This window comes from Chlamydotis macqueenii, chromosome 1 (genome assembly GCF_036417535.1).
Source record: "Chlamydotis macqueenii isolate bChlMac1 chromosome 1, bChlMac1.mat, whole genome shotgun sequence".
Classification (NCBI taxonomy): domain Eukaryota; kingdom Metazoa; phylum Chordata; class Aves; order Otidiformes; family Otididae; genus Chlamydotis; species Chlamydotis macqueenii.
In genome coordinates, this window is record NC_141556.1 from 119,126,655 (window position 1) to 119,261,619 (window position 134,965).

At 42.8% G+C, this 134,965-nt stretch overlaps 3 protein-coding genes across 11 annotated transcripts; all 3 read left to right on the forward strand.

Moving 5' to 3' along the window:
• Positions 1-6,495: 6,495 nt before the first annotated feature.
• Positions 6,496-35,749, forward strand: SH3BGR (SH3 domain binding glutamate rich protein). Its single transcript, XM_086765546.1, has 7 exons — positions 6,496-6,628; positions 12,350-12,535; positions 19,574-19,654; positions 26,905-27,018; positions 31,630-31,659; positions 33,848-33,991; positions 35,248-35,749. The coding sequence occupies exons 1-6, from the start codon at positions 6,584-6,586 to the stop codon at positions 33,947-33,949; spliced, it is 558 nt and encodes a 185-aa protein (XP_086621672.1). The 5' UTR covers positions 6,496-6,583; the 3' UTR covers positions 33,950-33,991; positions 35,248-35,749.
• Positions 35,750-40,802: 5,053 nt separating this feature from the next.
• B3GALT5 (beta-1,3-galactosyltransferase 5) lies at positions 40,803-72,865 on the forward strand. Of its 9 annotated transcripts, none has more exons than XM_086765583.1 (5): positions 40,818-40,909; positions 43,765-43,909; positions 64,459-64,608; positions 69,332-69,521; positions 69,963-72,865. In XM_086765583.1, exons 4-5 carry the CDS (start codon positions 69,429-69,431, stop codon positions 70,917-70,919), a joined length of 1,050 nt encoding a protein of 349 aa, XP_086621709.1. In that variant the 5' UTR covers positions 40,818-40,909; positions 43,765-43,909; positions 64,459-64,608; positions 69,332-69,428; the 3' UTR covers positions 70,920-72,865. The 9 variants fall into 9 exon arrangements, with proteins under 9 accessions (XP_086621683.1, XP_086621693.1, XP_086621731.1 ...); XM_086765576.1 differs by having other exon boundaries at positions 40,860-40,894; positions 43,382-43,909; XM_086765557.1 differs by lacking the exon at positions 43,765-43,909 and having other exon boundaries at positions 40,803-40,909.
• A 12,808-nt stretch (positions 72,866-85,673) lies between these two features.
• On the forward strand, positions 85,674-120,145 carry IGSF5 (immunoglobulin superfamily member 5). The gene is made up of 9 exons (XM_086739892.1): positions 85,674-85,917; positions 88,642-88,844; positions 97,009-97,329; positions 98,396-98,704; positions 103,132-103,263; positions 103,779-103,803; positions 106,912-107,024; positions 108,956-109,032; positions 119,066-120,145. Exons 2-9 carry the CDS (start codon positions 88,787-88,789, stop codon positions 119,132-119,134), a joined length of 1,104 nt encoding a protein of 367 aa, XP_086596018.1. The 5' UTR covers positions 85,674-85,917; positions 88,642-88,786; the 3' UTR covers positions 119,135-120,145.
• The last annotated feature ends 14,820 nt before the right edge of the window (positions 120,146-134,965 follow it).

Consider the following 134,965-nt stretch of genomic DNA (forward strand, 5'->3'; position numbering starts at 1 on the left):
GCACGTTCTCTGTAATATGACTGCACTGCAGGAAGAGTACAATATGACCAACAAATGTTGTCACACAAATGTTTGCAAAATGAGAAGACCCATTAGATTACTCTCTTATTTTGCCAGAGTGGAATGAGAGGATGTAAAAGAAATGGGAAAACACCTTCCTGCAAAAAGCTGGAAAATATTGTAAAACCTATACACCTCTGTACAGGGTGAAAATGTAGGTTATAATTGTGTTCCTGGGAAACTGGTCATTTCAAGTAGCCATGAACAAGCAAAACCAACCACTTAAAATATCCGAAACAGTTAGTACCCAATGACGATTCTTCTGCTAAACAGATTTGTTAATTTTTTTCTGGTCTGCTAGTTTCATGCCAGTATGACTTCTTGACAGCAGCATATAACTTAAATAACAGAAGAGCTAACCATTGGTTCCTGTCTCTTTTTTTGGTTGATTTGCATCTTGTAGATTTGGTAGATCTAGATGAAATTTTGAAGCTCAGTAAGAAAAGAGTCATTGGTTTTACACTCATGTTTTTGACGTGGCATGGTGGGATTTAGGGAAGTTTGGGTCTAGATATGAAAACATGCAGACATTAAAAGATTCTTCACTTAACATTTACGTAAAGGGAATCTATTTGTACTATATGGTCATTCCATTGAAGCAAAAACTTAATTTTGTATGATACACCATGAATAAGCTGGCCAAAACATGACTTTTTTTTTTGTCAAAACTGACACTTCTGTGCAGACATATAATTTTTTAGTAACTTTCCTCAGGAAAGGCTTTTTCAGACTCATCATGTGATGCATGGTCAAAACCAGAAACTGCAGTGTATACAGGGGAGCCATTTTTGAATCCTCACATTAAAACTGAGGAATAAGGATTGCAAAGGTGCTCCCACATCTCAGATTATTATCCTGCCTCTTGGATCACCAAGTATTGTGGGATAACACAGTAAGGAATCTCTATCTCTCTTCTTCCCCTTTCCTAGTGTTTGAAACATGATTTATTACTTTTCTTCACTTCCTAATTACTGATAAAATACTAAAGAAAGGGAAGAGCTCTCCTTCTCAAGAGTCTCATTTTACTACTACCAGGAAACAAAGTACCTTCTTTTTGATCTTGGGGGAAGATACGCTGTCCTTTTTTCTTTTTTTTCTTTTTCTTCTTTTCCTTTTCCAGCATTTTCTTCTCTTCAGTTCCTAGTATTTCTAAACGTTTGCTGCTTCTAGCTCTTTCAGAGCAAGTCACTGACAAAGCCTCCAGAAGAGTTAGTGTGAGGATTTTCACTTCTGTAGCCTTTACTGCATTGCCTGCAATCATTACCTCTGCCACAGCTGCTGCTTTTGATACTTCTGTGCTTCAGGGAATCTTTATGTCGCTGCTTTTTGTGCCACGTTCTGACTTATTATCTTCTTTCACTAAAATAAGGAGGAAACAATCATCTGAGTTCGCCAGTGTGTCATGGTAGAAGACTTAAAACTTGACCTCCATAACCTATCAGGAATTAGAATGTTATTAAGTTGTTTACAGTTAACATAAACAATACTAAACAGTGTTCAACTATATTAAACAATTCTGAAAAATACTGTTACCTTTAAAAAAACCCAGTCATTACTCTTTAACCCATTAAAGTAATTGTGTGATCTGTAAGTGGGTAAGTTTGTTTCCAGAATGAACTGCAATATGAAATATACCAGTTTTTATCTCAGAATTTACCGTGATAATAGCAAGTATTTTCTAAAGATTTACAAGGTACTACCATTTAAATGCAAATAGATACCATAGTTTGTTTCCTGTAATGTGTACATTTTCTCCATGATCAATGTAATTTAAAAGAAGTGTAATTTTATTTATGCTCAATAAAGTGCTTTAAAAAATAATTGTTCAAGTGTCTAGAAACTGGATATTTCTAACTGTGTTTTCATAGTATTTTTAGCTTTCCCTTCATCTCATAAAAATATAATTTAGTCATATATCTCAATAATTAGATCACAAATCAGATCACAAAAGTAACTTACACATTAAAATTGAAAAAAAAAACCTTAGCTGCCACATTAACATTATAGGTAGAGGATACAGCCGCACCTAAAGCTGTACAACAGAGTATCTGGCTTAGAGAACTAAATAAAGCTTTTCTTAAACTTTTGGGATGCTGTTTATTTTATTTATTTCCAAATCAGAATTGCTAGTAAAACCAACAAAGCTTGCTAAATAAAACCTCACAATGTAATAAAAGTGTCTCTGCACCATTTCAGAAGAAACATTAGGGAAAATTTCAGTGTTTTTTTAATGAAAACAACCTTTTCACAGCCGAACTGTACTTAACACGTTTGCTTTTGAAAATGCTGCAAGACACTTATCTCCATGTCTGCACATCCATACAGCCTGAAAAATACCACCTGTAATGCACTATTGTTGTCAGAGATGTGGTTCTAATGAGATGATGATCTTATTTTGTTTGATCAGGTTCTAAGTAATATTGCTCCTTCCTCTGGAATTGTGTTTTCTCAATAGTCCAATTTTAAAACAAAATGAGTTCTCCTAATTGTTTGGCTTTTAAAAAAACCCATATATTTAGCATAAGATATAGAATGCTGACTGATTTTCTGTGTTTCTGAATATCTGTTACACCTCAATTTTTTCCCCTACTGGGGCTACTGGAGAGAGAAGAACAGATTACTTCATACTCCTGGCAGCACTATTTAAACACTGGTTCTGGTAAAAATTATTTCTTGCGATATGGTTCAATCCGTTTCATTTTCTTAATATCACATGAAGACTACTCAGACTATAGTTTTAGAGATGCAGAATTCTACCCAGTAGTAGAATAAATTGTATATTTGGGGGGGTCTAAAAGGGGCAGAGCAATTATGTAAAAGAAATTTGACGGGAGTTAAAATAATATTTTAGTTCAGATGGATTTTAATAAGTAGCCTTCACTAAAAAAAAAAAAAAGACAATATTTTTAGAACATTCTAACTCCTTTGTTGACATTTTTGCTTTGTGGTGGCATTTTATTTTAAATTAAATTAGATTTATTAAAGGGGAGAGGAGAATCACATAACCCCCAAAGGAAATTAAAAATTGTAATTTAGGATTACACAAAATGTTCTAGATTGAATCAAAACAGTTTCATTACTCTTCATTCCCTCTTCCTTGTGGAAGACTGAGGAATGCTCAAGGTCCTACTAAATTTAAGCCAGTTCAATAACCCCTAAGAGATGAGAACTCACATTTTAAGATGACGATTAGGCAAAGGCCAGCTTGGTACACAGATTTGTATTCTGTTTAAATATTACTTGGCACTGTCAGCGCTTTCTGTCCAAATTGTCTTTAAATCAAATTAGCTTAAATTAAACTTAAAACTACTGCTTTAATTTGTTTTGACAAGAAGTGAACCTCACCATCCAGCTTCAAGAGCAGATATTGAGAAGTAAATAAAATGGAAAAAGAGAAGAAAAGACAGAAAAACAAAAGGTGAAGGACAAGAAACAGAGAAACTAAATGAAAGATATTACTATAGAAATGATGGGGGGGGGGAGCAGTAGCTGAAGGGGGACTGAAATGGATAAACAGTAGGAGAATGTAAGTGGAAGGAAGAGTTGCAGGAACAAAAATAATTAGGGCCAAATCTATCTGTCAAAGACGAAAACGCCTTTTCAAGCACCCAGAAACTGCAAAACTGTCATGGTCCAGAATTAATTGTAGTCTGTGTGCAAAAACAGAGTAAGTAGATGAAGGGGGAGTCCTGGTGGGAGAACACTGTCTGACTTCCCACACCAGCATGGTGCAGCAGCCCCTCGGCCTCACAGCCGAGCCTCAGGGGAACCAAGCTGGGTGCCAGGGCCCACCTGCTCATGCAGGAAGGGCGAGGGTGTACCTCTGCCTCCAGGCTCCTCCAGGAGCCCCAAACAGCTCCCTGATGTGGTTCACACAACCCAGAGCTCTCTCACCACCCTTAAGAGTGCAGGGTTCCCCAGGGTGCTGGTGGGCTGCAACCCCCACACCACTCTCCCCAACTGCCTCAGAGGCCTCGAAGCCCTGCAGCCCCCGTGACGCCCTGACAGCCCTCCTGACGCCCAGATAGTCAGCACCCTACCCCAACAGCCAACTGAGCACCTCAGCACCCAGCCCCAGGCCCAGCCCCAGCCCCAGGCCCAAGCCCTGACAGCCACCTCCAGGCCCTGCCACCAAGCCCAACACTGCTTTGCTCTGCTTTCCCTGTCCAGAGTGGGAGAACAGCACCTCACCACTGGGCACCCCTGGGCAGGGGATCTCACCTTCTTCTCTACCCTCGCAAGAAACGTCCCCCATCCCTCCCCACCTGCGCCCTGCCTCGGCTCCTCCCGGCCCCCCTCACCGCCCCCGCCGCCATTACCGGCCTCCTCGGCCGACAGGCGCGACGCCGTTGCCATGGGGACAGGCGGCGGCCGCGGGGCATCCTGGGAGCTGTAGTCGCAATCGGCGCGAAGGCCTCGCAGTTGCCAAACCCGGCAGGCTCCAAAGTCACGTTTCGGGTTTGCACAAAAGGTTTTTGTGCCGAAAAAGGGGGGCCGGGGGGGAACCTGTTAGGAATGAAAGCAGACGGAGCAGTATTTTTCTGTACTTTTCTTCAAGACTAGACACAATGGGAATCGTGTCCCAAAGTCCCCACCTGCCAAGTCCGAGGTGGGCAGAGGTTTTGGGCCCCATCCTGCTTGTTCCCTGTGTAGTTTACTGGGCATTTAGGGTGTCAGGTAGAACAGGAGAGAGCGTTAATCAGGAATTTTGTCCCAGTTCAGACTGCGGACATTTGATGGTGCAAATATTTACCGCTTTGAGTATTAATTATAAATATCATTGTACTTGCCAGGCTTGTCAGTATGCTCTGAGGCCAATGACCACTGCATCCTTTACTTGTACTTCTGAGTAGTGACCAAATAAATTTGGAAGTGCTATGTTCCAAATGGCCAGGCATTTACATTGAGTTTGCTAGGCTCTACTTACATACCAAATCTCCTGAGAAACAAGCATGTGTTACAACTTCTGGCAGTAACTTCAGGTTTTGCACTAAGGTGATATTTTGTACTAAGGTGATATTTTTGTTTGTTTTACAGGAAAATACTCTGAAAATGCGTGATTCTAAGAGGCTTTTCTTTTTGCTGGATCTCCTATTGCCTCTCAAAAGAAGAAAAGATTGATGGTGAGACACAGTAAACAGTGCAAACTATCCATATTGTTATTTTTAGTTTTCAGGTTTTTCAGGATCCCTGTTCCATACACAGAATACCACATTTCCAGCTTCACATAATAGTTTGCACAGACAAAAATCTTACTTTCAAGAGCATCTTTACTGATGTGCATTCAGTCTTAACTAATCAATCCTGGAAAGAAAGTATTATATTCCATTTTAAGTATTATCAGGATTGGACATGACTGTATTCAATCTTAACATCTGAAATGTGTGTAAGCACTTTCTAAAAGCTAGGCCAGTTTCACCTCTGACATAGGCTCAGCTTTACTGAGCTCAATGGCATGTTGCTCACTTAGACCAGAAACAAACTTGGCCCTTAAAATATGAAAGTAGTCTGTTACCATTTAACATTCTTAAAATACCTCTCATGCTCAGACACCTCCTAAGCAAATACGTGCAGGCAGCCACAGAATTGCGACCACCTCTAGGGTCGAAGGCGACAACCGGATGGAAAAAGAGCATCCTGGATAGCACAGTAGAATGGGATATTTTTTATCAAGTATTCAGGACCTCCTCTTACACCTTGTGCCCTGACAATTTTCCCTGGTGATGCAAAAAGGGGGAGAAAATACAATAATAGTTTCTGGATACATAAAATCAGCCAAAGAACCCTCTTCAGTATCAGGAAGTGTACTGACACATTTATTTCAGAGAAGTCCCTGAGCCCTGCAGTGTGGATGGTGATCTGAATTCTTTAAAGCTGAGGGCGTTTGTAACCGAGACTTATTTCAATATTATCTCTTCTATAGTTACTTCTTCATCTGTGCTCCCCTTGCCCTTCTGCCTTTCCCTTTTATCATGTGAAATTTGCAGCTACAACTCCAAGGTTCCTTATTGTGGTCAGAGAGAGGGCGCAAGCTCTTTCATGCAGGGAGTAGCTGTGACAGCGTCCATGCAACATTAAACTACTGGGCAGCTTTGCGATCGTGCCCAGCACTAAGTTGCCTGCTCCCTGTCCCTTCTCCCTTCTCACTTGTCCCTTCCCCCTCTCCAAAATATTTCTCCAGCCCCGTCTCATTGGTGCACTACTGTCCTTTGCCTTTTTTAGACTGCCACCCTGTCAATCTAATGCAATAAGGCTGGGGGCAGGTGCAAACTCCCTGCTATGGCTCCTCTTACTAACCAATCCTCTACTGGCTCCTCATCCCAAAATACCGGAGAGCCAATGGAGTGGGAAAACCCGGGACCTTGGGGAGAGAGAGAGAGGAGAAAGCTGCTGGATTGCTGGGGGGTAGGGGGGCATGCATTTAGGACTAGGGTTAGCTGCCGAATGCTCCGATTCCTCTTGGGACTGTGGTGACTCGTGGGTAGCAGGCGTGCTCTGCTGATTCATTTTTATCACTGTCAACATGGTGATCAAAGTCTTTGTAGCCACATCTTCGGGGTCTACAGCGGTAGGTGTCTCATTTAACATACTCCTCTTTCTGCTGGGATCGGGTTAGTAAATTAGATTAGAGGATCCCAGGACAGCCTGAGTTTGCATGTGAGAAAAAAACACTGGATTTATTCTAGCCTGCATTGACCATCTTATTCTTGAAAGCTACTCAAGATGTAGAGAATGCCTGTTAATGCAGACTTGCTTGCATGTGAGTTTTTACTACAGTTATAACATCTACATATAAATTATCTGCCATCTGATAGATTTACTTCTGTTTGAAAAAGTATATGCAATATATATTCACTGAAGAAGAAAAAAGCGGATACTGTATTTGCACAAAAGCTAAGGTAGATTGTTTACAGTAGAAATTAATGTATTTGTTTTTAAAAGAGACTTTAGGACACTGCTCCTGCTGAAGGGGACCTGTGTCTAAGAAAGAGCCTGGAGCCAAAGTAAGCTGAATAAAGTTATGCAGAAAAAAATTCTTCCCCATCCCCCTTGCTTTCCCTAGGTTTTTGGTTTGGTTTTTTTTTGTTTTCCTTGGGACTTTTTTGTGTGTATGTGTCTCCTGAAATGCCATACTGATGGTTTTTAGTATTGAGATCTACTGCTGTAGCTGTCAGCATAGTCTATCAGCTGAAGGGAAGGGCATGTGAATAGTAGGGAGGTTGGAAGTCTGTGGGAGGTGGGAATTGGGAAAGGACTGTTTCCTTTTATATCCAATTCCCAGATGAGCTCAGATTGCAGCTTTCCTTTGGCAGTCACTCACTACCAGTGACACGGCTAAACAAACTGGCTGGTGCTTGCACATAGTTGTAACTACATCTCTGTCTCTCCCACACCAGCTCTGTGTCTTTAACAAGCTTCCAGAGTTGAAAAGCTCCAAAAAACACCCGCAGTTTATGGGACCATCATCTCTAGAAAATTAATTGGGGGTCATTCACTAAAATTCAAATTTAAATACAACTGAGGAAGTTTGCAGTTCTCTCATCAGCTTGTGTTGCCAGCCTATCACCAAGCGTGACACTCTAAATTTACTATTGACATTTTAGCATTCTCTTTTTTTTTTTTTTCTAAGAAACCTCAGATACAAGGGGAGAAAAAGAAGAGGGCGTTGGAAACTGCAGGTTTGGTAATTTGTAATCTAGCAGTTACTGCTCAAGCGGCTTTATAAATTGCTATGCGCTGTGCATTGGCAGTCCTTTCACTTCTGTTTGGTCTCCTGTTTTGGTCTCCTTTTGTTGACCAAAGAAGAGTCCTCTCTCCCTCCTTTGCCACTCATCCATTTTCTGGGGAAAGTTGTAACGATGACCGAAATCCCAGCGCAGGCATTCCAAATGTGTGCGCTGCGGCCATCCTCATTTTGTGTGCCTCTGGCACGAACTGCCACCACTCCAGCTATAGGATTGGGGCTGTAGTTCAGCGAGGCAGTTGTGTGAGTGCTTTGATTAAACGCTGACATTCAGAGATCACTTACGCAATTAAAATCAAGCGTATCATATATTTAGCACTAGTTGAACCAAGATCTGTCCTCTGCTGTAGGCATTCCTAGCAGCTATAACCCACTCCTTTCCTCTTGGACGGCAGTGGAGGGATGTGTGCGCCACACTGAGCAATGTGCAAGCTTTATCCAGCCATTTTGAGCTGTTAAGCATTGCTACTGTGGTTTATTACTGCTAAGAAAGACAGCTAATGTCCGTGAACTGTAATATGTTTTAAACTTGTTAACGCCCATCTCCACTTTATGTTAGCAGCCCACAAAAGCTGCTAGTGAGATCCCAGACATATATTGGAAGGAAGGGTATGGCATCTTTACGGGGCAATATGCCTCTGTATTTCCTCCTTTCCTCAGCACTGGATGTACATATAGCTGTAGCAACCTCAGAAGGCAGCATGTGTTCAGATTACTGATATATAATTGCCATGCCAAGTAAACACAACATTCGGCTGGAGTAGTTTTCCATATTTACTGATAAAAATGTATGGAAAGTAACCTTTCAATGAACCTTTAATGAGTTTTGCTATATATAAAATAAAGCTCACTCATACAAGAAGCCAGCACAAACCACAGTATATCTCTGAAATCCTGTTAAAACCAAATTTTGTATCAGCCTTGTACAGCTTTTCCTGAGAAGAATGAATTTAATCCCTAAACACCTTAAATTGGAAGTCTAAATTGTCCTAGTAGCACTGGTGCTCTCTGCAATGTGACTGATCTCCACCAATGGCGTGTAATTAATTTTGAATTTAAAAATATAATGGGCTCAGCCTCCTCTGGTGTAAATCAGCAGAGGAGCATTGCTAAAGAATGAAAAACGTTTCTCTTCTATGTACTGCACAGTCACACTACTAATTGCAACTGGTTATGTTAAAAAATACTTTTAAAAAAGTGAACCATGTAACATTCTGGTGCTCTGGGTCAGATGCTTGAATTATATAATTCATTGTGGCTCTAGAGCAAATCTGCAGCCTGTATTTTTCCCCTCTATAATTCAGAAATTTATTTTAAATAACTTCGGCTTTATTATCTTTCTGCTCCAAACTTAGCTGATAGTCAGCTATTCATTAACACAAGCAGAAGGGGAGACACTTATTCATAACACTAAAAAGTACTAAATACTTGGCTTGAAGCAAGCAGTAAAAAAATAAAATAATTTTGTTACTAGCCACAGACGTGTTCAGAAATGGGTAATATCCTGCAAGGTTTTAAGGTACCGTGAATCACAGGAGAAAGGAGGTTCATGTCTTACACAGGAAATCTTCTACAGTCTTGCTTACTGCTGCTCATTGTTACAGCACTTCTAGAATTCTTTTACTCTCAGCATTTTTGGTGACATTTTATAAACTTCTTCACCTTCAAAATCTCAGAAAGACTGAAGAAAATGTAGTCTATTTGAATTATGTCCTCTAAAATACAAGGTAGGTGTTCATCATCCATGACTGTGAATGTAGTCATCTACAAACTTGAGGTCCAATTTCAAATAAATTTCAAGTCAAATCAGAAGTTAGAGTGTGATAAATAGGAATAATTATCAGGAATAGGTTGTCCATGCAGTGTTAGAAGTAGAAGCTGCAGCAGGTCTACCTGCCAACATTTATGTTCCTCTTGCTGTAAATTGTTGACTGTGTACCGTTTGCTTCTGCCATAGGCATCAGGTCAACACGAATGCTCTGGATTGCGAAGATATAGATGATAATATTTAATTATGCATCAGGTGAATCTAATATTACCTGTAGCTCTTACACTCTATCTAGAAAATATTTATTTTAAACAGTTTTTTCTTATGTTAAGGGACTAACAGCTAGAGATGGTGGAACTTCAGCTTCGTTGAAAGGGAAAATGACACTGATGAAATAATATCCACCACCACTTTCCAGGGAATCTATGCCCAAGTAATCTGAATTCTTCCCATGCCATCAGGCACAAGTGAGGGCACAAACAAGCTCCTGCAATCTCATCCATTCTGGGAAAACCTTTGCATGTCCTCTGCATGTCCTGGAAGATTTCCCTCTCTGAGTGCTGTTTGGTGGCTGCCCAGCTACCTAGCACCAGCCACAGCAGAGGCTTGTTTTATGGTTTCATACTTAGTGTACATTCCAAGTCTTGCTCTGCCTAAACCCTGGTAATTGGAAGCCTTAAGACATAGTACCTCTTCTGCATAGTTTATTGTTGTTATCATAATGAGAAACACCTTGCTTTTTCCTTACCCAAGCATAATTGCATGTAACTTTTTATTTTTCCTCAGCATTCATTTTTCTCGCAACCCTCCCCTCGTTTTTGCTTTCAGTCCTGGTGCTATCTGAGCCTCCTGTGTATTATGAACCTCAAGCTGAAGAAAAAATGTTTATCCAGGTTGTTTAGTTCTGAAAGTTATAGCTGCAGCCACAAGCAAGGGAGGACAGAATCTGCAGCTCAGTTTCCATTATCTCCTCAGAGGCACTGTCCGTCTGGGGCATTTGCTATTCCAGGAGCCATATCTACTTCAGTGCCTGTGTCCAAAGAGACAAGCTGACGCTGAAGTTGCAGCTGACAGCACTTGAGTAAGCTGGCTTTCACAGCATGTGGTGAAACTCTTAGTACTGTCTCATGCAGATTTTATTAACCATTTACACAAACATTATCTTACCACTTCCTCTAGTGAAGTACCCCTCAAGCAAGCAGTCCATTCTGCCACCTGAATGTGTTCTGCAAATAACTGGACTGCTAAATGGCCATTAAGAAAATTACTTCTGTTTAAAAAGTGAAAATAAGAACATAAATAAGCACCTTTGAGATCTGTCAGCTGCATGGCTTTTGAACACTTTGGACTAATTTTTCCATTCAAAGTGATGTGCATTTTTTAGCTCACCATAAACCTCTGTTGCTCTCATAAAAATGTACAGCATTTTATCTTTGTTATTTTTTATAAGAAAGCATAGCTTATAGACACAGCATATAGACAGACTCTTCCTTATTTAAATGAGAAAAATAAATTTTATCCTTAATCATGAAATTTCTTTCTTCCAATATAATAGGCTATCACTCCATTTCAGCTTCTCAGCTTTTCAGGTTTATTAGATTACAGAAACACGTAATCCATGAAATATTTTTGGTCTTATTGCCTGTCTCAGACCGATTTACACTAGCTTAGCATCACTGCAAATTCAGTTGTTCAGATGTCTGATTTGTGGAAGACATGGTTTCAAATTGTATGATGGCTTGTATGTAAAAATTACCTTGATACATCATTCTAGCTACTGCCTATATAGGACACTAATTTGCTGCATCGAGTAGCATAACTGGGAGGAGAAGAGAGTCCCATCTGGAACGTGATTGTGCTAGATGATAGTAGTTTAGTTGTCCGTGACCAAAGAGCAGCTTGGGAGAATTTGTACAGCAAACAGTGCTTGCTTCCAATGCTCTAACACTTGTAGGGCTAAAGTTCAGCCTTGCAGCTCTTACACAAGTGAGACATATACAAAATGGGGAAGTTCCTTAAATGTTCCTTTACTAGAGAAATATAATGAGTATCACATCTTCAAAGTAAAGTGGTTATAAGCTTGATGCCTGCATCCTAGGCCTGTACAGAACTAACATAAAAATGAATAAGGGCCATGATTGAATTTTAGGTGTCACAGGAGGTATGTATAACACGCTTGCTTTGTATGCAATATGTTCCTCATGGTCCAACAGGAACATCATTCTGTAATGTGGGAAATATTCAAGCACAGGAGTTAAGCTGTACTGGATTTTCATTGAGCTGTACTGATTTTTCATTTCTCTCATATTTAATTATGCCTAGCATTAAAGAACAGGGACACAGAGAAACATGTGGCTCACAGAAAGCTAAATGTCATATGTAATGAGTAGGAAAAAGGAGACTGTTTCCTGTTGAGGAGAATATGTACATTCTCAGATCTGTGCTAACTTTAGGCAGGATTAGCTTTAGATATCTGTACACCACACTCACAAATGTGGGAACAAAGTAGGAGGCTTCCTGCTGAGCCTCGGTTCTTAGATGGAGGTATCACTGCTTCCAGGGAGGAAAGAAAGAAGCTGTTGCGGAGAGGGGAAGTAATGGCAGTGCTCTGGGTGCTGAGAAGCAGTGTTGAATCTCAGCTTCAGAAAGTTTGGAGGCTGCTACAATAGAGGATCCAACCTAACATACTTGCATTAGTTCTGCTTGTAATAGCAATTGCTTTAGAAAACTATTTTCTTTTTAAATAAGGAATTTTGGTTTTCCTCTTTCCTAACCAGATCAAAAAGAAACAGCAAGAAGTAGTGGGCTTTTTAGAGGCCAACAAGATTGACTTTCAGCAAATGGACATAGCAGGTGATGAAGACAACAGGAAATGGATGAGAGAGAATGTCCCAGGTGAAAAAAAGCCTCAAAATGGAATTCCCCTCCCTCCGCAGATCTTCAACGAGGAGCGGTACTGTGGGGTAAGAAACTGTTTGGAAATTGGAATACCTTCAGAGAGCCTTCTTTCACAGAGAGTTTTTTTTCCATTAGTAGGAAGTGTGAAACAAACTCCTTAAGACAATTTGAGATTCACTTTGAAAGAATAATTCTTAGAAAGCATTTTTTAGGCACAGAAAAGCAACTAAACAAATATATATATATTTTTTTTTAAGAGCAAAATAAACACTCAGAAGGAAAACTGGCTAGAGAAACTTTGCTTAACAGACTGTATAGATTATCCCCTGCAGACGCGGAGCCTATGCAGAACCCAGAGCTCACTGGAAGGCGTGGAGTTGGCCGCCTGTGAGGAGCTCTGTGTTTTCCTCTCACAGTCTCCTTCCTCCTGCTGTGTAGCTCACTCATAAGTTGTCCTGCTGTTGGCTCTCTGCCTGCACTCGCAGTTCAGCTCCTGAAGACCAAGGGCAGAACTGTTCAGGTGATACTATGGCTTCTTCACACAGTGTCTCAGGATAACCAAATGTAGGCTATGAAGATAGCTCAGTTGTACTTGGAGAGGTAGATGCTTAATTATGTGGTTTGACAATACCGAGCTACTCAAGACTAGTGAGATACCTAGCAAGGCTGATCTGCTGTCTCTCGCTGTATAGCACTTTGCTTATTGAACTTCCAGTTAATTTTGCATGGTGAGTCTTGATATTTTTTTTTTGTTTGACACAGACTCATCTGGGCTGCTAGGATGTCAAGTAGGTGTCTGAAGCACCAGGGGCCATCAACAGAAGTCTTTATTTTCCATTATATTATAAAAATAAAAAAGTAAGAATTATAGTTCACTGGAATAGTTCTAGTATGTGTTCTGAATTGTTGAAATTATGTTGCTTATTCAAAAAATATCCAGCGCTTCATAACAGAAATTGTAACACTCATTAGATGCTTTTGTATTTGCATATATGCTTGTAACAGGTTATTTCTCTTGAAAGAGTTTGTTCAAGTCAGTGATAGAGAATACTGTACCAACATGAATATTAGGATAGTTGTACTTGTTTTGGCAGGGATGGAGTTAATTTTCCTTTCAGTAGCCAGTGTGTTTTGGATTTCGTATGTGAAGAATGCTGATAAACACACTGATGATACGAGTTGTTATTAATGAGACCAAGGTCACTGTCCAGCTTTCCAAGTCTCGCTCGTGCAGATGCAGAAAGCTGGGAGAAAGACAGACAGAACAATTGATTCAAACTGGCCAAAGAGAGTATTCCATGCCATAAACGTCATGCTCAGTATAGAAGTGGGGGTTGCTGATGGCAGGGGCATCTATTTTTCCAATTTTTCCATCTCATCTCTTTTGCTTGCTTGCTGGCATCATTCCCTTACCTTGCTGGCTCCATCTCCCCCCTTTGCCTGCTGCTCGATTTTGTTTCTGTGATCGCTGCTCAGGATGGGGTGTATCGGTCATTCAGACATTGGGTGGTGAGAAATCGTACATTGTTCATTTTGTACATTTTAGTATCCTTATATTTTTTTTCCTTTGCTATTCTAGTAAACTGTCTTTTTCTCAACCCACAAGTTTTCCTTTCTTCCCAATTTCTCTCTCTGATCCCACTGGGGAGGGTGAGCAAGAAACTGGTGACTCAGGCTAAACCACAACATTGGTGAATCCAGAGATATCTGCGACATTTTTCTGCTCGTAGTCTGGATAGAAATACAAACTGGAAGGTACTCTGATATGATCTCTGAAATGAACTTGCAAAGTACTCTGAAACGTAGATCACATAGTGAGCCCAGTTTTAAGTTACTCCACAAATCCAGTGTGAACTACTGCAAAGGTTGTTTTGGGAGAGAAGGGATTTACATGCCACTAAGTTTTCAGAACTAACTTCAGTGCTCTCACAGCAAAAGTTGCTAGCATGAGTAATGGAGTGCAATTGTTTCCTCATTTTCTCATAGAAATCTTAAAAGAGAACTTGATAGGTTAAAATTCATGTGCATTTCAGCATCCAGTCTGCACCAATAAAAAGTATAATTTGGTATAACTTATTCTGGATTTTGTGGCAGCATATGTTGCAATGAATATTTCTGAGATTCCCTGGAGAGGTTATGCAGTGAATTAACGAGTTACTGCCTTACAGAGCATTGCAGCTGATCCGTCTTGCCAGTATATGATAAATAGACAGTTTTTACTCCATGTCTGAAGCTGTTTCAGGAAGCCAAATAATCTACATCTTGAAATAAATATAAGTTAAGAAAGAGTCTTTTGCAAAGACACCTCCATGTAAAAAGGGGTCCAGAAAGCAGTTCCAGCTACTGGTTTAAAAACTAAATCAAATTTACACTTAGTCTAAAAGTCTTCAGAATTGTAATATACCTGTCTCTCAAAGCTGGCTGCTAATGATCCCAGTGGGTGCGTAACAAAGATACATTTATAGCATCATTATTTCAAAATGAATTAGGTAAGGAAATCCATATCAGTACATGAGCCTTGCTCTCCTCCTCAAGGGAAGGTATCCTAAGGGAGCTGTGCAGTGAGTGTGAAGGGGGATTATGTGAGCCAGTTGAGAACATGGCCAGGGGCTGGCAGGCTGGTGCAAAATTCCTCTGAGGGACATGATGTCTTCTGCAACATGTCTACAATGTAAAGCTGCTAATTTGCATTCTACACCCCTGCATAACCTGTGCAGGTCCAACAGACCCATCATTCTGAAATCTAGAACTGGTTTATGCTGTTAAAGATTTACATGATAAATCTTATCTCTTCCCACATCCTTTTGCCTCAGCCACTTTATGAAAAATAGGGCTGAGAATTGCAAAGGTCTGTCTGAGTCATGGACTCCAGCCCAGTATCCTGAACTGAGGAAAGTCCCTTTAAAATATGTTGCTCTTGTTAGTACAGTCTTCAAGGTCCTCAGTTTAATGGCATCTAGAAACCTTCAGATTTGTAGCCTGGGTATATGCAGCCAGATTTTACCCATTTCCTGGTATGCCAAAATCACTCTTTAGCTTGAACACATCTAGTCAAATGTGTTTGTAAATGGGAATCATATCCTCTATTAATCTTCATTTTTCTATGCTAAACAAGTCAAGTTCTTTACACTTCTTATATTTTGCAAGACATTTTATTTTTCTCTTTCTCCTTCCTACTAGTTTTTTTTCTTTCTTCATTCCCAGGTAGTCCTTTGTTTTGAGGTCGAACTTGTTACATTTCATTTCTGCTCATTCTCCTTTCAGAGATCACTCTTTTCCATCATTTCCCTTCCTATCGATTGTCCTGGATGTTTGGTTCCCATTTGTATGTGCATGTGTGTACACATTAGCAGCATGTTCACCTGGGAACACTGGCCTTGGGAGGTGAATATTGAAGATAATATTTCCTTCCTGACCCTGAGAAAGAGGGGTTTGGGAGATGTGACAACCTTCAAATATTTTAAGGGCTGTATCAAAAAGGAATTGATTATTGGTCTGAATTCAGCATTGACCCTACTTTGAGCAGGAGGTTGGACTAGATGGTCTCCTGAGGTCTCTTTCCACCTGAATTATCTTGTGGTTCTAGGATTTTGTAAAATATGTTCTGCTTCACGCCCACTGGAGGTGGGACAATATGTAATGAGCAAAAAAGGAAGCAAAGAATGTTTAAGTCAGATATCAGGAAAAAAAAAACATGTAGTTTTCAGGAGATTGTCTCATTATCTCATTAAATGTCATTAGGAATAGTGTAGTGGTTCCTGCCTTGGAAAAATGATCCTTTGAGATCTTCTCCAATCCACTCTTCTGCAGTTCAGTGAAATTTTGGGGATGGGGGTAAGGAAAGAGGGAATACTGGGGACAGGTGAGGAGGCTTCCTTTTTGTACTGGAGCAGACTGACATAATGAGCAAGTAAATGCAATCCTGTTGCTAATCTTCTTTTCTACTGATATGTAAAAGTATCTGCATCTTCTGGCTGACCCTGAAGAGCTGCTTCACTTCCTAACTTGTACTGTAAAATGAAGGTTTCTTATGGATGCATTTATGAAAACACACCGTGTGTTTTCTGCAAGGTCAGACAAGCTTATGACTGTCATATAAATAGCTTGAACCTTATTTTTCTTTCAGCTCTTTGGTATCACCACTTGCAAAAACAGATTAGAAATGGATTCATGTTGTATGTCTAGCTATTGCACCAATTTCAAGTATCCATTCTAATCCATCAATGTTGGCAATTATGTTCTTTGATCTTTTTCTTAAGCTACTTCTTGGTTCATGTCTAGACAGACATCTGCATCTGTGTCGCTTTCTAAATATATTGAGCACTCTGTTGCTCTTGTCTTTGCTTTTGCTTAACAAAAAACCCTGGGAAACTAGAAAATAAATGGAATGTAAACTAATGGTTTTCTCTGTGAACTGAAATCTATGCTTTTCTCTGTAAACTGAAATCTATAGAATAAATTACCCATGTATGTGCTTTTTAAAATAATCTCTGAGTTATTAGGTAAGAAAGACTTTTATTTGGTGCTTCATATAACTGCGAAAGTCACACAGAAATCATAGAGACCTCTGGCGATCTGTAGTCCAGCCTGCTGCTGAAAGCAGGGTTAGCCTTAAAGTCAGCTTATGTTGCTTGGGGCTTTGGCCTTCTGAGTTTCAAAAGTCTCTAAGGGTGGTGTTTCCGTGCCCTCTCTGTGCACTCCGACCTAGTGCCGTACCAGTCCTATGGGGAAGAACTTTCTGCTGATGTGCAATTGGAGTTAGCTGTTTTGCTGCCTGGCATTTCCACAGCAGTCGTACAAAGGATGGTAGTGTAGGCTGTATATGTGCATATGCACTCATATCATAAAGAAAAACTCATAAAGTATTTTCTTAAAAATATGTTTCACTGTGTTTTTCAAAGACTAGTTCCAAAGACAAATGATACCACTACCCTCCACCTAGACCATTTATGTCTTCTCATACAGATATAATATTATTACTCACCTGAAATAAATTGTAGCTGCTCGTTTTTCTTACTGCCTGCCTTGGGAACAGCTATTTTTGGTCATTCAGTGAATGGAGAAGTGAACAAGTCATTGTTAGGAAAGTAAGAGTGCAAATATACAATGCAAAAACTATTCCATGATCACTGTAGTCATGCTTTTACCCCATGCTAAATACATAATAGCTTGCTCCTCAGTGTAAGCAAGCTAAGTGACCTTCCATTTACTGCAAGATAACACATTTACTGTTGGATGCCATTGTATGCTACCAGTTGCGAAGGAGTACCCAGTATGATAGCAGGTTGTATCCTCTTCTGATAAGGAGTTCATGTGGTCATTCAGATGCTTGTGCCCTCAGGTCTGGTTATCTACAAGGCTACGTGTCTCTGGAGATTTTTAGTACACTTGCCATCTGCTGCTTTTCCTCTGGGGAGGCACTAAGAAGATGTGTAAAATACCAAGTCCACTTCGTGGCCCTTCCTCGTTACAGTCTTCTCTTTGTTCCCCAGCTATTGACGTGTTGTGCCATAGTTTGCTTAGGCTGTTTTATGGGTATGTGGTATGCAGGAGGACACAAGTTTCCTGTGTTTGTATGACCTATCAAAGGCCCACGTCGAATTCCAACCCTTTGAACTGCAGAAAATCCTTGTGTTCTTGTTTGCTGTATTGCTCCTAAGTTTATGGGTTAGACTTCAGACACTGGCTTTCTTAAATACTTAGGGCAGACCTGGGTTAGATGAGGAGAACCCCACAGCAACGTGAAAACAGCAAAGAGGTGGTTTGAGAAATGAGTGGCCAGGAGCAACAGGACATATTTTGCTGGGTCAGGGCAAAATGTGCTCCAGGGCTTCTCCCAGGCCTGGCAGTTTCCACTGCCTGTAGCTAGGCCTGTGTGAAAGCCAATCTGTCCCTTAGATAAATCAGTGAAGTGGGCTGTCATTTATCCTGTCTGTTGAGCTATGTTACCTCTTCCAAACTGGACTGAAATGGCATTGATTCCAGTCTTGTTGACATTAAGGTGACTTCTCAACCATCCACTCCAGCCCTTCCCTAGGATTACCCTTGGCCAATAATTTATTTTCTGGAAATACTATAACAGCCCAATAAAACAAGTGAGGTCCTAACCCAGCTTTACAAACAAGTGTCAAGGATGAGTCAGCACCTTATTATTTAGAGGCTTCTATTTTGGGAGTTATTTGGGATGAGAGGGAGGATGATAACATGGTCAAGGTAGTAGTCTAGGATTCAGCAGACATGCGTTCAGTCCCCCTGCTGTGTGACTGGGGGCTGGTCACTTATGACCAGACTTTCTGCTGAGATCTCAAATACATGTTGATTTTTACCTGTTTAAGACGTGAGCCATGAACTTCCTAGTAACAAACCAGTGATAGCAGAGCTTCCTTAATTGGTAGGAAAGTTGTACAGGAGAATACACTAAAGACCATGCAAGTTCTAGACGGTAGGATAGGAGCCATCCCTCGCGTCTTTTCAGTTATGTTAGCACTGAAGAGAAAGCTGGCATTTAACTTAATGATTTATAACTTCACTTCACATGTGGACAAGACATTTTGGCTGGTACATGTATGTCAGAGAGAAGAACACAGTTCTTTGCTAAGTTTGTCCGAAAAGTAGCTGCATTTTCTAACCAGAGTGCCTTTCTTTAAAATAAACAGTTTCCTCATTATCATTTCAATGGTGCTATTACATTGGCTGTTGCCTTTTATTTGCCATAAAACTGTCCAGGGTTTTGAGGGCCTATTTTATGTTCTTACTCACAGCAAGTTTTATTTTAACATTTAAATAGGAATGGCTTTACTTTGGTGTGTACAGCTGAGGCACATTAAAATGAGATGCTTAATTTTATCTGATTCTGAGATAGATGCGATATAATTAAAGTGTAAGTCTCTGGAGAAATTTGCTCATTTGTTCATTTTTCCAGCCGCTGTGAAACTCCCTTTATCTGAGTTTTCTTCCTGGGGCTCAGATGATGCAGGCGCTGGTACAAATGCATAGTCATGTTCATCAATGCAAGAAAGATTTGCCTGGGCTAGTCTCTTCCTCCTGTGCTTTTTGTTGATTTTTGTTACCAATTCTCTGTTGTTTGTTTGTTCCTTTTTTAGGATTTTGAATCCTTTTTCTCTGCTAAAGAAGAAAATATTATTTATTCATTCCTGGGTCTTGCTCCTCCTCCAGGCACAAAGGTACGCACTGCTGTCCTTTCATGGGGGACGTTTATTTGATTTTAATAAAAGATGAAGATAGGCAGTGACTCAGCATGTCAAATAAGGGGCAGTGACAAGCATTACATTACATGCTGGTGCAGCAAAGTGTTTTTAAGGGGGAAAAAAAAAGTCTAGTTCAGTAAATACTAGGAAATACTTTTCCCTTCTTTCACTGCAGTCTTGTTAACATGCATCCATCTGATGATTTTTTTGTTGTTGTTGGCACAAAGCAGTATTTTATCATGTTCAGCGTTTAAATGATGCAGAATTTCCTAATGCAATTTATAGGTTGTGTTAATTACAAGGAACCTTCACTTCCTCCATGGCTGGATCAAACCTTGAGCGAGCGGGGTTTGTACTGACCAGCAACAGAGGGGCTGGGGTGTGGACCCGTTCCATCCTCTGTGTGCACACACAGACTGTCGCTATAGGGTTTGCTCCCTCGGCCTTGAGGAGATAACTTAAAGTCTTACCCAGGACTTCATAAAGTACCTTTGGCAAGTCTACCCATCGTTCTACATCCACTGTATTTTGACGATAACGATGTTCTAATATATTTCTGGCAAGACAAAAAGATATTTCTTTCTTTGGTTTTTTTTTTCTCCTTTTACAGAAAGTAATGTGTTTTATCTTTAACAGAGTCTCCTTCTAATTAGAAGTTTTATAACTGAGAGCATTACAGCTCACTTACCCTAAGATCTTGTTAGATGATAATCAAATGTTGCCATCTTTAATGTGGGTGATTCAACAAAAGAAATGAATCAAGAGAGTGATGAGCCAGAGTGACAGCAAACTCTGCTGCACTGTGGTGACCTGGCGGAAGAGCTGCTCTGCAGCATGAGATCTGCTTCCTAGTTCTACCCTGCTGCCAGCTGTGTAACAACTTGGAGTGAAACCGTGTCGTAAATGTCTGTTTTTCCTCCTCTGTAAGAGCAGAGAGAAAAAGGAGCCTTTGCTAAGTGCTTTGAGAGCTACCGATGAAGAGATACCCAGGGAAGAGCCACAGTTGCTATAAATGTCTCTGACACTGAGTCTCTGTGTGATAAGGAGAACGTGATTTAAACTTTCTGCTTTAGCCATGCCATCTCCCACCAAACGAAATAAAAATTACTTGCCCATCTTACGAGGGTCTTGTGAGAATTCATTTAATTAACACCCACAAAACCATGAAAGGCTTAAAAGACTACAGGTCTTACATGTTATAATAATTATAAAAGATACGTGGAGAATCAATGAGATAAGGAAAATTGCATTTTCCCATCTTCCTGCTTCATATATTATCTGCTTCTTCGTGCAAGCCTCTATTAGATTGCGTGTCTGTGAACCGAAGTAGCAATTTTTTAGAATTCATTCATTCCCAGCTGTCAGCAGAGCCTATTGCAGCTTCTACTTCGTGACAACTTTGTAACTGTTGAAAATAATATGTTCAGTACATTCTGCTGGGCAGATAAGTGTTAGTGCTATCAGTAGCAAGCAAGTGTGGTTTATGCTGATTAACTGCTGCATCGGTGGCAGTGGTGATTGTTTCGATCCAGGAAGTGGAAATAAGTGAGAGTGTTTTTAAAAAAAAACATGTAAAGACCGGAATTGTATTTACATCATCTCTCTTTTAGAATCTGTTCCTGAATTTGTGAGAGCCATATCCAAGTGTTTTAGCATTTATTGCAGAGGTGTTTCTCAGCATCTTCACTGCAAAATAACCTGGCTGCGCTTTGTCATACAAATAACCTTGCTGCACTGCTTCAGCTTTCCTTTCATTAGGCTGTCAATTAAACCTTAGCATGAAGTACAATGGATGGCTCGTGACATTGATTTCCAGCAGCATGAATTTGGAATAATATGTCAGGTGTGGAAGAGATGGTGACACATACGACAGGGTTTCATACTAATATCTTCTTAAATAATTGTATTTTTTTTCTGGAATATGATGATAGTGTATACAAGAAGCAAACTATAAAGCATGGAAACACTGCAAAGCAGTCAGTAAGCATTTGCTTTCTAGGGGTTTTTAACTCACTGAGGCATTATCAGGATTAATATGAAGCTGTGAGATGTTTTATACTCTCGCCTCAGAAGATTCTCTTTCCTTTTCTATCCATGTTTTGTCACCAGTAGTAGAGAAGATCTTTAATGACCGTGATGCTGTTTCACAGCACAGCCCACTACGATCTTGACCCAGGACTGTTTTGAGCCTATTTTCTAGAGCAAGCAGAGCAGCTTTTTGCTACTCCCTCAACAAATTGTAAGTTCCCAACAAAGTACTTGTAGTTAAACTCATTGCTACATCAGGCTGCTGAGTGCAAAATACATATTTCAGTTTTGCAAATTAGCATTTTTGTAGCCCTGACTTCTCTCTGGGTTAGGTGGCTACAACTTGTGACCAGACTTAGTTGAGTGGTGTTTACATTGAACTGTTACTGCTATAGGTGTCGGAGCTCTGGCGGTGCCAGAGCCTAATGTGCCAGCCGACCTACACTTAGAGGGTGAGCCTGATGTCTCTAGGACACATTTGGGTGCAGACCGACTGTAAGATGCGTGTAAGGAAGCTCTGAATACACACAGATATGACGGAGATCTCTCTCAGATCTGCAGCACACGTGCAAAGTAGTCTTTAAGCATGTATTTAAGTGTCCTCTTACTTACAAAAAAAAAGCTGCAATTGTTTCAGTAGGAAATAGCAAATTGGCATTAAAGTTAAGCAGGCTGGCTGGAAAAAAAGGCTGGGGGGCAGCTCCCTAAGTAGGCACCTGCTCCTCCCTGCAGCCAGAACCTCTGCTGAGGGTGCTGGTCAGGTACCACTGTACAAATGGCCAGTTGCTGTCTCCATTACACATCTGTGTTCCCAGATCTAGTACAATGAAGTATTTAGATGCCTGGATGGCATATGGCAACTTCTGCAGATTTTGGTGGAAAGGCCAAAGCTCTAAATTTGATCATTTGATCAAATTATTTAAGTCATCTATTTGCTTAGATCACTGTTGGAGTCAGGCAAAGATCTTCACACTTTTTTTTTTCCTGTATATCAAGTACATTTTTATCATTACAGGGTGTTATGTGGCCATAAAACTCAGTGACACTACAGAAAATCAATACTTATTTTTGGTGCTTCAGAAAGGGTCAGTTAGCTCACATCATCCTCTCTCTCCTGTTGCCTCCCAATCGTCCTGTATACCGTATTTTCTAAAGCATCATTTAACAAGGATGAGTTGCACAGTTTTCTACGCCTAAGAGAAGAAGCGGGCATAGTGTTTGTGTTAGTAAGTTCTTTAGTCTATTAATATCAAATACTTTCCCACTTGAAGGAATATCTGGTCTTAAATACTTGTCTTCTAACTTATAAACATGTTCCATGGCACACTGGGATATAAAGGACAGCTATGCTTTATGCCTGACCCAAAGATCACTCAAGGTAGCGATAGATTTCTGAATGATCCTGTTTAATCTTGGATTAGTGGCATGAGCAGTGATGTGCCAGTAACATACATGTGTATATTTGAGCTGCAGTCAATGTAGTTTGCATGTCTAGGGTCAGGTGTGTCAGTCTCAGCTGCCCCCAAACTCAGCTCTGTTTCTTTCTAAAGCCCTCATCCCTTTTGTGCTTAGTCTGAGACTGTTCTCAATATTCTTGAAAATGCTCTGAAATATTGGTAATGTGTGAACAGCCCAGTCAAAGCTCCAGCTGCAGGGCTTGCTTTCTAACATGGCACAAGTCAATTGTTTTGTCAATGAGATGCCTATTACTTAAACTAAGATGACAAACAGTATGCTGTATTAATACACCTTATGAGTATCTCAGCAAGGTTTGAATGCAGGTAGTTAATTATTTTTTATTTTCAGGGACACTAATTTTTTTGAGAACTTTATTAACTGCTGTAGAATACTGCTTCCATTTCCCAGAAATCCAGAGACCCAGCATCTTTTAGCAAGATCATTCAGGTTTGCAATTGCTCTGTGAGCTCAGTGAAACTGATTTACTTGAGCTGAGGGTGTGTTTTCAAATCTTGTATATGCTTAAGTCCTTAATCTTTGTATTCTTGGTCTTAATATCTATAATCTTGATATACCAAAATCCGTAGATACTTGAGCTTTAGTCTTTTAGTTGAAGATGACTTCTACTAAGACTACTTAGAATTACAAATTTATAGTATGTGCATTTTGTTTAAAGAGAAAATTACCTGTCAGCCAATCTTTATAAATGGTACTTAATTTAAAACTAGTTAAAAATTAAATTTTTTGGTTCTATGAAGAGCTAGTATAATGACAACATTCCAAACATCAAAGTTATCCATATAATTGACAAGAACTCTGTGTGTGTGTTGGGGGGTGTGTGTGTGTGTGTGTGTATGTGTGTGCACGTGTGTTCTGGCTGATAACACGCTACTGCTAGACTTTCGTTCTTTCAGCTGCACCTTTTTTTTGCCTTATGCTCTGAGTAAATATATGATTCATCTGAGATAGTCTTACACAATAAGTTCTTTTTAATTAGAATGCCATCTTCAGTCTTTATGTATTTTATGTATCTGCCAAAAAATATTGAGTATGTAGATTTTAAAATGAAATGTTCATGTACATAGTGAAAATAAATATCTAACCAATTTAGTTTTCTATAATGCAATTTTATTTTTTTTTTCATTTTAGGAACTGCTACAAAGAAATATCTGTAGGGAATTTTCCATTTGTTTAAGAGAACAATGTATTAACATAGTGTTGCACGAGAGAATTTCAATATATGTCTGTGTTAGTACATATTTTAATCTTCAGATATTTTGTTAGCTTGTGGGGGAAAAGTAAAAGATAAATGAAACCAAACAAATGTCTCTGTAGATCCATTTTTAATAACAATGCCACCAGCATCAGAGTGCAGTGAACCCACAGTTTTATGTGTACTCGGAATGAGACAATAATGCCAGAAAAAGCAGCGGTCTTTTCTTCTTCCTCCTACCTCTGGCTCTTTCTGCTTACTCCCAGCTGCTTATTCCTCTCCCCGAGCATCCACCACATGCTGGCAAAAACATTCATGCAACTGTGTAATGGAGTGTGCAGATTGTGTGAGTTACATAAATGTTTTTCTTTTTAAGGCTTTAATCTTGATCAGCCTCCTGCTCCAGTTCACCACGCAGCCCAGCAAAGGCTTTTGCTGCCAGGAGAGCAGGGTCAGGGCAGTGCTGGGAAGGACTTGCATGGAGGGGGATGCTTGCCTGCTGATAAGTTTTTTTTTGCTGTTGCTATTTTTCTCTGCGGAGAGGAAGGGGATCTCATGAGCGTATGTGCCTACTCTCTTCTCATTGCAAGCTCCTTACATGTAAAGCATATTTTCCATGGTTTGGGAGAAAATTGCCAAAAGGGCACCAAATCTTACAGTGAAGTTTCAGGAAAAAGATAAAACTGCAGACGTATTTTGTCCATCTTCACTCTGTCATGATACCTGCTTCCAAACATTCCTAACCTCCTTTCTATCATTTTAATCCCCATCCAGCAGAGCATCTCAGCAGGAGGGCATGTCTTACACTGCGCACCACATCTTTGGACAAAGATCCCTAAGTCAGCACTCAGTCAAGTATGCTCTGGGGCTAAAAGCCACGTAGCTATGCTAGTGTCATGCTTCTGTAGGCTAAGTACACTGGCTGAAGAAATCATATAAGATGAGAACACTGGAGGAGGACTTGTGAAGCTTAAAGGATAGGCGATGATGACTGGGGCCTTTTGTTTAACTTTAGAGACAAATTAAACCATGGAAAAGCAGAAGAACCCAAACAGACCAGGTGGATGTGTTGTAAGGGCTTGGTCGCACGGGTAAGAAAGGAGCTCATCTTCTGTCAGGGACATGCTGCTCTGTCCAAAGTGTGTAGGACTTAGGATAACACAGAAGAGGACCTCCTCTGAGCCCAATTCTCTGTTGCTGGAGGCAACCACACCACGTAACATCTCTCAGAAGTGGTCAAATTCCCTTTTAATGAATTACGTCCTTTGCCTCTGCTTCTCTGCTAGAAAGCTCTTCCAAAATTTCACACTGCTAATGATTAGAATTTTTATTTACAGCTGGTTTGGACTCATTTTTCATCCTCCTCAGTGCTCATCCAATCCATCCCTGATGTTTACTCTGATCTATTTTTAGAGAGCCATCATATCCCCTCACAGCATTACTTTCAATAGATTAAAGTAATGAGGCTTTTTTTTGTCACCCTTTCATAAGACAGGCTGTCTGCTCCCTCAGATATTCCTGTAGCCCCTCTCTGCACCTGTTGCAATCTGAATTTTTCTTTCTTGAGCCTGAGTGACTGGAACAGTACAAAAAGGTCCAGAGGAGGTTTTGTCTTGGCCTCATACAACATTAATATTCTCTTTCAGCTCCACGAGCCATACCTCACCTCATACGGCTGAGGATCACATTTATTACCTCTTTCACCATCACATCACATTCATGTCTGAGTTATTCTGTGATTATTTAAATACATCCATCTCTTTCTTCTTTGATGTTCATCAACTAACAAGCTCCCAGAGTGCAGTAGAAACATCTATTTCTAATCTCTGTCCCAGAACTACCCGTCTCAAAGAACGTGACTTTGCACTTCATGCGATTGTATTGCATCCTATTTCTGCTGTTCCACTCGAGGCCGTACAGGTCTCCTTTTATCTGGCACAGTGTGAGAGCCAGTGTGACCTTTCACAGCAACCTAGCTGAAAGTACAACAGGACTTACAATAAAGAGCCTTCTAGGAGGTGCTTGTTCACAGTGCTGGAATAAATACAGTTGAGGGATTGGAGTGTGAATTAAGGAACAGTTTCCTGATAATTTTAAACAAGAATTTTAAGAGTTTATATATTAAATCCTTTATTACTTCTGTTTTTCTGTATCTTCTTGACGAAGTTTAACTGGAATGCATGCTGGTGAAAAAGCCTTTTTTTTCTGAAGCTACAATGTGCCATCAGGGTGAGCATTGGTTTCTATTAAACTTTCCACAGAAAAGTTAGTGACTCTACTACACTGTGAAGAGGAAGAAGTGCTTGAATTTATGTTTTCCCTACACAAACACCACGCCTTTACCAACCGATCAACATGCCAACAAGTATTCCTTTCACAGGAATATTTCCAAAAGGGTATATTTTCATTTGAATGCTAAAACAAAATAAGAAAAACACCTTCCAAAACTGTAATGTCAAGAGTTTTATAGAAATGAATTTTTGGTTATTTGCCCTGAAGCTAACAATGACTTTTTCTTTGCTGACAGGAGACTGAAAAGTCTGATGCCACAGACAAAACTGAGGCACACACAGAAGACAAGACAGACGAAGGGGCTTCTGAAGAAGCTCAGTCTGGTCAGTCACCGTCTGAAGATCAACAGGTGATTTTTCCTTTTTCTCTTTGTGGTATGAGTGTTTTACCTGTGCTAAGCACATGAAACATAATCCTACAGGCCCTCCTAGTGTGCCTCAGGGTGGGAAGACTGGTTGCAGAGTGGTCCTGCTTGTTGTTTGGATGCATTTTCTTTGACATCATGGTGATATGAAACCCAGATAAATGTCCAGGGAACTTTGCTCTGAATCTTGAATAACAGCAGTTACCTATATTTAACAATTTCCTTTTGCCAAAGGTTGTTACCATAACCTTTTTTTTTTTTTTCAATGCTCATTTGGAACCAGACTCTAGTTATGGAGAATAATTTAGAACTAGACATCTGAGTCCTGTTTGTGTGGAAAAATGTGCTGCTATCAATGGCCAGCATCTGCAGCGCTCGTAAATCTAGTTGTTAATGTTTGATGTCATATACCAGCATCAACTGCTGCTGCAGCAAGCCAGATCTGACAGTGTCTTCTCCAAGCCAGGCAGAAACCCCTGGGCCGTGCAGAAATGGAGAGTGTTGTTATCCTTTCTGCCTGCATCATGGTCTGATATGGGCATATCTCAAACCGCAGTGCTAAAGGTTCTTGGAAGAAGCCATCTGAGTTCCTTCAATTCCCTAGTATAATATCCTGCAGTTAGCTAACACCAGTAAAGTACTTATGGTTGAAAGGTAGACGAATCCCACAAAAAGGGACCATTTTATTGTGTGCCGATGTCTTCCTCAGTGGAGTGTTTATGTTACTGGCCAGGTTCTAGACCCAGTAGAGAGTAAGCAGATATGGATCCTGTGTCTGGAGGTAGGGATCCAGCTGCTTTATTTCTCCTGCTGCTCTGACACTTTGGCATTTAAGGATGGGTTTATTTTGATGTTGCAGTGTCAAGTGACTCACTTCCCAAAGAAGCAGGCCTACTGCCGGATCAAGCACTTACACTTGTTGCAGTTTTTTGTGGTTTGGGGATCAGGTGGTCCCAGTGGAATACCTATCACAAATGCATTATCCCTTTCACTAAAGACCAAACCAAATATGTTTTGTTTTTTTTTTTCTATCTGACTGCAATGTTTTTCCAGAGGATGCACTTCTCTGTAAGCCTTTCCCCATTCAGTCACTGATAGGCTGGAAAAGCATCCTTTTACACAGCCTCATGCAAGTCTCAGGCATTGGGAAGTCCCATTTAAAATTTCAAAATGGCAATGAGGAGAGGCTGTTCTCAGTGGGAACTGAAATTTCTCCTTAAATTATATTCAGGCAGTTTTCATGTGTCTATGAATTTCAGCCGGCACACGAGTGCCATCAAATACCTTTTTCCTCAGCTCTTAAGAGAAGCTCCACATAAATCTGCATTGCATCCCCTGATTGGATTAGGTTACTTGTCATTCTGGCTGGCAGTCTACTCTAATGTTTTTCAAATGAGAACAGAATGCTGGAACATGTCTGCAAATGTGTCAAGCAGCTGTGTATGAGAGGTTTTGTAATGACATAATGCAATACCACTCCTATACAACAAGCACCTTGCTCCATTTCTCACAGAATGAATTGGAGCTGTAAGCAGAAAATATATTCTCCTTTGGTTTTACTGGGAGGGGAACAGCAAAGGAGAGAGCACCAGGACAGAAAGTATGTTTGAATAGATCTTTCTGTGCTTATGATGGCATTAAATATGATTAGTCTTACAAATCCTCCCCTTTCACCTGCACAATGGTGGTGTCAAAATGTTCTTACATGGTCTTACACAAGAAGGAGGAAAAGTCTTCTTGAAATCGTCCAGCTCTGATACCCACTTTCAGCAATCCAGGTGCATATTAGCTCCTAGGGGAAGAAAAAAAAGCATTGTTTCTATTCCTGTCTCACTCATTTTTAGAGAGGGTACTCAGCACTGCAGGCAGCAAGGTACCAGAGGCTCCTGCCAGGAACACACAAAAGCCATTTTTCACCCTGTTCCACCACCCATTTCCTGTGTCACCTGGGACAAATCACTTAAATGACGTGGCATCTGTCTGCCTTGCCACAGTTCATCCCAATTATCACTTCTGCTGGGACGGCATGAATCATTCTGTAGAAATTCTGGTATTCTCATTCACTATAGACAGCACACAGAGGACAAATTTAGATGAGAAGAATAACTTTGAGGCAGCTACAGTGAGATGAATTCTGCCTTTTGTCTCTGTATTTCATTCTACTCTTATAATAGAAAGGTAGAATAATGTTTCCTTATGTGGCCAGGGTTTTATGAAATTAAGTACATTTAAAGACTCTCAGGTTGGCATTGGAGTATCTCCACTGGATGTTAGGTCCTAAAGGATAGATATAGTATCAACACAGTATTTTCTGTATTTCCCTCTCTTCCTCTCATTCTGCAGCCCAGCACATCTTGTTTGACTACCTGACTGCACTGAATAGATATTTTTCATGTGCTGTCACCACCCATGTCTTTTTTTTTCTCCTAGCTTATTAAGAGTTGTTCTCTGTATACTGAGTTCTGAAAGGGGGACATTTTCATTAGTGGCCCACCGTGTTTTGCAGCCAAGCAGTTGCATCTTTTGAACAGCAGTGAGGTCCCTTCTGGAGTGTCAGCTTACTCTTTTGACAAACCCTCAAATCAAAATCCCATAATTTAAATATCACAGTTTTATGTTCTGCTTCTAAATTAAAACACCAGTGGGAATCTAGTCTTGGCATTTTGGTCTTTTTTAGCATTCAGTTTCAAGCCAGCTTAAAACTGACTCTCTCATGCAGGGTGTAACCCAGCCGACTTTTCTCCAGTGACTTTGCAGGAGAAATGCCAGTGCCATGGAAAAGTTCTATAAGAGCGTTGGCAAGCTAAAGATATCTCAGTCTTTGCCAATGAGCATAAGACAGATAACAAAATAAACTGTGACTGTCTCAATTGTGGAGCTGCATGGAGAGTCCCAGGTTTCAGAAGGCTCCTGCAATGCGTCAGTAAGCAGCAACGGCAGCCGATGGTCAATGTGGGTAATGTGTGGGGGGCTCCCGCCCTCCTCCACTGCTCCTGCTGCCCTTGCTGGGAGATGCAGGGGTTCAGAAGCTCCAGCTTTTTTTTTCTCAGACTTCTGTGACCCTGAGCTCATGGTGATGAGGAAACCAGCGAGAGACCCCAACCCTCTGAAAAACGAAACTCCTAAGTCAGCAGCTGCCTGCTGAAAGGGGAAGGGATAAGTGCACAGTGCGACAGGTTGTTCTTTGCGCATCTCGCACTGGACTGCCTAGGCTTCAGCAGCTCCAGCCCCTCATTCACATAAGCATTCAGGAAAGCCCGGAGCAGATGTCAAAACAGAAAGTCCCTTACACAGATCCAGGAGCAAGTAACAGGAACAGCTTTCAACCTAGGTCAACAAGGGACAGCTGCACTAGGATTTCTTTAGATTACGACTTCTTTTTTTCACCTTAAAGCTATTGCATACTTTCCTTCCCTAATCACTTCATCAAGCTTATCCTTGACTTCTCCATAATCTTTTTTCATTCCTGATCTCTGTCCTCTGATGGAGAAGGTTGAGGAACCATTTTGTTTGGATATAGTATCCCTTTTTCTTGCTTTATATGTCCCTTTGGTTTTGAGTTTTTGAGGAAAAGACTGTGACCTCATATGCACGTAGCACAGCAAGGGCTCTTTTGTTCATGTGCTGGTACCAGTATTACCATGCGATGGCAATATTTTTTCTTTATTTTTACTATCTGATTTTAACTTTAGATTTTAGCTTAGGGGTTAGAATATTTTTGAAGTGGTGTCCTAGTTAAACCAGTTTGCAGTATAGATTAGGCTCACTTCAAGCCAGAATTATTTTATAAACATGTTCAAAAATCATATTATATTGCAAGTCTGTATTGTGTCTTAGCAGTTCCCCAGGCCATATATAAACCCTGGCTCACTTCCTTCTCTCAACTTATTCTATGCAAACTCGTATCAACTGCCCATGCCGCCTTCTTGGTACTATTCCATTTGCCCTTTCTCTTTGGGTTTTTGTGTAAGATTAGCTCCAATAGTCCAATAACCAGCTTGGTATCTAACGTGAAATTCTATTCACTGTACATTTATATTTTTTTTCTCTTTTGTCGCTCTTCTCTTCATCACTTTTGCTCAATCTACAGTCCCAGCTTGCATTATTTCTTATTCCCCAGTACTGTGGAGCCAAAGCATCTGTTCTGGCCTACAACAGTTACCAGAAGTGCAAGCCAGATTCTGAGTGATGATATATAGCATAGATAAGACTCTGTATAATTCTGATTTAACTTTCATTTTGCAGACCAGCTAATTACGCCCCCCCCAAAAAAAAAAACAAAACCAACCCACCTGAAAAGGCAAACAAAACCTCAGCTCTAATGCTTTGCTTGTCAATGAAGCAGATTTGATTGGAAGTAACCGAGAAAAAGGGAGCTGAATTTAATGATTTTATAGCCCTTTTTCAAAGTAAAAGCTTGGCTTAAATGTGCTTTGTGAGTTAATCTGAAAGACATTATCTCAAAATAAATCCTCTGAATTCCACATAATTTTCCTAAATTCAGTGTTTAATTTCTACTGTGCTTTGCCTGTATGACCTCTGATATTCTTTCTTTGATCTACCTTTTAAACATTTTCTTTTGTATCTCTTATGTAGGAAAGCAAGGAAGAACATGAAGCAACAGGGGTATAGTATATTCAGACGTTTTGCTTTCATCTTTTGTTTGTGTGAATTTCATTCCTTTTCAGTCTCATTGCTTCACGCAAAAGTTAGTAAATTCTTGTTTATGAAACTAAATACACTAGTCTTATATTCTGCTAGAGATAATTATTGGTCATATCATAGTCTTATTGTTTGAGAACAAAGATAAGCCTTCAGTCATAAAAAATTGTAAATGGAAGATAAAGTGTCTTTCGCAGATTCTTTAATAAAATTTGCTAAGGACTCCCAAGACAGCTATATCTTTGACAGTTGCTAACTGACACCATGCTAATTACATTTTCAACGTTGTGAGTGTAAAGGAGTCATTCTGGCAATTTAGGCAGTTTTACCTGTAAAGGAAATATTTTCCTTGCCAGAATTTGTAAGAGCCAGGTGCAAATCCTTATACACTTTTCTGCTTTGCCCAGCATTGCAAGTTTATGCCTTGAATATTTCTTCAGTGTTCTCACTAAAACTAGTGATTACTTAGGCTATTTTCCACTACAAACCTGCGCTTAATAAGAGGACACATTCACATCCTCCCGCTTCCAGTCTGCAACGCATGCATATACACACGTGTACACGTACACATGCCTGCTGTCAGAGTTATGCACTGTGGACCTGGCAGCTGAAATGGAGCTCCTGGGCCCGTGGGCAAGGGATGGGGGCTCCTGGTGAGGCTGGCAAGGGCCGTGAAGGCTGGTTAGTGCATCCTGGCACCACTAACTAATACTTCAAGCATGAAAAATACCAATTTTTTCTGCAAAAGGTGACTTGAATTTTGAACTGAAGCTGTCAGTATCTGAAAGATGTTGCTTGCGTGGCCCTTTTTCAGAGTGCTAATGAAAGGCAGCTCTCCTGGGGGAAGATGCCAAAAGAGGCAATATTCCTTTGGCACGAGAACTTCTAATCTAGCTGACCTGTGCAGGCGTTAGTATTGCACTTCTGGCTTTGCAGGGATGATCCCTTAGTGCAATGGTTTTCCCTGAGAAGCAACAATTCAAACCAGGAATCTGATCAGAACAGATCCATGCCCAAGCACATGTTTCTGCTTCACGATTACTGAATTTATTTCATTCTTACTGAAGGTTCAACTTTTGGCATGTCTAACTCTACAGCATAGAGCTTCAAAGCACACACAGCCAGAAACTTTACTGAATTGCTTGAGATGTCCTCTATATGTGTTCATCTATGTCTGTACAAATTCACCCATAGCCTGTAGGACACGCAGTCTAACTTTCTAAACAGCATTTTGCTTGAGCAGCTCAGACGTGACTCTCATACAAACAGTACGTGTCTGAGAGGAAAACCTAAGGTCTGTGCTGCTCATAAACTACCTACAGCCCTGACTGAAAACCCATTATGTATTTGTTGATTACACCAGGAAGAAATTCCCATAATTTTTGTAATCTAGATAGTGTATGAAGGTATGACATTTTGAGATAAAGCTTGTTTATACACACAGGAGTGCCTTTGAACAAGTGCTTGCTGGAAAAGAAGGAACAGAGAAGCCTACGATGCAATTTTCTGTTGTTTTTCAGAGTGAAATTACACTTTAAAGCTTCATTTACTAGCACTTTAAAGACAATAAACACAGATTGTTGTCTGTTACATAAATGCTAACTTTCAGATAACTAGTTGGTTGACTGAGGCAGAGGACTATTGCCTTTAAATTGTGCCATTTCTCCTATGTAAAATAGAGAGATAAGAACTTTTGAAACAGAAACAAGGCTATGTTATCTGACTCCGAATGATTTTTATGTAATTCAGGAGCTTAGTTCCTATGCCATGAATCTTGACTTGTTTACTGCTCCAAGAAAGCATGTAATTAAAAATACTAAACTTTCGATCATATTTACATGTATTTAATTTTCTCATTTTCTCATTGTGATCTTGAATATCTGTTTACAGCTTAACCATGTACTTTTTTCTAACCTCTCTAAAAAGAGAGTTCTTATATTCCAGCATTTGCTTATTAACTCCACAAAGCTAGAGCCCTGGCATGTTAAGATTAAAAGCTCGATACCTTACTTCTCTGTTATATTTTTTAAGCTCAAATAATATTACATTTACTAGAAACAGAACAATTGCAAAGGCAGAGCTCTGCATTGCAAGACTGTTTATTTTTCCTTCAATTCCTACATGATAACTACATCTATTTTCTATAAAAAAGGAAGGAGAAGAAGAAGAAGGAGAAGAAGAAGGAGAAAAAGAAGAAGAAAAGCAGGAAGAGGGAGAAGAAACTGAAGAGGTGGAGGAGCAAGAAGAGTCTTAGTACACTTCCCTATGACACATTCTTTCTTGAACAGGTTTTCAGGTAATTATTAAGATATCCAGCACAGTTTCTAAGTGTTCTCAAAGTAACAGAAACTTGAAATTTTTCTACATATTGTTGGATACAAGAAAGGAAAGAATGTACCAAAACCAAAAAAGGTATTATGCATTTGACACATAACTGTTAGTCAGAACTATTGCCCTTAAAGAGTCTGTTAATTTTCCCCATTTCTGTGGCACCAATGAATCTGACTTTCCTACACAGCTGTCTCTGTGATCCCTAACACCCAGCAAACACTGCAGTCCCTTTGATCCATTCCCCATTGCTCTTAACAACCGTCACCTCCCTGCCCGGCTTCTGATACCTGCTTTGGGCGCGTTCCTTAGCATCTTCCTGTGGTACCGCCTAGCTCTCTACTGTGTCCCCTAAGTATAAGCAACGCAAAGGACAGCATGCTAGGCGTGTACTGCTTGAGTGGTCGGCAAGTGCTCAACTGATGGGACAAAAGTACGCTTAACTGTTAGACTCCTTGCAGCTTCTCTTTCATCTGGGATAAGTATTCGTCCCTCTCCTCTCTTACTCAGCTACTGATTTCACCAAAACTTTTAGGAGCTTCATGTCTCAAATGAAGCCTTCGCTCAAATTTAGTTGAAATATTAAAAAAAAAATTACTGGGTAAGGGAGAGGAGCCTGACCAGAAATACAGCACACTGTACAGTTACACTAATTGCCTTAGAAGCTAGGCCAAATGTGACTTTAAAACCTCAAGAGAGGAAGCATCTGTGAGGCAGAATTTGTGCCTGTATAGATGTATGAGCATCCAGCATCGCTCAGGTTTTGTCAGCATGTGGTTACAAATTTAATTTTCTGGTTTTCTTCTTCCTCTTACTGTCTCTTCTCCTCTGCACAGAAATAAAGATCAGACAATTACTTACTAGAGACAAACTGTTAACCTACAAGAAAGTTGGCATTTTCAGCAGATTTTGCCTTGGGTGGTGGGACTCCCTCCTGATTGCAGACACGGAGTGTGATACACTTTTTCTAGAACTAGTTGGATTCTCTGCTGACTCTTCCTCGGAGGTAGTTGCCATAGGTTTCACCAACCGTACGCTGATGTGGAGACCCAGTGCCTCAACAAGACAGAAAATCTCTCACTTCTTTCACGCTGCCTCTCCCAAACCAAGTTCCTCTGTTGCATGGGAATTAATTCATCCCAATGTTGTCCAGTGTTTAGACATGTTATATCACAGGAGGAGTGCTAAGTAAGTTCTGATCTAGTTTTCCTTATTTTTGTTCAGGAAGCAAAAGCTGGAGCAGCCCCACCAAATAAAAGAAAATCACTTTCTCAAGCAAAGCATCACTACCCTTCATGCCTGTAGACTTGTGAACATATAAATACATAACAGAACAAAGACACCACTCTGTCGTACCTGTGGCCTTTATATATATATTTGATATTCCACTTGCTTGTTAAAATGGATCTTGTATCTGACTGGTGATACTTCAGTTGATTGTTATATGTTGGAATAGAATTGTCTGTGTCACATATTAGAGTGTAAGCTCCTCAGGGCAGGAACCATGTCTTTCTCCATGTTTATGTGCTGCCAAACACATTGCTGCCACTCAGCAGATAACCGCACTCACACAAGTGATGTATTCAGAGAAAAAAAAAATCAGCATTGAAAACTGCAAAGAGGCTTCCTGTATACAAGCTATGTGAGTCACTTCTCCCTCAGCTGGCTTTTGAAAATGATTGATTTCCATTGTACAGCAGTTTAAATAAATGCATTTTGTGTCGTATCTGCTCTTTGTCTGCAAAAGCATTCATGTAATTCTAGCAAGCTGCACTAAGACCTGTAAAGTTAAGTTTTCTCTGCTCTCAGTTGTAGGCTATACAAAGTCCTTCACCTTGCCTTACGTTCCTCCTGATGTTTGTGGGACTCCAACCATGAGGATACACAATCTGCATTGAAAGAAAGAGATGCCCCAGTCCCTTTTACTGAAGCTTTGTCAGTCTTCATGGATACACCTGTATCCACTGGGCCAGGGAGGCAGAGAAAATTAATCTATATTCATGCTGTAACTGTTGGTTAGAAGTTCACTGAGAAGGAGGGAGCTTGGATTTCAGTCCCTTGTTCAGTTACTTTTAATGAGATTTATAAAAACTGCTTATAGAGAAAGGGAGAGGGTGAGAAATGCTTGTTGCCAAAGTAGCCCACAGCTTCATGGAGAAAACAATCTTCAAAGGAACCACAGGTTTATGTTTAACTCTGAACAAGAAAAGGATGGCTTTTCAAGTTGAGATCTATACTGTGAGTGCTTGAATAATAACTGAACAAACAAAGGGGAAGAAAAATTCATGGAGATTTCCTGAATATCCCGAGTGGATACGTTTTTTTGTTCATGATACATCTAAAGTTGCAATTGCTGGGAGGGAATGGATGGGAAAGCAGTGCTCTCTGCGCTGTTCTTGCGTTCATAGGTGATGCTGAGCTCAGAACTGGCGGGTCCAGCTGAGGGAAGGACCTTGGAGTACTCACATATAGCTCACCAAAATTGTCAGCTCATCATGCAGCAGTGGCCAAGACCCAGCAAAATGCTGGGCACTGTCAGAAGGACAGCATGGCATTGCTGCTGTGGAAAGTCTTGCTGAGTTGACGTTTTGAGCACTTTAGAATCATAGAATCATAGAATGGTTAGGGTTGGAAGGGACCTTCCAAGGTCATCTAGTCCTGCAAGGAGCAGGGACATCCCTGACTAGGTCAGGTTGCTCAGAGCCTCATCCAGCCTGGCCTTGAACGTTTCCAGAGATGGGGCCTCCACCACCTTTCTGGGCAACCTGTTCCAGTGTTCTATAAGTCGCATCGTAAAAAATTTTTTCCTAATTTCCAATCTAAATCTACCCCCCTCTATTTTAAAACCATTACCTCTCGTCCTATCGCAACAGGCCCTACTAAACAGCCTTTCCCCATCTTTCTTGTAGGCCCCCTTGAGGTACTGGAAGACCGCTATCAGGTCTCCCTGGAGCCTCCTCTTCTGCAGGCTGAACAGCCCCAACTCTCTCAGCCTGTCCTCATAAGAGAGGTGCTCCAGCCCTTTTATCATCTTTGTGGCCCTCCTCTGGACCTTCTCCAACTGGTCCATGTCCTTCTTGTGCTGGGGGCTCCAGAACTGGACACAGTACTCCAGGTGGGGTCTCACCAGGGCAGAGTAGAGGGGGAGAATCACCTCCCTCGACCTGCTGGCCACGCTTCTCTTGATGCAGCCCAGGATGAGGTTGGCCTTCTGGGCCGCAAGGGCGCATTGCCTCCTCATGTTAAGCTTCTCATCCACCAGCACTCCCAAGTCCTTCTCCTCAGGGCTGCTCTCAATCCATTCCCCGCCCAGCCTGTATTTGTGCCTGGGATTGCCAGGACCCAGGTGCAGGACCTTGCACTTGGCCTGGTGGAACTTCATGAGGTTGGCACGGGCCCACCTCTCCAGCCTGTCAAGGTCCCTCTGGATGGCATCCCTCCCTTCCAGCGTGTCGACAGCACCACACAACTTGGTGTCGTCAGCGAACTTGCTGAGGGTGCACTCTATTCCACTGTCCATGTCGCTGACAAAGATGTTGAACAGGGCCGGGCCCAACACGGACCCCTGAGGGATGCCACTCGTGACCAGTCTCCACATGGACATTGAGCCGTTGACCACCACTCTCTGAGTGCGGCCATCGAGCCAACTCCTTATCCACCGAGTGGTCCGTCCATCAAACCCATGCCTCTCTAGTTTAGAGAGAAGGATGTCGTGCGGGACAGTGTCAAAAGCTTTGCACAAGTCCAGGTAGATGATGTCAGTTGCTCGTCCCTTGTCCACCGATGCCGTCACCCCGTCATAGAAGGCCACCAAATTGGTCAGGCACGATCTGCCCTTGGTGAAGCCATGTTGGCTGTCACCAACCACCTCCTTGCTCTCCATGTGCCTTAGCATGGTTTCCAGGAGAATCTGCTCCATGACCTTGCCAGGCACAGAGGTGAGGCTGACCGGCCTGTAGTTACCTGGGTCTTCCTTATTCCCCTTTTTAAAAATTGGGGTTATGTTCCCTCTCTTCCAGTCATCGGGGACCTCACCAGACCGCCACGACTTCTCAAATACGATAGCCAGTGGCTTGGCAACTTCATCCGCCAGTTCCCTCAGGACCCGCGGATGGATCTCATCAGAACCCATGGACTTGTGCACCTTCAGGTTCCTTAGATGATCCCGAACCTGCTCTTCGAGTACAATGGGCAGTTCTTCATTCTCGCAGTCCCTGCTTGCACCTTCTACAGCTTGGGCGGTGGGACAGGAACTCTTGTCGGTGAAGACTGAGGCAAAAAAAGTCATTGAGAACCTCAGCCTTCTCCATGTCCTGGGTAACCAGGACACCAGTTCCCTTCCGGACGGGGCCTACATTTACCCTGGACTTTCTTTTGTCCCCTACGTACCTATAAAAGCTCTTCCTGTTACATTTTATATCCCTGGCCAGATTCAGTTCTGCCAGGGCTTTGGCCTTCCTTACCTTATCCCTGGCCACTCGCACAGCCTCTCTGTAGACCTCCCAGGCTACTTGTCCCCACTTCCACCCTCTATAGGCTTTCTTCTTCACTTTCAGTTGGTCCAGGAGCTCCTTGCTCATCCACGCAGGCCTCCTGGCCTTTTTGCCCGACTTGTTTTTTATCGGGATGCACCTCTGCTGAGCTTGGAGGAGGTGCTCCTTGAATATGGACCAAATTTCCTGGGCCCCTCTTCCCTCCAGGGCCGCCTCCCATGGCACTTGGCCCATCAGGTCCCTGAAGAGGCCGAAGTCCGCCTTCCTGAAGTCTAGGGCAGAGAGCTTGCTGTGTAGTTTCCTTGCTGCCCCGTGGATCTTGAACTCCACCATGTCATGGTCGCTGCAGCCAAGGCTGTCCTTTAGTTTCACATCCCCGACCAGTCCCTCCCTGTTGGTGAGCACAAGGTCGAGCATGGCACCCCTCCTTGTCGGCTCCTCTATCGCCTGCAGGAGGAAGTTGTCATCCACGCATTCCAGGAACCTCCTGGACTGCCTGTGCCCTGCCGTGTTGTCTCTCCAACAGATGTCAGGGTGGTTGAAGTCCCCCATGAGGACCAGGGCCTGTGACCGTGAGGCTGCTCCTATCTGCCTATAGAGCACTTCGTCCGCTCTATCCTCCTGGCCAGGCGGCCTGTAACAGACCCCTACCGTGACGTCCCCTGTCCGTCCGCATCCTCTAATCTTGACCCATAAGCTCTCTGTCAGCTCCTCCTCCATCCCCAGGCGGAGCTCCACACACTCCAGCCCGTTGCTGATGTAGAGAGCGACACCCCCTCCTCGTCTCCCCTTCCTGTCTTTTTTAAAAAGCCTATACCCCTCCATGTTGACACTCCAGTCATATGTGTCATCCCACCACGTTTCCGTGATGCCAATGAGGTCGTAGCCCTGCTCGTGTGCAAGCATCTCCAGCTCTTCCTGTTTATTCCCCATGCTGCGTGCATTGGTATAGAGACACTTCAGCTGGGCTCCCGACAAAGCCGACTTGCTGGCTGGAGCTACAGGGGTGCTATTGCACCGCAGTTTGGGTTCATTTGCACTTATCTGTGATCCCTCCTCAGCTTCTGGACCCTCGGTGCTGGCACTGGCGCCATGCTGACAGCAGTGGGCTGAACTGTGCTCCCCCTCCCCTCTTTGTGCAGTCTGGTCTCTGCATCTCAGGGAGAATGTAGTGGTGTGAGAAGAGGTACAGAAAAAACAACAATTAGAGAGGATGAAACAGCTGCTGCATGAAGAGACTGAAAAGACTCTTCAATTTGAAGAGGAAGCCAAGGCATTTACAAAAATCATGAAGGCAATGAATAAGATGAATGCGGAACAGCTAGTCAAAAAATCCTGCAATACTGTAATGAAAGTTAATATTCACAGTTAATATACACAATGAAATTAGCAGATCAGCTTGAAAGTGATAAAAGAAAGAACTTTTTTGTATGGTGGGTCGGGAACTTCTGGAATTTGTTGTCACAGGATGTTATGGAGACTGACAGCGTCAACAGACTCAAGAAGGTATTGGGCAATGTCAGAAACAGGAGGCTTGCAAATGGACACTACAGCCTAGGATGTGTCCACCCATATCCCTGATCTAGTCAATCGTGGATGCTGGGGACTCGGGGCAGAAGAAAGTGAATACGGCGGACTTGCTGTCCCTAAATAGCATTGCCCATTTTCACTTGGTAAGACTGAGTCTGGGTCAGGTGACACTGACCTGACCATTTCTCATGTTCCTGCAGGTGGTTACTCTTCCCGGGGAAAACGTTCCCCATCTTGCCAGCAGCTGAATCGATGTGTCAGTGATTGCTGCAGTAGTTCTGAGCAAGAGGCTGATCTTTTGGGAGTGTGGGAGATAAAATGAAAACAGAACTGTTAATCACTTTGGAAATGCAGTTAATCCAATGCAGTGAGCATGAGCTGTGCAACAGCCGATGTGTCTGTGGTAGCCTTGACGTATCCCCAGGCTCTCTGAGCTTCACATGGCTGAGGAACCATGGGATCCACTTTTCTCCCCATCGATGTACAGAATGAAGAGCCTGAGCATACTCGGTGCATCAGGCAGGGCCACAGGCTCTGTGCTTGAAAAAAAACCACCACACCGTGCATATTCAAGTGTTACTGGTTAAGGCAGAAATATGGCAACCATCTTCTCAAGAGGGTGTAATCTGGAAAGCCTGTCAGGGAATGTGAGGAATGTTAAGCCTCCCGTACAGGAGTGACGCACTCCCCTGGTCTTCAGCGGGTGACTGAGGTTATGCTCAGTCTGCAGTGAAAAAGCAGATGGGATAGCGGCTGGTCGTACTCACCACACAGCCCTTTGGTGTGTTCCTCAGGATCGTGCTCCTTAGCATTTGCTGATCATCTTTTCTGCCAGACGAAAGGAGGTCGTGAGTATGCAAAGAGTAAACTAAAAGCTGACTGCTGCTCGGTGTTAGCTGTAACACTAATTCTGCTTACATAAGCTTGATACTTTCTGCAGTAATTTAGTGCACTAGGAAAAGAATTAAGTCCTTTCTAACCACAGCACAGTAGTAGAGATATGTGAACTATTGACTTAAATGCATTTGAAAACATACGGTCTGCATTTTAATATCATTTATGTTTTACTGGGAGAAAGTAACTGCAGTCGGCTGTCCGGGCGCGCCCGGTTTCACGTGCTTCAGGGAACTGTGGATGCGAAATCGTACCGGTGCACCACAGATAAATACAAAACATCACACTGTTTTTCCTGACACTTTGGTATGTAAAGCATTTTCCTTAGATGACTGATGCTAGAAAATTCTAGTATACTGAAACAAGTTAAAATTAGAAAGGCTTCAAGCTATGCTTCCACAGATCCATACGTGTCTCTGGATGGTGGCTGTTTGCACTTTGAAACGATTGATTGTCAAGTTTAACAGACTCCTGAAGTGTAAAAGAAATGACTACAAGTACCATCACAAAGCAGCTAAGCAGATAGGGCTAGTCAATGGCTTATTTTAGAGGAAAATAAATATTAGGAGCTTCATTCTGTTGCTAGTAATAAAGGGTTTTGAATAACAGCTCCAGAAGGCAACCTGGGCCGTGCTGTCTCTTGCATGAGAGCACTTCTGAGCCAACAAATTGTCTAAGACATTTTCTCTTTAAAAAATTCTAAGGGAAATTCATCGGAGAGAAATGAAACTGGTCAGTAGTTTTGCCAGAACAGCACTAGGCCCCGGTCAGTGTTTCTGGTCACCTTTCCAGCCGCCAGATCTGCTCACCTGCCTTCCAAATAATAAGACTTGCTAATAGTCTTCTGTTTACTGCGAGAATATCAGTGTTAAAGGAGATAAGAGTATTTATCTGTATCCTTTAACAACTTCAAAAGGCTGGAAATACACTTGACAAACCATCTGGGAAGCTGAAAATTCAAGACTGTAATTTCTTCAGAAGGCAGATTGGAAGTTTGTGGTTTGATGTCAGATGTCTTGCTGTTTCTCTGGTTGCAAAGTCATTGCCATGCATGTAGCAAACCGAGGAAACAGCAATTCTCAACTGAGACTCATTCTTAATGAGTTACTGCCACCATTTTGCTCACGGGGAAGTAAGGTGCAGAGGTGGGATGACACATTTAATACCACATATCAAGGGCATTAGAGTTCAAATCAAATGTGGACTACCTGCTGTGCATTCCCCTGCTTCAGAACATTCCAGCCATGATTTTGCATGTGGTGATGACTTTCTGTCACTAAATATTTTGAATAAGTTAGGTTGAAAAAGACCCTTAAGATCATTAAGTCCAACTGTAAACCTAACACTGCCAACTCCACCATTAAACATGTCCCTACGTGCCACGTCTAAATGTCTTTGAAATACCTCCAAGGATAAAAGTAGGAAGGAACTGTGGGGTCCTTATCTCAGAGGGATGAAGGATGAATCTCTGAGAACATCTAGAACGGCTTTACAGTGACCACAGTTTATGTGAGGAGCAGTAGCTTTCTCTTTCATAGTGTTCAATTTGTGAGGAACAAAGTTGTCACCAGGAAGAGAAGTTGAGTTTTGATGCCAGGTCATCCAAAGCCACTTTTGACCACAGACTGTTCAGTTAACATCCTTGCACCTTACTTTCCCTATGAAAGAGAGGAAATACTTGTAGAAAATTTATGGCAATAAAATCAGTATCAATGCACTGATTGAAAGATGAAAGTATAACTGCATTTTCTTTCTTTGATAAGGTTATTTGCTTCTGAATTGTTCATTCCACATCAAAATGTTGATTTCTACTTTTTCCCCATCTTATTGATGTCTGACAGCTACCTTGTCCTTTACATAATATCTTCACTATTTTCTCACCTGTCTCTACTATTAAGCAGCCTACGGAAGAAATGGCTGAAAAAATGGTCAACTTTCTTCTCGCTCGCTGGCCTAGATCAGAACTGCTCTTGCACAAAGGCTTTTTGGTGATTCCTCTTCAAAAATACTGTGTCAGTGTCTTTATTATCTCATCATTTAACAAGCATGTATCTACACACATCTATGTCCTCCAAAATACGTGTATGTTTATAGTCATTTGATTGAGGTCAGATTCATATGGCTTACACATTTACTAAGCAATATCTTTTGAGACAGAATAGAACTTATCTGGGTTTCCTTGTTCATTGAGAAAGTTGAGAACATATTTCTGAAATTGCAGAAGCTACTCCTTTTTGTAAGTAGGAAAGGATGTCACACAAAGCGCCTTCCTGTTAGCTAGCTGTGATTTTGCTGATAGGTGTGGAAAAAAGGTGTTAGCATCTCTACTTTTTCAGTGGTGTAATCCTTCAGGAAAATGTAACCCCAGAAAAGGAAGCCTGGAGGCAGAAAACAATGCAAAAACCTAGAAGAACTTATTTTTTTTTTCCTTAACTACTTAGCACCTGAGTGGGACTTGACAGATCAAAGACTGAAGAGAAACCCTGCCTGCGAGCGTGGCCCCATTGGCAACCCACCTCACACAGGGCCTGCACCCCATGCAGAAGCCCCGTAGCTGTGTGCTGGCGTGGGTGCTTTCCCCTCTCCCGAGTCACTAGCTCAGCACCTGGCTGACGAGATGGAGCAAGCCTCCATGCACCCTACCGATCTGCTGTGTCCCCCTTGACACAGAAGAAGGAGACCCCCGGAGAGAATCACAGAATAGTTTGGGTTGGAAGGGACCTTTAAAGGCTATCTAGTTCAACCCCCCTGCAAGGAGCAGGGACATCTCCAACCAGATCAGGTTGCTCAGAGCCCCATCCAACCTGGCCTTGAATGTTTCCAGGGATGAGGCATCAACCACCTCTCTGGGGAACCTGTTCCAGTGTTCCACCACCCTTGGTCCCATCAGACAGCTGGGAGGTACCCACAGCTGGAGGGGAGCCTGAGGAAGCCTTCCTCCTATCATGGACACTATGTATTGGCAACTGGTAAGCACACTGCTTTCTGAGTTAGAATAAAAGCTATCCTGTCGCTGCTGCAAACAGCTCTGGACAGCAGTGCTCAGTAGTTTAAGCTGACTTGATCATGACACAAGCTGGGCACTCAAGGCCCATTCTCCTTTTTGGATGGGGAGGATTTCACCTCTCCTGCTGCAATCACGTGCTGCCCATCCTGCAAAAGTAGCCTTGAAGGGGTCGATGTGACAGAGGGGACCTGGTGAGCAGAGCAGACGACTTCAAGATAGATACCAGGACACAGTGGAGCACAAAGGTAGGGGTGAGGGAAGCTGTCAATGCCTGAGCATCTGACTGCCAGCTGACTGCCCACGCGGAGGGACGGCTGTGGAGCTGGTAGCAAAGCACAGCGGTTTCTGCTCTGCTGACTTTAAGGATGGGATCCTGGATAAATGCCATTTTTCTGTCAGTTCCAATTTCCAGCTTTCTGGGGAAATTTTTTATTTCTTTTTGACCTTAAAGCTTTACAATATTTGAGCAGTAAGGCCAGAAGAGAGTTTATACATTTTTTTTCTGCCGGTGGTGCAGAGTGGAGGTTGCAGGTGAGCGCAGAGCCAGAGCAGCACGCTGAGCAATGGTGAAGCCTGCTATTGCTGCCTTCGGCCTCGAAAATCACATTACCCTGATAAAATTAGCAGTCTCAGGGCTGGCCAGGCAGCACAAAGCGCATGAGGTGCCTTCTTTCTTGCTGCCCAGCCTGTATTTCCCTTCCCCCCACTATGGGGATCTTTCTTTCTTTCTCTCTTTCCTTCCTTCCTTCCTCCCTTCCTTCTTTCTTTCTTTCTCTTTCTTTTTCTTTCTTTCTTTCTTTTTCTTTCTTTCTTTCCTTCCTTCTTTCTTTTTCTTTCTTTTTCTTTCTTTCCTTCTTTCTTTCTTTCTTTCCTTCTTTCTTCCTCTTTTTTTTTTTCCTTTCAAACAAATAAATGAAGCAGATGCATCCTCTTCCAGCATCCCTCCGGGCAGGGAGATGATAATCCCTGGCCCTGGCTGATACAGCAGGCAGCAGGGCTGTGCGTGGGGCTGTGGGGTGGCAGCTGGAAAGGGCCGGGCTGCTGGTGGGTGCTTCTCCTGGGCTCCCAAAAAAAGGGCTGGTCTTCCAACCCTTGCAGCTAACTTAGCAGCAGTGTCTCGGGTGTGAAGGCTTGGTGCTAACTGAGTGATGTTTCATACCTGGTCTGGGGGTGGAGGGAAGGAAAAGCAAGAAAAATGAGAAAGAAAATAGGGTCATAAATCCCCTTTGAGCTAAACAGCATCTTCTGGTCATTGCACGTGAGCAATTCCCAGCAGTCAGCGATGGAGCATGGTGTGTTAGAGGAGTTTTGGCTTTATATGTCCTCCAGTACTTTTCCATAAAGATTACAGCATTGCTGGATTTTAATGATGTGGCGTGTTGCATTAATATTGGCTACAGCCAACTTAAATGGGTCTGGAGTTGGCATCCACATGTTCCTAATCAGATTTTGATGAAAGCTAGAGGCAATAAAAGAAAATTATATTCATCTTCTGGCCAGCCTTGGGCTGGTTTCAGTGCAGTCGCTAGTGTGGCCCATCAGGGACAAACGCAGGAGCTGGAGAAAGTGGCTCTAGCAGGACCTTGGGAGTCTGGGTGGCCAAAATCTGGACTGGGAGTCACCTGTGGTGAGGTGGGTGGTGTATTGCCCAGCTGTGGCTGGAGGTGGCGAAGTTGCCTCCACCCGATGCCCAGCACTGGGAGAGGAGAAGGTGTTGCGAAAGGAGGGGCCGGGCAGCAGCCCGTGGGCTGGCAGGGACGTGCCCAGGGTAGTGAAGGCCTCCAAGGATGGGTCCTGGGGACCATGTTTAACCAGCAGCCCCAGCACAGGATATGTCTGCTGATGAAGTTCGGCACTGGCAAGGAGTTGGGGAGCATTCCTAGTGCAGAAGAGAACAGGATGGTGGCTCAGAAAGATGCTAAAGACCCTGAAGTACAGAAGTGAGACAGAGTTTGGCGGCATGGAGTACCAACATCATGTGCTTGGGGGCAAATAAAAATTTCTGCTACAAGCTGGGAGCCTGTCCTCCTGGGATTGGCACAGGAGGAGAAAGGCTTGTGTGCATGGGTTCATCTCCAAGCTACAGGGAGCTGTAATGTGATGCAGCGGTGGCAAAGAGAAATGTGATGAGTAGATGTGCTAAGGAGCTATTTTCAGAAGTGATGTGAATACTGAGTAACATTGCAAAGCACTGCAGTGGCACCGCCTTTAGGGCAGGTACTGTGTCGTATTTGAACCCCTGCTCAAAAAGGATCAACACACATGGGAGAGGTCAGTGAAAAGCTATTCCAGGTATCAAGGTCTAGTACTGTTTGAGAGGAGGTGACAGGACCTTGCTTGGTGTAGTCCAGCAAAATTTCCAAAGAAATTTGGAATTCCCCAAAATGGTGGATATTGATAGTTGTTTTGTACCTGTGAATAGGGAAAACATAAAACTGGAGAAGGAATTTAGTCCAGAGGAAGGAGGGATAATGTCTCTTCAGGAGATGCACACTGCACATTGTACATTACATGTCATGGGGAACTGCATAAAAAATAAAGCAAGGACTGTACGACAGCATATACGGAACGTACAGGAGAGGCGGCCTGGCGTGCTGAAATGGGATCGCAGCAGGAGTATTTCCAGGATCTGGAAACATCTCTCACCTGAAGAGAGGAGGTAGCTGGTGAGGCAGGGAATGACAGGTCCCCTTCATGCTGCTGTGTGGCTTTTCCCTGTGGTGACACAGCCGAGATTTTGCAGGACTTCGCAAGGAAGCTGGGAACTTCCCTCGAGAAGTCGGCTGCTGTTAGCAACCAGGGTTTCGCTGGTGCAAATCTGCTATCTAGGGATGTCTGTAGTGTATTAGAGGTAGCTGGAGAGAGTGAATTCAACCAGTGCTTATATACTTCGTAAAGTGTCCTGCATTCCTGCTCTTACTGGCATATTTTTAGCCTGTAGTGATCTTTGTCTGACTGTTACTATTCCTAAAGTCAGCACCAACGTCTCCTCTCAAGTGCCTCATGCTAAAAACACAGGTATTTTGGTGCATGGTGTCTCAAGGGTGAACGTTGATGTCTCGTCTGCTACTGTTCATGCATCACGAGAGCCTGGCAGACACTTGATCCTTGCCGGCGTCAGCAGGTGGGTCTCAGAAATGTGCGCTGAGATAATCTCCTGGGAGCTGGTGAAGCCTCTTTGGGTTACAGACTGGCCCACACCATAGTTGCCTGTGGGGCACGTCCCAGTCCCAAAAGCTGACAGCAGGGCTTATCGATGTGCCGTAGGGGAAGGTCAGCGCTTCCTAAAGGGTGGCCTGTCAAGCTGTATTTTTTGTTTCCAAATTAAATGTGAAGCCGACAGCAGAGCCTCCGCGAGTGCCTCTTCCTTGCTTGGTGCTGTCACCCAGTGGGGTGGCACGTGGGACGCAGGTCCTGCCCCAGAAGCAGGGGAAGCAGCCCAGGGGCGATAGCTGCCATGTCCCTTGCTCAGCCTCCTGCATCGAAACAGCACGTGCCTCCGTGAGTGTAAAGTTGTCTTCTGCTCACTAGCAAGAAGTCAGCAGTTCCTGCTACAGACTAAGGCTTTATACTTATTTTTCTATATTTTACCTGCTGAGGGGTCATGGGGTTTAACGAAGCCAGTTTTTTTGTCACTTGTTGAAATTAGGCGCTGTTGCCAATGCATGCACGGAAGGAAGCAGCCTTGCAAATATTGGTGCAACATGGCGTTAAGAGGTGACTTTTCAGACAGATGGCTTCACGCTTTAGTAGTGACTTGTCCCTCATGTTTGGTTAAGCCTTTGCCAAAGAAATATCTTTTACAGGATGGGGCTTGTAACCTCTTGCTTTCACACACCTCGAAGGTGGCAGGGGAGGGTTATGCTCACCCAATCCGTATCAGATGCGGCCGTTGAGGATGGTTGGTTGCTAATGCCTCAAACTGGGCTAATGGAAAATCACTCGTGGACTGCGTGTCGCCCGGTAAACATGCCCTAACCTCAGCAAGGCTAGTAAAGATAAAAGTTCAATAAGGCGTTGTATTTGTTGACATATTAAAACACCTCACCCCACTGGTGTGCCAGTTAGGTTGACATCAAAGATGGCAGGGCGCCGGAGGGCAAGAGCCTGCAAATGGCGTACCCAAGGGAGTACATGGGGAGTCTTTTGTCTCTCGGTGACGTGGCTGGCTCTCAGCAAAAAAAAAAAAAAAAGAAACCAGCCGCCTTTCAGGCAAAAATAATGACTCCAGCAATTCTTTCCATGAGTCAGATGACTTTTTTTTGTACAAGTCATTTCTAAAGAAGCTCGATTTAAAAAGTTAATGCTTCGCAAAAACAAAGCTAAATGACCTCCTCAAATTTTGCCTAAATTTTGTTGAAAGGAACTGTTTCCCCTCTTTCCTTTGTGTCCAGGGGCCCAGAGACACTCCCAAAAAGGGAACTTTCAACCCCAAAAGAGGTGTGGGGCGAGTTTTGCCTTGTGGGGTGTTTCAGGGCCCCTGTGCAGCTGGGACAGAGAAGGGATTTGAGCTGGGGCGTGAGAGCTGCCAAGCGTGGGCCCCATGGTGCTTCTGCAGCTCAGCAGAGCTGAGGGAGAGGACCATCCAACAGGGAATTTGGGATTCCCTGAGCCTGTTGGCTGCTCTGAGCTGCCAGATCAGAGGAGCTGCCCTGCCCTGCCCTGCCTTGCTGCCTGCCCGCCACCCCCACGTAAGTCTTTGTGTGTGTGCTCGGACACAAATTTTAGCCCAGCATTGGTGAATTACTGGATTTGCTGTCATTTCAGCCTGGATGATAGTGCTACTGATCTGTATTTGCCACAGTACCATTATTTAGAGGTAAACCAACCAACTGAGGCTGTTGGTCTGGTGCCTGTTCCTGTAACCTGAACCTAAAAATCGCTAGGGATGCCCTGAGCCCTTGTTCTGTCTTGAGTTTTTGGTTGACCATAACGCTATGAAAGCTTGCTGCCTAACGTGGAATTCTGAGGCGGGGGTCAAAGGAAATAAGAAAGCAGATGAATGGTTGTTGCTCTGTGTAGGGTAGGCTTGGGTGGTGGAACAGATGACTTGAAGAGTAGAGTGGAAAGTGATAGCCCTAAAAAAAACCCCTTCACATTAATGTGCTACGTACCAAGTACATTGCAGAGTGTATAGGTTAACATTTGAAAAATAGCAGAAAAGTGCTGTATATACTTATGAAAAGCTGCTGAGCTATCTATTTTTTAAATGTTCAGACATTAAAAATCTTCTTAAATATCTAAGAAAGCGCATCCGTTTATTTATTTATTTTTTTTTAACCACAGGTGTCTTTTTCTATATTAATGAGTAGCATGACTTCATGATTACCTCCAGGAGCACAGGAAGTGCAACTTAGAATGTACTTAGAAATTCCGGGGAGAATGAAGAGGCAGGCATCCTAGTTCAATGCTTTAAGTGGAAACCTTACGCTAATTGGACTGCTTCCAGATAGAAAGAAATTTTCCTTTCTTAATTACAATTCCATTTCCTGAATCCCAAGATTCAGGCAAGAGGAAACAAGGACAGGTATATTTATTGCTCACCTATGTTTTGCTGTACTGTATTAAAGCTTTGAACTTGCAGGCACCTAGTTTTTCTGGCCTGACCCATGCAAAAGAGGAGCTTGTGGGGGTGCTGACACCCCCACGTCTGGTGGCACACAAGATGTCCTGACCCGAGGCAGATCATGGTTTTGTTCTCTTGGAAAAAGGAGGGTCGAGAGGAGGAGTATAAACTAGAGATAAGCTAAATTTATCTTATATGCTTATAAACACAGCAAGTTGAAAATATCTGCCAATTTTTTTAAAAGATCCTTTTTTTTTTTTTAATTAAAAAATGCCTTTCCTAAAAAGTCACCTGGCAAGTAAGCAATGCTAAATAAATATGAGAAATAGAAATACTCAGCCGGACACTGTGTACACTCCCACGATGTCCACATCTTCAAGCTTATCCTTTGTGGGGCAGAGTGGAAGAGGGCTAAAGTTAAACGTATGAGTAGTGACGGTCGTGGCTGCGTAGAGGCCCAAGCTCTGTGGCTGCCGTCAGGGGGCAGAGAACGAGGGGGTTTTTCGGCTTGGCGTTTGAGCAGGATCTGCTCCCTGTCCCACTGGTTAGTTATTTCATTTAATGGCTCTTAAATACACTCGGGAGCTGTTTCCCACCAGCCGGGAGCAGGGAGTCGCAGCCCTGCTCTGCAGGCTGGATCCTCATCCACAAGTTCCCTGCCTCACGTGCCGGACAAGCCCTCCAGCAACAAAGAAAAAAAATGGGAAACTGTCCATATAGGAACTGTCAAGTGTGAATTAGATACCTCGGAAATCAGGGGGAAGATGATTGATATTCAGTCATTCTCCTGAGAAAAAAAACCCCAAAAACCCAACATGGAAAAAAACTTGTACATTTTAAAAGGTATAAATATCTAAAAGGTATTGATAAATATTTGTGGAGCCAGTAGTTTTGCTCAATTTACTAAATCACTGCAAATAGTAGTCTTAGGTAACAGAAAGTGGTGTAGTAGAGGAGGGCTGCAGGCAGGTGGATGGAGGACTGTACTGATAAACAAGGTTTCCCTGAAAAAAAAAAAGTTATCATTTTATTTCAGATGCTGACATGGCCTTGTGTTATAGATGCATGCAGGTTTTTAATGAAATAAATGTTCACTGATTGGCCTTTTTTTTCTTTTGTGAAAAAACATGTTTCACTTCTTGGAATTCATCTTGAAACCAAGCAGAAACATTTCAAAGAGGAACGGTGTCAAAAATTATTTCATTTCTGTGGAGCTTTCAGGAGAAATTTTCTGAATTTTCAATCTCTTTGAAGGTAATATTGAGTGAGATTTCCCTTGTGTCCCATTTCATACCAACGCCGTGCCCGAGAGCAGATTAGTTTGTTGTGTTCAGCAGGATTCAGAGCCTTCTTCTCCAGGAAAAAATGGTGTAGGAGCCAATCCTGCTGGTGTCATAGTGCCCTAAATGCTTATTTAAAAATAATGGATATGGGCCAGTGCCACAGCCTGTGTCAACCAGGATACACTTGTGCTGCCACAGCTCTGCTGCCTTCAGTGCCAGCTGAAAACCAGGTGAAAAGTCTGAAGACTTAAACTGGGATTGACTTTAATTTCTGTCGCGTTTGTGCAGGTTTGCTGGCAGGTGCGGTTTCACGTAGGCTGGTGAAATGAGGCCGTCCATCATCACGGCAGTCAGCAACCCCAGGCTTGAGTCCAAGCCGTCTGCCAAGGCATGCTTTTCCCATCGGGGCGAGCATTTAACGATGCGCCTGATGTATCACTGAACTTTATATACCTTTATATACCTATCAGTGAACATTATATAACTTTTGCTGGCTCTATACAGCACTCAGCGGGACACGTGCCAGGGCGGAGTGGGCAACTGTCCATGAGATAGGCTTATCTCACTGTCGCTGACAGCTCAGTTTGCCAGAAGGACCTCCCATTGCTCCTGAGGATAGGTCTGCCAGCCTGAGCCCTGCTGAGGTGAGGTGTGGCCAGGCTGCGGGTATGTGCTGCCACGCAGGCTGGCACGTCACCATCCCTTGTCCTGGTCCTCACTGGCCATGCAGAGGTGGCACCTGGGCTGAGCGATCACTAGCAGATTTGGGTCGGTGGCTCTGGCTCTCTCCTTTGCTGGTGCTTTGGGGAAAAGCATCTTGCAAGCTTTCTGGAAATGTGCTCAAAGTGTTTCAGGAACAATTTGCCCTCTGAGAAATACTGGTGCTTTTTAAAAATGCAGAGCAGAGACAAAAAAAAAAAAGGAAACTATAGTACTTTATTTTTTAAATTTGGAAACTTTGGTGTACTTGATTTTAACCCAAATGACCTGAAAATTTCCTGTTTACAGCCCTTGTTTTGAGCCAGATCAAAAATATGCTATTTGGATACCTTCCCCTTGGCATGTGTTCTCTCACCAGCCCAGAACAGGAACATGCTGATAGTAAGTAAAAAAAACCCACATTAAACTCAGCAGCTCAGAGGGATGCATTTGTCAGAGCCATAACTGAGTGAACGGTTTTCTGGCACCACAATCAAACTCCATCAAAACCTTCATCTCAAGCTATGTACCAGATAACAGCGCTCACATCAATCAGCGCTGAGAAAACATTTGCAGGCAGATAAGGCTGGAAGGGAAGGAGTGGGAGTTCTATTAAACCTGGTTTTCAATCATTATTTCCTGGGGACAGCATCCTTGTTTGGGTGGCGACGTTCCTTCAAGAGGCAAGGAGATGTGAGCTCTGCCCTGGCTCACCTTGTCCATAGCACATCCCCTTGGGGCTGCAGGTGCTCTCCATCTACGAGGGCTTCCAGGCACCGTCTGCCCCGCGCTGAGCCTACAACCAGCATCACAACAGCTGGGCTCCATCCCCAGGAGCTGCACAGCTTCGTGGTGACTCCTGCCCATCTCCTGGGCTTTTCATGACTGCTTCACTCCTGACAGCTAGAAGATAACATGGTGCCATGCAGGGAGAAGAAGAAAGAGTGACGTTAGGCATCCAGCCCGTGTGCGTGTGTTTTTGCATTTTCCCGCAGAGTGGATGTGCCCTGTGAACTGTCATTGGGTTTCTCATGCAAGGAGGGGGAATAACGAGCTGCTCAGGATGGGACGGCTGAGGATGGGCCCAGAAGGTGGGTAGTGCGTGCATAGAAGGTCAAGTGGCCGAGCCATAAGCCCTGGTGCAGGAGGAAAGCAAACCCTCTGTGTCTGCCTCATCCGTCCCCTGCCCCCAGGTCAGGCCGTCGAGTTGGGTGGCAGAAACCCCTTCCTGAAGGGAAATCAGGGCCTGCAAGGGGGGCACACACTTTGTGGCTTTGCAGCCATTGTGGCCTAGGGTCCTGCACCCAATTGTGAGTGTTTTTTCCTTGTTTTTTTTTTTCTTTTTTTTTTTTCTTCAAAATGGAGGACAAGGTAAAGAGACACAAACAAATGAAAAGCCTCTTTGAACTTTCAGTTAATTGCACAGTGGGCAAGCGCCAAAAATAATCTGCTTTCCTTATTCCTGCAGGCCAAAGCCCTGGAGCATGTGATTTGATTATGATATTTGTCATCCAGCAGTGCTGGGCACCTGCTGTTAGAGAGGACGTTTCTGGGAGTCACTGTACCAGGAGGGATGTGGGAAGGTCTGGTGCCACTTGAGAGCACCAGTAGCATACTTTTGTCCAGGGTACTCTGTCAGACCCTGGTCCCACGCTCAACAAGGGACATGGAAGTGTTGGGAAAAGTTAATGGGACCCAGACCCTGGAAAACAGCCCAGTAAATGGAGGATGTAATCAGCTCAGATGGCTCAGCCTAGCAAGGGGGGGACTGAGGAGCAAGCTGGCTACTCTATGTAGGTCACCTTTGTAGGCCAAACCTCTGAGCCCCGGCCAGCTGTGAGGCTGATGGGGATGCAGATGGCTGGTGGCTGAAACCCACAGCACTGATTCACTCACAGCACCTTCAGCCAGGGTTCACCTTGCGCTTGTGGCAGTGGGATGGCTTCAGCCTCTTCAGGAAGAAACCTGGGAGGGCTGGAAAGAGCCCGGGAGACAAATGCAGCACTGTGTTAATGGAGGTTGTGGCCAATAAGTCCTCGTGGCAGTGGCAAGGAAACCTCCAGTGCCCAAAGCCCCTGCACCATGGTCAGCATCAGGCAGCCTCGTGTGCTGCACTCACGCAGAAGACATGAGGTCTCTGTCTTCACCTGCTCACAATTTAAGATGACTGCAGGGAAATTTTTGGGATTCAAAAATTTGAACTGAGGCTGTGGGTTCATACCAGCTCTGCCCTCCACCGGGCGCAGCCAGCACCCAGCCAGCCCACAGTGTCAACTCTCCGAGGAAGAAGCAAACCAGAAGCCTGTTGTTATGAACACGTTTCTGCTCCCATCCTTAGCAAATCGTGCTGTAAGGTGCAGCGTTGGCTCCTCTCAGCAGATGGATTGCTCCAGGCTCCCTAGAGCCTCCCAGTAATCCGCACTGGAAATAATAACGACCAGAATGACGAAAGGATGAGGATTGACAGGAGGTTTTATACAGGATGAAATGAAAAGTTGTGAGTCCATACGTCTCAGGTCTTGCATAGAGTCAGGGCTGCTATAATTGGTTCAGGAATAAATTCACAGCTTCAGCAGGAGGTGGAGACACTCCTGGACTCACTGAAGTTCTTCACGCTTTGCAAGGCCTATTCATAACCCCATACAGAAATAATCAGACTGTGAGAGTTTGGCTTAGCTAGCAAAAAATCATTAGCAATGTGCATTAAAGAAAATCAGAACATTTCTGTACCTCTGAATAAAATTTTATTCAGGTATCACTAGCATGCTTTCTTACAGATAAAGGATAAAAGCTGGTGTTTGGCGTGCATAAACAAAACTAACATTAAGAATACCATGTCCTTTGTGAAGATCAATTAAAGAAGCTTTTAAAGCTGTATCAGTGTTTTTAAGCAGTTCCATTAACTGGCTTTTTTTGTCCTTTTACTGTCTAGCTCTATTCATGTATGCAAAGTTAGGGTGTGAATGGCTAAGGAGCAGCTTAAGACTTTTCCCTCCAAATGAAATTATTGTGGGAAAATATTTGTCAAAGAGTTTCATGTGCATTTGGTCTCCAGCATTTTGTTAAGTGGCTTCTGGTTTGGATGTCGTGTGCTACGACTGAGGCTCACCAACCACGTTGAATCTGCTATACAAAAGAATAGGAAGCAACTAAGTGAGTGCAACACTTAGAGACATATTAACAGTGCGTACGCTTTCGGTAAACGTCCTTTACAATGAGCTTAATACCTTTTGTTTTCAGTGGTGTGCAGCAGATCTGTAGTGCTATTGCTGCTGTCGTGCTGAACACAACCCTGCTAAGGGAGGAAAGAGTCTCCTCCCTCCCTGACCCCATCCCTGTCCCGATCCCAACCCTCTCCACGTGCCACCACACATGACTGCGCCCAGGAGCAGCTGTACCCATCAGCGCCCTGCGGAAATGGGTGGAAACCGGATAGGAAAACAGACAAATTCAGCTTCCTTGGCTCATTTAAGCAGTGATTGGACAAGCATATCTAGGTTAAAAAAAATGTTAAGAAGTTTACCTGCACACAGCTGAAAGCCCCACCTGCTGATTCATTTAAGCAGAACGTAAAAGTGGGCAGGGCAAGGTAAGGTAAGGACGGAACACAGGACACAGGGTAGGGTGCAGGTCGGCAGAGGAGGAAGCCTTCCGTGCTCCGAGGGATTAAAGGAGGGCGAGGTGCAGCTCCAGGAACATTGACTGGAACGGGAGTCTGCTGTAAGGAATAGTACACAACACTGGCTACACAGATGATGGTTCTCAGAGGTATTTAAGGCCTTGTTTGCACGAGGTATAATTAAGTGAGCGCTAGTCCCACTTTCCCGCTAGCAGGGGTGCTGTTATGTAGATAAAGCTACATGCGTAGGGAGATACCGGGTGCGCCCAGTTTACCAATAGAGCTTGCACTGTCTGCCAAAGATGTGGTTTTGCATCAATAGAATTACAATACTGTAAATCTGAGGGTAGAAGCCATTTTGCTACTATATAAGTAGGTTTTATTGGTAACAATTTTCCTCATATTAATCTGCACTGCTGTTGATGTCTTTATAATATAATCTGTGCCCATTGAAGGGGGTGAGGCTGTTATTTCAACAAAAGCCCTCCTCCTGACCGAAATAAATCAGTGTAGAAAATTCTTGAAAACTTCTGTATGAAAATTTCAGTTAATTTTGCACTAAAGTGAGTAGCCTTCAAATGTCCAATGCAGTCAGGGTAATAAAGCCGCGAAAACATCCCATACCTACACTGAGTCTACAGCCTGTACATCACTTACCCTCTCCAGCTACAAGTGCTTCTCTGCCTCCCCCACAGCTGTCTCATCAGCACATGCGTTCAGAAAAACCCAAGGATAGAGCTCATGTTCACATTTTTCTTGCTGCTGCAAAACAAAACGCAGCAAACCTAAGCCCAACCCAAACAATAGCATCTTTTGATGGGTGTTTGCCCTCTGACCTCGTCTCTGCCTGCCTTACGCTTGAACAAACTCGTAAGTGGAAATATGAACTGTCACTTAGCGCGGCCATGTCCAATCAACGTCACTTGTCAGAGGAGATGAAGGAGATGAAGGAGAAAGGAGCGACATGGGTGGGGGTGCTGAGGGAGTTGAGTTTGGGGGTGACTCCAGTTTGGAAGGCAGAAATGCCCTTTGGTTCAAGCTAGATATATCCTGCTGTCTGAGCCACACCTCCTATTCTGCCAGCTGAGCAGCATCCCTGCTCTCTTTTTTTTTTAATTTGATCTAGCCTCTTTTGATGACTAAGGGAACAGGAAGATTATGGTTTAAGTGTATAATTTTGTTTGATGTGACAGGTTAAAGCTATGTGCATTTAGAGAAGGCTTAGATTATTTTAATTCTGTTACAACACTGATTTGGGCCCTGACTCACTCTTTCAGGCCTGACTTCACGTAGACATATGTTGACTTAAATTTACTGCTAATGAAATATTGGCACATGTTTACATTACTCAGCTTAAATGCTTTGCTGGTGTAGGGGTGGACTTAAATAGCAAGCCCAATCCTGAATCAGAGGTACAGAGAAGTAGATTTTGCTACGTATTTCAGAGTTTAATTTCCTTCTTCTTCTGCCCCTCCCAGGCATTAGCCCATGTAATCTCCCAGCGCAAGGCCTGCATTTCCGTGTGCAGTCCTGCTGGAGACCGAATGCCCCCAAGTCTCCCCGGCCTTAATGACCGCTGGGCGGGCGAAGAGCCACGGAGAAGCAAACTGCTAAAACTCGGATAGCAAGCTGGGAGCAGTAACCTTTCACTGGCGTAGCAGAAGGGACCAGGTTTGTATAAAATGGCAACGCATTCCCATTTCAGTGTGGTCCTTGGCTAGGACTGCCCTGAGGGCAGCTGGCGAGCGGTGTGATGGGCAGAAGCTGTGCGGGCAGAGGTGTGAGCCTCAGCCCTCCGTTGGTTTCCCATTTTCCGTGGAAAAATGTCTCATGTCCAGGTGGAGGGCAGGTGCAGAAGCTTTTCTGTGTCCAGTATCTCTTGGACTTTGTATGTCAGACTGCGACAAAGAAAGCGTTAGCAGTTTCCCAAAACTAAAGGAAAGGGTTTTTTTAAGAACTTGGAGCACAAAAGATAGTCATGCATGCAGAGGGAGGCACTGGCTTTCTGGGTGCCTTAGCTAATGCTTCCCTTTTAGAGGAAAATAAAGCTACCTGGGTTTGGTTCTTTGCCTTAAAAAAAAAAAAAAAAAAAAAAAGGCAGCTCCCCGTGCTTTTTGGAGCAGTCCTCTCTGCAGCAAATCTGGAAGTGGATCTGAACCTGCCTTGCTTGTATTTCTCCCGCAAAGCAGAACAAGCAAACAGCATGTTGTATGTCTCCTTCACAACATCCATCCATCTCCAGCCTTGGAGCGAAGAGGGAGGAGAAAGGGAACTGCCAGCCGCCTGTAGTGATTGATTCCTCTCTTGTTTTTTTTATGCTGCACTAGAACAACCTGTTTCAAAAATGACTATGACAAATCAAAGCAAATATTTCTCGTTAGAAATTCAAACTCCCAGAACTGTTAGTGGATATTTTGCTATTAAATGGGCTGCTTTATCCATAATATTTATTTGGAAGTATTCTTTTCTGCTTGAGCTTGCAGCCCTTAGGAGAGAAATGTATTGCCCTGAAGGCATTTGCTTCATGTTGTTGTCATGTGAAACTTTCTGTCATTGATTGCTATCACGAGGGGACAGTTTGCTTATATGCAAACATAAAAATGCTGCACTTCTCTACTTGCACCAAGAAGTACTGGAAGTGGCCCTGGACAGGTGCTGAGTGTCTTGCCTGGACTGAGACCAGCCCTGGAGCAAAGGGTTGGCTCTGCTCGGGGCTGAGCGCTGCCCTGACAGCAAAGTCTAGGGGGTCAAGCGAGCACGGGGATCCGAGGAGAGGGACGATGCTGTGACAGGGCAGAGAGCGGAGACTGAGGACCGGGAGATGGGTGCTGCCAGCCCACTGATGCCGCTGCCCCAGGGGCGCGTGCAGGGTGGTGTTTGCCCCCCTTTGCCCTTTCCACCAGGTTGTCATTCCTCATCAGGGAAAATCCTGTGACTCGAAGGGTGCCTCCATGCAGCCTTTTTAGCAGAAGGCAGTTTCTCTCCCACCGTGCAAATCAAGGCAGCGTGGCTCTTAATTGGGAGCGTGGAGCTGAACTTTCCCAGCGCTGCCAAGGGCTGGCTGCACTCTGACACGGTTTCCACCTCCGTGAGCAGCACTCCCACGCCTGGGAGGCCATCACCTCCCCCCTCCCGTCCCAAATATGCAAAATAAAAACGTTTGTAGACCGTTCCTAACTTTCCCCTCCCCGCCGATGGAGCTGCAGCGGTACTGTTGGGCTGTTACCTACGGGAGGGAGGGAGGGAGGCAGGGAGAGCGGGAGGGAGGAGGGAGAGAGGGAAGAGACAGGCGGAGAGCTCCGGTTACCGCTGCTGCATCGCTGCCTTCCCTTGCTTCTCCTCGCTCCGGAGACCCAGAAGATCCCGCATCGCCTGGCTGGGGATGGCTAGGGGATCGGGGGAGACTTCATGAACTGTAGCCGGTGCCTGCCGGTAGGAAGGAGGGCAGCTCGCCCACTCGCCACAGCTCCTGCCCGACATGGCCAGAGCCACCGGGGGATGCATTGCAGGCGTCTGAGGTGAGGAGGTGCCCGTTTCTTTCCGTAACTCCAACTGCAGGCGTGAGTGCAGAGATGCTTCACCTATGGAAGCACCCTTGGACTCCCTATCACTGACTTTCTGAAACTCGACTGGGTTGGTAGAGTAAGATAAGAGAGGGCGGCGGGTGCAATTCTGCTTTCCGTGCTGGCTTCAAAGTCTGTGATCAAAGTCCAGACCTCCCTATCCGGGGAAAGCCACTGGCCCGAGCTGAACTATGTGAGGCCTCGTGTTGACATGGGGTTCAGCCGAGGACTCCGGACTGTAACACCCGTCCTCTCGTAAAACAGGTGATGAGGTGCATGGCACTACTTGGTGTGAGGGGTACACCAATTTGACGGTAGGAAGATAGCAATAAGTAATCTCGTTTGCTGGAGGATTTAGTGTGTGTTTTAATATGGGGGAGCATTTGGGCAGCCTGTGAACCTATCCCAGGATAAACACCAGGATGACTTAGGACAAATACAGGGGAATGTTTTCCTCACTGTCCTGCATGTCTGCTGAGACCCTGGATAAAATCCTCAAAAAGAAGAAGATTCATAAACTACAGGTAAGTAACTAAAAAAGCAGCCGTTGGGCCTGATCTTGCAAACATTAACCGTGTATAATCAGCACTTTTAAAGCCAAGTAGTTATTTACAAAGTATTTGCCAGCGTGAGGGCCCTGCGATGGGGTTTCTGTTCGTCTGCTTTCTGCCTCAGCCCTACTTACCGAAAGAGGAGCTGAACGCTGTCCCTCCCAGTGAGCATTTGGCACAGGAGTGGGGTGGTGAGGGGAGTCTGAGCAGCTGCCCCTGGGCTGTCTCTGCCCTAGGTGGAAACTATATGATGCCCAGGAACGTTATCCTCCAGAAGTACCAGATTGCTTCTTTAATAGGCAGGCAAATGCAAAGGTGTAGTCCAACTGTTGTATTGACAGGGAAAGAATAAAGCTCCAAACACTAAAAAACGACGGTTCCAAGAAGCAGCATGAAATGAAGGGATGCTTAACGGCACGAGCACCAGGCTCACTTACTTCGTGCAAGTGCTGCCCCAGCTTAAAATAGGGAATAAAACCATCTGAATGGTAGTAGCAACCTTACAAGTCCTCATCATACAGTGATATGGGAAGGACTGAGCAGTACTCTGTTTATGAAAGATTTCAGTGACACTGGAATGATTTTATTGGTAATTTTTCCTGTTTTGAACATTTTTTTTTGGTGTAATCTGCATAGCTATCTCTTCTCTGCAGTGGTCTCTTATTTCTTACTTCAGGTGTCTTGAGATTGCTTCTGAGTGAGAAAAGCAAGACCCTCATTCTGACTGAAATACCATTTTCAGGTTTATTTTTCTTTTTGACTATGATGAAAAGTCCAATGTGTAGCACTACTTGTAAATAAGGGTGCAATAACTGATTTGTTTTGGGGGACACAGACACATACATACAATTTGTGAAGAACAGTGCTTCTATAGCTCAGAGAACCAGGCGTTTGGAGCACTAGCAGTGACAGCAAGAGCTTAAAGAAGAATTTTTCTCATTGCTTTATTTGTTTATGAAGATAAGAGTGTGGCTGTGAGTTGGATTTTGTTCCTGCTCAGCACAGTGAATGACACAGGATTATACTGAGTAAGGTTGCTCTGATTCATCCCGTTGTGGACAACTGCTTATTTTTGGTGAGATACGGAGTTTGGAATATAACAAGTGAAATAGTAACTGTAGTAGAATTGCTGATTCATGAGGCAATTCTTAAAAAAGTTAAATATGCTCCTTAGCATCAGTGATAAATGGAAGATGGGGATATTGTAGGAATAGAGGGACTATTAGAAGAAGCAGGTCTATTAGCATTGAACAGAAACCCAGAAAGGGACATCTGGTACACAGAGAGTGAAGAAAAGACAGAGACAGAAAGAGAAGACTTTTAGGCTGAAAGTTTGGAAAAAATGACTGCCACGATGACAAAAAGGTCCTTCTGGGAGAACAGGAAGGGAGTGCTCCCCAGGCGTTGCTGTTTTCTCTGCCTGTGAGGGAGGAGGCCTCTTTGCTGGTTGTGTTTGGATTGCCTGTGGAAGTGGATTAAGTCAAAACTGTCTGATTATGCTCCTAAAGAGAACAAAACACACCTGCACAGGGGGCTGGCCTGTAATGGCTGTCCTGTACAGTTTCTCTGCGTTGATAGTCTGAACTTTGCAACAGGGTACCTAACATATTGCAGCCTCCACGGCAACACCTTTCTTCTTCTTGGAAAAGGGATCTAGCCTTACTAAATATCCAAGCTAACATGCTGGTGGGCTTTTTATGGCCAGGATTCTACAAGAGACATTTGCAGGCAGCTTGGAAAAGCAAAATGATATTTTAAAATATAAGTAAGCTTTCTTGACTTGGCTAAAGTCCCTGGAAATACATTTCTTTTGACTCTTCAGATGCAGCGCTTCTTTCCTGTGATGTTACGGGAGCAGCTCCCCCTCCTGCCAAACTTTTTGCTGCTTTTGACAGCAAAACTGCATTTTTGTCTGAGGATGCTGTTTGGCTTTTCCAAATGAATGTCACGAGCAAGTGGTCGTGGTTGGGTGGATGAGATCAGGGTTCATCAAGAGCTAATGGCTCTTGGTGATTTTTTTAACAAAGAGGAAGATGCAGCCTCTGATTCAGAAGATCCGTGTGCTACAAATGCCTTTCCTCTGTGCGGATACGCTCGCCATGATCTTTATTCTCCTTTAGACATCGGCCGTGCGGGTAGTCTCAGAGGCAGAACCCAGAGGCCACATGGACCTCTGGTCTGGGCCACTGCAACCATTTTATTAATGGAAATCTCCACACTTGAGGTGACACTTCTGTATCTGAACTGGAGTGAATGAGAACCGCTATTTTGTGAGTGAAGCAGACCGGCCAATGTTTGTTCTTTCGCTTGTAATAACAAAGAAATATCTTTTTAATGGGTGAATGCTGCACGCAAGACTCCTCCTATGCCTGTATGTTGCCTCTGAGAGAGCTGCCGTGTTAAGGTTATGTTTATATGCATATGCTGGTGCTGTGGTTAACCACCAGCACACTACCCTTTGTGGTACTGAAAACGTGACTTGGAGGAGGAAATGGTGGAAATTTTTCTTTGAAGAGATAAAGTTAAGGAGTTATAGTGGGTCATGTGGCTCTTCTGAAACTGTCTGTCTCGTAACATGATAGGAGGAGATCTGGGGCATAGAATTATAGAACCGTAGAATGGTTAGGGTTGGAAGGGACCTTTAAAGGTCATCCAGTTCAACTGCCCTGCAAGGAGCAGGGACATCTCCAACCAGATCAGGTTGCTCAGAGCCCTGTCCAACCTGATCTGGTGGTGAAACTTTCAGAGACTCTTACTCACCTACTGCTTATTATAACTGTACCAGTGCTTAGACTGTGTTGGCCATGCTACTAAAACCAATACAGTTGTATGCATATATCTATATACATCTGTATTATGTATACATGCATGGCATTTCATTGGTATTAATATTAATCTAGAATTTAACATATCATTTTAATACACTTTTTTTCCCCTACAACTATTAAACTGAAAACTTGACTTGTTTTTACTCTTCTTTTTTTTTAATTTTTTCTCTTTTCTTATTAAAATCCAAAGTGGTAAATGCAACCAGCCCAACCTTCTACAAAGAAGATTCAATCTGCTGTTAAAGTTGCAGGGTCAATCAGCTAAATGGGTATTAGTAACATAATGACAGAGCATAAGCCAGACAACACAGTAGGATTTGCAGATCAGTAACAACAATACTCCTTTTCCATCTGTTGTCTAATTGATTGCTTAGCGTTTGGAAATGAGGACTTATCTGCGACCACAGATGAATGTCTCACCCGCTCCCCAGAGTCAGCTCCCTGGCTATAAAACATTGTGGTCTTTCTGGAGAGCCAGAGGCTTCTTTTAAGCATTAAAAGCACCCACTCCTCAGAGCCCCTCTCCCCATGCACACACCGTCATGGCAGGCTGGGGGTGGCACAGAGGTGCCTGAGGAGGAGCTGGGAAAGCTAACCTCTCAGCAGCATTGCGAAAAAAAAAAAAAAGACAAAAAAATCCCAAAAGACAAAAAAAAGGGAAAAATGAAAGAAAAATAAAGGGAGAGGATTTGGCTCTAAATAAAGTGCCTAGCAACTCAGTACTTAGTGGGATGTATAAAGCAGAGGAACAATGTCTTGCTTTAATTCGCTGACAAACTGACAAGGAGAGACAATCCTGATATCAGAGGCTGGTGAGAGGTAGCAGAGGGAAAAAGGTTTTCCACGGTCTGACAGTAAGGGTGGCAGAAAAAGTTTTTCCCTTGTCCTGTATCCTTTTCAGATTTCCATCCTTCTTGCCTGTCAGTCTTGATGTTTGGTTTGGGTGAGAACATTATTAACACACGCTGCCATCAGAACCCCCCTCTGAAAAGTGGCATTTTGAAGTGCCAGGAAAGAGACATTTAGTCTCTTCACCTTAATGGCTGTTTGCATGCATTTCCTTTGGTTGGAAATGGCACCGCCGGCTCCGGAAGCTCTGTGGGATGCTGCCACCGAGCACGTGGGGCAGGAGGAGCCAGCCAGTGCTCTCAGGAGACAAGGCAGGGTAGTCTGTCCCTGTTAAACCCTTTATTTCGAGTAGAAGTTCACCACCACTGTTTTCAGTAGTCTTGTGTGGGACCTGAGTTGACACTGCTCTTCCTGACAAAGTCCGGTACGTGTCGAGTAGTGCCCTGCTCCGGGAGTTGGGGAACAGCCAAAAGCTACTGGGACAGAGGTGTCTGGTCATCCCTCCCTGGCTCCTGAGCTTGGGCTAAGGAGGAAATCTGTCTCCCCATGTGTCTCCCCGTAAAAATGGTGCCCCGGCCACTGCTAAACCCACTGCCTCACCAGAGACATCATCTTTGAGAGCTCCAAGCTGGCCCCCACTCTGAATGCTTGCATTTAGGAAAAAATAGAAGTTTCCTGCTGTGCTTGATATTTTCTTGTTATCTATGCATGTTTAATCCTTCTTTGTGTCCTGCTGAGCTTCTAAGAAAGCAATTTGGAGGCTTTATTCTGAGGAAAAGCAAAAGTTAGCAGGTATTATTAGTACTTATACCAGGACACGTGTTACTTTAGATGATTAGGAAAGGAAAATGAGAATATCACTGCTGACTTTAACTGAGTGGTATTTGAGGTCATAACTCCTGTTTACGTACTTAAATCACGCCTCTGCTTTTGGGTCTGCCTTGCTGCAGCTGCTTCCCTCTCTGGTTATAGAACAAGGAGTCTTGCAGATGGTCAAAAGCACTTTGGTCATTTGCGGTTCGAGTTGTTCCCTGGCTGATGTGTGCGACCTCATTGCAAAGGCAGTGCCAATCATCCACTGAACTCAGTGGTATGACTGTGACTTTGCCCCAGAAAAATTAAGAAAACTGTATTTCTTTAAACTGATATTTTGAATCTGTTTCTCAGGGGGATTCTAGACCTACTTACCTCTCTCTGCCTCAGGCCAGATTGCTTTTCCTGATCTATATGGAACAGGGTCTTGATATCTTGGTGCCATTTAGATAATTACACTCATTAACCGACCTAAAGGAGGTGTCATTAATGTTGAGGGAATAACTAGCCTTCATCACAGGAGTTACCATGGCCCTGTCACTGTGCAACATGAAGGAGTTACACAAGGGTCAATGGCGCGAACAGAGATACCCTAGAGCCAATACGCTTACCAAAGCAGAACGCAGGACGAAGTTCATGCCACCGGTGGAAATAGGTACGCGCAAAGTAGAGGGCTGCAGTTTGGCTGATTTGGATCAGACCTTGACTACCTTCTTCTTTTCTTCATGTGTTTGTTTCAGGTATGTGCGAGAGGAGCACTGGGCTGCAGGCTCCTGTAGCCCACGTTGCCTGGGTCCCAGCTTTCGTACAAACCTTGCCTGGATCTGCGCAGAGACGTGAAACACCGCGCCAGTCAGCTTAAACAAACTGCTCTCTAGGACACAAAGCAGGTAATTTTTCAGCAATGCCTTACATAAAATATTTTGCAGCTGGAACAACAGGAGATATAGAAAAAGCTTTGAGATAATTACAAGCTGCAATTTCTGACTCAGATCAGAGAGAAAAATCAACTATAATGTCATGTAAAAGGATTTTCTATAAAACCGGAAAGATTTGTTTTGATGCAAAAATGCTGGATGTTGCTCAAAATGACGTCTAGAAAAAAAGATTGGTTGCTAGAACTCTCCATTGCTTTCTGGACCACCTTCTGTAGACTTATTATTCCCTTCATATTAACGTCCCCAGGACTGTTCCGTGGAGATATGTGCATGCAGGCTGGAAATATTGAATCACAGACTGTATTGTTTGTCAGACTCAGGCAGAAGAGGAAAGATACAGTGACAGATAATTTAAAAACCACAGGCCTCGCTGCATCTAACGTGTGCTCATATCTCTGCTATAGAGCAAGATTCTTTAGGTTGGATAGTGACGATTTTGCTAAATGCAGTCACAGGCATGCTGTCCTGTTGAAACATAACAGAAGTCGTTGTTTTCCATATGTTCTTCATATATAGCTGTTCTCCTAGGCAGTGGGGGGAACAGAGCATTTGCTTCATCCAGGAATCTAAACCTGCTGTTTGACGGTGAGGTGAGGGATGGGGGCTCAGCATCTCAGGGCTAAGGAGCCAATACCAGGGTGATTTAACTCCCTGATACAGCACCTTAAGTTGTCCAAGGAACTGACTTGCCTGTCTTAATATAAAATGTTTTTAACTTCCAAAATTCTCACTGTTCACCTGAAAACAAGACTGAAATCGGTGGTTTTAAAAGAAAAATGGCCTCAGCAAATACATCTTTTCCAACAGCCCCTCTGTTGCACCACAGGCTCCCTCTGGCCTCAGGGGCATCTGGGGCAATTCTTGCCTTCTTAATCTCCAGATGTGACAAAACAAAGGCAGATAAGACACCCACGTGCACTCGCATGTGTTTGCTGAGTTACCTGAAAAGGGGATTTTGAGGAACTGGTGATATATTGGGGAAAGACAATTGCGAGAGTGAAACAGGGAAGAAACAGGATTGCGACAGAAGATGGGGCACAGTCAGTTACAGACAGAGAGGCTGAGATTCCTCCAGAGCACCTGTTCTGGGGGCTTGCATGGCTCTGCAGGACTGGGAGCCATGGTGGGGAGCTGCAGCTGGGGCGAGTCCCTGGAGCAGGGTGCAGCATGTTATCTGGATGGCTCCCGACTGCATGCAACTGGGAAGGCAGAGAGAGCTGAGATACCAAACTGGAGATGCCCAAGGTGCTAGTGGTGCGATCTGGGTCCTTGCAAGTCCTCCCCTCAATCCTCCCCCCACAAGTACGTCAGTGGGTAATTGCAAATGTTTAACTTGAGAAAAAAAGGAACACCATTCCTACCAGTTACAGATAAACTCCAATTTGCTTTTGATGATTAAACTGATGACAAAAGCTCGTATTTTTCAGCTTTCACACAGTCAGAACCAAATGAGACTTTGCTCCTGGAAGTTTGTGTTTCTTATCAAGGCCGCTGCCTACTCATTGGTGGTAGGCAGAGACCTCCTGTGAAATGATACGTGTGCATAAGTGTGATTCACAAAATTTATAAAATATGTATTACAATTTACATAAATTTATGCTGTTTGCATTGCCTGGGCATGTGTGTGTGAGATAATGTATCTGTATAAGGCATGCTGCTTCATACATGGACTGAAAAAGGAAGAAAATCTGGCTCTGGATAGGCAGTATGGTGAATACTTGCCAGAACATGTGTTGGGAGGCTACTCTCCTGGCCATCCAGAACAGGGACCTTTGGAAGTTATTTTTAGATCTGTTACCAGTGACCAAACCCAGAAACAAGTAAGAAGTAAATACGGCGAAGACACGTGAGTCTGATTTTACTGAAATCAGGTAAAATGAGTATATTATGTTATGTTAGGCCTTCTTGCTCTTGAGTATTTCTGAAAAAGTTTTAATCGGTTTTCATAGAAAATGGCTCTCAATTACTTTCTTGGTTCAGTATTTGAAGGGCTTTTGTTTGTACATGTCCTGGAATTCCTGTGACAGGGAAATGTCAGACCCTCAAACAGCTTCGTGAGAGTTGACAACAGGAGCTAATCTCTTCTGCAGCTCTGTTTTCAACCTCAGAACACCATCCTTTCCTGAAAACACTATTTTTGGGATATTTATGTGCTTCCTCACAGGCCATTGAAGAACATGAGAACAGATGCAGAGCAGATTTTCTTATACTCTTTTGTGTATGTGTGTGCGTATATATATATGTATGCATATGTATATTCTCACACAATCTTATGTATGTATTTAATTAAAGCAATTTGAAGTTAATCTCAAGACTACTGTGAGCTATACATACAAGAAAAAACACATCTGAGGAATACTCTGTTTAAAGATAAAGCTAATTTAAATGGCAGAAGAAATTTGAACTTTTGAAATATTTTCAAAATTCATTATTGAATCATTGCAAAAATGCTTTTCACTGTGGGAGGAATTTCAGTAAACCAGGACTCCAGTTCTACTTGTTTCATGCTTTTGAGAATACCAACTGAAGTTAATGGGACTATTCTTATGGGTAAGATGAGCTGGATTTTGTCCCAGGAACACCTGGCTGAACTTTAAAATGAACTTAAGCCTGCAACACAAAACCTTTTCATTGCTTGCAAAAGGGCATTTGAGCAAAAGGAGGGCAGCAATGTGGTTTTGGGGAGTCTAGGCAGAACATTCCTGGTCTGAAGGCAGACATCAAATTTCCATGAAATCTACAGCTCTGGAGGTTGCAAACTTGGTTTGCTGTATTTTTTGATGGGAAGATAGATTAAATTAATTAAGAAGGGGGAAAGAGGGAGGGAATGCCCTTCCCCCTGGTAAAACCCCTCCCATTGTAGTTCTCCAGAATAGTAGCTAGTGGGCCCATGAGTTAATGGAATGAGTAACTGAAGTATTATTCTCTTCTCATTAGATTAATTTATGGACATGTGTAATTTTTTTGGCACTGTGATTTTTTTTGGGTTTGCTTTGATAATATTTCTCTCTCTCAAAATTTATACTAGATTTGTAACCAATTATGCAGCACATTAATAGGACAAGGGGTAATGGTAATGGTTTTTAAATTGTTTGTGGTTTTGTTTAGTGAGGGAGGGCCTAAGGTGGCAGCTTCTGTAGGAAACTGCTAGAAGTTGCTCCCCTTTGTTCAGTGGACTCGGCCAGGCCTAGGGCGGACCTGCTGCTGGGCGAGGCCGAGCTGATTGGTAGCAGAATGTTCCGTGATAACGCCTCTGCAATAACGTACTTAAGAAGGGGAAAACAGAAAAAAAAAAAGGAGAAGAGAAGATGTGAAGAAGCTGAGCGGGGGCAGAGGCGCAGAGCGGGAGGCACAGGCCTCATGGGCCTTGCAGGCCTCACCCCCTCTGGCCTCTCGCCGGGCGGCCGACTGGGTCCAACTCGGCCCAGCCCAGCTGCAGGAGGTGGAGAGGAGAGGAGATGGATGATGTGAAGAGATTCTGAGAGGTGTCTGCCAGCCTGTTGTGAAGAACTTTTCTTGTGAGAGGAACAGCTGCAGACGCCAAGGTCAGTGAAGAAGGAGGGGGAGGAGTAATGCAGCTCCTGGCCAAGATTCCCCTGCAGCCTGTGGTGCAGCCCATGGTGGAGCAGGTTGTCCCCCTGCAGCCCTTGAAGGTCCACGGAGAAGCAGAGATCCACCTACAGCCCGTGAAGGACTCCACACTGGCACACCAGGGGAGGTGGATGCCTGAAGGTGGCTGTGGCCCGTGGAAGGCCTGCTGGGGCAGCCGTTCTGGAGGGACTGCACCCCGTGGAAGAGATGACCCACGCTGGAGCAGTTTCATGAAGGACTGTGGTGTATGGGTGGGACCCCACAATGAAGCAGGGGAGGAATGTGAGGAGTTCTTCCCCCGACTATGGAGCAGTGGCGTAAAACTGACTGCAACCCCCATTCCCTCTTCCCCCCTGTGCTGCTCAGGGAGGGGAAGGTAGTAGAGATAATGTTAAGCTCGGGAAGAGGGAGGGGTGGAGGGAGGTTATCTTGTTCCCTCATTATCCTGCTGTTTTTAGTAATGAATGAATAGTTTTCCCCAAGTTGAGTCTGTTTTGCCCGTAACGGTAACTTTAAGGATTTTCTCCCTGTCCTTATCTCAAACCTCGAGCTGTTTTTTCTTATATTATCTCTCCCTATTCTCTTGGAGAGTGGGGGGAGTGAGAGAGAGACTGCATAGTCTGGTCCCAGTCGGGGCTGAACTATGACAAAAATAGAGGGAGGTAGATTCAGATTGGATATAAGAAAGAAATTTTTTTACGATTAGGGTGATGGAACACTGTAACAGGTTCCCCAGAGAGGTGGTGGATGCCCCATAGCTGGAAGTGTTCACGGGCAGGATGGATGGGGCTCTGAGCAACCTGACCTGGTTGAAGACGTCCCTGCTCCTTGCAGGGGGGTTGGACTAGATAACCTTTGAAGATCCCTTCCAACCCAAACTATTCTATTATTCTATGATTCTAATCTGTTACAAAAAATGAATGAATTAACATTGTTGTTATTGTTTCGATCTCTTTCACCTAGAAAGGAGAGGGAGGTGTAGACAACTCCCTTCTCACCTCGGCATGCCCCAGTGAGTCACCTGAACTCTGCAAAAGGTGAAACATCCAAATAATCTGACCCATTGCTGGTTTTTTCTGAGCAGCTGACCCAACATCCAATATGTGACTTACGGCCCCTGCAGCAAAAAGATCAGGAGCAGCTTCTGGGTTGAAGCAAGAGCCCCACAGGACACAAAGAAGATGAAGATAGGAGGAACCTGTCTGGATCTGCCACTTGGACAGCACTTGCTGACTCTGGGACACAGGCACTTTTCAAACAAATGGAGAAACATGGTATTTAAAAAAAAAAACAAACTATTGCTGTTATTTCTCTCATCTGGCGTGGGCACGTATCTGCTGCTTCTCTACTCTCTGGCTCGTGAGAGCCCTGGTGGGACTAAGTCACGATTTGTAAGATGCTGAAAATGGGGAGGGGGTCTGAAGCATCAGCCAGGGTAACTTGGTATCAGTGGACATGCTTGTGTGGATTTCTGAGGATATGCTGGCTTAGGGGGGTAGCTTCAAGTAGGAACAAGTGTGAATTTAATTGCCAGCAGAATATTTTGTGGGAATGATACCAAGAGAATGAATGTGCACGAATGCCCTGAAATAGGTATCTTTCATTTAGAGACGGCCTGACTTTGAATCCCTATGCAGGGAGTTTGGTATACAGCACTGAAAGGAACGAGATAGCTTTTTTTTTTTTAATGTGTTGTTCCTTCTTGTTTCTTTCAGATGGATTTCAGAAAATTCAGGCTGTTTGTTTGCCTTGTAGGGCTCAGCTGTGCTAGCTTCTGTGTTTTTTACAACAGTTTGACCCAATTCTGTATATTCTGTGGAAACAACCAAGATTACATATTCCCCATGGAGACTTTTAGGAGAATTGGAGGAAACTTCTCACAGCTCCCGGATGTAGACTGCCATAAGAACCCACCTTTCCTCGTCCTGCTTGTGACATCCTCGTACCACCAGGTCGACGCCAGGATGGCCATCCGGCAAACCTGGGGGAAGGAGAGAACCGTCGCTGGCCAGCGCCTGGTGACATATTTCCTCCTGGGAAGCACTGTGAACCTCAGCCAGCAGGCTGATATCGCTGCTGAAAGCCAAAAGTACAAAGACATTATTCAAAAGAATTTTACAGACACGTATTACAATTTGACTTTGAAGACCATGATGGGAATTGAATGGATTCACAAATTTTGTTACCAGTCCAGCTTTGTAATGAAAACGGACACAGATGTGTTTGTCAATGTTTTTTACCTCACTGAGCTTCTTCTAAGGAAAAAGAGGACCACTAGATTCTTCACAGGCTTTTTAAAACTGCAAGAGTACCCCATACGGAGAACAGCGAGTAAGTGGTACGTGAGCACAGAAGAGTACCCGGGAAAGACCTACCCTCCGTTTTGTTCCGGAACTGGCTATGTTTTATCCACCGATGTTGCTAGTCAGATCTATAATGTTTCAGAGACCGTTTCATTCATTAAACTGGAGGATGTATTCATAGGACTGTGCCTTGCCAAATTAAAAATTAGTCTGGAGGAGCTTCATTCAGAGCAGACGTTTTTTCCAGAAAAGATTATGTTCTCTGTTTCTCGCTTTAAGAAAATCGTGATGTGTCATGAAGTAGAACCATCTGAGCAGCTGAGTTACTGGAATCTCTTAGTGACAGAAAATCACGGAGGAGTGCTCTAGCACCTTCCCTGCTCAAATTAACAAACTGAAATGCTCCCCATTTACAGGGCTGCGCTTGACTCCAGCAAAACTCCCAATTAACTTTAGATGCATCATGTTAAAGACTTCTAAAAATAGTTATTTTAATCTCCATTTCTGCCCAAGAACATGCAAACCTCTTTCTCTCCCATTCACTCCCACCTCTTTGGGTCTCTTCTCTATATATTACAATTATTACTTTTTTTTTTTTCTGAAAAATGCAGGCCCACAAATCTGCCCTTTTCATGGACCAGCTCTCCAAATATTGCTGCTACGTGACTGAGAACATTTCTGCAGCAGCAAACTAGAAGTCAAAGTACTTTTGTTCAGAGAGGAAAATTTGCACCCTCTTCCTGGTCCCCTTTGATAGATTATTGCACTTGCACGCAGCTGTGCAGGCATTTAAGAAAAAAGTGTGTGTAGCTGTTAGGATGTTCCCCTCCTGGCATAGGGAACTGCAGCCCTGCCCTTGCAGCCAGCTCTGTGAGGGCAGAACTGCGTACTGACACAGATCCCTCCTTCAGTTCCTGCAGACTTTTTTGCAGAGATGGAAGAATTTGCCCATACAGTGCTCTTGGGACCACCTTAGGTACTGCAGGTCACCTGCTGAATGTGTAAGAGTACTGCATCTGTTTTCCTATACGTGCCTCCTGCTGAAAACTATACATGGTAGAGCCAGGTCCGTGCTCAGTGGAGAGTGTCCTGGTCTTTCTATTGAAATAGACCCCAGAGATATCTTTTACATTTGTGTCTCAATTTGATCACTTCAAACCTACTGTAAATGGTTTGCCATGGCTAAACTAGGATCACTTACAGTGAGCGAAACAGCACATCTGATTTAGACATTTTTCAGTATGAGGACCTGAGTAAGGCAGAGAAGACGGCAGGATTTTTCTCTTTTAAACAAGACCTAGTGGGAAAATTTGCCCAAGTAATCATTCAGGCTGGGAGACTCATTTCTTTTTTCATTACTAAGAAAAGACTCATGAAATCACTAGGATGTTTGTAGGTTTCAGGGATAAGGACTTGAGTCTTTACCGTAGATGCTGTGAAAAATACATTTGGGCTACAAGCAGGGAGGAGAGTGTTCATAAAATCATGCCTTATGCCATACTCCTATTTGATTCACCTTCATGCAAAGAAAAGGTCAGTTTTACCAGCAAAGAAGTACCAAATGTCTGAACTATGTGTGAAACATGTTCTTCAGAGAACAGTAAAAGTGGGGCTGCTCCCTGAGAGAAGATGAGCTGGGAGCTGAGAGGATCCCACAGCCAGCAGGGCTCAGCCCCACACACTCATGCGAGGGAGCAGGACAGACCCACGGATGGTGGCCAGGTCCAACCAAGAGTCCCAATCATAAGGAAGCACCCTGGTGATGAGGCAGGTCTGAGGGTCAAACCAGCAATGTCTGGGTTCTGGTGGTGACAGGTGCACATCAGGATCAGGCCCAGAAGGAGGAACCAGGGCCAGACACTGCCCCAGGATGGGATGGGGATGTATACTGGATGTGGTAAACAGCATGGAGGAAAGACAGGGAAAAATATTTTATCACTTTGGGATTATTTATTTTTATTGTTTCTTTTCTTTTTATTGAAGTTTGTGAGGACTGTCCAAGTGTCTCCTTTTACTTGCCTGTGTCTGAGGAGAAGGATAAATATTTTCAAGAGGAATATGCCCCATCCTGAAAAGCATTTAGTAATGGGAATAATATATTATTTATTTTGTTCTGATCTAGAGTAACCTGAGGTCATATACTTATTTTTAAAAACATGATGAAAGAAATAATGTTTGTTTGTTTGGTAGAAGAATAATCTTCTTTATTTTAATTTTTTTCATTCAGAAAATAGCTGCGTATATGGTGATCGCAGGGATATGGCTATCCAGGTGGTGGAGTGGGTGACCAAGGAGGTGTTTGCCTTTCCCTAGCGTGTACCTTTGCAGGTACATCTGCCCTGGGACTCAAAGCCCTGCTGTAGCATCTCTACTTTTGCAGATGCCTTCAGTATGTGATAAAGCCTACCAACAGTATTTTAATCACTATTCTTTCCATGTACCCTTCAGAAATGTCTTTTTGCCATTCATTGCTATTTACCCAAGGTGCAAGCTAGCTATTGCTTTAATTTATGGAAAGATATTGAGCATAAAGGAATGCTTCCTGGCATCTCCTGGTTCCCTCTTTTGTGGGTTAGAGTCTGTGAGATGGAACAGCACAATGCAGCCTGATGTTCATCCTGGCCTCTTCTTGTTCTCAGATAAATAATCCTGTGGTCCCACTTGGGTCTCACTTTCACCTCTGTGCCTAGTGCCAACTTTATCCCAGCTGGCAGGACCGGTCCAAACGTGCAGTCCCAGGGAGCCCGTATCTCAGCAGAACAGGTATTTATTTACATATGGATGTGTTGACTTGTTCACCTCCAGCTGAACTCACTTGGTGTTGAGCTCCAAGAAGTGTGGTGGCACCGGGCTCCTGGGATGGTGCAGCTGCTGGTCTTCTGTCAGACTGAGTTAGTGGCCAAAGGGTAAAGTCTCTCATTAGGAGGTAGTATTTTGGATTGCTCCCCTGAGTGATGGCTGCTTGTGAGTGGCATTAAAATATGTCTTACCTGAGCAGTTTGTGGCCTTGAATCATCATAAAAAAAAGTTACCCTTGAGGGCCAAATTCTGCTAGACTTCTTGACTGTGGCTTTTATTTTAGTTTGGGAGTGTTCCTAGTTACCTGAACATAGCTACTAACTGAGAAGATGGTGCTATTCTCTGTTAATCACACTTGCAGATGCTACCACTATATTTTTGGGGCTAAATTCATAGTGACTGTGCCATTGGGAATAAGGTCTTCAGACTTATTTTAAGAAGCCATCCCATTCTGAATACCGTGTCGAGGGAGTCTATTTGCAATTTCAAGTGACCTATGTAAGACGCCTCTCTTTATTACTGCATTTGAAATATTTTGTCCCTACTGAATCTATGTTGTCAAGCATCCAATGTCCTGCCTATCTGAAGCGTTTGGCTTATCACTGCTACATCTCTGATGCAGAGCAAATGAGTACAGGTTGAAATGTTATGGATTCAGATAGCCTGCTCCTCTCCTTTTTTTGCAAATTTTCTTCCCAAATTTTCTTGCTTTAGGTTGCTGCACATTATTTTCCTCGACATACAATTTTCTTTATGTTCACATGAATTAGAAATTGTTTTAATAATTCTCTCCATTCAGTAAGCTAGCTTGAATAATAATATAGTAAATTAATAATTAATTACTTATATAAGTATATATAAGTAATATACAAATATAAGATTCTCCTGCTGGAAAAGGTGATTTAAGAAAAGTTGATGATTGCATGTAAGGCAAATTCATTTACTTAAACAAAACCACTGAGCTAGTCAGTTTATATGTATCAGCTAAATGAGCTTAGGTCTCAGATCAGGACTTTTGGCACAACCAAAACAGTATTAACGGCCTTTTGCCAAATTATGTATATTTTCCTATGAAAAATCATCAGAAAAAGATGGAAAATAGAACTAGAACTGTAAAAACAATACTGCAGTGTACATATACTTATTTTTAATTCTGTATAGGCTAGTAAAATAATTTAGGCAATTCTGGGACAGTTTATTTGTAAAAGTAGTGCACTATCATAACATTTTTATGCTTTCTGAGTCAGATGATCATTAAATCAGATTTTTATGAGTAGCTTTGAAAAGTTACTCTGAAAAGTTACTCCATTGCTTCTCATTTATTAGGAAGGACTATAAAAATCGACAGAGCCACTAGTGTCTTAGAGTTGGTTAGAGTTGTGCATTTCAGCATACTCTATTTCTTCCAACACAAGATCAGTTTTTGAATGCAGAACGATGAACACATTTTTCAAAACTCTAGCTCATCAACTAACATATTGTTACTTTAGGTCAAGATTTTTAAAATGTCCGTGAAGGACTTGGTCCTAAATCTCATCCAATGCAGTATTATTGAGGAGGTATAGCCCTTCTAGGCACTTTTGAGAATACAGAGTAGATTTTTGTAGTGAAACATTTGCCTTATGTAAAAGCCGAATGGAACACAAGGGCTAACCGTCTGTAATGGATCTGTCAGGAATGCTGCTCTTCTTGGATTTGTGCGGGTTACTATATAATGTTAACATAAAATGTGTGAAAAAGTTTGCATTGTTTGCATAGAACACGAGAATGTTGAGCTAACTATTCAATGTATTATGTTTTAGTAAAGTATTTTGTTACCACATTTCTGTGTGTTCACTTGTCTTTTCAGTTGTGAATATATTAACATTTTGGGTTGCAGTCAAGTGAGGACACTTGCTCTTTTTCCAGTTAAAATGCATAGAATCACAGAATCATTTAGGTGGGAAAAGATCCTTAAGATCATCAAGCCGAAATGTTGACCTAACACTGCCGAGTCCACCACCAAACCATGTCCCTAAGTGCCACATCTACACGTCTTTTAAATACCTCCAGGGATGGTGACTTAATCACTTTGCTGGGCAGCCTGTTGCAATGCTTGACAACCCTTTTGGTGAAGAAATTTTTCCTAATATCCAACCTAAACCTTTTCTGGCGCAACTTGAGGCCATTTCCTCTTGTCCTGTCACTTGTTACCTGAGAAAAGAGACCTACACCCACGTCGCCACAATCTCCTTTCAGATCCTTGTAGAGAACAATAAAGTCTCCCCTGAGTCTCCTCCAAACTAAACAATCCCAGTTCTCTCAGCAACTCCTCAGAAGACTTGTTCTCTAGACTCCTCACCAGCTTCCCTGCTCTTCTTTGGACACGTTCCAGGACCTCAGTGTCTTCCTTGTAGTGAGAGGCCCAAAACTGAATGCATATTTGAGGTGTGGCCTCACCAGCGCTGAGTACAGGGGCACAATCCTTTCCCTGGTCCTGCTAGCCACACTATTTCTGATAGAAACCGGGAAGCTATTGGCCTACTTGGCCACCAGGGCACTTTGTTGGCTCATATTCAGCCAGCTGTTGACCAACACCCCCAGGTCTTTTTCTACTGGGCAGCTTTCCAGCCAGTCTTTCTCAAACCTGTAGTGTTGCACAGGATGGTTGTGACTCAAGTGCAGGACCTGGTGCTTAGCCTTGTTGAATGTGAATCTGTTGGATTTTCTCCCCTTCTCTAAAATGCCTTAGTATGTACATCCTGAAATGACTCGTTGGTTCCCCTTCCTAAGGTAAATACATAATTCCCATAATAGAGAAAAAGATCAAGGATGGGGGTGCTTTCCCAAGTAATAAGCATGCAATCTTGCCACATTAGTCACTCTTGCCATTAAGGGTCCACATATGGTACACTTTTAAGTCAAAGGCACCTTGAAATAAAACCTTATAAACAGGCTGTGGTCTGAATTCAGAATTTTTTTTTTCCAAATGACAAGAGTATCAAGTACAAGATTGTTAAAATCATAGCAAGGGAACTGATAAAAGACATTTTTAACCACAGCTGATACCTTTTGGGAGACCGAGATCCAACCTGAAATGGTTTTGCTTATGTCCCCATAGCCAGCACGGTCTGACTGTGGCTGACTGGCATGCTCCCTGGGACCTGGAAGCACAGCGCTGTTCCGCTGTCACTTAAAAGGGAAATGTCAAATAACTGAAGGTTGTCAGATTGTTTTCCAAAGACAGACAGTTATGAACTAAAAACCATACCTAGAAAAGGTCTCCTTCACTACCATTAGCTTTTGTTTCATCTTTTTTCCTCACTTACCTTTCTGGCACATTTTGCTTGTTTGTTTGCAGCTGGACTTGAATTCATTAGTCCATTCCACCAATGTATTTCCAGAAGTATCTACAAATATTGTCACACTGAACAGAGGAAACTGTCTGTCACAGGACCTAGATATATGCAGTACACATGAGATGCAGCCTGAAAAAAAAAAATCCAGACTTGAACTTGCACATGTTCTGGCTGAGCAAACAGAGATTTTTTCAAAGCCTGGTAGTAGAGTGGTTTTAAGGCTATCCTTCTAAAAAGTTCACTCAAGTACATTATCACTGAAAAATGTAATTGGACGATTTCAGTGGTTGAGAAATAACCTTGTTATTGCCTTACATTTAACAAATTCAAACGTGCATTATTTTTGTAGGGGGAAAAAAAATTCAAGACCCTTAGAATCTCTCCAACTGAACCATGTACACAATATCCCTTGCATTCAGTTAGTGAGCTAACCTGACCTCATTTAATTTATGACTCTGAGTGCAGGGATAGAGGCCTGTGTAATCAGCTTCATATTCTTCCGTCACCAAAAGTACTTAGAAATCACAGCCGCCCTTACACTTACAAACTGTCAGCGTACAGCTGTAGGCGCAGAATGTCATAAATTAGTTATGCGCTGTGATTTATACCTCCAGCATGTAGATCTTCCTGGCAGCTCTACTCCCTTCATGTTTAATTTAATTGCTATTGCTGGAACAGCAGTTGTAAGTAAATGTTTGACTCCAGTACATAAAGGGACCTGCAGCTTTTACATGTGCTTCTGCTAGTAAAGGTTCAACGAGGGAATGAAAAAGAAGAGTGAGCTCAGCCGTGAGGCAGGAGTGGGAGTGAGCTGTGGTGTGTGTGAATAACGCAGCTTGCTCCTGCTGGGAGTGAGAAGGTGGCGGAATAGCAGCCCGTGCTGCTAGCAGGGAGAGCTCAGTGCTGAGGAAGAGGGTGTGCGATGCACCTCTGTGCTCATCACCCTCCTCAGCCCATTTTGGGGACCCCATCCCCTTATGCTGAGGCAAAGCCCTGCATGCTTTGCAGGTGTAACTCAAGTGGCAGGAGGTTTGCTGCCAGAGGCCGCTGTAACTGAGCGATACTGGCTCCTCCAGCTTTGCTGAAGAAAGTGCTGCAGGGGATAGGGAAGAAGAGGGAACCAGAGACTTCACCCTATGAACGTATCAGTCTTTAGTATATTCTTGAGATCTTTCAGTACTCACCAGTTCCCTAAGTTTTAGGGAATCTTATTTTGTATACAAGTGTTGCAAAGGAAACAGCCGAATATCAAAATAAAGTTTGCTGCCCCTCTGTAAGAGAAAGGCAAAATACAGCAGTGATAATGAGCGCTTCCATTACTCTGACACATAAAGAGAAAGTGAGTATCTGAAACCATCTGTGCCAGGGACTTACGTTCTTTTACTGCAAAAGGGTAGCTTTCAGTCACAGACTCGGTATCACAGATACAGTGCATAGGAGACGTGTATTTCTAAGAAAAAAAAAAACCCTGCCATTTCTACTTGGTGATCTTAACTGAATTCCCAAAGGGAGCAGTAAGATGTCAGTCATAAGGATGTATTTCGTGAAAATGCAAAGAAGACGCAGCTCTTCCAACATAATGCCTGCTTTTATGGTGATAATCTGCTCTCTCATCACTGCAGTGTCAGTTTGGATCATGCCTGCAGGTCACTTAGGGAATATTCATTAATATTCTATCTTCAGAGGTGTAAGTATTAACATTTCTCATAACTGGCAACCTGGCAAAATCATCAGGAAAGAAGGCAAAGGGGTATAATTTTATACTCCCGTAGTAGTTTTCTTAGCATTATCAGGGAAGTCCTGTGGGATTTGGAGCCCTGGGCACAGTGCTTGTGTGTGCATATCACTGACAGGTCTTGTGCAGTGTTCATCTGAAATGTCCAGAGCTGGACTTACCATGCATGGGCTGACAGGTGTTGCACACACCAGTTTTAAAGGAGCTCTGGATAGATTTGCACTTCGCCTGAACTCCTTGAAGAATCTGGCTGTGCATATAAAGCTCAGGAGGGAGTCTAAAATCGTGACCCTAATCAGTGATGAAAAATGTAATAGTGATTATAATGAGTGTAAAGAATGATGTTTACATTTTCTTGGCACGCTACCGTATATTGAAAAGCTCCTTAGAATAAATTGAATTATAACTAGAGCAATTAAATTAATGTTTGGACCAGAGACAAAACATTTCTAAAGCTAAAGAAAATGTTGCCAGGGGAACTGATGTATTAGAGAGCACTAAAAATCTCCTTCTTAGATGTACACTCCTCCTAATAGCACCAAAGCTGCATCTTCTTTCATTCTGTGATAAACTTTATTACTTACTTATTGTTGCCTGGGCTTCATGATGAATGGCTTCATCTATGTTCCCTGTATTATGACATTTTCATTTTACCAGCTACCACTCATCACTGATTTCCGTGCTGGAGAGGAGGAGTGTACCTGCCAAAAGGGAAACATGGAATGCAGTTCAGAAGGGCTGCTGGCAGGAAAATACTGGAGAACTACATTCCAGTTGTGCAGATTTATTAACACCAAGTAAAAACTGCAAGGATATTCATGCAAATAAAGTGTTTAATCCTGTGGCCTCCTGTGTGTGAAAGTCTGGAAGAAGATCATAGTCAAAACTTTTCTCATTAAGGGCCCACAGGAATTCTTCACAGAGTTATGGCTTTATAATAATCAATAAGAGAACACTGAACAAAAAACTCTAAACAACAACAAAAAAATCAGATGCACTATATTGGTGTTTATGAGGTTTTTGAGGATTTAAGCAGGCCTCGATTCATGATAGCATCACTTCATGAATCTTTAGGTCAAGACAAAGATGATCTGCCTTCCTAGGAAGGAGATAAAACAGGATTCCTCAGATCAATATGAAACATCTTCTGTTGGTGGGATTGGTCTCAGCTAACTTTTGTAGCCTAAAACAGCACATCCAGTCTAAACCAGTCTTTCAGACTACTCGAGAGTCAAAATGATGAGGCAGGCCTAACCAAGGCGTGACACATCCTTCCTGCCTTTGACCCTCGTATCAGGATAGGTGATGCATCATCTAGTACTGCTTTTATATCTGTCGTAGTTCAGCCCCGATCAGGACCAGACTACGCAGTCTCTCTCTCACTCCCCCCACCCTCCAAGAGAACAGGGAGAGATGATATAAGAAAAACGGCTCGAGGTTTGAGATAAGGACAGGGAGAAATCCTTAAAGTTACCGTCATGGGCAAAACAGACTCGACTTGGGGAAAACTATTCATTCATTACTAAAAACAGCAGGATAATGAGACAGAGAACAAGATAACCTCACCCCACCCCTCCCTCTTCCCAAGCTTAACATTATCTCTACTACCTTCCCCTCCCGAGCAGCACAGGGGGGAAGAGGGAATGGGGGTTGTCGTCAGTTCATCACATGTTGTTTCACGCCGCTGCTTCATGGTTGGGGGAAGAACTCCTCGCATTTCTCCCCTGCTCCGTTGTGGGGTCCCACCCCTACGCCACAGTCCTTCGTGGAACTGCTCCAGCGTGGGTCATCTCTTCCACAGGTGCAGTCCCTCTAGAACAGCTGTCCCAGCGGGCCCTCCACGGGCCACAGCTGCCTTCAGGCATCCACCTCCCCTGGTATGGGGTCCTTCACGGGGTCCAAGTGGATCTCTGCTCCTCCGTGGACCTCCATGGGCTGCAGGGGGACAACCTGCTCCACCATGGTCGTCACCACAGGCTGCAGGGGAATCTTGGCCAGGAGCCGCATTACTCCTCCCCCTCCTTCTTCACTGACCTTGGAGTCTGCAGCTGTTCCTCACAACAGGCTGGTAGATGTCTCTCAGGATCTTTTTTTACATCTTATTCATTTCTCATCTCCTTTCCACTTCTTGCAGCCGGGCTGGACCAAGTCGGGCCCAGTCGGCTGCCTGGCGAGAGGCCAGAGGGTGAGGCCTGCAAGGCCCATGAGGCCTGCGCCTCCCCCTCTGCACCTCTGCCCCCGCTCAGCTTCTTCACATCTTCTCTTCTCCTTTTTTTTTTTTTTCTGTTTTCCCCTACTTAAATACGTTATCGCAGAGGCGTTATCACAAGACATTCTGCTACCAATCGGCTCGGCCTTGGCCAGCAGTGGGTCCACCCTAGGCCTGGCCAAGTCCCCTGAACAAAGGGGAGCGACTTCTAGCAGTTTCCTACAGAAGCTACCACCTTAGGCCCCCCCCTACTAAACAAAACCACGACAATATCTTTAATGACTACAGAAAAAATCCTTGGTAAAGAATTTAGGGTAGATGCCTGGATCTTAGCTGACTAGCACTCACCGAGGAGGGTGTCTTGCATGCTGTGTATGGTTACTGGCATTCGTAAGGACTGCAGCTCCGCTGGAAGTGCCCCCACAGCCCCACTTCGTATCATGTCAGCTATTCAATGAGGATGTCACAGGCTACCATCAGTATGTTCAGATAATGTCCAGTAATTCTTTTTTGTTCACTCAACAAACCATTATTTACAAACTGAGGTTTCTTTTAAAATATGGAGACAAACGTAACACTATTGCTTGTGCAACAGAGGGACATTTAGAGTATCCTGATTTTTCACATAAATATATGCAGTAGACAGCAAGGACCTCAACTTGCACTGAGTCTTCACTGTGCTTGATGTTGAAACTAGAAACAGGTCTCCAGAGCTCTCATGCCCTACAAAGTGGAAACAGGGTGGGGGAAAATGCATCTTAACAGTCACATACGTGATAGAAAGAGGAAATGGCATAGCTCTGTTATGTCTAGAGCTTTTCCTCTAGTGCATTTGGGTCCTGATTAAGGAGAAATGTGAATCAAAGCTTAAAACTGTGATAAGTCTCTAATATATGAACAGATTAATGGTAAGATTTTAAAAACTAAAGCTTATGAGAGAAGGTGAGGGATCTGTATATCTCACTTGACTTCTATAGCTAACACTAATAAAATTTGTTTTGAATGAGAAACATACCTTTCAGAGCATGAAATACTTTGGCAAGTAGAGGAAAGGTGTAAGAGTATAGAAAGAGAAAAAATAAAGGAGGTACCGTTGGAAAAGTTATGGCTTAACATCTCTTTGTCCTGATTGGCTACTAGAGAGAAGTGTCCTGTAGGCATCAAGATAGAGAGAGCTAATTCAGTCTCTAGGTCAGCTTGTCTCCTACCTTAGTCTTTTCTAGATATTTCAATTCTCCTCTTCTTCACTAGAGAAAAGAACATTTATTTTTTTAATAGAGAGTCATTTCTCGAAGTCTTTCTGATGTTCAAACCCCTTTTCAAGCCAGTTTCCATGGGGAAATGAAGAATTTTATTCCTATTTCTAGCACTGACCTCAAATAAGCTTTAATGTTGTACTTGTAAGTGCTTCTTCTCTGCTGTCTTACTGTTCGCACCTTCTGATCATATTTTCTTTGACTCAGCTAAATAAGCTAACATATGGATGGAAGTATAGAGATTGGTGATTTCCCCTGTTGTGTTCTCACTCATTAGAAGTCATTTACAAATGAAGGTGTCTGAATGCTCTTCATTTTCTGTTGTGACAATTTGTCCAAGTCTCCTCTGAGAGAAAAAAAAATATATACTTACGACCACAATGACAATGTCAGAAGGCTTTACTAAGCAACTTTCAAAAAGTACATTTCACTTGGAGCTTCTTGCATGGGTGTGCACATCGAGCTGTATAGACATATGTTTCAGACTAACACACGCCAGAACAAAAAATGTGGAGAGTTTCTCCATCAGTTTACACAGTCTACACACCATACAGAAGAAATAATATGGCGCACAAGAAAAAGTTTGGAAGAGTTGGGGGGGAAAAAAAAAAAAACAGACAAAAATCCTTCTACTCACAGGCAGAAGAAAAAGGAAGAATTGGAAAGAAGTGTCTAGAGAAACTTGAGTGGGAGGTAGGAATCTGCCCAGCATGCAGACTGATGATTCACAAAATGATTTTCTATTTGCATCAGACTATCAGACTTAGGACCTGATCTTTTGAACACTCATGAGCATGGATGGTCTTGTACGTGCACAATGTTCTCAGCAGTTGGGGATTCGGACACTTCGCCACGCTGTGTAATGTCTTATCCCACGCGCATCCTAACTGCTGCCAAGGGTTGTATTCATCACGATATCACAGTTCATTAGGAAACGCAAAGTATGGAAGGAACTGACAAGGACAGTGAGAAATAATTAATAAAATATTAATACATGTGTTGGTTGCCTAAGCAGCCCAAGGGAAAACAAAAGGACATTTGAATCCAGTCACTGTGCACCGGATTTACCCTGGAGGATTTCAGCTGATGAAGCCAAGCCAGCAAGAGTGTGGGTGGAGGTGACAGGTGCTGTCCTGATGACTCCCACTGGGGTCAGATCCAGAGCAGGACATAAACACGATGGATACTCTAGGCCACAATGCACCCAATGCCTGTTGTGAGCTTCAACCTATCCTCTCTGCATTGAGGGGATGGGAATGAAATGCCTGCGATGAGGACCAGCAGAGCGGTGTATGCATCTTTATGTGCATACATTTTTAAGGCCACAGACCTTAATCTCCAGACCATGACAGACCTCAGTGTGGTAAACAGATAGCTGATCAGCCTGTGATTAGCTAGTGTTGTAATGACAGCTGTAGCACAGGTGCAGCAACATGACATCCAAAGGGACTGACAAGCTTGAGGACTCGGCCAACAGAAACATCATGAAATCCAGCATGAAGAAACACAAAGTTCTGTACATCAGGTGCAACAACCTTGAGGTATAGGCTGTGGCCTAAGTGACAGAAAGTAGAAATGTAAGTGGCAGGGTAGAAATCTTGATGAACAGACCTGGGTGAAATGAAGATCAGGGTGAATACAAGCCAACAATGGCCTCTCACCGCAAACATGGCAAACCATGTACTAGGTCATGTTCAGAGAAGTGTTGCCAGCAAATTCAGAGAAACTATTGTTCTACTGTACTAGACATTTGGAAATCTGTGTGCCGTTTTGTGCCCCACAATTCAAGTAGGATGCAGGGAAGACAGAGAGGATCCAGTGGCAGGACATCAAGTGGACAAGGTTCTAGAGCACAGCACCAGTGAGGAGATGCTGAGGAAGCAAAGCTTTAGTTGGGCAGAGAAGAGGTTAAAGGATGATCTAATAACAGCTTAAATCTACCTGAAGAGCAATTACAAAGATGACAGACCCAATTTGTTCTCAGTAGTGCCAAATGATAGTTTTGTAAGAGTTTTAAAAGCAGCTATTATCCTTTCCAAAGCATTTTTACAAAGAGTTACCTTTATTAAATCAGGCTGGAAATCCAGTAAATTCATTTTAACTTTCCACACTTTTCCTACTTGGACATGAGATGGAACCTACTTATTAGATTTTTTTTTTCCCTTTTCTTCCTCGAGTTTTATTTGGATGGAAATCAAACTATACATAGAAGGTATTTCAAGAATACTGCTATGAAAGTAGGGCTGTTGGTTGAACAAGAGTGTGAGATTTTAGACATATAAAAATGAGATTTTTGGAAAAGCAAGGAAGCAAAAAGAAAAAATTATAACTGGTCAAAAAACTTCCTGTAGGTTTCAAAGCTTTAAAAAAATGTTTTAGCAAGTCAGGGTGATATTTTTTTTTCCTTAACAAAGTACGGTTTTTAAAATTAAATTTTGGAAATTGATCAAAATTTCCTAAACAGACTGTTTCTTTTTCCTTTGCTGACCTGAACCTTTTCACTTTGAGTCACTGTGGCATTAATTTCTACTTGCTAAAACTGTTATTGTGCTTAGTAGGAAATACAGTTCAGGAAAGTAATAGGTTCCTTCTTTATGATTTAAGCTTCCCGTCAGATGGACTCATCATAAAAATCTCCTGATGTGTCACATCAGTACAACTCACTGACCGATGATGGCGTAATGCAAAGGATGCTCTTTAGATGCTTCCTCTAAGAGGAAGATGAAGGCTGCAGCCATTGAAAAAGTATCTCTCATGAGGCAGCACAGCAGCTTTGGTGAAAACACATGACTGTCAAAGTGGCAAGAAAAGGTGTGATTTAACTGAGCAAACGAAACCAAAATATTTAGGAATTAAATTAAATGTTTTAATCAACAATTTCTTGATGTAGCACAAAAAAAATTCCGCAAAATAAAAACTGAAAGGAGGAAAGGAATATGAAAATATAAAAGGCAAAAGAAAATCACTTAGAGCCTGTGTTTTCATTGAAAGATGGAAGACCTACTCAGTTTTCTCACCAGCTGCTTATTAAGTTGCACTTCACAGCAAGGGCTCATTTTGACGGGCCCTGAGGGCACCGGTGGGCTTGATCCTCCCTTGGCAGCCCCCTAAGGCTCCCCCACCCTGCCCATGGCCCAGGGCCCCATGTCAGCCCCCCAGAACTGTCAGCCCCTGCCCCAGTGACACCGCAGCCACCTCATCCCTGCTCCTGGCCCCGTTCCCTGGATGAGCCCCTTGGCACCATGTCGTGGCCTTGTCTCCAGCCCTGGCCCTCGCCCTGTCTCCTTCAGCTCCTGGCTGGACCCCTGGATGTACCCTGGCCCTGGATCACCCCCTCGCCCTGTCAGAGGCTGCCAATGGACCCCGACACCCCCAGCTGTGGGTGACAGCGCCCGTTGTTGAGAGCACAGTTGGTGCAGAGCCCACAGGCGGGCGCTTCTGCTCTCTGCCATGTTGCCTGCAGCTCTGTAATGGTGGGATGAGCTCCAGCCTTGGCATGGCGCCGTTATAAACTGGGGAAAATAAATCCTGTGCCTCCCGCCATGCCCTGCGTCTCATCCCAGCAAAGTGGCCCTCCTCCGCGGAGACGTCAGACGGTGGCACCCATCCAGCTTTTTGGGCTGGGACGCGGTGAAGTTTGCTCCTCTGCCTGTGTCATCGGCTGTGCCTTACTTCCTCCTGCGGGAGCGGTTAATTATTAACACAGCGATAGGCGCATTGGGGCGGGGGGACGGGGAGAGGCAATCCTGACCTCACCGCATCGGCGGGACAATGTCAGGACGAGCACCTGCCCCAGGCCCAGCGTCTGAGAGGCGGCAGAGGTGGGCGCTCCCTCCCCGCAGCGCCTCGGGCAGCCGCCCCGCCGCCTGAGGGAGGTTTCCCCTCCCCGGGGCAAGGAGGCCAGGGCTTGCTCTGGGCTCCCGGCTTTGAACGCCGTCAGCTTCCCTCTGCGTCCCCCAGGCAGGGAGTGCGAGCGGAGCCATCATCAAAGGTCGGAGACACCCTCTCTGCGCCCCGGGAAGCGATCCAGGTAACTCCTCTGGAGCCATTATTCCCTTCCCAGCAGAAGGAGGTGGCAGCTGAAAGATAATTTAACCCTCTCCCCTGCTCCTGCCTCAGCGAGGAAGTCGGCCCTGGGCCACAGCAGTGGGATGAGCAGGGGCGTTTTGCAACCCCCATCTCCTGCAGTGCTCCCCGGCCTTTGGAGCGGGTGTCCCCCACACGGCAGGGTGCCCAAAGCATCGAAGCTCTGCTCTGTGCCGGGCTGGATCTGGCTGTTGCTCCTTTAGGGTGATATTATCGATATTATCCCCTTGCCTCCAGCATGGATGAGGGAGGGAGTAGGCTTAGAGCCATGCACGGCAGCGCTGTCACCCCACGCACCTGTGGAGAAGGTAAAAAGCAGCTCAGGCCAAACCCCAGGTATTTAATTCATCATCAGCCAAAATATCCTGTTTAATCTGGGATCAAATAATACTTCCTGTTGCTTTGAAGGTCCATTTTGAAACAAAGCAGAACAAAACGTTATAGATCACTTCATTTCCCTTCTCGCTTTACTTCACCCCAAGTTATTTCCTGATTTTGGCCTGAATTTAGCCATAAGATTCTAGCAAGTTTATTTTGCTCAGTTCAGCTTGTATTGGTGCTGCCAGATTTGTAAGTGGGGTAGGCTACTGCCTGGGCTGGCGGGGTCCTCTCTAGACCTGTGAATCCTGCCTGGGATCGCAGCTCCCGGGAAAAGGACGCAACACTGCCTTTTGGATTTGTTTCCTCGTGCTTTGCTTGGGCTGTTTCACTTTATGTGACAGATAATACCAACTCTTAAAAAATATCCACTGATTTGTGTACCTGCTGAGAGCTATCACAGTGACAGAGCAAGAAGAAATGCCCCTGAGCATTGCCATATGCATGGCGACCCTCCTTGCCCGCTGGGGACTCCTCTGCACACGAAAAGTGGAAGTGAGAAGAGGCCAAAACCTTTCAAAATGCACTGGCCAAATGCAAACCAGCCTACAAACTAGCCTCCCTCCCAAAATGCAGGTGAAGAAATCAACCCACAGGTTCAGCTTAAAATGTTGATTAGTTGACAGAGCCCTTAAGTTCAGTTCTCAAGGTAAAGTGAAAGCTTGCAAAACGGGAAAATGCGGAGCAAGCCACCAGCCGAGCCGGTCAGGTCGCATCTGCTGCAGTAAAATCCACGAGACCTTCTGCTTAAAGCACTGAGCGGTGAACAGAACTCTGGTATAGCTTGACACTGCAGCTAAACATGTTTGGAAAGACAGAAAAAACGGTTTTTGTTGGTGGCAGTGGTGCAGCGGGCAGGGAAGATCTGGGCTTGAGGCATTTCTTCTACACAGGCACTCCCTAAGACGTATTGCCACCCACCCCTGTGCCATCCCACAACCACTGCTTTCACAAAAGCCCTTCTGGAGGTTAATGCAGGGTCTTCGCACAAAACTGCGTAACAAACTGCTTGCTTAAGAGCAGCAAAACAGCTGGGCCAGCGCGCTTGTATTTTGTGCCTTGGTGTGATTTTGGTTTTAGCAAAAGGGTGGTTAAAAAAGTGCGGTTGTTACAGGAAACTCAGAGTGTCTCTGTGCTGATACTAATATTTATGCATTGCACAGAACTGCCACAAAGAACACCCCTGAAATCAAAACCACTTTCCTGACAAGAAATTTGGGCTGGCCACAAAACCACATTCTCCAACCTGTATCCCTCTCATGAAGGCAAGCTTAAATTTCCCAGCTAAGAGTTTGTAAATGAAGAAGCACAAACTCTCTCCCACATATTCTGAGGGGGAGGAGAATAATATCGCACAAGTGAATCACAAACACTGGAAAAGCAGAAAATGCAGAAGTAAGATGATGGCTCCCACCCAAGCTCTATATCTTATCTCTGACGATGGCAGAGAGCTGGAGGAGTTTTATTTGGGGGTGCAAGAGGCACTCTGAGGTTCAGAGAAATAATTCTGGGGACTCTCTTTGCACTAGCAACCTTTCTGAGTGCTCAGTCTGAGGAGCTGGGAGGAGATTTGGTGTTTCTCATCCTTGCCCCAAGGCAAGTGGGATGGAGAGCCCAGGGTAGCAGGAGCTGTTCCTACCGGCCAGGGTGGCACCTGTGTGGCAAAGGCCTGATGGGACTGCCACAGCAATGATGGTACTAGGCTCTGCCTGGAAATGTATGAATAGGAATCCTAGTTTTGGTGTAAAGCACACAGGAAAACATCAAAACAAACTACTTTGGTGTAGCAGCACATTGGGATATATTCCCAGTTCCTCTCCTGAAGGCTGCCTGAAGCAGGAGGCATCAGTTTCCCAAGGTGGGGTAACAGCTCCTCCAAATGGAGGTCTGTGCCCCTCCAATCCCAGGGGAGCAGCTGGTGCCCTGCGCTGTTGCCCTACATGACAGATGGAGCACAGAGCTCATTAGTTTGCCAGGACACCACCAGCGTCATGGACAACGCACCCCCAATACACACGCAATTGCGGGCGGCTTAGAGAATTATTTTTCCCAGCTACTCATGATTAACCTTAATGCTGCAGATGGAGCTCCCCTGACACAGTCAGTCCCAAAGCAGTAGTGCTGTAAGAGCCAGGAGGGACTAAGGGCACGAGATGCAAGGTCCATAAGGGGAGGTTTCTCAGCTGAAGAAATCTCCTCTACTTCTTTTGAAACTGTTGTTCTGTGAAAAGATACTGCCATCCTTCCAAACCCTCCCTCATTTAACCTTCTTCTCTTGTTGGTAATACAGGTCACATAAAGTCACATTTTATCACAAGACGCAAAGCAGCAGCTCATTACTGAGTTTCTCGATAAGTTCTGTCCTTCAACTTCTTCTCAAGTATGCGGTGACCACTGGTGGCTTTCTGCCTTAGGGACCAGGAGAGAATGCTTCAATGGAGAGGTTCCAGAAATTCATTTTACTTCCTCTCATCTTAGCTGCCTCGCTACCAGGTAGGACACATTCATAACTCGTGAAATGAGCCATTATGGACAAAATGTGTGAACTAATTGTAAAGCCCTGTAAATGGAAGTTAGTGGCAATATCAGATTGAACAGTCAGTCCCAGAGGAGGATTATTTAAAGGGTTTGAAATGGTTAAGTTTGTGTTTCAAGCCTGAACGATCTAGTGGCTTAGAGTGGGCTTCAGTATGCAGGAGTGAGCAGTGGATGGGATGAGGAGATGGAGAGGCTGCCCTCTCTCACTTCCAGTGAGCAGGACTGTCCTGCTTATTTCTCCCTCTCCTTGCTCTCATCTTCCTCCTGCCTCTTTGGGACTGCTTTTGAGGGGGCATCTGTAGAGAATTCAATATCAGCAGCTGATTTTACTTCAAGAAATATATGCAAATTACCATTTTGCTAGTTTGCTTCCAATTCACATTTCAGATGCCTGAATTTCAAAGTGAATGCAGATGAGAGGTATCTTGGTGGCAGAGCTTTAAAGAAAATGTGAATATAAAGTGACTAGTTGGGTGACAGAGACAAGGCCAATTTTTTTTTTTTTTATTATAGTCTAGCTGGGGTTTTAACAGTCTCTGAAAGGAGGGAGCTGCAGTGGGATGTGGTGGAAGGTATTGTCATGGCTTAACAATTGGTGAAAGGAAACACAATGCAGGAATAAACGTTGAGTTTTCGGAGCAGAGCGGTGTTCCCAGTGGAGTTTCACAGGGTTGTGTGGTATTCAACAAGTTCTTAAACAATCTAGTGAAGAGGAGTGAACTGTGAGGTGGCAGACTTTGCAGGTGGTGCAGAATTACTTAGGACAGCCAAATCCAAAAAGAGACTAGGAAGATTTGCCAGAAAATGTTATGATGCCAAGTGAGTAAGTAATAAAGGAGCAGAAAACATTCAATGCAAAGCTTCGCTTAGCTGAAGATGTCTACTGGGGAAAAAGAATAGATATATTGGAAAGAGAGTAAATTCCTGAGGAAAAAAAAGATAATTTTTCACCACTTACTGTCTTCAGCAAGGGGAATACAATGAAATCTGGCATTATATAAATCACTAGAAAGCTTATATCTTGAATACTGGATGTTTTGTTAGCCCTTCCATTTCAAAAAAGGACTCACTAGGTCTGAGAAAGGTATAAAGAGTGATAGAGGTGATCAAAGATATGAGGAGACCTTCATTAGACTGGGATATTTTTCTACTTGGGAAAAAGAGGAAATAGTGAAGATTTATAAAAATAATTAATTATATGGAAGTGAATGGCAAAATGGTTATTCACAGTTCCTCATAGCAAAAAGAACTAGTGGCAACCAGGAAAACTATCAGAAGATTTAAAGCAAGCCAAAGAGTGTGCTTTTTCTCACAGTATGTAATTAAATAGCAAAGCTCATTGTCACTGAATATGGGGGATATTATAATCCCCTCCAAATTATAGATAGGCTGAAAAAAGCTAGAAACAAATATCATGGAGGACAGATCTATAGGTGCAGATTAAATCATTGTCTCAGGCAGCCTCTAGATCTCTTATTTTTGGACACTGAGAAGTTATAACAAGGAAGCCTCAATTTTTATTTGTTCTGTTTCTTATACTGTCTTCCTAAGCATCCAGAGCAGAGAAATAATTCTGGGGATGTTTTAGAGGATTTCTATCACCCTTTGCTAATGCTTTTAGTCAAACATTCCTGAAATAGATATTTTATTGCCCCACCTGCAAGCTGTTCTAGGGTAGCAGGCATTGCCCACACTGTGTGGTGGCAGCCATGGGAGCACACCCCAAAGTAGAGAGGAAAAGCATACTGCGGAGAGACAAGTCTTGCTTTTGAAAGAAGTATTGCTGCTTTCAGGATGTCGGGAGCATGTCTAGACCGCCGAGATGGCTGCATGGCACAGCCAGCGTGAGCACCCCCGTGGGCGGGCACGGTATGCCCTTTGGCGGTGATGGCACTGCAGACCACAGGCCGACACAAAGTGCGGGGTCCCGGCCTGCTGCCACGGTGTCGGTGGTGGTGCTGCTGTGGTTCTCCCAGCCTGGGGACCCTCACCGCTGGAGACAAGAGACAGTGCAGGAGGAGAGGAGTAGTCCAGCAGCAGAGCCAGGAGAGGCTGCAAGAGATAGCTGTCAAAAAGTGAGCAAGAGAAGAGATGGGAAGACATGCTTGGGGGCTATGGAGAGGTTTGTGTGTAGGTGGGTGGAAATATGTATAGCTGAGTACCAGTAGACCGGTATTACTTGACAGAAACATCCTATAAGTGTTTAAAAACCTTGCTAACATAAGCAAACAAGCTAGTTATCTGCAGGCTTTGACAAGCTCTAAACTATTTTGGTTTTCAAAAAGCTCAGCTGCAGGCTTGTTCATTTTTGAAAGAAACTTGAGATGTGCTGAAGAAAAATCTTGCCTGATCCTATAGACTTTACTGCAGAGCTGTTGCTGGAGCAGTGGGCCAGTGGTGAGGCAGGGAAGGCAAAAAACAAGGTGGAGTGAGCAAGAGGATAAAGAAAGAGTGAAAAGAAAAAGGAATTAAAAACAGACTGGGAGGAACAAAAAGGAATCGCCAACAGAAATAGCAGAGAAGGAAAGGAGGAAGACAGATAGCAGACACAAAAACTGGAGGATAAAAGGCAGTGTTTATGAAAGAGCAATGTGAGTGTAGAGGGGGAGATTATTTTGAAATACAATAATGAGGCTAAAAAAAAAATCATTATGGCAAAAGGATAAGTCAATTCTGTCCTTCACTGTGCTGCATCCAAATAGGTCACTTATAAAAGAGGAAAGACAGAGTCAGCAGAGGAGAGGAGGGAAGGAAGATAGCCACGTCTCAGTGCCCTTGTTGCTGAAGCCTTCAGCATGAAGAAGTGGTTCTTCAGAGTTAGTTCAAGTTGGGAAGAAAAAACATTGGTGATGAAGGGCAAGGGCAGTTCTCTGACAAATGAGGTTGCTTCAGTGCAGGTGTCATCCAGGGAACCAGATGTGGTTTTGTTTCTTTAAAACCCCCAGTGATGTGACAGTGAATTTTGTGACAAAGGAAGGAATAAAGGAGTTGGTGTATACTCTGCATGCTGTTGAGAAGGACTGAGTAACTGAATACTTACCAGTTTAAGCAAACTTTCATCACTGGTTACCGCTTTACAAACGTTTAGTGATGAGCCTCAAATAAGGTATCCTAACTCAGTTTTGTTTGTCAAAAATCAAGCGATAATGCAATATTATGAAGACAGCCTAACATTTCCCTATTGCAAAGATGATATTTTCCTGAGTGGGATTTCTTATTTGTTGTATGTGGGGAAGCAGATGTTAAACCAGCTGTTAAGAGCCAAACACATAATTCCTGTAAAATGCAATGACAATCCAGCCTGAGGCCTTAATTTTTCTAAAAGCAACCATCTGCAGGGTATTTTTTAAGCAGTATGTAAATGAAACTAGCACTAAAATGTTCTCCTTCGAGCAAGAAGCAAAGACCAGCAAAAGGACTTACAACACTGGCTTAAAGCACTGGTGGCTGGGTTTAGATCTGTCATTAATGTCCTCTTTGACCTTACACAAGTTACTTTATCAGTGTTTGTCCATGGGTTGGACAATGGAACGCACTGTTGGTTCAGGACTCCACGTGCTATTGCAGGATAAAAAAAAAAAATAAAAGCAGTAAGATAAAGAGGCAAAGTTAAAACCACCAAAAATACATTGGCAGCAGGTGAGGAGGCTCATGAAGCTCCTTTTTTCGGTTGTGCTGGGACTTTACTGAGATCTAAATGGAGGCAAGTTTGAGCTATGTCTGACCCCTCAGTCCTCCTGCCACCCATAGGATCCCCATACAGGGCTTATGGACCTGTTCCTGGCTCACAGAAGTCAGCTGTTGCACCAGCGGATATGGTTGGTGGAAGAAGATGTAGATCGTACCATACCTACAGACTGATAAAAAATTATTATAACAGATAGATGAAGGAATAACTCATACCTGCCTGCCTATACTGTCCTAGCTGTGTGAAGAAAACAAAAACAATATTAGCCACATATTTTTAGAGCTGATGATCACTGGTTGTTCATGTTTAGGGATAAATTTCAAGACTATAATGGAACTCACAGACATGAGCTCATAGCAAATGATTAATTAACAACTAGCTGTGCACTGAAAGTCGCATCATTTATTCAGAGCCATGGTAAACCATGGCTCCTTAGGAAAGTAAAGTGCACAGGCATAGAAATAAATTACAAATGCAGAGAGATTCGTTTGCATTAAGAGGAGCAGTATGAATAAGTACTGCAGCTCCTGTTTCATAAGCAACTAAATGCATTTTGATGTTAACTCTAAGGATGTTTGTTCATGGCTATGTCTATCATTATGGTAGCTGTTTATGTCCACTTCAATCAGTCAGGAAGAATTCAAAGTGAAAATCAAAAAACTCAGCACATGAACATATTTCAGACATCATAGATGTACAGGGAGTAGTATTGTAAAGGCTGGCTAAAATATGAGTCAAGAAAAGATAAATAATTCAAAGACACATTTGAGCTTAGGACAGTGTCTCAACCCTGGTAATGTAAGTTATGAATAGAAGAATGACAACTGGATGTTGAACATCAGGGAAGAGGGACATATTAAGTGACAAATGGTCTCACTAGAATGCACTTCATCAGTGCATGTTCATTAGAAAGCTCGTAGCTCTGTCAATGATGCCATCCACAGACACATGGCCAATCCCTAACATTCAGAATGTGACAAACAGAACAGAGAGGAAATGGCTTTTAGGCATTTTTTGGGAGTTAACTGTTTAGAAAGCAACATACTAAGGTATGCACATAGATTTGATTGCTGAATTTGTCTTCAAGATGTTTCATGTTTTAAAACATTTCAGTTCACCTTTACAAGTCCGAAAAGAGCTTTAAATAAATGCTGTTGGAAAAAATGAGCCGTTGAACAGAAATATACTTTACTGTATCTTATCTGGGTTTATTAACTATCAGTGGAAGTGAAGTTTGCTTTTCATTTAATGTTTTATGGCTCACGCACAGATGTACCTTGGAGAATGAGGTGCATGGCAGAGGTAACATAACCCAGGAAGGTGGAAAATTTTTGTAGAGATTTTTGTAAACATGAGAGAACTCAGAGTCAATCATACAAAGAACCAGGGAGACCTAGGTTTGTATAATCCTGAAAAACAAAGAATGAAAAGGCTCTTGTCTGTAAATACATGTGGCAGGTGGGAGGAAGGAGAGGAGCTATTTATATTAAGGAACAATTCTTGGCACAAACCTGGTTAGATATACACTGCCTAGGATTAAATGTGAGCTGGGAATTAGAAAATAGTGTTGACATCGGAGCAGTGAGATTACAGACCCTGTGCCCTGGGTGCATTCACCAAGGCTCTGCTTACAACGTCATAACTGAGATTGGGCTCTGGTTCCACTTATACAACTCTCAAAATCTCTTCTGTGCGAAACAATACAGCATATTCTCCACTATTCATCTCAGGATTTGACTGAATGAAAAATGAATTTTTCAATTATTTATAATTAGTACATTAATGGATAAACTACCTAAAATGTACAAAAGCTGGGTTGAATGAAAACTTTAAAAATCACTTCTTTGTCCTGAATACTCATAGCAAGGGAATAGTGGCCATTTCAGACTTCCTTTCTCCTGGAAAACAATTGAATACTTATGGTCAGGCCAAATTTGCAGGAGTTTTAATTAGACTGCACTGGACTGTAGTGTCTAATTGCTGTAATTATACAGACTACAGCCTGAATCGTTAGGGGCAGTACTGGCAGTCCTGGTGCTTTCTCAGATAGATATTTCCCAGTAAGTGATGGCAAACTCACTGTTGAGGTAGGTCTCACTGGCAGGACTTGTTGGCCTGCAGAGAGCTTGTGAAATCTCCGTCCTTGGAGATATTAAAAATTTTACTTGACAAGGCCCTGTGCAAATTACATAACTGTGAAGCTAGCTGTGCTTGGAGCGAGAGTTGGGCCAGAGATTTCCTGGGGTCCCTTGCCACTGAAACCTTTCAATGCCCTCATCAAAGAGCAATTTTGTCATAGTGAGGTGCAGGTAAGCACTAGGCCAAAAAGGAGCAGACCCAAGCTTAGAGGCAGGTGAAGAGGTGACAGCAGCTGTGTGGGATGAGAAAGAGCTGTGCCTGGTGAGTTCCGTGCAGAGCACAGCAGTCCCCTGAGATGAACCTCATCAACAGCACAGCCTGCAATGGCAGTCCTCTCCCTCCCCCTCCACTCCACCTGCAACCAGCAGAGCTGTCGATGGCAGTGAGTTAGTGAAATGCTTGGCTTATGAGAGCATACCATTTTGGGCTCTCCAATACAGGAAAGACATGGATAAACTGGAGTGAGCTCAGTAGAGGGCCACCAAGATGGTAATGGGCTGAAGCACTTGGCCTGTGAGGAGCAGCTGATGGAGCAGGGCTTGTTCAGTCTACAGAAGGGACAGTGGGGAGGTCTTTAACAGCAGATTGTCCAGAGAAGCTGTACAGTCTCCACCCTCGGAGGGTTTTAAGCCCTAATAAAGCCATGAGCAATCAGGTCCAACCTCAGAACTGATCCTGCTTTATCAGAAGGGCTAAATTGGAGGCCTCCTGAGGCCACTTCCAACCTGAATTACTCTATGGCTGTTTGGTCAGCTGCTCCTCCTTGAAAGGCATCAATAGTACTTCTGCCTTCGCTCTACTACACATGGACATAGCGTGCTCTGGGGAACTGAGCCAAAAGTCAAAGGGATTCACAAAGACCCAGAGAAGCAGGTTCCTAATTTCTCACAACACTACTCTCTCAAGTCCTGTTCCCTAGGACATCAGCCAAATAATCTGGTTTGTTCTTACAGTTTGAAGTTTTGTCCCTCATGAAGACTAGGGTACATGATGTTCTGTCTCTGAGAAATAGTTTTAAGATTTGCCCACCTTCAATATTGCACCCATTTCCCCTAGCTGTTTGAGAGACTAAAGTCACAGCTGCTGCTTTGGAAAAAAAAAGGTCTCTGCCTTCATCCTTCCTTCACTTTCTGCTTGGTAGAAATGAGTGCTTCTGCCTTCCCACGCACAGGGGATCCACCATCTGCCTGGGCAACAGCTGCACATTCATTCCTCTGAGGGCAACAGGAGGCCCTGGGTCTGTTGAGGAGGAAAGGAAAACAGAATACCTTCATTAGAAATAAGCTTTCAGTTCTGAAAAACAGTAGCCAAAATTCATACTACCTTTTAAGGAGAAAAACTGGTGACTTACAGCAGCTCTGGCTAGCAGAAAGCCTGAGAAGGTGGGGAAAGATGCATGTGAATCATGTGTGACAAATAAGGGAAGAGGTAGATAAACAGGTTGAAGAGCATGGAAGGACATATGCTGGTGCTGCGAAAAATCAGTGGCAATCTGAGGTATGGAAAAGGGATCAATTACATACTCTTTTTTTTTTTTTATTTGAAGTCTAGAGAACTCATGTATTTTCCTATTGAAAAGCAGAACTTTATTTCAGTAAAATTATAAGTCTGTTTTTTAGTGAATCACTGAAAAGAGAAAGTTAGGTGATTTTGGAGTGGGAGGAGAAGAGACCAAAAATCAAATGCATCTTTAAAGAAGGATCTAGTCAGGGATGTCCCTGCTCCTTGCAGGGGGGTTGGACTAGATGACCTTGGAAGGTCCCTTCCAACCCTAACTGTTCTGTGATTCTATGAAAATAATTTAATCTGAGTTGGAGCTGAAAGATAGATTGTACATCTCCATCTCTGAACTGGTTAAGATCTTTTAATCTATATAAACCTGTGCTTCCTGGGTTTGTAAAGATTGGCTTGGGGGATCCATTACAACAATGTAGCATTTGATTGCTGTTTACTGCTGTGGGATTAATATTACTCAGGTGTAATTTCTATTCACCATCCATATCTTTTAACTATTTACTGACAGACATTGCAGAAAATGACACAAGAATCTTCTCCTGAAAGTATCAGATACTGACAACTGTCAGAGGTGAAGTGCCAGCTCAGCTGAATCAAGAGCCTTTCCTGATACGTCACTAAGTGCTCAACACCCCAGTGCTCCTGGTGAATAATACTATTTGAACCAGGGCGCCTGGCTTTTTAGCCTTAAATTGCTGGCAGCAAAAATTCAGTCAAAGGTGGTGGTGGTGGTGTTCTGTATGTATTTACAGACTGGGTTTTTTTTCTTCCTTGCAGGTCTTGGCTTTTGTTACTTTATTGTACGTGGCCCTACTAATGCAACAGTCCTTGCCGGTTCAGAAGCCCGCTTTAATTGCACTGTGTCGGGAGAATGGGTAATTCTCATTTGGCTGTCCAATGGAAATCCTGTCCTCACTGTCATCAACTCCCAAGGAGCTATTGAAACATCAGATCGCTTCACCTCTCAAACTTACACCAGCGGCGATGAGTTTACCTCAGAGCTGATCATCCACAACACGCAGCTGAGTGACTCTGGAAGAATTGCATGCAGCACCCAGCAATCCAATGAGAGCAGCATTGCATTTCTTTCTGTTCAAGGTGTGTATAGCCAATCATAGAAAGCCATTTTACTATGCTGCCCTTAAAGAAATCCTCTAATGGATTGCCCAAATTATCCCTGCGAAGGAGTATATGCTCTCATTTACCATCATTTGCCTCCTGTCCTCCTTGTCTTAAATTTACTTTTTTAACTCTAAAGCAGGTTTCAGAGTCACATCCAAAGTGCCATTAACAAAGGTTTGAACTGCCCTTGTTTTTTCCTGGTTTTCCTTGTTTTTACATCTCTTATTCTTCATTGGATTGTGCTAAAGTGCTTGAAGGCTATATCAGGCCCACCAGCAGTCAGTCAAAAATGATCTTTTGGCTAGAAACATCATGGATTACCCCATACACACATCTTTGTGCATGAATCTTCTGCTGTCTTTAGGGCAGATCTCCATCCTGATTTCTGACTCAGGAATCAGGCTGTATCCAGCTTATTTAAGTTTGATTTAATGGCATATAGAAGTAAAGCCCTTGTGACACAAGGCAATGCTCTTCATATGATTGCTGCTGCAAGCTACCATTTCCAAGGAACAAAAAGTTCCTGTGTATCAAGCGCATGTATATGAGACCTCTTCCTCCTCTCTGAAGCATCAGCAGTGACAGAGTGCAGCCATTAAAGCAAGATCTAACCACCAGACACTATTCATTTGTCAAAGAGATGCTTCATGTAATGAGAACATCTCTTCATCTACCCATAAACCTTTCCTGATAAAACCCAAGCATACTTAAAATTTAGAGAGAAATATTGTCATTTCATTATGTTGTCCTTCAGCTGGAAATATATCAGGATGGCTAAAATATATAACTTCCTGCTTTTTTTGGAAAGGTACTGAAAGCTAAGACTTGTGCTTTAGACATATTGGACAATGTGTCCATGAAGTTGCAATATCTGCATGTTTATATCATGCATATGGTACATCTGTGTTAATAACGATTCGGTTTGACTTCATATCTCAAGGCATAGCTATTTCTGGGTAGCAAGATAAGATTTAAAACTATCAGCAGGAAAGCAATGCAGTCAAATATTCTGAAGGAACAAAACATCTTTTCCCTCCTACAGTTAATGGATCTTTATTCATCAAAAATAGCACCTTAACAGTAAAAGAGAACAAAACAGTTGAAATTGTTTGTGAAGCCTTAGGATGGGCTCCAGCTCCAGACATTACCTGGATGACAAATGACTCTTTCATTGATGAGTCGAGGTATGTTACCCAGCAAAGTCAAGGATCTAATGGCCTCCACAATGCCCTGAGCATCCTAACTTTGACTCCGACGTGCACTGAGATTTTGACTTGTTTAGCTGACATAGAAGCACTCCCTAACCCTCAGAATGCAACCGTAACTCTTATTTTTGTCAACTCTACTCTAGGTAAGTTAATGTTCATTGTACTTTGCCTATACTGTTTTCTCAGAACTGTGCTTTTTGTTTTGTTTTGCTGTGTTTTATTTTGAAAAGTCTTTTATTTGCAAATTAAATACTATGAGATGTGCAAAGGTGATAGAATTACCACACAGTAGTCACAACCTGGTACATCGGTAGGGTTAAATTCACATCTGTGAGAGGACTGGTACAAGCTTAATGAACCACAAAGTCCAGCTTAGGACTAAGAAATTCAAGGTTGCTTTAATTCAAGCCTGGATGTTGGGCAAATCTCTCAAAAACAATTATCACAATTATCAAGACCTTTGAACACCCTAAATATTTTTGCTAAGGTTGTCAGCATTTTTTTGTAATACTGCTGATCTTTGGCCTCACTGACATCCTATGAAAAAAAAAAAGTAATTTAACATATTCAGAGTATTAGGCAGTTCATCAGGAAAAGGGTGATTTTATCTTGTCTGTGCTGCCAGTGTGGGACAAAGAAAATGGGACTATCGCTACAGATCTGCCTCACCATCTAACAGAATCCTATGAAAAAATGTTTTTCTTTCCCAAACCATAACACAATAAGAGCAAGTAAGAGGAAATACCTCCCTGTGGGTTAGCAGGCAAGGGAGACAGTACCAGCCTGTCCTTAGGAGCATTCCTCTGCTGGGACCAGCCAAGTGTCTCCACTGTCAGGTAGAGGAGTCTCAAGGCAAACTGAACTTGAAGCACTAATTGCTTCAAGTGGCAGGGAGCTGAGGTTGCTGAGTATAGGTACACTGCCTCCTGTGGTGATGTAATCCACCCTATAGTGACATCATTTTTATTAGCCTTACCCTGCGGTACAGGAAATGCATAGATTATATGGAGGTTTTTGCAGTGGGTCTGTGCATCCCCAGCTGTCTTCTGTACAGAGTAGGGCATTGGATCTATGATTCTTTTTATGATGTGGTGAGCATCATGAGCTTCTATAATCATGCTGACAGCTTCTCTTAATGAACTGATTCTTTTTCTGTAATGGGGGAAACAGTACATACAAAGACATTCTTACAGTGGATTGATGAGGGGTTTGGTATAGAAGTTTCAAGTTATAAACAACTGAGGAGGTTGAGTAACTGTGCCTTTTATTTTAACTATGAGTCATTATTAGCAATCCTTTTTCAGAAATATTTTCCTTGTAATGCAGTTGAAAAAGGTCATTTCACCATTCTTAATATGACTTCTTTGTAGTCAGATTGCTCCTAATTACTGACTAAGCAAAATAGAACTACCCTGAAGAAATTAAAAAATACTCTTGCCTATTCCTTTGTGAAGTAGTGAGGTATCCACCCTCGGTTTCCATAGCTACTCATTGTAAATCAGAAGAGGAGAAAAACAGGTGTCATGAAGCACAATTAGTGTATAAATAATGATGGTATAGGACCATCATTCATTTCTCTTTGGAAAAATCATTGTGCAGCAGCAGACACTGAAAATTTGTTGGGATATGAGAATATGAAGTCTTTAAATTATTAGAATGAAATAAAGACATGGCATTTATGACAGAGGAAGATATATAATGTATACATCACACTTGACATCTCAGAGCTTGTCTGACTTTTCCTATACAGACTCAGCCTTAGCTAGCTGTTGTCAGGAAAGAATATGACTAGCTTCAAAGATCTAAGGAGTCCTTCCCCAAACTACCACAGTGTATCAATTTCAGCCTTCACTTAAAAGCTTGAGGAATCAAATTCCTCCATGTTCCTCACAAGCAATACCTGTCCGTTCACAAGAATTGCAACCAAAAATCTGAGCCCTCCTCAGCCAGCTGTCTCCTGGTTAATGAATGTCCTACCTTCCTGCACCTCTAGATGAGTCTTAATCTCAGACCTTTCCACACAAGGTAATGCATTTTTATGTCTGTCACTCCTCCTCCAGAGTTACCTTGCTCACAGTGGTGTTGTGCTGAGCCCCAGATTTAGGACCTCCTATGGAGTTACCCTGGCAGACACATTCACAGAGCTATTATTGGGAAATGGGGTCCGTGGCAGAGTCCCTTCGCTGGACTCAAGCTCTCTTTGGCATCAGCGTTGACTTCATGGGGCCTTTGACCTGCAGAAGATGAAGATAGGGAATCTGTTGTGAACCCAGTCTTCCTTTGCTTTTTAAGTTAGCCAGAAAGCTCCAAAGTGTCCAAGAAGTGATGTGCAGCTTTTTCCGTTCTTTCATTTCTCCTTGGTCACCAGCATGTGCCAGGGAAAATCCCATTTTCTGCAGACATGTAGCCCAAGTAAATTTTTGGGCAGCTTTGTAAGGAGACAGAGGTCCAGAGAGCAGCAGAGGGTGGGCCGTGTAGAATGAGGAAGTGGCTTTGTCCACACCAGGCACCTCATATAACTTGGTGTGGATTTAGTAATGAGGCTAAAAGTAGTTTGATGTCCTCATGCTTTAATGTCCCTCTCTTGCACCCCAGCTCAACTTGTGTGTTGAGCTGGCAGCGCCTGCATTCATACCTGCTGGTCCCAGCTCCAGTCTCCTTCTGGATCTTCCAAAACTGGAGAGAAACTACAATGCTGAAGTGCCAGGAGTGTTTGTGTTGTATCCTGTCCTTCTCACTTCAGCTCCTTAGATCCTCTTTTGGCATGTAACCTGCACCTGACAGGGAGCGAAATACCTCGGTGTGGCAGCCAGCCTGGAGGTATGGGCCAGTGCAGGTATGTTTAGCTCCTCCCTTCACACTAGGGTTAAGCTTTCCTCTATAGGTAAATCGCTGTCTTTCCTATTTTAGGCATCTTGAAATCCCTGTGGCATGGAAGAAAATCTGATAAAATATAGATACTTGTTACAGTACTTCTAGATAAAAACATTATGAACAAGTTTATAATCAATTGGAATCACAACTGATTACAGCCAACAGAATTAACGACCGGTTTGCAGGCTGCTGGGTGCTTGTTTTTTCTAACAGAGGAAATTCAAAACATGCTGATTGAGCATTAGGATTAGAGAAGATTGGAACAAATTACTTAATCATAATGACCTGAGCTTTGGAGAATGCAGAGTCCTAACAGAGGTTCAAGCTTTGTAGGAGGCTCTGGTCCTGTATCTTTGGAGTCTGAAATCTCCAAAGCCCAAACGTAGGCCCAGGCAAATTTGTAGATAGAAAGGATTTACTTCATTCCCTGCCATAGGTAAACCAGCGGATACTCTGGTTCACACATCAGGAGCATAGCCCTGACACTGTGCAGCTACCAATCACCAACATTGCCATGGCACCTTTTCCAGAGGCTGTCAGCTAAATGTGGCCATGCAGTCGTTAACTAGGACCTCTAATGAGGAAATGACAGTCATAAACCCAGTGCGACAGAATGGGTTTTGTCCAGCTTGGATGTGTCTCACACCTGTAATTTGGATTGAAGCTTGTTTCTAAACAACTGCCAAAATGATTCTGGGGCTTCTTTTTGAAGAGTAGCCAAATTAGAGGTGCTTCTGAAATATCTGGTCAAAACCAAAGGGTAGGATGATGTCGTAATCAGAATTGACATCTTCCTTGTGCATCCGGCTATGTGAGAAATACGAGGTATTTTTAAAATTCTGTGCACGTGGGAGCTCTGCAGGAAAACTGTTTGGTCATAGCAACCAATTTCAGCAAGACACCAAATTATCCTTAAATCACCTCATTTAACTCAAAGCAAAGACAAAGGAATAAGTTAATGTTGTGAGAATGCTGGTAGAGAAGATGGGTTAGTAGCTGCGTATTCCCAAACGGTGCTACTCCTTACAGATTTAGCTCTTCACTGCTCGTTCAGTGGATAACAGATGCCCTGCCAAGTATGTCCCAAAATCAAACACCTGCTGAAACCAGTGAGAGAAATTCCAGAATGGCATTCATCAGAAAATCATATCTATAGACTAGAGGTCTCCATCTGTACTAGTCAGCGAAGACTACTGCTGTGGTCTGTGGGGAGAAATGGATACTTCTTCAGAGCTATTCATCAAAAGGGACACATGCACATTTGGCCAAATGAATTGTAACCCAAAATACTTGTCTTCTCTTCGCTGACAAGAGCAGCTAGGCAAGATGCTTAATATCTGCAGTATAGACACCTAAATTGAATCTTAACCCCTCTCCTCAACCCCAAATGTCTCCAAAGGATGCTGGGAGGCCCAACATATCTACAAAAGGTTTAGGTTGGAAGATTGCAACTCTATGTTTTTCAGAAGAGAGGTAGCTGTGGGAAAAGTCACAATTGCAATAAAGAATTTGCATTTGGAAACTTTAAAAATTCTTGGGCACCATCCATAAATACAGAGTCTGTCATTTGGAAAACACAGACTCCTTGTTAAGTAACCAATGAACAGTTAATAGCTTCTCACAGAAAAGATAAATATTCTGAAAAAGGATGTTTTGAGGTTCTGATAGTACAATGTTTCTCAATTTAATTTAACAGAAAATGATTATAGTGAAGACAACAGAAACACGTGGGTTATCGTACTCGCAGTTGTGCTTTCACTTGTTGGTATTATTCTTCTGATCATTATTATTGCGGTGGTTGTACGCTGCTGCTGCCTAAAGAAGAAAGGTGAGTGGACCTTTACAATTGGGCTGTACATTAAAAAGTATCTTAAATTAGATATAGATCTCCTAGTTACGTCAGCTCTGGTGCTGTGCAAAGATCTGTACGCAGAAGTGTGAGCAGACAGATCCTGCTCTTAACCATGACCTAGTTAAGACACTCCTTAATTTCACCTTACCATTTCTTTTATAAGTTGGTACAAAGTGGTCAGTGTCAGCCACTCGCATTAACTACAAGGGGGTCATGTTTTTCAGGAGTATGTTAACTTTCAAACACGTTTAGTTCCTATGCTGAGGTTCTTTGTTGAAGCACACCTTCAGTGCTGTATGCCTAATTTCCAGTTTCTGTGTAAGCTATTCTACACGGATGTTGCACAATTTTGTAAACAGAGAGGAGAGATGCCCCTGTGGTAGCTGGAACACGCTCCATGCTCTAAGAGGAGCGCTCTAGTAGGTCACCTTTTATTTTCCTGCATTTTGAACACATTTCTTTTTGTTTGTTTCTTTGTTTTTCTTTTCCAGGATCTACATATCAAAATGAAATAAGGTAAGCTGGATGAGGTGGGAGAATTTTCATTTTAACTGAACTCTTTCCAAGTGGTGCAGGATGGTGAGGGGCACGTGCAGGTTTCCATGCCCCATCACCCAGCCCTCGCAGGATGTTTGAGTGCTGCCCCACTGTGTGACCCTCGCCCATTTCTGTACACGCAGCAGGGGAAGGGGGTCAGTATGCGGAGAAAGGGGTCAGATTGCGGGGAAAGGGACTGACCTCAGGGGCAAAAAGCGAGGGCCTCAGCACGCAGCAGGTTGTGATCTCCATTCCCAGAATGGACTGGGTGAAAAGAATTAAAATCCTGCAAACGCTCGCTCTCTGACTCAGCCCGCAAGGCAATTACAAACCCAAACCGCACTCTCACTGAAGCCGACGGGCAAAGGGAATCCTTAAAAAACGGGCTGCGCGCCCCTCCGGGTGCCCCGCGGAAGGCAGGCGAGGAGCGCAGCCCGCAGCGGGCCGGCGCGGCCAGAGGAGGGCACTGCCCGCCCGCACAGCCGGCGGCTCGGCGGGGGTGCGATGCGGGGCGGGGGAGCGGGGGTCGGGGGCGGACCTTCCCCTTGCCGCAAGCTGATCGGCACAGGTCGGCAGGCAAACCACACCGTCCCCACGGCTCTTTTAAGGTTCGTTAGCGTTAGGCTGATGGCAACGAAATACATAAATGCAGCTGCCTCGATGACGAGCGTCGACATTTCACCAAGTGCTTACCAGTCGCGCTTCGGTACAAAGCCGTTGGTACCTCACGGCTTCGGGTTGGCAAACGTCAGAAATCATGAGCTGCTGGTTGTCAGCATTAAGATCCTGTTTATCCGCGCCGGGGCGGCTGTGACTGACGCGTCACTGGGGTTGTTTGGAGTTATTTTTTCTAAGCTTCTAGGGAGCATCGTGAGTTCATACACTGCCTGCGCTCGTGGGGCTTTTAACTCCCCCTCTCTTCATGAGGTTACAAAACCTTACACCGCGTTGCCTTGCGCTTCAGTAACGCCTGCCTTCATTAATGGCGTCTTGTGGGGAAGTTTTGTGAAGGCCTGTTGACAGATTTTCGTTTATACAACATTTTATTGATATGAAACAAAATAAGGAAATTAGATAAACACCATTTTCTCCTGAGGAAATGATGCTAATTATTTCATGCCGTGCCATACCAGTAAAATTCCATGCGATTTCTTAGTTTGTAATACAAAATTGATTGTTTTACCGAGTGCAGCTATAGAAATAGAGTGAGATTAAATCAGCAGGGAATGGGAGACCAAAAGCAGGTACCACTTGCATATTGGTTTTGCTGTGCATAAAGTGCTACAAAGCCTTTTTGCTTGGCTTCTGACTTGGTTCTTCCAAAAGCCTTCTGCAAGGGTCAATCCTGCTAAGGCAAAATCAACTGAACATGCGGGAAGCCTCTGCCCAGCAGTGGGGATGAGTACGGCTGGGTCCGTGTCCTTCCCAGAACCCTGCCTTGCTGATGCAAATCTGCACAGTGCCTTCTTTCAGACAACGTGAACAGGTCCGGAATAGGGCACAACGGTACTTTCTCCCTGTTTCTTTGAGTCTGGTTTGATCAAATAGTTATATCTCCATGACAGAATGTTTGTTTTTAGATTTCAGTACAGTAAAACTTCAGTTTTCCCATTAACTGTAAACATGAGTTGTTGTAGTGACTTCATAAACATTGCTTGCACTCTGAAAGTTAAGCAAGCACTTAAGCAAATACTTAGAGTCCAGGCTCTATGGCTTGTCTTGGACTTAGAAACTCAGTGTTGACAGTTTTGCAAAGTTTTAGCATGTGTAAACAATGACACTGAAATCACAGGAATTCTTTACAATAACTTACAGATTTACAATAAATTACAGATTCACTAATTTTTTTTTTCTTGGAGGGAACCTACCTGCAGTAAAATGAATGGTGATTGTCCAGATTTTGGAGGCTACATTGTAGTAGTAGTGAAGAAGTAGTGAGACCAAAGATATATTGTTTTACTTCCCACATTTGTTTTTATCTTGGCTAGCTGTCTTTCTGTACTTCCTACACTTTTTTTTTTTGTAGCTGCTTTCAATTTGGCTACTACACTGACTTTGCGGAGACCTAAGGATCAGATAAAATAGACAGTACAGTATCATGTAACATGTGGAGGTGGTACTCCTAAACAATTGCTCTCATCTTCCAGCAACATGGCAGGCTTCTTAGTGGTATCTAACATATTTATCTCCTAAAAAAGCCACACAGTCATTGCTGGCTCGTCAGATTTATGTGTGCATCAGTAATGCTTATCTGAAGCTCTATGGCCCTGCAAAGTAATTCCTACTAAACATTAAAAAGTAAATGCAGCAGCATCCACAAATATTGCTAACTGAGAATATTTCCTCTGGGTTTTCATAATCCTGCCATCGGTTTGTGATTGCCACACCAGAAACCTAGGCAAAGATGGACCTGGAAGTATCCCAGAGAGCAGTCCATGGTAGGAACAGATGAATCTCTTCTAGCAGAGTTTTGAGTAAAAAGGTACTATTTTCTCACTGTGCAGCTATGCAGGTCACTGTTCTGCAAATTCAGAGATGTGTTAACTTTAACCAAGGAAATCCTATCAACTTCATTGTGGCTACGCTTGCTTGTAAAGTAAATTTCAAAATGAAAGATTAACTTTGGAGTGTATGGATGAATCACTTGAGAGCTAACTGTGGTGATGTGAGCTAATGTGCTTTGTTTTTGTCATTGAGTGGGCTCAAGTCACAGAAATGATGAGCTGTCATAAGTGATCTAGCTGCTGTTCCCGTATTGGGCCACTGAGTAGCCTGTAATTCGAAATTAGAGGACAAAATTAATTTCATACAGAATCTATTGTCTGGAACAAAGTCTTCACTCCTTGAAGACTGATGATTTTATTTTCCTGCTTTCTGATATTGCAGTTGATGGAAACTTTCTAAACAGAATTTCACAGGTAATACTTACATGGGACAAGATTTGCACTAGATAATTACTTGGAAGGTACAGATATATTTTGCACCTATTTTTTCAGAAGTAAGACGTGTAATTTTTCCTCTGTAGCCTATTATCCAAGAGTTCTCATATCATAATGAAGTTCTAATGACAGGCATTTTTGTTTCTAGAAAAGTTTCAGCTGACAAGAAAAAAGATGGCGATTTGGAAAACAGACAAAGGCATGGTAGTGAAAATCAGGGATACATTCCAGAGGAACTGAGGAACACAGAACAAATCCCAAGTGAGTCTAAGCTGATGAATTGTATATTGTCAACTTGCTTCTCAACGCAGGCATTTTGGACAATATGTCAAGCAATTAAATTACAAGATTTCACAATACTGCGTGAAGGACTTGCCCTTGGCCTGAACCTCTTCAGAATATTTTGGGTTTTCTAGAGTATGGTCCTTCAAAGGTATTGAGAAAATGTCAAATTTATTTGCAGTCTAATTTAGTTTTTGTCCTGGGTTTGTTTTTTTAAATGCCTTTATTCATCCAAATACTTTCTAGGGCCAGAGGTGGGAGTACTGGATTCCCATACAATACCCAGTTTAGGCAATATTTTGCAGCTGGTCTGTAAAAACAAAACAAAACAAAAAAAGCCTCCACTACCACAAACAAAAATAAGAACAAAAATAAATAAAAAAGAAAGTAGGAAAGAAAAATAAAGCAGTTAGTGAACTACAATTTTACTGGAAAATGACTAAGGCATTATAAATTATATTCCTTGAGCACAAAGACTCTTCAAAAGCAAATGTAAATCTCCACCAAATTGTTACCCACCTCTTGCATTTATAACCACATTATTATGAAAACGTTTAATCAAACGCTTAATGACGTAAAATTATTGTGCAGAGTCTATAATTTAGGCATACATCCTTTTCTCTCTAACAAATAAATTGTGAAGAAGTAAGTGTAGTGGAAAGATTTCAAGAGCACGTGGTATTTTAAAACATAGCAGTTATAAAAAATAAAAGGAAAACTAAGTAAACCTAGACAAATTTATTCTATGGGTCCTAAATGGGGACTTTTCATATTTGTTAGTGTGGTGACCTTGTTGGGGGTTGACCTTGTCTGGCCACCAAGTCATTCTATCACTCCCCCTTCTCAACAGGACAGGGAGAGAAACTAAGATGGAAAAGCTCATGGGTCAAGATAAGGAGAGGGAGATCACTCACCAATTACTGTCGTGGGCAAAACAGACACCGCTTGGGGAAGATTGCTGTAATTTATTGCCAATTAATAACACAGTGAGATAGTAAAAAAATCAAAATAAAACTATAAATACCTCCCCCACTCCTCCTTCTTCCAAGGCTCGACTTCACTCCTAACTCATCTACCTCCTCCCCACATGCAGTAGAGGGGGAAGGGCAATGGGGGCTGCAGTCAGTCCATAACACGTCGCCTTTGCCACTCGTTTCTCCATACACTTTTCCTCTGCTCCAGAGTGGGTCCTTCCCACAGAGTGCAGTCCTTCAAAAACTGCTCCAGTAAGGGTCCTTTCCATGGTACAGTCCTTGAGGAATGGAGTGCTCCAGCATGGGTCTCCCACAATTCCTGGCAGAAAATCTGCTTCTGCGTGGGCTTCTCTCCATGGGACCACAGGTCCTACCAGAAGCCTGCTCCGGTATGGGCCCTCAACAGGCTGTAGCTTCTTTCCACCTGCTGTGGCATGGGGTCCTCCATGGGTTGCAGGGTGACAACCTGCTTCACCATGGTCTTCTCCATGCAGGGGAATCTCTGCTCTGGCCTCTCGCACAAGTCCTCTCCTCCTGTCTTTACTGACCTTGCTATCTGGAGGGTTGTTTTGCTCACATTTTCTCACTTCTCTTTCCCAGCTCCTGTTGCACAGTGTTTTTAACCCCCTCTTAAACACGTTATCACAGATGTGCCACTGCCAGTGTCACTGATGGGCTCAGCTTTGGCCAGCAGTACTTCCATCTTGGAGCCACTGGAACTGGCTCTGTCTGACATGGGAGCAGCTTCTGGTGTCTTCTCACAGAAGTCACCCCTGCAAGTTCCCCTCACTACAAAAACCTTGCCATGTTAGCCCAACAAGTTAGCTAAAGTTTGGCTCACAATATTAAATCATATTTAACTTTATTCCTGAATGACTTGTGGTTTATGCCATGGTGGACACAGAATAACAGTAATCTTGTGTATTGTTTTTACAGGAATTGCCTCTCTTCCTCCAATGTCTTCCAAGTTCACTATCCCTGCTGCAGATTTACATACCAGTTCTGCACCAAAGGTAATTGTAATGCTGATATTTTGACCATTTTTTTTTCACACAGTGTATATCGTAGTCTATCCGAACATAGATTTTGGGTGCAGGTAGACATTTGAAAGCCAATTACAGCTGATATTGGGTAGGTGGAATGATCCCTTCAGCATTCCTGAATGTCTGATTTATAAGGATAAGTGCCCTGAGTGTTAGCCTTGGATTTAGATTGATTTTTGGAGGGGGTGGAAGGTGAAGGAGAAACAACTCCTGATATTTGGAAGAAGTGTCTAATAAAGCTTTTGTCACGCATCTGTTCCCCTCAGCACCCTGATACATCTTCCTCCTCACCTCTCAGGCTAAAGTTATGAAGTTGCGGACTTCCCTTCATAGAATCTTAGAATATCTCAAGTTGGAAGGGACCCATAAGGATCATGGAGTCCAACTCCCTGCTCCTCACAGGATTACCTAAATCTAAACTAGATAACTGAGAGCATTGTCCAGATGCTCCTTGAGCTCTGACAGGAATTCAGTCAGTGCCTGCTTTTTTCTTTCCATTGATTTTTGTATCTTTCCTCCTCCAAATGTCAGCGAGGCCTTTCTGCTGGCCAGCATGGTGGGTAGCCCTGGCTGGGACAGACTTCCCGTAGGTAAAGCCAATAGTTTTTTCATCATTCCTGGGATAAAAAAAATCTCCTTCTCTCCCTCCACAAGCCCATTTATTGCCATTAATTAATTCTTTCAGCCTTGCCAGCCAGAGTAACTCTGGCTCAGCTTTTTAGAATTCACCTCTGCATATATTATACATTAAACCATTACAATATGAAGGTTTGCTTTGCTTTGGGCCTCTAATAATTCTGCTATATAGGTGCCTTTGCCAAAGTGGAGGTCTGCAAAGATTTTGTTGTTCTCCCCAGTTTCCAGACTGGAGGAGATGTGAATATAAGATGGAGGCGCTGTTGAAGGTGGGGCTTGAGGTTCCTTTGCTAACAAAATCCAGTGCAGATACAGTAAAGAAAAATGTGCATTTGCTTTGGATCATTTCTTGATTGTATTTTCCAGTTACACTTCCACATTGCAGAAATTGCTTCAGTCAGGAACTTTACATTGATCTTAGAGACCTGTGGTATTTCAGCAGGAAATGATGGAAGGGAAAGCACAGAGTTAATGCTCCATCCACCCTAGAGCTTTGCCCCCTTTCCACATGGCTAACATGTAAAGCAGCAGAGCTCAGTGCTTATTCCTCTACTTGTTCCACTCTCAGCTAACCCATTCTGAAGGGTGGTGCTGGGCTCTCTTAGTTTCTAGCACAACAGCAATGTGGATCTTGATTTATTCCATATATTTGTAAATACTTTTAGCATCTTCATGATGGTTTTTGCCAATACGCTTTTGGAAAGCGGCAGTGATGTGATGCCGAGTTCACTCCTCAACACAGCGATAACTCATTTATTTTTGAAGAGCTGTTTCAACATCTACAATGGAGAAATCTGTCTTGGGATGACATTGCATATAAATCGTATCACAGCATGTCTAGTTCTTTTGGCACACAATGAAATTTAGGAAGTACTCAATCAATGATTAAAACAATGATCGAAATAATAACAGTAAAAATAATAGCAATGATGCTGATGTATTTGTGGCTGGTAGCTATTATGTTTGACATTAATTACTTGTCGAACAAAATACTATTAAAGCAGAGCTGAAAAGTGTATACAAAACAGCTGAGGTTTCAGTGTGGATATACAACCCTGAGCAACAGTTTCAGACAGTGTTTGATACGCTTATGAACAGGATTGTAATGCACAAGGCATGTAGCACATCACAGTATGCTCTGAGAAGCAAAAAAGCTTGTGCTGAGGACCCTATATCCACCCCATAGACATTTCAGGAGGAGGTGATAACTTCAGTTAGTTGTAGCTGTTTCCCACTGACTGGGTACTCATTGATGGTTTATATGTACTGGTTGTGCATCAAGGGGGCATCAAACTGTTTGGTGTCATCTGAAAGGGATCCACTTTGGGTATTCTCAGACAGCTCCACAGTGAACGATAGTGTTGTGAGTGGAGACCATCAGGAAACTGGGTTCACAAGCGTTGGGTTCATGCTCCTGATTCAAACTGAAACATGACTGTAGGTGTAGGCCTCCATGTCAAATCCTAGATTAGATGGCCTAGGAGGTCCTTTGCAGCTGAGTGGCTAAGGAAACATTGAAATCCATCAGAGACACTGTCGTAGTTCAGCCCCGATCAGGACCAGGCTACGCAGTCCCTCTCTCACTCCCCCCACCCTCTGAGAGAATAGGGAGAGATGATATAAGAAAAACGGCTCGAGGTTTGAGATAAGGACAGGGAGAAAATCCTTAAAGTTATCGTTATGGGCAAAACAGACTCGACTTGGGGAAAACTATTCATTTATTACTAAAACTAGCAGGATAATGAGACAGAGAACAAGATAACCTCCCCCCACCCCTCCCTCTTCCCAAGCTTAACATTATCTCTACTACCTTCCCCTCCCCCGAGCGGCACAGGGGGAAAGAGGGAATGGGGGTTGCGGTCAGTTCATCATGTGTTGTTTTACGCCACTGCTTCATGGTCGGGGGAAGAACTCCTCACGTTCCTCCCCTGCTCCATTGTGGGGTCCCACCCCTACGCCACAGTCCTTTGTGAAACTGCTCCAGCGTGGGTCATCTCTTCCACGGGTGCAGTCCCTCCAGAACAGCTGGCCTAGCAGGCCCTCCACGGGTCACAGCCTCCTTCAGGCCTCCACCTGCTCCGGCGTGGGGTCCTCCACGGGCTGCAGGTGGATCTCTGCTCCTCCGTGGACCTCCATGGGCTGCAGGGGGACAACCTGCTCCACCATGGGCTGCACCACAGGCTGCAGGGGAATCTTGGCCAGGAGCCGCATTACTCCTCCCCCTCCTTCTTCACTGACCTTGGCGTCTGCAGCTGTTCCTCTCACAATAAAAGTTCTTCACAGCAGGCTGGCAGACGCTTCTCAGAATCTCTTCACATCATCCATCTCATCTCCTCTCCACCTCTTGCAGCCAGGCCGGGCTGAGTTGGGCCCAGTCGGCCGCCCGGCGAGAGGCCAGAGGCTGAGGCCTGCAAGGCCCGTGAGGCCTGCGCCTGCCTCTCTGCGCCTTTGCCCCTGCTCAGCTTCTTCACATCTTCTCTTTTTTTTTTTTTTTGTTTTCCCCTTCTTAAGTACGTTATTGCAGAGGCGTTATCACGGAACATTCTGCTACCAATTGGCTCGGCCTTGGCCAGCAGCGGGTCCGCCCTAGGCCCGGCCGAGTCCACTGAACAAAGGGGAGCAACTTCTAGCAGTTTCCTACAGAAGCTGCCACCTTAGGCCCCCCCCTCACTAAACAAAACCACAACAGACACACAGCATAAAGCTGAACCATTTCTGTTAAACTAGTTGTTCCTGGACATATTTGGTACAAATCTGTTAAGCTGGCTTCTGCCTGCATCAATAACTGTAGGCACATTTTTGAAAAATATCAAGAGATTATTTAGAGGTGAAAATTATTTATAACTGTTTTCCATATGTTGGAGGAATATTTAGCTATCTACAAATGGCTTGTAAAGACAAACTATCTCTCAGTTTGAACAGCCCTTCTCAGTACATTGTGATGGCCCCATCTTGTTTATGCAGGAGCTGGTAAAGGCTGATATAGGTTTACCTTAAATTGTGGATTTGCAGTCTGTGATTTGAATTTATGACATTATATACAAGCATAGTAAAACATTTCCTAGACAAAGAAAGTGTTTTTCTTTTACATTCATAACCTTCCCTGTTAACTGCGTAATAGAGGTTTTCTGACAAAAAGTGTTACTGGATGCATTCTAATAGAGTTCAATCACCACCGTTGCCAATATATTGCATAATAAACGTTGTGGCGCTCTTTTGTTATAATGTATTTCTTGTCAAGTAGGAGAAATCAGATGGTGAGCCATTTAACTGTTTGCCAATTTGTGCTGAATCAGACAGTTTCCTCAGAAACCACCTGCCTTCCTGCAACTGCATTTTCTAAGCACAGAAAGTTGTGTTTCTTGGTTGGCTTTCCCTGCCTGGGTACCATAAGCATTCCCAAAGGTTTTTCATCTTTATTCTTCCGAACTTTTTAATGAGAAATGTGGGGTATAAAAACAGGAGGAAGAGAAGTTATTCAGATATTTATTTCCACATTGAAAGAGGTCATAAAGGGGTAGGCTCCAGCAAATTGCCTCTCGCTCCCTGGATAATCAAGAAAAATAAGCAAATGTCCTTGCAGTGCTTCTGTGGAGGTCAAGAACAAGTAATGAAGAATCCAAACCCTCCCTCAGTAGCAGGGCAGGAAGTGAATGAGGAGCCCATCTGCTGATGGAAAAAGTCTCAGAGACTGAAGACATAAAGCCGTGCATCTCCACCTCTGCAAGGTGGTAGAACTTAAGAGTTCTGTGTCACCTTATGGGATCAGGATTAACATGAGCAACAAGGCCAGAAAATAGCTCCATATACGCAAAGTTTGAACTGAGAGTTTTAAAATTAAAATAAGCTCATGGATGTGCAGACAAGACGAAAAGCAGGGCAGCTGCAGTGAATGAAGAGTTTTCAAGTTAGGATTTTGACTAGACACAGCCCATTCCTCCCGCTCCCAGGAGAAAACTGAATGGAAAGCTTCAGCACAGGTCAGAGGCATTAGGCAGTCTCCTTGGTTCTCTGAGCATATAAGCTTCAAATTTGATCCCTTCTGTTCCAGATGTAAAAAGTTACAATTATAAATGATTTGTGAGATTAAGGGAGACTTTGTATCACAGGTTTTGTTTCCTCAGAAGTCTTTGCCCATGGACCCAACCAGATACAAAGCTTGAAATACCTGTTGAGTCTCGTTGCAAAAGGTGACAACAGAAAATCTCTTAGGTCAGCTATTGGCCATTCCAACTCTTTGAATCAGAAACTAATGCAAAACATTCACAGAAGATAAATGTTTCCCAGCAATTACATTGATCAATTCATGACATAAACAAAAGATTTGGCAAATCATCTTAGGGAAAAGTAATACCTCAGCGAAGAAGAAGGGGGGAAAAAAGGTGTACGAAACATTTAAAAAATGATGAATATGGAACTAAATTATTGAGCTGAGGAAAAAATTACCAGCTACTGGAAGAGGAGGCCAGGACCGTCAGTCAGGGGTGCTGGAAGGTCTTAATTCTGATTACATTAGCCAAGAAAAGGTCAAATGGAGAGTAGAGTTACAGGCTTCTGTTTAATTGCATATTTTGTTACTGTCAGCCGTGAGAGGAGAGTGATCCTTGCTCCTAGTCTCAGGGCTGAGCTACAGGCTAAATGGGTGTCAAGGTCCCATCCAAGGGGCTGTTTCTCACACCCTGACCCATTGTGCAGAGCTCCTTCCAAAACCCAAGTGCAATGAAGGGAATCTCTTACCTTGACTCTAGCAGATTTTGGGGCAGTCCCACAGACAGTTTAGCCTGAAGAAGGGCCATAGGGCCAATTCTGCCAGGTCCTGAGTGCCACCTCCAAGTAACTGCACTTTTTCAAGTCCTGCTGATACAAAAGGAGCCCTAAGGGATTCAGCATCTTGCAGGACTGGACAGTCTCCTACACAAGCTTCATAATTAGTCCATTTAATATGCCATAAATGCCTCTATGATAAATCAGAGGACCATTTCATAAGAGGGAGGGAGTGCTCATTTATAGTGGGCCAGATTCGTCCCTGGTGCGATTCAGCTGACTTCAGCACAGCTACAGGAGGCTTGCACTTGCCACCACAGCCACACTTCTCCTCTCCAATCCAGAGTGAGTCATGGCTCCATTAATGAGGAAGGATCTATTTTTCTTCTTAACAACTCCAAATGACACTTTATAAACTGGAAATATTATTTAGTTGTGGTTGCGGTTTTATACTGGGAAGGAAAAGAATGATTAATTGTAGCTCCATTTATTGCACTGTATTTAACTGCTCTGACTCTGAGGATTGTTTGAAAAGAAAAATTAAGTTATCAAAATTGAATTAAAAGGTCAATAAAAAAGAAATATAAACCAATGACAGCAAATAATTTTACCCCTACCGACGAAATATACTATATAGTATCATTGGTCAGCGTATCTTGATTAAGAGAGTAATAAATATTGATGATACAGATATAGAAAAGGCAAGTGCAGTTTATAGTATAATTTTTCCAAGTTTCTATGGAAGAAGAGAAGTGAAGTTATGTGTGTGGGATTAACCCACGAAGAAATGAGAAGGAATTTCCAGGCTGTATGCCTATTCATGGACAGGGAAACATGCTAAGTGTATGAAAAGCTGATGGAATGGAACTGGTTTGCTATTTGAAGGAATAGTGTATTTGAACTATTTTGATAGTATCCAGAACTTTTGGGCTGGTATTTTCCTCTAAATGAAGTAAATTTGGAATGAGAATTAAAAACTGAGGGCAGAGGGAAAAGTAACCTTCAGAAACAGAAAGCTGTGCCTCCCTGACTTTTTGTTCTAACAGTTAGACAAATGCATGATGCATGCAGGCACATTTGGAAGTACTCCTACTACATTAATTTCAGCAATTTGTTCTCATACAGTTAGGCTTGGATTTTTTTTTGGCCAGCTAATAGCAGGCAAAGCCTTCAGTTTATCCCACATTTCCATAGAATCAGTGTCTGAGGAGCTGCCATCTGTCAAATCAATTTAAAGATCAGAGCTCTGTTTCATAAAGCCAGATGTGTGTTCATCATTCATATCGCTGATGTCATATGGGTTGCAGAAATGACTACAACACACTTGTAATAGCATAAGTCCTTCTTTCATTGACTGAAGATCAGTATTCAAAACATTACTGAAGGATTCAACCCTGAAATCAGCTGTTACACACACACATTTTACTTTCTGATTCATCCATGGATTGCTAGCTCTCTTTTTGTCTGGCTGGAGAGCTGGAAATGCTGGAAAGATTTGGGCATCTCTTTCCCCAACCAAAACAAAAAAACTATGCAAAGCTTTTCCCAGTATAATAGTCCCTTTATAGTAATCCCTATAAAAAGGCATCCAGGGCAGATGATAAGTCAACAGACAGACTTTGAAACATGTGACTGTCAAATATCCATGGTTAACTAGATGCCAAGCTGACAGTACAAAGAGTTTTAGAACTATGTAAAGAAGAAATGCTGACGATATTGCACCCTTACTGACAGAGGAGTCACTTTAGAAACTTGCTCCCGTAATGTTGGGCTGTGCCGTGAACCACTAGAGCTGTCTTTTTTCCCTTCAATGTGTAGGATGTAATGAATAATGAAACCATTTTTTTTCTCAGACTAGAACTGACAGGACTAGTAGAGCACTGAATTAATCTGAAGAAGAAACAACTTTGAAATCAACGCCAAGCAGAGGCCCTAGCAGCTGTAGCATATCAGGATCTAAACATGAAATGGTTGCTGTGGTCCTACTCCTCTGCATTTTGTATTTGTAATATGTTGTATGAGATCTTCTATAGCATCAGGAAGTGAGTTTTAGCTCACTGACCAGCAGCCAGCAGCGTCCATTTCAGCAAAGTTATTTTTGGTGAACTGCAGCCTCAGTGAGGCTATGCTACTCCAGAGAAAGCTCCACAGAAAATGGGCCAGTGCACAGCATGAGTTAATTGAAATTCATAAAATTATTCATTAATTGGCATCAGAGCACAGTGAGAATAAAATATAAGTAACCCAGGGCATTTGCTCTAAACAAATCACTATGAAAGATGCAGCAGGTCAGAGGCACAGTCCCCACCCCAGGAGCAAACTTGCTGCTTGGTTCCTCCTTCGGTGGTGAGGAGAAATGGCATGACAAGGCAGAGGCTGGATGGCTCATTCTTGCAGATGAGATTTTTAAAGAAAAGAGGAGTATTTGGGTTACATTTTACCCAATGCTGCCAGGGAAGAATAGGGTAGTCTAGATCCAGCTGGTACAAGTCCTCTGGCTCCCTCCTATTCAAAATCACATGCAAATCAAAATATTCTGTAGTACTGCCTACTAATCGTCATGAACACTGCCTCTTTCCACAACATTACTTGATTAACTTTCTGATTAATGTCTTTTCTTCATCTAGTAAATCTGGGTGCAAGGCAGTATTTTTGTGCAAGAAGTTCTGGAAAATATTCCTACCACAGTATTTTGCTAAACATGGAATTCAAATAATGACCTGTTTCAGGAAGTTTCAGAGACAGCATTCAGTGAGGTGCTCTTGGACCCTCTCTGAAACTTTCTGGTTACTCAGTGTGCTAACTAGTTCAGTATACTCAAAGGAAAGCCTTCAGTATCTGGGAATACTTGCTTTCCACAAACACAACAGTTGCCTTCAGCTTTTTTTTTTCAGATTTTTTATTTTCCATTCTACTTGCAAATTTGTTATTTTTGGAAGGAGCAGTAGGAGAGAGCTTCTCAAAACCTCTGTCCTAGTGAAAAAGCCTGCCATAACAGACCTGTAACTGAATGATCAGGAAATGCCAAATAACTGTTCTGCCATAAATGGAGCAAATCTCATCATGTATTAATCTCCAGGGTAACACAGACCAGAGGAAACTTCTGATGTGCTGTGGAAATGAATGAGTGGTGTCTCTGTTGAGCACCAATAAGGTCTTTGGGCTGAACTGCAAGAAATTAAGTGCAGCAGAGAGATCTTGGAAAAGGTCTCTTGAGCAGAGACAGGCAATCCTGTTACTTCCCAGAACACCTCTCCTCTCTGCAAAAATAAACAGTAAAAAAAGAGTAAATTTAGAAAACAGCAGTATGTTCTAGCAACAAAAAGGGATGGGGAGGGGGCAGGGAGAAAGAGTGTGTTTAAAACAGAAGGCAGCTGTCTTATGAAATGTTTATAGGATAGTTATATTTATCCCATGGTTTTCCTTGAGGTGCTGGGACTCATTAAATACCAGAGACATGTTGTCCACATTTGTGATCTAACATTTTCCTCTATGGCTTATTCAATAATGTATATCTACCAAATGCATTATTTAAGATGTTTAATACTGGAAGAATACCAAGGCAGTACAGACTGTACGTGATTAATGCTCCAGAAACAAACCACATGAAGATTGGTCAATAGTTAGGAACCAGCTTGGGCTTGATGAAAAATTCCTCTGAGAAGAACAGTGAAATTTCCATTAATTTCCAAGGGCTTGCGACCAGGTTGGGAAGTGGTAAGGAAAAGTAGCGCTTGGAGGCAGATAAAACCAGCACTGGAGCTGGCTACAGCAAGTCATTCAACTGCAGTGCTTCCTTTAGGAAGCACTGTGAAGATGCAGGTTTATAACTGTGGAAGAAATTTTCATTCCTTAGAGCTACTTTGTAATTATCTTTGTGAGGTCTCACTACTACATTTAAATAACCAAAGCATACATTTCTTGGATGTATTTGAGAATGAATTTTATTTTGTCTTTTCCCCTGCAATGATACTTTGTAAAAATGTGTCAGTAATTAGGACTGGAAATCCACTGCACTGACTTCAAATGAGGACAGGGTTTTCAAAACTGCTGAGTATTTGCCCTGCACTGATCCCACTGGAGTCAGTTTGAAAACAGGCTGCTGGTGGTGGAAGTGGAATCATGTCAGTCATGGAAACTTTAAAAAAGGTCTGCCTTGAATAAACACTGAGAGCACTCTTTCAGATACAAGAAATACTGGCGTGCTTATTCTTGCAATTTCTAATGGATTTGGAAAGCAATGTCAGATGTCAAGTTTTTCTTACAGCTTAATGGGTATTTTCTTTAAGGAGGAGAATCGTCCAACATCAGATTTTGCGTAAAAGAATACAGACTGCAGAGTCCACAAGAAGTTTTCAGGTAGCATTAGCTCAATTAATGAATTCCCAGAACTGCCATCAGTGTGTGGCATGTGACGCTTTTATTTTGTTCTACTGTTCATCCTTTCCTTTGTATTTAGATTTTGAGTGGATTTCTAATGATAGATTTCATTTTAGTATAGTACTTGGGGGTGAGGCTTTGGCAGGTAACCTCCCGAGGACCCTTGAGGGACTACTTTTCTGGGATTTCTTTTAGTTCTGTAACTGCTTTTACTCTCCCATAGGTGCAACCTCAAAGACGTACTGACTATCTGATCAGCCCAAAGAAAATTAGGAATGTGACACTTGTTTAGGATGCACTTCTCCAGGAAATTTCTCTATCAGTTGCCTTTTACAAATTTGGATGGCTTCCTGCAACATGGAAAGGTTAACATCAGATCTCTCATTTTAAGCTATAATTTATTTCTCTTTTTTTTTCCTCATGTAATGAAATAAAATTGCAACCTTTATAATGTAGCATTTGATATCTCAGCAAAATAATGAACATAAATGACAGCCTTAACTTCAGAGAAAATGAATTTAACTGGATCCTACAAGAACAAGAATCTCTGCTTTGGGTCCCAAGGAAATCAACAAAACTGTCAGACAGAAATGTCAGGTTTTCCACAGCAAGATCAAGGACTGGAACTGCAAGAAATTTGTTAGTTCAGAAGAACTGGTTAATAATAATACTGGTTAATACAATATGTATTGCTTTTAAAAATATTCTTTATGTACAGCTGATCATCTCAAGCTTACAGATCAACAACATGTTTCAATTTCTGTTCTGTAATAAAATCAAGGGAAGTTTTCATGAGGGCTGTTTCAAAATTTTGAACAAAATTGTCTTTGGATCAGAAATGAATTTGCTTCATTTCAACACATTCTTTTGTTAAAGGTATTTGTCTTAAATCCAATGTTTCAGTGTTAAATAAAAACCAGTCACCCATGTGCCAAAAAAAAAAATCCTATTTTGATTGAAATGCAAAAGTCTTAAGCGGGAAAATGTGGTTTTGAAACTCCTGACTTTTAAGAGTTGTTTCTTGAATGCTTTATGTCTCTCTTCTACTTGTGGGTTGAGTTTGGCAGCCAAATGGCTTGGGTCACAGCAAATGGTGGCTGCTGATATTCCTGCTGGACCTTTTGTTTCATCAGGGATAGAGGTGATAAGGACCACGGGAAAGGCACTTTAGGTAGGCAACCTTGTCAGTAGAGCAGATCTGGCAGATGGGCCTTATATGTGCCTTCCCAATCTAAAAATTACGATTTCTAGCTGAAATGTTTTGTTTGAAAATTTGTATTCAATAATAAAAAGTTCAAGCTTATTAGTTCTTTACAAAAAGGCAAACTTCTTCCAGAAAAAAAAAACAAAGTTATTTTCAGTGTACTTGTCTTCCTATCCACTCAAATTGTTCTGAATTACTCAGTGGTTTGCATGTTAATCTTTGTATGAAGGAATGCAGGTGCTCTTTGGGTGCTGAGAGAAGCTGCTACACAGAATTACTTCCAGTGATAATCTATGCAACAAGAATAATAACTTTGAAACCTGATCTCAGGAAAAAAAAAGTTGTTTTGCATGTTTAGCCTTTGATATCTCATTAAATTGTGGCAGATTTTGCACTGCTAGTCACATTATCAGTCAGTCTGTCAAAACAAGTGCTGAGACCAATTCACGGTCTACCGTGTGCAATTGTATACAAAAGCTGTTTCAGATTCTGGCCATCTATGTTCTTTCTGTCTTGTTTGGTTAAGGAGGAGCTTGAAATGCATTCCCACTGAATGCAATTGTACCAGCAGCACGGTATGTAAATAGGTATAGTGTTATACAGAGACAACATAAGCAATTTACATTCTCTCTTGCACTGAGAGAAACATCTACCTCACCCTGATACAAGTGTCACTATTGCTGACAACTTCTAGTTACTACTGTAGCTTAAACACAAACAAAAATCCACTTTATTAGAGGAATGTCCATTGCGATAGGCCCAGGGTAACACCAGCCTGTGACTCGGGGATAAAAATCATGGACCTCTGGCTTTCTGTGCACATGCATGGTTAGCAAGCCTGGTTGTCAGAAAGGTAACCCTACGGTACCAAAATGAAAACTGGATGAAGGCAGTAGCTTCCCAGCAGAAACTGGGGATTCATTAGAATGTGTTTTGAAAAGGAATCAAACTATACTGTGGTGTTTATCTCAAAGCCCTTGATTTCAAACTTAGCTTCAATATTATTTGGTATCATATCAAGCAGCCAACTCAGGATGGAAGAAAACCTTTTCTCTGATTAATCTAGATTAATCTATATCCTTCCACATTAATTAAAAAAATTGTTATGTTGAGGATATGGGAAAGAGGACACATGCTCTGAGCCAAAAGACAAATTCCCTTGTCAGCAATATGGTGCTTTCCATGCTGGGGAGCTCTCATTGAGATTTCCACACTGTACTACCTGGTGCTTGAGGCTCTTCAGAGGACATCAGCAGTGCTTACCAAATTGGTTTTCAGGCTGTGGTTGGGCAAAAGCACCTCCCACCACTACTGTTGAATGAATGAGCTGATGTGAGACCTCTAATCTGGGAACCACGTGGGAGTCCCTGTCCCTGCTGACAGCTCCAAGCTGTTTCAATCAGACATCAGGGGCATGCAGCCAGGTCACCTTCCAGCTGTGCATCTTGCCTGGGAGCTGGAACAATCTCCAGTGTGCCACGCTTACCTCGGGGACCACTTGCCAGCAGATGATTGCCAGTGGATAATGCACAGCAGCAACAGGAATTACACCCCACTGACTGCACATCCCACTGACTCTAACAAATGAAGGAGTTTTGGACAAATAGGTACCACAACCATGGAAATGTGCACATTAACCGGAGTCTGGAGCTCTTTTCCTTCCTACCAGGTACAAGAATGCATCCCACACAGCTATGGTATGCTCTTAACAGCATTAGCATGAGGTTAAAAATTCTTATAGTGTCCTTGAAATTTATAGTTGGGGACATTTGTATGCTTCCAGATTTGTTTTCTTCAGGCATGTTATACAGCCTGTACACAACTCCAGTACTAGCTGTTACTTACGTTTGGAAATAGAGCTCCACAAACAACAATACATAAAATAGAGAGACCATTTTTAGCACACAGGGAATATAAAATATGCAAGCACTTTCAGAAGACACAGTAGACTAAAAATATTGAATTTCAGGCACTTTATGGAGTCATCAGTTTTTTGTACACATGCATATTGATTTATAATTATGACTTCAGGGACATTTTAGTAATCTAGAAGTACCTAGTTTTTTACTGCTCACAGGCTGTGCACAGTTTGATAGTATAAAGCCTTGCACATTTCCTTACAAAATGTTCCAATTTGAATTCCATACATGTATATGTGGGGAAAAATGCATTGGAGATAAGCAGCATTTCATTCTACAGCAAAGTTTCCTAAAGTTGTCTCACCAGTTTTATATTTCACAGAAAAATTCAGGCTACCTTTAATACAAAACCACTTAAAATAACACTGGCTTCATGTGGAGGTTTCTTTTTACAATAAAAAAGCACCTCAGGTTTGTGTGGGCTGAGCAGAATCAACAGATGAACTCTTACTGAAGAGTACTCACAATATTGATAAACATTTGGTTTCTTACTGATTTGATTGAATAGAACCTCTATTTTCAGTACTTATTTGGTAGGATATATAATACATGGTGCTGCTAACCTAAAATACACCATTCTCAAGCATTTGGGAGAGATGGGAGTTCCCAAGAGATGGGAACTCTTTGGTTACTGGCCTCACTACCTCTTTTCTCAAAAGGATCTTGCGTGGGGCAGGAAGGACACAGCTTTCTACAGGCTTCCCCAGCAGAAGCTCAGTAAAACCAGAGGATAGTCCCCTCAAAGTGTTGCAAATAACTCATTGCCCTTTCCTCTCCACCCAAATAGATCCTACCCATCTAAAATGGGGCCCACTCCCAACTCTCCCTCCCTAGATTTCTCTAAATCCCACACCGACGTTCCCAGAAATACAATAAAATTAATCCAGTAGCCTCATGGTAACTGTGTAATTAAAATGAAGCAATCAGTATGTACCAAAAAGGTCTCATACGGTCAAGCTACAATTAAAAAAAAAACCCCTAGGTGCCAACAAGGGAACATTTCTCCCAAAACACCTTTGGCATCTTAATAGTCTTTTTCAGAACAGCCTCCACAAACCCCTTCTAAAGATGAGGTTGAGAACTGGAATTCATAAAGCCACTTGATATGGAGGAGCACGCTCTCAGCAGACGTGACTTTTATGCTTAGACTCTCCTCCTACTCGCCGTGATCGACTCTTGTTCCCCAGGCTATAAACTACCTGTCTCTCCTTCCCCCTAGGTGACAAGAAGCTTCATTTAACTTTAACTTTCTCTGTCTCTCACTTTCCTCCCCCTTTACCATCCTTTCTTCTCCACAGCTACCAAACATCTTTTCTTTGAAAAAAGGCCTAATTGGTATACACCTAATTAACATCTGAACATTTGTTCTCAGCTTGTATTTAGCTCTGAAAATTGCTGCTTCTATTTCAAACCTGAATAAGGGCTTGCATACCTGAAAGTTTGCCTAATATTTCCAGCAATACCAGCTGATCCAACAAAACATACTATCTCTACCTGCAAACTTTCTCTGGCCCACGCACACACGCTGGTAGCCATGCATTTCCCTCATCCCACTCACTGGAACTTAAGGAGGACACTATGCAAATCTCAGATGACCCTCCTGAACCACTGTTGGGAAAAACTGGGGAAAGAAAGAGAAGCCAAGCTGGGTCCACACTAAGATGTCTGCACCAAACCTCCTCAGCCAGTGGAAAAGTCAGCCGTGTTGTTGTGAAGGTGGGATTTGACAGGAGCACACCACGTTGCTTCAGTATGTAGTTCTGAATGAGGTTCTTGCCTTTCTGCCCTGGGGAATTCAGTTTTCTCCTACCCGTTTCTCACTCTGCTCTCTGTTCTTTGGGCGGTGCAGGTTGGTTACAACTCTTTTACATTATCCTAGAAATCATGGAGTCTTTATGCCAGATTAGCACAGATAGTTATTTAAATGAATATGGGTATTTGCTGGCTCAGAGGAATATTGCAATAGGCTATTCCTTTTCAGCTCAGAGAATTAATGTCTGGGAGCTTACAGTGTCATTCGGCATTAGCTCTCATAGCAGAACTCACGTCACACAGATGTTATTTATATTATTTATTCTCTACTGTGGTATGATCACTCAGTCAAATGAGGCTTACACTAAATGCTTTTTTTTTGAAAAATCATGTTCCAGCAAAACACTCTATTTGTTTTTGTTTTGGGGAAAGAATGCCAAAATCCAGGGAAAACAATAGTGAGCTGTTTTTGTTAGAGAAGTCAACCAGATCCATCTCAGCTCTGCCTCCAACTCATTAGCTTCCCATCTCTAAAAGCCCAGGGGCTGCTCTGACCTTGGATCAGCTCATATGTGCTATTGATCCCCTTAGTCCCAATGACTTTCCAGTCAGATACTGATGCTCTGGTCTCAGCTCCGCTTGCTTGGACCATGCGGTCATACACCCTGGGTCTCTCTGCTGCAAACACCAGTGTGCTACCACCCATTTTGCACCTACTGTGAAAGGACAAAGGGAGACTCCTGGCTCAGACCTCCTGCCCCACAGCTGACAGCCTTTTAGAGATGGAGGCAGACTGAATTTTTCTTTCCCAGTGGAGTAAGGATTCACAAGGTGCTACGAGATGCCAGATGCCGGGACTGTTCCATATCACTCTTCAGAGACACAGAGTCTCATTTAGATGTTACCCTACTGTCCTTCCAAAGGACAGGCAATGAATCCCTCTTGACCAGGCAACACATTTATTTGGTTTTACTATTAAGCCATACAATGAACACCATGTCCTTTAGGTTTGTCTCAGCACTTCTCTTGCATGTTGCAGCACCTAGACAGAAGACAGTAATCTTCATAATGATTGCTGATCCACATGGAGAGTCGTGGGGCAGCAATTCCTGCTTGAAAATTAGCCTTATATCTCTGGATTTCATTTTTTTTTCAGTATAGAGCAGTCAGACACACTCAAACCATGCAAAATGGAGACCGTTCTGTTAAAATACAAGCAAATTTAGCAGCAATTTGTATGGAGCTCTGCATCTTGGATATTTGTAAGGCTGCTCCCTGATCCTCTAAAGACATCCTCATTAAGATCTAGGCTATCAGCCAAGCCCTTCGAAGCTGCCTGTGGGGAGGCAGTGCCTCAGACTGAGCTCACAAAAGACTTCAAAACTGATTACTGCTTCATAGTCTCCATTTGTGAAATGAACAACTCAAAGAGGACAAAGAGAGATGTAGTGTCTATGTCAAGCCATCAAAATTCATTGGGGAAGCATCTGAGCTGGCAGAGGAGAAGTTACTTTCCCCCACTCTTTTTATCCATTTCCCGAGCAGGGGACAAACAGAGAGGAGTGACAAGGATGGGGCTGCTGATCACCAGGGTCCTCACACCCAGTGGTGGGGCTGTGTGCCACTATCCAGGTAGAACAGAGAAACGTACTTTGAAGAATAGCTGTAACTGTAACACAGGTTAAAATAAAATTAACTCTTTTTTTTTCCCCCTAAAATTACATGTGATGGTTACATCATGGACTCTGTCATACTGGGGCTGTGTTTTTTCTACTACGGCATTGTACTTCTGTGGCACAGTGTCATAGTGTTTTGGTGAAGAAACATCATCTGAGTATAATCTACTGAAATATGGGATGAACATAAGACCTAATTATTGATTGCTTTTCACCTTAAGATCTTGAAAATAATTGTGACAGTCTATATCGTATTGTGCAACCAAATTTGAGGAAATTTTATAACTTTCTATTAAATCACAAATCAAGATTCTGTTCACTTTGTTCATCCAAAATCTTTGCTGATTTCGGTGAGGTAAGTCTACTTTAAAATTAAAAGATCTTTCTTACTGGGTAAGAAAGGCCCGATTTGCTCTGTGTTCGGCAACCTTTTCAGTGCAAGTGCTTTCCTGCTGAGCAGCTGCAACAAAGTCATGTCTGAGCTATGCATACCTAAGGTGCACTACTGCAAACAATGTTTTATTTCCCTCCTAAAAGTTCTATTTTTCCCCTTCTCTGCAGATGCTTCTTTTCTCCCCCTCTGCTCTCAGTTTGTTATCACCTCCCATAGCTTTACTTGTTTAATCAGGAACCCAAATGCCTCAGACTGGGTGCCTTGACTCCTCAGCTGGCTGTGAAGATCCACAAGCAGCCACATGGCACAGCAGCAATAATAAGGAAGGAAATCTATATCCCTTTACCCTCAGTGGCTAGACTGCTGACAAATTTTGCCCTGCATTGCAGATGCGATTCAATTATTCCAGTGAACCCAATCAGAAATAATTAATGAAGACTTTCTAACGGGTATTAGGAAGATCATCCACCAAACCAGGGAGGTTTTCTTTCTTCTCTTGCTATATTGCTGTACTCAGCAGCTTTATCACTAATACATTACAAAGCCTTAGTTTCCTCAATTTCAACTTTTAATCCCTTTTGACAGGGCAGAGGTAGATACAATTAATGTCAGGTGATTATGAAGTCATTGATGGTGCTCTGAAATGGAAACTGTAAGAGGAGCCACGAGCTATGGTTACCAATGTTACATTACTTGAGTCACTTCTTTGCTTGTATTTGTTAATTTTGCCGCTGGGTAAGATTTGCTGAGCAGGCACCTGTGTCCTTTGTGCCCTTTAGAGATGCTTAAGGATAGAAGTTCACAGTGGGCAAGTGAGACACAGCGCACACTGTCTCTTGTTTCCTGGGTGTTTATCTTCCAGGGAAGCACTGCCTTCAGACACACGCGTGGGTCATTGAGCAAGTTAATTCAAAACATCAACTAAATAGCCTGTAATTGCAACGATTTACATGTAAGTCCCAGGCTGTAACTATACTGCTTTTCCTACCGCAGGTGCATAGTGCATTCAGCTCACCCTGCCTGAGTTAATGTTATGCTGGAAACCTCATAGGTAAGAAGAGTTCATTGAACTCAGTTTGCCCCTCTCGCTGTGTTTTCTGCTTCACAAACACTGTTGTCAAATGAATATAATTGCTAGCACAGGGTTGTTGGTTTTTTTCCTGTGTAGGAGCAAGAGGACTTTACGAAGGCTTATAGATCTAACTAAAAGGTCAATTGGCATGATCAACAATTTAAGCAATAAATCTATTATCATGCTTTCAATTTCATTACCCAATTAATGATTCCTTCCCCTGGGTTAGAATTGGCATTTCTGTGCAGAGAGTATGGTGATTCTCAATAGCCAGGTATATTTTTAAATGTACTTTATGGCCAAGATAATTTATAACACAAAAATGCCAAAGAACATAATGGTTACTTTGTTCTATAGGCATCAGTCATGTCCTCTTTAAATTAAAAATGTGTGTAATGGAACAAGGGGAATAAGCATCTAATATGGAAATTGACTTCAGTTGGGATGTTTATGTGCTTGCACATCTTTTCGCATGATATTAATTGAAATTAGGAAGAAACATATTCTGGCAATGCTCTTGGTCACAGTCCAAAATAGTTCCCCCTCTTTTGCAGCAGTGAGGGAGGAAGGAGAACAGGGACACGGAAGGAAAGGTGCATTTCAGCAGCACAAAGGAAAAAGAAGCTGACTCTCATGTCTTCTCTGCTGTTGTGAATCAAACCTCACTACACTGAAGATCATCTGGAGTGACTGAGACAAGATACTGGCCTGTTCTGCTAACAGCTCTCCCAAGAGTCAAATAATGTATTACTTGTTTTCCAGCTTTATACTAATAGCAATTACCTTTTCCCACTGAACCCCATGTATTGCTGATATATAGAGTATAGGTTAGTGATAGTATTTTGTCACTGCTTTTTAGTACTGAATTTAAACGTGACCTAAGCAGAGAAGTAGCAAACTGTTTACAGATGCAGAACTGAGAGTGTAATTAACCATCCTGCCTATTGAGGTATTAGTGGGTATCACCCAAGAACCTGAGGATATGTAAAAAAATATTCTTGCTCCTACCTTTCAGTCCTTGCCCTGATCAGTGCCTCATCAAACTGAGCTCTCAAGAATAAACAACAGAAAAACCCTTTAAGAAGTAAAGTTTCAGAATTCATTAAAGATCCTGAGTCACCCTTACAGGCTAGCGCAGGACTGGCAGGGTTTTCCTCCTGCGCCAGGGTAAGAGAGGTCCAACACTGGGCAGCCCTTGCCCTCAGGCACTGGGTTTGAAGGTTTTCTGCCTCCCAGAAAACTTGGGGATACTTCAAAGCCCAGGAAGTGCTGTGGCCTCTAGAGATACAGCTCTAAGGGGCACGTGCAGTGGGAGATTGGTACAGCCACGTACCACAACCCAGTAACTACATAGGCTGGTTCTGCACCCAAGGAACAACTTGTGACCAGATAGCAGTGGGAACCCTGACAGTGTGTATTAGGACTGCTGAGATATTCCTGCAAATACAGAAAATGTGCTAGAGACAGGAACTACAGCGAGTTTCTTGTACACATGGAAGCCCTCTTTACTTATCTGAGATTTGTATAAAAGTACTTTCACATATCTAATTCCACTCCACCTGGCAATGTAACAGTGCATTATTGACAAAGCTAATACATACATGCAAACAAACAAAAGATTTCCAGGCTCTAGGCCAGAATCCCTTGCACACGATGTCCAGAAATTGATATAAAAAGGTTACATTATGTTTTCTTATGTGGGCAGTATTTCATAGCTGTTTCTGGGGCAACAGAAGGATCTCACTGATGCTGGCCCTGCACCGATCTGGGGAACCTGATGACCTCCATAGATCCCTTTTGACCTAAACTAGTCTTTAATTCTATGAATCTGAAACATGAAACAAGGTAGATAAACATTCAATAAAGTGGCATCATACCCTGTAAAAGAAGCTAGCAAGTTTTTGGCCTTTCCTGGATAAGAGCTATGTTATTTAATACCTTCCCTTTCTGAATATCAGGTGAACTCATCTGTTTACAGTTGCATAACATCATTAAAGTTTCAGCTTCTGAAACCTTAAATACAAAGAGATGATAAACTAAATATTTAAGAGAACCTCAGATTAAATTCCATTGACCTTCACAAACGCCTTCAAGTAATTTATATAAATTAATTTACTTATTATTCATAAAAACAACTTGCCTAAGAAAAAAAGTAGATCCAGGGCTACTACCGAATTTTGCAGCTGAGATCAGAGCTAGTCCATTAGGGCCATAGCCAGTGCTCCATCACACTGCCAAGTCCACTGTAATCCCTGAACTGCTACCAATTTACTCAAAAGAGTTTTACTTCTCATCATTTGAGGGAGTATGTACTGGACTTTTGTTTAATCAAATCATAGAGTACCAGGGTAAATGCTAGACCCCTCTATGCTTCATCGCATTAGAGCTGCACTGGGACAGACCAACTACACAAGAATGCATTAAACCTAACGGTGCTTTTTTCCTAGTCCTAAGTAACATGATGCAGCTATTTTTAATTTCTGTGCAGCAGCAAGTGTTAAACAAGTTACATGTGACCTAGCTTGCATTTTAAAAATGGAGGATAAGAATTAAAATTTGCAGAAGCTGCACAGTGCCAGACACACAGCCTGTGAGGCTGGAATTGGGGGATCCCACAACTTGGCCTTGTTCTCACTCCCCCTCACTGCCATTCATAGAATATTGTCATCTTTTAGGGGAAGGATTTCTGCATTAGTCCATAGGGCAATATCCACAATGGCTAAAAAAAAAGACTTGGGTTGTTTTCCTTTCCCTCATCTAACCAGAAAATTAAAGGAGAGGGAGAGGGAGAGAGAAAGATGCCCTGCCAGGAGACAAATCGGGATGGTCAGTGATGTCCTGAAATTCCCTCAAGGGAAACTCATCCTTTCATGGTCCACAGAGAGATCCCAGCCCTTCAAAGCTCACTTTCTGTTGGTGCTTTGGAAATACCACCAAGGAAAACTCGGTGATGAATAAAAAGGCACTGCAGTGAGTCAGGACAGAGAACTACATCTCTTTTGTGTTCATGAATCTATTTTAGACTTACATTGACCTTTACAAGAACCTTTGCTTAATAACACCTCAATTAAAGATACTGGGTTAGACACTGCATACTTTCTAGCAAGGGTAAGAGGTGGACAGGGCCCTTGGAAAAGTCATCAACCATTAAACTGAAATATCACCATTAGCCCATAGGAAATGGCTAAACAAGATGTTATTATTGGAAACACAGACATTGTAGAAGAAAATGAAGGAAACAGAACTAAGCATTTCTTCTCTGTTAAAAGTGAGATGCTTTTAGTGAGGAGTCATCCATTCCCATCAATCATCTGGGAGCTGCTTTTATTTCCACTTCAATTTTAAAATTTCTTAACATAAAAAATGCAAATAATTTAATTTAAAAAGATTCAGCAAAATTAGCTATACTTATTCATCAGCTTAGGTCTTTAGATGCTGAACACGCATAGCTGCTTTTTCCTTACATACTTTATGTCTCATTTCTTTTCTATGCCTCGTACTCCTCTCAGCAAACTAACCGTTGCTAAAAGGAGAGATTTAACTCAGTGGCACAGAACAGGCTGTGTTAAAGTGCTTGGTTTTGGGTCTCTGAGCATGCCCATTACTAAATGGGTATTTCTAGAAGCCAGTACAATCTGTCTCAGCCTGTTATTGTGCTTCACGGGTCAGAAATTTGAAAGTGCTGATCTTGTGTTTTCTTTGACTAGCTCAATTTCTGAATGTTAAGTAAATCTCTTTACCTTGATAAGTGGAACAGATCCCATTTTGTGAATAAACTAAATGTAGGAAATAGGCCTAGAATGGACCTCGTGAAATATCAAGTCTATATCGTGCTTCCTACCTCCAGCCAACACTATATACAATGTGGATGCTAACCAGCTGCATTTAAAAACTGGATATGTAAGGATCAAAAGGCCTCAGAAGCTGAGGTTGAGAACTTCAAAGCTTTACATATCAATCCACAAATACATTTAAAAAATATGTTTAGCAATAGAGACAAATCCTTCTTCTTTTTATTGACCTTCCTATATGTGAGTCCTAGCATTGATAAGGTTTTCTCTCTTCAGTTAACTGCTTGGTCTTCATCCATGCCCTAAGCTGGTCCATCCTGCGCAGCAGAGGCAGGCTCCTACCCTCTGGGACAGTGAAGAACCCCAACATGTATCTGCATGGGGAAAGAGAAGAAACAAAGCACATTTGCATTGGTATGCACATTTTGGCAATTGCTAATTATGGATCACTTGACCTGGGGACTTTAACTTCCTTTTACTGGAATATACTGTGTGTAATTACTATCATTACAGCACTAAAAAAAAAGGTTTCTAGGGCAAGTGAAAAGAAAGAGTTTGAATGTCTTGACTTTTTCTTTTTTTCCTGTAAAATGTCTGGCAAAATTTGAGAGTGTTACAACACAAAGATCAGAGGTTGTTTTGAAGCCTCTGCTCTGTCTAAAGATGAAAATCAAACAGGACAAAAACTATTCCGAACTTCAGCTTTATACCATTATAGAATCCAAGAAAAAAAAAATCCAGTAGTCACGGCAGCAAGTGCTGGGTGGTGCACCGTAGGAGGGATCTTGTAGTACTACCCTTCATTTTTGGTCAAACCAGCTTTCTGCAGCTGGAGTAGACGAGAAGACTATGATTCATGAACCTCATGCAGAGATTAATATTGGCAGCGATATTACTTTCAGGATATACTTCAGCCCTTTTGAAGCTGGGAGCCTTCTAGATCCATTTGCTGAGCTGCCTAAGGATTTAGGGAGTATACAAAGGGGAAAAGGCTCTCTGGACCCTAACCCCCATGCAACGGTCAAGAGCCAATTAGACTGTCCTGGACGTCTTATTTCACCCTGACATATGCAGCATACATACATACATACATGCATACATATATATATACACATGGTCTAATGCTCTCAGCTTGTACTGGAAAGAAATTATTTATTTCTCTAAGATGTCATTGAGAATTTTAAGGGAAAGAGTCTGATTTTTCCTTTTTTTTTTTTTGTTGAATCTAAAGGGCACAGAAAGAGATGCTGAGCATGAAGAATTCGCCCTTAACCTTAATTTCTCCAAAGTCACTGAAGTGAAGTGAGGGAAGAAGTATACTTAGAACTTCCTTATCTCTCCATACTGCAAGTTATAATTGTTGTGGATCTTTTAAATCACGTTAATTCCTTTGTCTGTACAAAGATTGAAAATTGTTAACTGATAATTATTGTGTCTTTTTACCTTTTAATTAAAAAGTTAACTGCCATGGGTAAGTGCCAAGTAACATCTGAATGCTATACACTTTTGCATCCTCTGGCTTCTGCAAAGCAGAGCCAATCAAAGAGTCAAAACCCACAGCACTCTTCAGGCTTTGAAAGGTTTAGGGAATTGTACTTAAACTGAGAATGACTTTCTTTACACCAAAGTTAAAGACACATCTGTGAATGACATCATTCAAAATTCTTTGTCCAGACTGAAGAATCGACAATTATATTTGGGTGGTTGTTTTTTTTTTTTAGGACAGAAGATGACTCACACTGTACAGTAAGTCATGTCACGCAACTCTCTGGAGAAAAGACTAAATTTTTCCAAATTATATTTGATATTTTTGTGATACTGACAGTGATAAGATTTTGCTGGAACCATTGACTTATTCCTCCTGCATGGGAACAAAGGTTAGATTGTAACAAAGGCCGTAAGGCCTCGGCTGTAAGGCCTTGGTCTTCAAAGCTATTTTGTTGCTTAACTACCCAGAGCCATTAGCTTCTTAATTAAAAGATAAAAAGACATACTAATGGGAGTTAAGCCTGTGGAAACTACCTTTTTTTCTACATTTTAAATCTTTTACTTGGGCAAATTAGCTGATATGTATGATATAACCAGTCATACATCATACAGTGTCTAGGGCTATGCTTGTTAAATCTGTTACTATCGAGGAGCAAACCAAAGCCTGTAATTACAGCATGTTCTCTGTAATTAAGGTCATGTTCCAGATCCTCTTCTATTTTCCTGTATTCAAAGGGACATGCCTTTCTGAAACTAAAGCTTTCCACTTCAAATCAACATCCTTGATTTCAGCTGCAAAATACTTTTTTTTTCAGAAAGTTTGTGTGAAATTGTTCCTTTTCTTTAAAAATTCATAGAGTGTAAAACCAGCAAGACATAGGTTTCATTTCAGCGTACCAACCTCAAGTGCTGTGAAACTTCAGTTTTTGCAGTCAGAGTCAAAATTCAAATATATTCTACCAAACAGAGTGGCTCTGCTCTGATGGAATATGGAACACCTTTCAAGGCATAGCCTTATTTTAATTTTTATCTTTTTTTTGAGGGGGTTTGGTTTGATTTAATTTGAATCAAATTTTGACTGAAAAATATAGCAGGCTAAGCTGTCATCTTCTCCTGCACTCTGTGTTACTTTTGGAGTCATTCTGCAGCTATCATACTCCTAATAAAATGACTTCACTTAGTAGCCACCTTCAACGGTGGGATCTAAAGTGAAGCAAGACTGTGCAGATGTATGTCATTCTAGTTACAAAGAATGACCGTGCAATTAGCTCTTTTGTTACCTGTGTGCAGCACACAGTTCTCCAATTACGTATTGCTCAGTCTTGCAGAGAAGAGCCGTCTTCAATCCCCTTGCACAGGTGAAAATCCTTGGAAGCTCGTGTTGCTTTCTGCTTCAGGATCCAGCTCAGATGCTCTCCTCTCTGCTAAATCTTTCAGGTAAGTGGGAGTAAAAGGCAGTAAAATAGCAGTCATATGCCAGCAGACAAGATTAACACATACCGAGTGCAGACATGATGAATAAGAAAGTGGTATTTTAATAGTCAATTTTCAGAACATAGTGGCTCTTGAAAATAGATTAGCTTAGAACATTTTCTCTATTTAGAAGTGTCACTACTTAGATGTGCACTTAAGTAAAAGCCGAGCTTTGGGGCACCTTTAAGTTAAAGGATTGCCATAGGTTAGAAAGGCTGCCAGCAAAGGGGTACCTCAAAACTAAAACGTGGTGCCATCAGAAAGTGTAAATCACAGACTATAAATAAAACAAGTATTAGGGTTATCTTTATTCTAAGATCCTCCTGGAAAGTTCAAATGACTGCTGCATTTCCATAACTCAAGATATGTCCAACTATGCTGGCTCATAAGTGAAAATATGAGAGCTCAATTTGGACCCAAGTTTAGGAGGCATCTGTGTGTCTCCGTGTGTGTTACATTCAAGAGATATTAAGTTCAGTAGATCCACACTGAGAAGTAGGAGAGACCCATTTCAGCCCACAGTTTAAATCTAGACTGCTTTGGTTTGTTGTGGAAGTTTTCTCCAGTGTGTGATATGCAAGCCTAGGAGGCAGGGAAAAAGATTTGTTCAGAGGGTGAGAGAGAACAGATGCATCTCTGCAGGTCAGGTGCTTTCTTTGGGGAGAAGAGAGTCCTGTGCTCACTCAGGAACCCATCTGAGGGTGGCTTACGCATCTTACACTGTGACTGCATGCTGCAATATACGCAAGTTGTCCTCAGAGCAGAGACTCATTGCATGGAGGGCACTGCCATCACCATCAGTGTCATTGCTCTAGAAGAGGCCATGCCTGGTGCAGTATTTGAAAAGAGTGGCACCTGGTTATGAACTCAGTTTAACACAGATCCCTAAGAAGGGAAAGATTTCCACCCTCCTCAACTTCTCCCACCAGCTAATCTGGGCAGCTCATTCCCTAAAATGCCAGTTCCCATACATCCTGTCCACAGGTACTGAACTGGGACTGCAGGACCTCCTGCAGTGGATCGGCACTGAGTGCCATGGGACCTTTGGGCTTCCCCAGGTGCAGCTCAGTGTGCTCTCCAGCGTGCCTCTCATGGAAGCTGAGAACTCCTCAAAACAGGTCAGGAAATAACATTATACATTCCCCTGATGAATCTAGTGCAAGGAGCCTTCTCTGTGCACAGTAGAGTACAGCCTGAATTATCACAATGGGATTTTTCTGCTTGAATTTGACACATTTCTTTTGATGATGAAGAGCAGGACCAACAGGACTCCTATCGGTGTCAACGGAAACTGAAAAGATTTTCTCTCAGCGATCTGTATCATTTACCATGTGATTGTGAGGCCTTTGGTCAG

What these genes read in the sequence shown, in the direction of transcription:
- SH3BGR (XM_086765546.1), top strand. Translation starts at nt 6,584, where the DNA reads ATGGTGATCAAAGTCTTTGTAGCCACATCTTCGGGGTCTACAGCG. An exon ending in ACGAGGAGCGGTACTGTGGG is followed by an intron (nt 12,536 to 19,573) that starts GTAAGAAACTGT and finishes TTCCTTTTTTAG; the next exon opens with GATTTTGAATCCTTTTTCTC. An exon ending in CACCGTCTGAAGATCAACAG is followed by an intron (nt 27,019 to 31,629) that starts GTGATTTTTCCT and finishes TCTCTTATGTAG; the next exon opens with GAAAGCAAGGAAGAACATGA.
- B3GALT5 (XM_086765557.1), top strand. Translation starts at nt 69,429, where the DNA reads ATGAAGATAGGAGGAACCTGTCTGGATCTGCCACTTGGACAGCACTTG. An exon ending in CAAACAAATGGAGAAACATG is followed by an intron (nt 69,522 to 69,962) that starts GTATTTAAAAAA and finishes TGTTTCTTTCAG; the next exon opens with ATGGATTTCAGAAAATTCAG.
- IGSF5 (XM_086739892.1), top strand. Translation starts at nt 88,787, where the DNA reads ATGGAGAGGTTCCAGAAATTCATTTTACTTCCTCTCATCTTAGCTGCC. An exon ending in CTTAGCTGCCTCGCTACCAG is followed by an intron (nt 88,845 to 97,008) that starts GTAGGACACATT and finishes TCTTCCTTGCAG; the next exon opens with GTCTTGGCTTTTGTTACTTT. An exon ending in TTTTGTCAACTCTACTCTAG is followed by an intron (nt 98,705 to 103,131) that starts GTAAGTTAATGT and finishes TTAATTTAACAG; the next exon opens with AAAATGATTATAGTGAAGAC.